The sequence below is a fragment of the Rhododendron vialii genome, chromosome 1a (assembly GCF_030253575.1).
Source record: "Rhododendron vialii isolate Sample 1 chromosome 1a, ASM3025357v1".
NCBI lineage: Eukaryota > Viridiplantae > Streptophyta > Magnoliopsida > Ericales > Ericaceae > Rhododendron > Rhododendron vialii.
The window spans coordinates 13,465,066-13,575,313 of record NC_080557.1 but is presented as its reverse complement, the minus strand read 5'-3'; the positions used below and the strand labels follow the sequence as shown (position 1 = coordinate 13,575,313).

Below are 110,248 nucleotides of genomic sequence, written 5' to 3'. Positions count from 1 at the left end.
TCAATATTTTCAAAATCGATTTTAACACACCCAACCTCGGTTCCGTCACGTCGGTCTCCCGAATATCCTCACAATGGTTCCGCCGTGCCGGGTTTCCATTGGCACTCAAAATTTGCATTGGCTCCTCTCTGCGGATAACCAAGCCACATTACCAATGAAGCTATCATGTCCAGCCCCATTGGCAATCTTCACAATGGGCTACCACATCCGGCCACATTGCGGTTTTCACAAACATTAAATTACCTCCAATGAGACTACCACGTCCGGTCTCATGGCAACATACACCACACAATAGGCTACCAAGTCCGGTCACATTGCGATTTTTAAAATCCTTACACACAATGGGCTACCACATCCGGCCACATTGCGGTATCAAAACACGTCTCTTCATTAACCACACCCTAGGTGTTATGTTTCTAACTTTCTCGATTTCCGTGTTTCGTTTTCATGCATAGACTCCGCGGTAAGACTTTTCACAAAAGTAATCATAAATCATTTATTGTAATCTTGAAACTAAACTAGCAAAATCATCCAACTCCATATTACTAATCATGCTCGCATCATGTCTTAAAGCATAACGCCACATGTATGAACGCCCTTGGAGTGGAAACCACTTATGCTTTGTCACACATTAAAACAAGTAATTCACGTAATTATGTATACATGCTCATAACCATCTTAAAGATCAAAATACGAATACTTTCAATCAAGTTTATGTTTTGAAAATCCGTTCTTTCTTCCTTTTAGGAAAGTTCAAAACAACATATGTTTTTCTGAAACATAAATCAAGTTTTTCAACATAGTCACATACATTTCACACAATACAAGCATCAAACAATTTTACTTTTATACTTTGAGTTACGGAGTAGGATCATTCTACTTATACTTAGGATTAGAAAGTAAGGACATTCTACCGTTCTTCTTGGCGGTAGGTACAACTACGGAAAAAGTAAGTACGTCGGACGGAGTAACTTCCTATGGTGAGCTTCCGATAACTTCGAAAGAGAAAGGTTCCTCTCGAATCTAGTTCTTAACCAAACTACATAAATTTTTTGGATCGAAAGGGTGGTCGAATGGTGGTTTAGTGGCGGTTTTGGTGAGTTTCAAGAAGAACTTCAAAAAAAACTCAAGAACAAGAAAGAACAAAATAAGAACTCAAGAATTTCTAGAGATAGAAGTTGAAAGGTTGGAAGGTGTGAGTTAAATGGTAAGGATAGGGTGCTATTTATAGCAAAAGTCTTGGCTATTACCCAAAGAATAAAATTTTCCCTAGCAATTATTGTCCAATAGGTAAATGGGCAATTATGATAGGTATGACCTTATAAGGATGTAAGAAAATCATGTCAAAGTACTATCCAAATCTCTCCATCTCTCACTAGTACAAGGTACGTATATACATTTATGCATATATAAGTATATTTAAGTACTATGTGGTCTAGTCTAGAAAAAAAAAGAACAAAAAATATGGGTAATAGGCTTGCAAGTGTCAATTAAAAAAAATATGGTCAAGATTTGCCTAGAAAGCCCATTTGTCCTTTAGACATGTTTATAAAAGACTATGAGGTACATATCTCTATATTTTAAGCACACAAGTATAAAGGAAATCTAAGAAATTGATTTGTCTTATCAATCTAAATATTTAATGACAAGACCAATTTTTTATTATCTAAGGGATAAAATTTCCCTTTGTAATTATTGACCAATGATTAAGACTTTCTTAGAAAGCCTATATGTCCTTTAGACATATATGGGCATGCTTAAAATAATCTATGAGGTACATATACATATATATAAGTACCTAACAAAAATCTAGAGAAGTGACTTAGGTTTAGGGCTATAATTCTAGGCTTACATGTATTGACTAGGCTATATTTGCTTCTTTTGTAAGTAAAAATGTGAGATTTGGTTTGACTTATTTCTATTACCCAATGGGTAAAATTTTCCCTAGTAATTATTAACCAATGGGTAAAATGCTTATCTTTCTAGGTCCAAAAGGTTCAATATGGTTAAAGGGGTTTATAAGACTCAAAGATGGTCAAAAAAATCCATCTAAGGTTAGGAGAATGTAACTAGGTTAAATGGTAACTAGGTTTCTCTAACCAATTGGTTGGAAACTAATTATACTAGCCAAGTATGATTTCTAGCCAAGAAATATAATTTAAAGATTTTATTTAACTCGTTAGGAAAATATACAAGTGCTTTTGTTGAAAAATGTATGCATTATAATTTGTGAAAATTTATATGCATCTCTATTAATTATTTTGATGATTAATTCAATGATATTTTTATTCGGCAAATACAAAATTATCGAAAAGTCGATTCCCGAATTAAATATTTTCGTGACCTTGAAATATAGCATAAAGTCTCTTGGATTCATGATTTATATTTACAAAGACTTTATTGAGCTCAATACATGCTTTAACGGTTTATTTAGATGAAATTGTGAGCCACAGGTTGACGAACCGGCTGACAAGCCGGCTGTCTGAACAGAAAGCTGTGACAACCGGACGACCACCCGGATGACCACTCTATCAAACGGCTAGTTTCCAACGGCTAGTTTCAAACGGCTAGTTTCCAACGGCTAGTTTCAAACGGCTAGTTTCCAACGGCTAGCTTCAAACGGCTAGTTTCCAACGGCTAGTTTCCAACGGCTAGTTTCCAACGGCTAGTTTCCAACGGCTAGTTCCAACGGCTAGTTTCCAACGGATAGGAAGCATATGGATGGCTATATAAGGCATCAAGAACTCATTAATGAGGATATACACAAGCTACAACATTTCATATTATTGCAAGAGCAAATTCTCAAAAGATCAAAGCCAAAAATTCTCATTGTTCTTCCACTTTCATATTATTCTTGAGAGAAAATTTGTACAAGTCGTGAGCGATAATTTTCATACCTTCTTCACATACTTGTATTTCCTAAGTGAATGTTTGAGTCAAACACTTGAAAGCTTAGAAGACCAAATTCGGGTTGGAATTTGGGTGTTATTGTTTTTGAGAAGTTTTCGGAGAAAATTCTTGCGGTTGTGCTAGCTCCTCGGGAAAGCTAGAGGCATTCGGTTCTTGTAAGCACCCGCAAGACTTACAAGTTGTAATCTTTTAAAGATTAGTCTAACCTTCAAGTAATTGCTTGAGGAGAAGTGGAGTAGGGCCGGACCGTGGACAAATCCGGACCGAACCACTATAAACGGGTTCTATCTCTCTATCTCTCTATTTTGATTGCATACTTATTGTTTGCATATATTGTTAGAGATAAATTTTTATTGGTAATTATTACTAGCAATCCTATTCACCCCCCCTCTAGGTTGCATAATTTGGGTAACAATTGGTATCAGAGCCTCGGCTCTTGTTTGTAGATTTAACCATCTAAGAGTTAAGATCCATGGCAACCACTAGTAATGTTTCTTGTATCGAAGGTCAATCGTCCAATAGACCTCCCTTGTTCACCGGAGAAAATTACTCTCATTGGAAAAATAGAATGATGATCTTTATTCAATCCACGGATTATGATCTATGGAAAATTATCAAAAATGGTCCCATTATTCCTACTAAGAAAGTTGGAGAAGAGACTATGCCTAAACCAGATTATGAGTGGAGTCATTTGGAAAAGGCTTCAATAGAAAAGAACTATAGAGCTATGAACCTTCTTTTTTGTGCTATTACTCCCAATGAATATGATTGTGTTTCCGCATGTGAATCGGCTAAAGAAATATGGGATAAGTTAGAAATGTCACATGAAGGAGATAGTCAAGTTAAGGAGTCCAAAATTGATATTCTTGTGCATAGCTATGAGCTCTTCAAAATGAAACCGGATGAATCTATATCTCAAATGTTTGCTAGATTTGCTAGTATTACTAACGGTTTAAAAGCTCTTGGAAAGATTTACAGTCAATCCGAAATGACAAGGAAGGTGCTCCGTTCCATGCCAACCAATTGGGACACTACCACCTCCATCATCCTACAATCCAAAGATTTCTCAACATACACGATGGACAAGCTCATGGGATCTCTCATGACGGAGGAAATGCATCACAACCTCAAGGGTGAAAAAGAGAAGAAAGTTAAGGATCTTGCCTTCAAAAGTACAACAAGCAAATCAAAAAGCAAGGAGGATTCAAGCAACGAAAGTGAGGATGATGAAATGGCGCTCATCACAAAAACGTTCAAGAAACTCCTCAAAAATAGAGCATCTCGCAAAGGTAGAGGATTTTCAAGAAAAGATGGAGGCAAAGAAGAAAGTAGCAAAAAGGATCCAATCATTTGCTACGAGTGCAAGAAGCCCGGCCACATCAAAAGTGAATGTCCATATGCCAAAAAATATTCAAAGAAGGACAAAAGGAGAGCTATGATGGCCACATGGGACAATAGTGACGATAGTAGCTCCGATGAGGACGATGAGCAACAAGAGGTCGCTAACTTGTGTTTCATGGCCATCGAAGAAAACGAGGTAGATCTCGACTCATCCTATTCCTTTGATGAATTGTTTATTGCCTATAAAGAGTTGAAAGTAGAATTTGAAAAGGTTGTTTCTAAAAACAAATTTCTTAAAAAGGTTGCTAAAGATCTCTCACTAGAAATGGATGATTTAATTGAAGAGAAAGATATTTTGGAGGAAGAAAATGAAAGTTTAAGAACCTCTTTGGCAAAAGAAAAAGAGTATTTGAAGGATACTTCCAAAAACGAATCTTTAGAAAAACAAATTGATGATTTAACTAATTCTCTTTCAAAACTCACTAATGGAAAAGAAAGTTTAGACATTCTTCTTGGAAAACAAATGGTTTCTTTTCACAAGGCCGGAATTGGTTATAATCCCACTCAACACAAAAATCTTTTTGGAAAAGATGTTCCTCCTTCTAGCCATTCTAAATTGACATGTCATTATTGTGGTAAAATTGGTCATATTTCTCCTACATGTCCTATGAAAGGATACTCATCTTCTAATGCAAAAAAGGTTTGGGTTCCTAAGAACCGTATCAATGCTAACCTTCAAGGACCCAAGATGATTTGGGTACCAAAAGTCAAGAATTGATGTGCTATTGTAGGTATGCTTCAAAAGTTCTCTCAAGGAAGGAAGTTGGTACCTTGATAGTGGATGTTCAAGACACATGACCGGTGACAAGAGGGCTTTCAATTCTCTTTCGTCTAAAGATGGTGGACATGTCACATTTGGAGACAACAACAAAGGTAAAATCATAGGAATCGGCAATATAGGTAATTCTCCTATTATTGAAGATGTTTTACTTGTTAATGGTTTAAAACACAATCTTCTTAGCATAAGTCAATTATGTGATAGAGGAAATCGTGTTATCTTTGAAAAATCCAAATGTATCATTGAAAATGACAAAAGCAACAAGACACTCTTCGTTGGACAAAGACTTGAAAATGTATATGTTTTTAATCTCAATGATTTAAGTAATTGTGATATAAAATGTTTTTCCGCTTTGAGTGAAAATAGTTGGCTTTGGCATAGGCGCCTAGGACATGCAAGTATGGATGCTATTTCAAAACTCTCTAGAAAAAATTTGGTAAAAGGTCTTCCTAAAATCAAATTTGAAAAAGATAGACTTTGTGGTCCTTGCCAACAAGGAAAACAAACCAAGGTTTCTTTTAAGTCCAAAAATGTTGTTTCAACTACTAGACCTTTGCAATTACTTCATATGGATTTGTTTGGACCAACTCGCTCTCCAAGTCTTTGTGGAAACTATTATTGTCTTGTTGTTGTTGATGATTTCTCTAGATATACATGGGTGATGTTCCTAGCTCATAAGAATGAGGCTTATCCTAATTTCACTAAACTTTGTAGAAGAGTTCAAAATGAAAAAGGCTTTGTTATTTCTAACATTCGTACGGATCATGGAAAAGAACTTGACAATTCTTTATATGAAAAGTTTTGTGATGAACATGGTATTGGTCATAACTTTTCCGTACCTCGTACTCCTCAACAAAATGGAGTAGTAGAGAGAAAAAATCGTACTCTGGAAGAAATGGCCCGCACTATGCTTTGTGAAAACTCTTTGCCAAAATATTTTTGGGCGGAAGCCGTTAATACCTCATGCTATATTTTGAATCGAGTTTTAATTAGGCCTATCCTCAAGAAAACTCCTTATGAGCTTTGGAATGGTAGAACACCCAACATTAATTACTTTCATGCCTTCGGTTGTAAATGTTATGTATTAAACAATGGAAAAGATAACTTGGGTAAATTTGATTCAAAATCGGATGAAGGCATCTTTATTGGTTACTCTCTTACTAGCAAAGCATATAGAATTTATAATAAGCGCACTAATCTTGTTGAAGAATCTATTCACGTTTCCTTTGATGAATCTAATCCTTGTGCTACTAAGGATGTTGTTGATAATGATGACTTAGAAATTACACATGAGATTCATGACTTGAAAATTCAAGAAAAAGTTGATGGTGATACTCAAGTAGAAAGCTCTCAAATCAAAGAAGATGAAGTTATTAATCAACCTCAAGATGCCATGGGAGACAACCAAGATCTTTCCAAGGATTGGAGATTCGTGCAAAACCATCCAAAGGACTTGATTCTTGGAGAAGTTTCGAAAGGGGTAACCACTCGCTCGTCTCATAGAAATTTTTGTGAAAATCAAGCTTTTGTTTCTCAAATTGAGCCTAAAAACTTTCCGGAAGCTCAAGATGATGAAAATTGGATTTTGGCCATGCAAGATGAGTTAAATCAATTTGAAAGGAATAAAGTTTGGGCATTAGTACCTAAGCCTCTTGATCACACTATTATAGGTACTAAATGGGTTTTTCGTAACAAGCTAGATGAATCCGGAAATATTGTTAGGAATAAAGCTAGACTTGTTGCTCAAGGTTATAATCAAGAAGAAGGTATTGATTTTGAAGAAACTTTTGCACCGGTAGCTAGATTAGAGGCTATTCGCATATTACTTGCCTTTGCATCTTTCAAAAATTTCAAGCTTTATCAAATGGATGTGAAAAGTGCATTTTTGAATGGGTTCATAAATGAGGAAGTTTATGTCAAACAACCTCCCGGCTTTGAAGATCATGTATACCCCGATCATGTTTTTAAACTCTCAAAAGCTTTATATGGTTTGAAGCAAGCACCACGTGCATGGTATGATAGACTTAGTTCATTCTTGCTTGACAATGGCTTTACTCGTGGAAAAATTGATACTACTCTTTTCATTAAAGCCAAAGGTAAAGATATGCTCATTATTCAAATATATGTTGATGATATTGTCTTTGGTGCCACTAATGATAATATGTGCAAAGAGTTTGCTAAGTGTATGCAAGGTGAATTTGAAATGAGTATGATGGGGGAGCTTAACTTCTTCCTCGGACTTCAAATCAAGCAAACTAATGAGGGGATCCTAATCAACCAAGCCAAGTATGCGAAAGAACTTATTAAGAAGTTTGGCATGGAAGGATCAAAGCCAACGAGCACACCAATGAGCATATCAACTAAGCTAGACAAAGATGAGAATGGTAAGGCCGTCAATGAAAAGATGTATCGAGGTATGATCGGCTCATTACTTTATCTCACTGCAAGTAGACCGGATATAATGTTTAGTGTTTGCATGTGTGCTAGATTTCAATCATGTCCTAAAGAATCGCATTTAAAAGCTATTAAACGTATCTTTAAATATGTTGGCGGTTCTCATGACTTAGGATTGTTTTATCCACGTGGAGTTGCATTTGATTTAATTGGTTATTCGGATGCGGATTTTGGAGGTTTCAAAGTTGATCGTAAAAGTACAAGTGGGACTTGCCAATTTCTAGGGCACTCTCTAGTGTCTTGGCATAGCAAGAAACAAAATTCCGTAGCTCTATCTACCGCCGAGGCGGAATATGTAGCGCCCGGAAGTTGTTGTGCCCAAATATTGTGGATCAAACAACAAATGGAGGATTTCAATTTGCAATATGATCATATTCCTATTAAATGTGATAATACTAGTGCAATTAGCTTAACCAAGAATCCAATTCAACATTCTCGAACAAAACATATTGAGATTAGACATCATTTTATAAGAGATCATGTTCAAAAAGGGGATATTGAACTTAACTTTATTAGTACCGACAAGCAATTGGCGGACATTTTCACAAAACCCCTTGGTGAAGAACAATTTTGTTTCATTCGACGAGAACTCGGCATGTCTAATCATTTATGAAAAAGTTGTGTTCTTGATGTCAAAAGTTTTTTTTTGGATTCAATGTTGAGTTGATTGAATTCGTAAATATCATACTTGATGGAGAGTACAAATGATCTTGATAAAGAAATCACCCTCCAAACATTTTATCATATGTTTCATTTTCCTGTGTTTGGTATGAAGAAAATCAGTTTTATGGTCTTTAATGTTACTCCTCTTAAACGATTTCTGGACTTAACCTGCATTTGTCAGTCGGATGTCCAACCGGACAACCGTGAGGTTGAGACTTATTCAAGCTTTTGCGTTGCTAACTCTGATTTATTAAGTCTGTTACACTTAGTTTGTATGAACTTCATGGCTTAGTGCTTAAATTGTCTCTTATATACTTCGCCGATATGAATTTCTTGTCTCTAAGCTTGCAAGGATAATCATTCTCGGTAATACCCCTCGCATTCTTTAAAAAGCTCTCTTTTAGGGGGAGCATGTATTAAGGGGACACAACAATAAACACCCGAACACAATTTTCTTCCCCTATTCTTGTTCTTTTCGGCGCCACCCCTATCCTATCTCTATTCGGCGCCACCCCTATCTCTATCTCTTTCGGCGCCGCATCTCTACCGCATCCCCTATCCTATCTCTATCTCTTCATCTATCTCTCTTTCGGCGCAGCATTTCAAACAATTCGGCGCAGCATTTCAAACAATTCGGCGCAGCATTCCAAACACTTCTCTCATACTCTATAAATTCCACAACACTCTCTCTATCTCCTCATCTATCTATCTCTCCTTCTTTCTCGGCCTAAAACTCTCCAAATCTCTATCCTTCAAAATCGAGCAATGGCAAACATACCGCAAGGGTTACCGTTTGAGTTTTACGAAAGAGATGCCGAACGAGCAGAGTTCAGGTTGTTTATCCAAACCATTTGGATGCAACTCTTTATCTTCATTCTGCTGTGTGCGTTACTTACCATGAGAATACCACCATGGTTCGGATGGAATGTAAATGTGGATACTCTGTGGTATTGGATTGGCATTATAGCTGCCGTTGTAGCAGCCATTATTCGAGAATACGAAAATCAAGGACGCCAAGCTCTCAATGAACGAAGATAGAGTGCTACAGGGCAAGAGCGGCATGGTGCTGGAACCATGGCCCTATTGTTTTTCTCTTTTTAGTTTTTTTTATGATGTCACAGGGGGAGAAAAAAAGCCAAGTTTTAATTGATCTATCTTGCCATTTTTAATATTTTTAACCGTTGTCCGTTGTGGGCTAATTTAAAAAATTGCTTGCTATGATCTGTTGATTATTGCCATTTTTAATATTTTTAACCGTTGTCCATTGTGGGCTAATTTAAAAAATTGCTTGCTATGATCTGTTGATTATTGCTATTACTCGTTGATCATAGATAACTGCTTTGGTGCATGTATTAAGGGGGAGATTGGCATAACTCCTACTTGAATAAAAACTATCATTTTGTGTCATCATCAAAAAGGGGGAGATTGTTGAAAAATGTATGCATTATAATTTGTGAAAATTTATATGCATCTCTATTAATTATTTTGATGATTAATTCAATGATATTTTTATTCGGCAAATACAAAATTATCGAAAAGTCGATTCCCGAATTAAATATTTTCGTGACCTTGAAATATAGCATAAAGTCTCTTGGATTCATGATTTATATTTACAAAGACTTTATTGAGCTCAATACATGCTTTAACGGTTTATTTAGATGAAATTGTGAGCCACAGGTTGACGAACCGGCTGACAAGCCGGCTGTCTGAACAGAAAGCTGTGACAACCGGACGACCACCCGGATGACCACTCTATCAAACGGCTAGTTTCCAACGGCTAGTTTCAAACGGCTAGTTTCCAACGGCTAGTTTCAAACGGCTAGTTTCCAACGGCTAGCTTCAAACGGCTAGTTTCCAACGGCTAGTTTCCAACGGCTAGTTCCAACGGCTAGTTTCCAACGGATAGGAAGCATATGGATGGCTATATAAGGCATCAAGAACTCATTAATGAGGATATACACAAGCTACAACATTCCATATTATTGCAAGAGCAAATTCTCAAAAGATCAAAGCCAAAAATTCTCATTGTTCTTCCACTTTCATATTATTCTTGAGAGAAAATTTGTACAAGTCGTGAGCGATAATTTTCATACCTTCTTCACATACTTGTATTTCCTAAGTGAATGTTTGAGTCAAACACTTGAAAGCTTAGAAGACCAAATTCGGGTTGGAATTTGGGTGTTATTGTTTTTGAGAAGTTTTCGGAGAAAATTCTTGCGGTTGTGCTAGCTCCTCGGGAAAGCTAGAGGCATTCGGTTCTTGTAAGCACCCGCAAGACTTACAAGTTGTAATCTTTTAAAGATTAGTCTAACCTTCAAGTAATTGCTTGAGGAGAAGTGGAGTAGGGCCGGACCGTGGACAAATCCGGACCGAACCACTATAAACGGGTTCTATCTCTCTATCTCTCTATTTTGATTGCATACTTATTGTTTGCATATATTGTTAGAGATAAATTTTTATTGGTAATTATTACTAGCAATCCTATTCACCCCCCCTCTAGGTTGCATAATTTGGGTAACAGCTTTTATAAGCATACTTGTCTTTAAAAAATGACTAAATTGTTCGGTGCGAAAAAATAAAATTTTATAAGTACCAAATCTAATTATGACAGATTATTAAAGTTAAAAGAAAATTTTAAAAGCAAAAATTCAAGTAATTAAAATAAAATTTAAATATTTAACGAAATATTTATTTACCAAAAATCAGGATCGTTACATATGCCATCTGCACTCACTTTATTGCTAGCTTTGCAAGTTCAACTCCATCGTCAGCATCAAATTAAACCAGCTTCTGCTGCAAAGCTTGCGTTAACAAGATCAAGGATTCTTGATTTCTCAAACCCAGATCTTGAATTTTCTGCGCGATTCGGCGGTTTGCCCAATCTTCTAACACATTTACATAAATAAAAGCTCTAGGAGTACAACGCCGAAAGCAAAGACATCGGTTCTATCAGTCCAGACACCTACCATAATCATTCTCAAAGATATTCACTGAGGATAAAAAAATAAATGAACAAAGATGCATGCTAAACATGACGTGCAAAATAATTTCTCAACTTGGACATAAACGACGACAATACGAAAAGAAAAGGAGATGCAGTTGTTTAAAACATGGAACAACAAGAAGCTCGGTTTGCAAAGTAACATCTTCTGTACGTAGTAGCTCACAAGCCATGAAGTGCAATCGGATTATAGTGTTCCATATGTCGGACTGTTTTTCCCCTTTTTTTTCACGGAAGGACAAAGGAACAATAATACCATAATCCATAATTAAGAAGCTGTAAAAATGTGAACAACCATCTATATAACAAAATAAAGCTGTTTTTGAATCCAATAGATAACCAACGCTCAAGATTTATCCCCTCCCTACATAAATCCTCACCCTAGCTTCATTCTACATTCCTTTTAAATCTTACTCCTACATGTTTCCTTGATATGGGAGAAAAAAAGGATGTTTCGTTGATATGGGAGAAAAAGGAATTAGAGGAATAAGAAAAAAAAACGGAATTAAAGGAATGAAAATCTGAACCTATGCAAAACCATTTTTAGTAAAAAACAGAATTAGAGAAATAAGTGTATGGAAAGAAATGTAAATTACACAAGAGATTTTAAAACCCTTAAATTTATTCTTAGATTGTTATCTGCCTCCCGATTTTCATTATTTATGGAATGATTACTATCAAAATGAAGTCGATTTGTGAATATCACACCCTATTGATTTTGGTATGATAAGTGTCAATATACGGACTACCATAATTATTAACTCTAAAAATTCCGCCTTAGGTTGATTTAAGCCGTGATTAGGATCTTTAAAAAGAAACCTCTAGGACTTTTTCTCTCTTTCACCATTTATGCTTCCGTATCTATATGCATATGCTACCACCGATTTCTTTATGGATTTATTACATCGAAAGAAGAGACACCAAGAAGCAAAAGAATGGGGACCATAATGCTGGTATAAAGCCATGCTGGTAATGAAATTTTCTCAGTATAAAAAAAATGCAATTCAGTGATGCACTGTGAATCTTAACCACTAAGATGTGAAGGTATGTTGTGAAGTCTAAACACTAAATACTGGTGAGCAACAAAAATATTGTATTGTTCTTTAATTTTAGCTATCCAAATATTTTGTTTTTTATGTGGAATATATATTTGTTATAACTTATAACTGATATATACTTGTAATGACTAAAAACTGATATTGTATTGTTCTTTTTTCTTCTTTTTGGTTGCCAATGGACCATTCTGATCTCTCTCTCTCTTTCTCTGAGAGAGAGAGAGGGAGATGGGAGTATCTAAGAAGAATACAACTACATTAATCTCGAGCTTCTCTTTCTTCGGACGATTTCATTATATTTATTAAATTGAATAATTAGAGAAATATTTGTATGCTTTGGAAGTTTTATTCGAAATTTAAAATTAGATTGTTCAACCACAAATTTATTTCCCTGAAGACAGTAAAATAAATATTTTTTAAATATCAAAAAATCATGTTTAGTGTAAGAAAAAACTTGGGTTTTCTCAACACGGTTTATAAATGAGTGCCTAATTGATGCTTTAAAATTTTCTTTCATTTATCCAAAAATAAGGTCTTCTAGCATTCAACTACAGATTTGATAAAACTTTCAGCTTATATTTTTATACTCCATACTATTTTCTTTGCCTCAATATTTTCTTATAACATTTTAGTGGTACTTTCTATTTGTCTTTGTCTTTGTCTTTGTTTCATTCTTTCCTCCAAGAGTCAATGGCTATGGTAGATTAGTTTTTGGCTTAAGCCTAGAAGCAAATTGAACGAGACGTATTTTCCATAGTGTTTTGTTGTGTTTCTGAACATATTTTTTAAACAAGAATCAAATTGATCTTATTTTATCCTGTTGCACCAATTCAGAGATGGAAGGTGGTGGTGGAGTTCATACTGTTGGCTATTTTCTTCCAAATCGTTTGGATCTTTTGAATGACTCTCTTGCTATCTTCTTCTTTTTTAGACTATCGGCTATCATTCTATTTTTTTTGTTGGTAGCTAACTGACTAGCTTTTAAGTGCTACATCAACTATGATGGCTTTGAATATTGGTGGGTAGACCCTCAATATGTACTGAATTCAGTAATCTTTAGTGATGTATATTGAAAACTCTTTTGATTACTTATATTGAATTATTTATGATTTGAATAGCAGCTTTGAAATGATTTTGATTCCTTAAGTAATACTTCCTCCGTTCCATTTTCATTGTCTATTTTTGAATTGCGTGTCATTTTTTAATTGTTTATATTTTTCAATCTATAATATTTTTCATAATTTTGAAAAATTTATATTATAGAACTAATCGAGTTCTATTAAATAAGATCCATATTGCATATTTTTCAAGATCTACATTAAAAGAGATAGATAAAAGACATAAAAGAGACAAACAGAATAATGGACAATGAAAATGTGACAGAAGGAGTAATATCTTTGATTAAGAGCGCAATTTTATTGTTGATAGTGCAAGAAATTTTTATATTAGGTTAATACTTTTTAATAAGTGTCTTCGGGCATAGGCTCATTTGTTGAAAACATGTTGTGTCATGCTTTCAAGTATGGGCACAATCACTAGTGACTAAAAAATATGTTCTCTCTCTCTGCTATAATTAAATCTCAGCTCAAATTTTATTTTTCCTTGGTAGGTTTTCCGATTTCAAATTCTTTTGAGTTTTAGATTTTATTTTTCAGGATTTATGTCCATTTGGTCAATTCTCTATATTCCTTTCCCACTGTGGTTATGTGTGATCCTGATTTCCATGTTGTGGTTCATGCATATCTAACTTTTGGTGAGTTATACAAATTCTTATTTGTTGGGTTGCGTTTGATGTGATACTCTTTTATGGAGAGGACTTAGAGCCCGTTCCAGAAACCTTCTTATTTTATAAGTACTTATTTTGGTGCTTTATTTCACAAAACCCAAATAAGCAGCTTATTTTCACATTTTCAAATTTAAAAATAATGTAAATGAAAATTAATTTTTCAATTTTTTTTGCACCGTATTAAAGATCTCAATGAGATCTATCAAACAAGATCCATAGTGATAGAAAAATTATTTGCATAAGTACATGATTTTTGAGCTTGAAATTACCTTTTTAAAAAATAAGTACTTATTCACCCTTTTGTGGAACACACTTTATTATTAAACAAAAAATAAATTCTTATTTTGATTCTGGAATGGGCTCTAGATTGGTCAAGCGTGGACAATGCGTAAGATTAACTTGTGCAGTTAGATTTCATGAAAAGTTTATTTTTATTTGCATAGCTTAAAAATGAACTTTGATGGAGTTAGATTTCATGAAAAGTTTATTTTTACTTGCATAGCTTAAAAATAAACTTTGATGGAGTTAAATTTCATTCGTAGAGTAGGAATTGGTAATTCAAGCCAATCAAGGCAAAATTATGCAGGCCAGTGCTCGAATCACGGGCATTCGCTAGTAAACCCATAATGCATACTAAACCAAAGATTGGCCCAAAGGGGTATATTGGCAATGTTCCAATTCGGATAAGATTTCTAAAACAGGGGATATCTATATCCGGGCCAATTAACATTTGCATCCTATATCCCCTTCCATATCCTTCTCCCAAACAGGCACTTCATCTCCCCCAAAGAATCATATCCCCTATAAAAACGGAAAAATCGAACAGCTGAGAACAGAAAGAAACGCGTTCCTGGTTAGGGCTGGGAACGGCATTCAATTCCACTGCGGTCTCTCTCTCTCTCTCTCTCTCTCTCTCTCTCTCTCTCTCTCTCTCTCTCTCTCTTATTTCATGTAATATGAAGCATTCGATTTGGCTATTGTACGTATGGTGTTGATTTCTCGAATTGTTCGTTTGATTGCCCCATCTTACATCTCCATCTGCATATATCGACTTTTATGTGTGGGAATATGGGTGAAATCTTTTGGGTTTTCGTTAATACTTTCTCTTCGAGGAAGGACTAGCCATTTCCGATCATGTATTTTCTTTCGTGCGATATATATAATTTTGTACGGGAGGACAAAATAACATTGGCGGTTTAGACTCGCGTGTCTAGATTGGAACATTTCTTCTAAAGTGTTTCCTTCAGTCTGTGCTTTTTTTTTTTTTTTAAATGCTTCAGTCTGTGCTTCATTTTACCTGTTTTGGGATGACTAGCTTTGGTTTGGTTTTTTTGTTGTTGTTTGTTGTGAAATCTCTGTGGAATGCCCCTTTGCTCTTTTACTTTTTTTTGAACAGCAAAAAAAATTTCATTAATCTTGAAATTGTTGCTTGTGTTTCAATGAATTAAGTTACCACAAAAATAACTAGGCGGTTTAAGGTTCTTCAGTAATACGTCCGGAGATTCTGTACCTAAAGGCGTGTGAGTACTATGTCTTAAACAGGCATTATTTGAATTGTGCAACATGTATTTTTTGTTTTCTAATTACAAGTCTTAGAACAACTGGACAGGTTCTTGTGGAAATTGATGGGCAAGCTACGGAAGTTTTTGATGGTTTAGAAACTTCTTGACCTTCCATCTTACCCATGTCTCCGATTGCGGTTGCAATACTTATAATGGTATTACGGTTAAATTCTTGTTGTTCTGACAATTGAGCTGCCGATCTTGCACCATAGTTTGTTGTTTCGTTGGGCAGCCTCTATCACATTGAGTTGTTTTACCTGATCTGACATCAGACGATTTGAGAAATTAAGATCATGCAACTTTTAACTACAAATAAAAGGTACAGATCTGGAGAAACTGACGCCACAATGTTTATAGCCGTGACTTTGAAGTTGTTGAACTAGGATCATTCATGATTGTTTGGTATGAAGGAAGGATACGGGAAATGAAGAGGGAAGAGAGAGAAAGGTCCCATTTGTTGCAAGGTTGATGAGTATACATGGACATGGTAATTGGTAAAGGAGGATCTGGGGGTGTTGGTTGGGGTGGGAGCCTATGGTTTTACATTCTGCACACTTTTTGGCAAAAGTGGTACGATAGAAGTTCCCTCTTCTATTTTGGCATTGAAATCCCTCCTTTAACCTTTAGATATTGGTGGGACATCTGCGACTGTGATGATTGTCTTGGTTATTAGTTCTGCAAGGGTGTAATTCCAAAGTTTTGTAAATCATCCCTTCTTCTTCCCACTCAGCCAAACAACCAGTACTTCCTTTTTATTTCTGATTCTCCTTATGATACTAAGTTATATTTACTGCCTTCTTGATACCAATATACCATGGAATTATGATTGAAATGTGTTATTAGGATTCAATGATCTTCATCTACTCTTTTACTCTGTGCTGAACTTGTCTAGGGATGGATTTGGACATGGAACTGGGGGATTATCAAAAACAATTCGCCTATGAGGATTTGCAACTGCTCACAGATAATTTTGATGTAAGAAATGTAATTGGAAGGACCCAATTTTGCAAAGTTTACCGGGGAAAGATTCCACAAGGTTGGAATGAGATGCAAGAACAAGATGTAACGGTGAAGATTTGGGCGGACACGGTGAAGATGAAAGAAGAAATAATCCTTAAGCCTGCAGTTACTCATAATGTGTTCAGATTTTTGGTAAGTGGCTGAAATGACCTTTTAACTCATATTGGTAACTTTTGTTTCTCTTATGGAAGGTTCTTAATTGGCAAATGACTCGCCCGCAGGATGAAATCACATTTCTAACCTATCCTAGTATATCTGGCCATCCGAACTTGGCAAAGTTGATGGGTTACTTACATGATGAAGATCATTTCGGTGTTGTTTATGATCTGAAGCCGTTGGATACTGTACGCAATTTCATAGCTGAAGGTATTGTTTGCTTTCCGAGTGTAGTTTTTCTTGAACACAATGCTAAACCAATTATAGGTGTAGTTTTCGATGGTTTTAGAGAAGAAACCGCTTGAATTGCCTCCTCTTCCATTGTGGGGAGCTGTGTTGTATTTTTGTGGTCAGTATTCTCGCTATGTCTTCCCCATAAGCTCTAAGTATTGTAGGCTACGCCTGTTGTTATTATTGACGTGCAATTATACTGCTATTTTTCCCACTAACGATACGTACCTTTTCAGGGACTTTTACATGGATGGACAGAATCAAGGTAATATTTCAACTTGCGCGTCTGCTCGAATCTTTGCACGGCCAGACACCTCAGTATTTGGTTCGGAACTTTTCTGCCGCTCATATAATGGTTGATCAGGTTGATGTGGTGTCTTTCTTCTATTACTGTCTTTTGGCATTTAAACTTTGTATTGGCTTTGGCACCTTACTTTCATGTAATTTTTATATTCGTAGGACTGGAACCCTGTCTTGTTTGAGTTCGGTATGCTAACTGGTGGGATGATTGGTATGAAGGATCGAGGTTTATCCTTATATCCTTTTGGAGCTTATGGCTACACCGATCCAGTTCTTAGGATGTTAGGTAAATATGCAAACTCAACTTCTCAGAAAGCTTTATTAGATTTTCATTATTACCCTATTCTCTTCTTTCAGTTCTCTCTCTTTATGAATGAGGGATAGTTTGTGAAAATCTTAATACTTTTCTTCTTTTTGACTTTGCAACGAGGACTAATGTTTTATTTATCAAAAAAAAAAAAACGAGGACTAATGTTTTGGGACAACCCAAAATAGAATCGTGGACCAACAATATAGGATGGAGTGTGTATTAGTTTGTTTTGCCAAAGTGTACAAGTTATAGTAACTACACGGTCTTCAGTCTTCACTGAGTGAAAAATGAGGAAAGATGAAACTAAAAGGAAGGGTAGGATGAAAGATGATTGTTAAATCAGCATATTTTTTCCACATTCCATGCTCTTCTTGACAGTTATGTTCAACACTACTTTTATCAATATTTGAAAGGCGTAAAATATAGACCTCCGATCATAGCCTAGAAAACATTGTTGACGCCATTTCTATTAATGGTGCTAAGCTTGACTTTACTGGGGTAACGGTGACTACTACCTAGGCTTCTAGGTTTAAGCTTCAGTTCAGGGCCATAGTTCTATTGCATTTCCCCCCCCCCCCCCCCTTGTAATCCTTCATTTTTGTGATTCTTGTCCGTCTCCATTCCATAGTCTTGTCTTTTTCTCATGTTATTTTATTGAGCATGGGTTAACATGAAGTTGGGTGCTGTGGCTGCTGCCTGGCCTCCTAGCTTAAATGGTCATCCTATATTCAAGGAGTTTGAGTTACATAATTTCTCTGGTGCGAGGTTTGACGTATCCTCACCTTGGAGAAACCAGTGTGGTCTGAGAACTATGTGGAGACCATAGCTTGGATTGTGAAAGTTTGAAAAATAGAAAATTGTTGCGTTCTGTAGGAGTGCATGTAATTGTTTGCAAAAGCAAATTTGCAAATGAAATGAAAGCCTTTGGCAGTTGCCTGATGAATCACAGATTGTGTGGCCCTACTAGGCTCTTAAGATAGCATTTATGGGATACTTTAATCTGATGGTACTTCATGGCTTGTGAGCTGATAGAGAAAATGTTCTTTGCAAACCGAGCTTCTTGTTCAATCTTTTAAGCAACTGCATCTCCTCTCTTGAGAAATTGTTTTGCATATCATGTTAGCATCTTTGTTCATTTTTTTTTCCTTAGTGAAAATCATTGAGAATATTCTTTGTAGGTGTCTGGACAGATAGAACCGATGTCTTTACTTTCGGCGTGGTACTCCTAGAGCTTTTGTGTAAATGTGCTGTTGATGGGATAGGTTGTCGGGAAAACAGCACTGTCCCTAATTTTCTTTATGGAGTAGCCCAAGACATTTACGACACAGTAAAGTCAAGATGTTTTTATGAGCAATCAAGAATTCTTAGTCTTGTTCACAGAAGCTTTAGAACAGAAGCAGGTTATGATACTGATGATGGACTTAAACTCGCAAAGCTAGCAATGAAGTGTGTGCAGATGGATGACGAACGCCCAAGCATGGGGGAAGTGGTTGAGCATTTGAAGACTCTGCACGTGGTTCGTAATTATGCTGAGTTGCTTCTGCTGGGTCCGTAAAAGATGCATGTTTGCTCGAGTTTTATGGAGTAGGTTCATTCTTGTAATCCAGTGTTACTTTCTTGTTCGAAATGATGCTGCAGAAAGCTCACTAATTAGGTTTTTTTTTTTTTTTTTTTTGTGGTTGGGGGGTCCAGTTAATTAGCATGTGTAGTATAGGTGCTGGATTATCTTTGATTCATTTTATCGTTTCTCGGAAGTTGGCAGAGATGCATATGCTGATGTAGGTTTGCACCTTAGGACTGGTGTTACTGATGATTTCCTCTGGCTTGGAGAATGGGGATGAATGTATTTTCCTGGCTTTACAAGATATAAAATTGGTCTCATCTTTTAATGAGAGAATTGCAATTCGTCCCAATTTTGTTGGATGTCCCCCAAGGGACATTGCAATTTGTGTAAGATTGGTATTTTGTTGAGCACATGTGGTGATCATATTTTGAGTTTCATGGAATGCGTCATGAATGCATTGGCAGAGTAAATCTCAGTTGTTCAGTGCACATGGGCAAGTGGTCAGCAAATGTTGCTGAATCGTAAAAGATTTTGTAACAATAAATCCAAGGTTTTTTTTCGGGTTGGCCGCTGTAAACTCTCAGATGATTAGACATTCAACCTTCTTTTTTTTTTGAGGACAGTAAATGTAGTTCATGACTTCGTGCTTATAAATTCATATACAAATTAAATGGTCGGAACACCGAAATTAGTAGTTCACAAAATTGATGCACAAAAATGTAAAAGAAATTAGTCCGAGAGTACTACTCCAGTACTATCCTTTTATTCAAAGAGTAACACAACTTTTCAAAATGGCCACGGCAGCTCCACACGTTACCGGTGTTTGTTTGGTATTTTTGACACCCCCTCGATGTGTCAAATTTATATTCACCTCAGCTCCACACACTACCAAAATACCCCTTGGGGCAGTACGCCTCTTTTCTCTCCCTGCCTGCTCTCATTCCTCTCTCTCACAGCAATGAAGCCCTGGCTCAAGGCCTAGCCTTTTCAATTTGGTGAGAGAGAGAGAGAGAGAGAGTATTAAAAGAACAAATATAATAGGGCGCTGCTATTCGCAGCCCTTTATTTTCTCCAATAGTCCACTACATTTCGGTAAATAGTTGTTGAAAATCATAAATACAACATTTCGGTAAATTGCTGTTGAAAACAAGATTATATTTCGGTAACTACATGTCGAAAATATATTCAACTTTTGGTAAACAACTGCCGAACATACATTTTTGGTAAATAGCTGTTGAAACAAATATTATATTTCGGTAATTGGATGCAGAGAATATATCTCAATTTCGGTAACTAACTATCGAGTATAATTAAAAAAATTTAACGGGCTATAGAAGAAAATAGAGAGCTGCAAATAGCAGCGCTTATATAATATGAGTGAGAGAGAATATTTAAGTATTGATTAGTATTTTAAGTATTGATTAGTAAATCGTACACCACTCTAACCTTCGAGTGCGCGAAACTAGCTTAGATTAAGTCATCATTAGCTAAATTAACAGACATCCTGAACATATCCCTACTACTTTTTGTAGAATAAATACTAGAATACAATAGAATAAAAATAGTACTAATTAATTATCTTAGCGGTTTTGCTAACCTCCACCCACTAGACGGAGGATAATACACACATAATTTCAAATAAGTTCGGATATCAATGCATATCTCACTGATAATAATATGTTTTCACAAATATCAATTCACTTTTTTTGGATATCAATACACCTTTTTACCTATTATCCTACTCGTTTGAACACATTTTAGAATAATCCTTATCTTAGTACTCCACTACTGAGCTACTAAAAGTGAGTGATTTGAGTAATTAAAAAGAAATAAAAAAGGATAAAGTGGGTCCGTGGGATATCCCAAAAAGTGCTGTCAACAAAATATCTCGCCCTCACACTCTCAGATAGCAGCTCACACTCAGAACGGCGGCGGCCATTAACGGAGCTCTCACACTCAGACGGCAGCTTTCAGCCGGAGTACAGAGGTATAAACCCTAATGTGCTACCCTTTAGCTCTCACACTCTGTCGTCATAGCTGATGGAATCGAACATTATACTCCACTAGAATCGATAGACTGTTGACGCAAACATGTTTTGATTTCCCTTTTCGTGTCCAACGAGATGGCTTGAGAAACATTTCTCTCTTTCTGAGACTTTTTTCCTGTTTCCGTCAAACGTAACTCATGTGCACAACACGACAATGTAATAGGGGTTATTTACTTTAATAGAAAGAGGTTTACATGTAGGTTCTCCCCTTTGGATGGAGTGATTGGAAGAGAAAAGAGAGGGTTTTTGGTTTTTAGCCAAATCGCTCATTTGGATTGACTATTTTAGTGAGAAATGAAGAGAAAAATATAAAATTAAATGTTTTTATTGACTCCTTCCCTTTCTTAACTCATCCATTCTCACCTTCCAAGGGGGCTAATGTTAATAGAGTGAGTATTACATGATGTATTTATTAGATTATCCTTGAATTAGTTAGTTTTCCTTCATCATAGCATGTGACTTTAGCTTCTTTTGGACGTATCATTATGACAAGGCTAAACTTGGGGGATTTACTAAATTACTACGGCATAGAGTATTGAAAGTTGGTTGATAGGTGTTTGATGGAATGCTCACAATAAAGTAAAAAAAAGACAAAACTTTGTGTGATAATTTGTCTTGATGGGTTATGGTAAAACTTAATAAAACTATATGGGCCTTACCTAATATCTACGAGGGACGTTCCAAAATTTGGGCCAAACGCAAGTGTAATTAAGTGTTTGTTAACCAGTAACCAGCCACCTTTGGTTATCATTTTGGCCCTTCAAGTACTAAATAGCTTGTTTGGGCGGCCTTTTAAGGAGTTCATTGTTTTCCACTTCTACCTTTTAACTTGTTCAACTACTTTAAGCAGTGTCCTTACTCCTTAGTGTCGAATGTGTCAAATGTATCACGTCTATATTGGCCAAGGCACTATGCTCATTATAGTTCAAGTCTAATATTACCTAGAATGTAGAGATTTCCTATACATATAATAGAAATGAAAACATGTTGCATCAAATAAATCAGTTGGTTTCAAATCTCTTCTAGTTAGCCATATAAGTCGTATCAAATCCAAATGAGCTATGATTTCAAAGACTACCAGCTTAAGTTGGAGCCATAGGACTTGAAACAAGTGCATAAAATTGCAACTACAACCGGCGTGAAATGGTGTTGCTACCATGCTGAATTTAAGTACAAGAGTTGCAAGATTGGAAGACGTAGTAACTAAACAGAAAGCCACCTTTACTTGGCTTCAAGCCCATTACACGCAGGAGAAATAGCTGAAAGCTAGTGATTAGCTACCCATCTACAATTTAGAAAACATGGAATTCTAGATTACTTCGCTTTGGGACCTAAAAGGTTTCATAATCTGGAAGCTAGGAAGCTACTTGTTTATAATTTATAAGTAGGAGTTCCCATCAGTCGAGCAATTGAATTTCGTTAAAAGGACTTATGATTTGCCTTGTATTTGGAATTCTGTTGCATTTTTCGAACAAAGGAAAAAAGAAGCCAGTTTATTGTTATGCTCCATAGTTTACTAAATGCATGTTGGAAAGGTAAAGTCTAGTTCTTATTTTAAATGCATGTTTAGTTGCCGCTTGCTAATCCTTAACATTTGTACTTTTTCAGGTGATCAATGGCTATAGAGTTTGCGTTTGAAGAGTTGGAATCTTACACAAACAGATTCGAAACAATTCTTGGTGAAGGTGCGTTTTCTAAGGTGTATCGTGGCAACATACCTGGAAACAACCCACGCAATCTCCCTGCGCAATCGGTGGCAATTAAAGTCTCCAACAACCCCGATGATCCACAGTTTGAGGTACTACACAACCGAAGTTAAATGAAGTTAACTTTCTACGTAAGATGATAACCCTTCCCTTCTTCGTCCTAGCAGAAACAACTTGGAAACTCTAATCTGCCCAAATAATTGCAGAACCCAACTTGCAATACCCATTCCTCCCACCCCATCCACTTTCTTGCCCACCACAGCACCATTGCCGCCACCCGCCCTCTTCTCTTATTCTCTTTACAACGTTCCGAGTGTCTGGAATCTGGTTTGTTTAAAGGTGGCTGGATTGAATTTCAGTTAACCGTACAATTCAGCTAATCATACAACATCTTGCTAGTTATGAGGTTGCACGACCAATTAGTGTTTGTCATCTGTATGGAGTTTATATACATGCTGGATATTTTTTGGAGTTTCCTCAAAGATCCATGAAGTTCTCTTATTTGAATCAACAAATCTCATATTTGTCTTCCTTAAGGCAACATTAATACTAAACATGAACTCTGTTTTTTTCAGAATGAACTGCAGTTCTTGCAACAAATTCAGGGACATCGAAACATAATCGGCTTGGTTGGATGGTGCCAAACAGAGTCCAAATTCTACATAGTTCTAGATCTTGCTTCTGGAGGGGCACTTTCAGACAATATAGTTGGTAAGATTAGATGCTTTAACATTTAGTACATATAACACATTCAAAGAAATTGTAATCCTTCTCATGTCACTCGACCAAACCCCACTTGATTAAGAAAAACCTCGTCACCCTTGTGACTACTCTAGATAAAGTGTCATGCTTGCTGCTTATACGACGAGTGTTGCCTTTGTCAAGGGATCTGCCTCCTAATTTTTGTTTGTTTTATTCTAGTGTATAAAAAACATGCATGCAATTTATCAATTGTTATCATCAATTGCTAGCTTAAGTGATTGTAACCTCTTTTTCTCATCCCTAGAGCCATAGGACCAAAAAAGCCCAGTTTTACCCCAATTTTGTGACAGTAACAAGCAACAACCATTCCAATTTATCAAAGATTGTAGCATAAAGACAAGCATATTATTTAGATAGACATAGTCCTATGACTTTATTTTTCTTTTGAATTGGTCCTATGACTTCATTAGGTTTTGGTTTTTTATACCTGTTTAGCAGAATGGTAAGTTTTCCCTCAATTTATGTGAGATTCAGGTTTTCTTTTTTAGATTAATCATTTGTCTCAACGAGAGGTGTTCTCAAACTCTAGGAATGGTATACAACCTTTGATGAGTTAGACCTGAGGATGCGGACCTGGACCCTGCTTTGTGTGTTCTATTCTTAACTCTGGCTAGTTGTCTGTGACGAATTGTTCTATTTTTGGTTACATTTGATATTGTGAGACTGGGTTATGCTTATTAGTAGTTACTAGTGTTGGTGGTGAGTTAACCTTCGAGTTAAATAGAATGAACTTAGGTGATCACAAATCTGCTTGCTTCTTGGAACGTGCGTGTTTACTTGTATATAGTATTTCACTATTTAGCTAATTATGAATGAGCGATTTTGCTCACTCCTTTACAGGTTCAAGGGGAAAGGAAGAGTTATGATGGACTCGGTGATAGAATCGCTTTTGTGATTGTAGGACTTGTCTGCAATTAGTAGATATTGAATGCTACAATTTTCATTTTCATTAATGTAAATTATTTGTTTGGGCATGTTCGTGTGCTCATTAGACTAACCTTGTTATCACGTTGCTCTGTCTACCGTATTGCTATGTCTTTTTGAATGTATAGAACCCCTGTTAGTAGCATTAAGATCTCTTTTGCTTTTGTTTTTCTTTGGAAATATGAGAACTACAATCAATAAAGGAGAGTAAAAAGACTGAAATCTTGGAATCCCAGTCAACAAAACCACCTCAAAAGGTAACACAAATGAGCAAGAACAGAGAACATTTAGAACTCCTTGCTTAAGGGCCGAAACTACAATTCCGTCAAGGAATTGCCAAAACATGCTGGAATTTAACACAATAATTACAGGCTTCATTGTTTGGCTTCGATCTTTGCTTATCAGAAAGAAAAGTGGTGTTAAGAATGAATTCACAAGAAAGGAGCAAAATCTACCATTGGAAACTACGGGAGAGAGATTAGGATTTTGGTTCAAAACCCATGCAAGCCGCCATTGTAGTAGTCAGGAGTTAGGATTTTGGTTTGAAGAGGGCATGACAGAGGTTTACGGTGTGTGTTATACTTATTATTAGATTTTAAAAGCTGGGTGGAGCTGTGGGGTCCCCGCCAGCCCATTACAGTTAAGTGATGGACTTGGTCGAAACACTGATCTGGTTAAATATCTTGCAAGGGTAAATGGAAATCAGTCCTCCCTGTACGTATCAAATGTGGAATTGGAAATTTTACGTCAATTATAACGATTTAACGTATTTGCTCTTGTACTTTGAATTTGAGGAGTTTGAAGCTACACTCGTAACAGATTCTCGCTTAGAAATTCTGTACCCTTCTGACTCAATTAATTTGAATTTGTATAGTTACTGTTCAATTTTGATTTCCCGGAGAGAAAAACACAAAGCATCCACTTTTTTTGGTCTTACAGGCACACAAACTTCTAAACTTTCATTTCGGGCAAAACCAAGAGAATTTCAGCATAGTAGAGGGTGTCAGGTCCTTTTAACATTTTTTTTGTTTCCCTACCAAAGCAAACTTTTTGACAACAAAATGAATTCAATAAACTCAACTAGTGAGATATAACTCAATGTTCATTGGCCGACATTGTATCTGACTTGCTTTACTATTGATCCTTCATGATATTCATATTACCGGAATTTTGAAAACTGCAATGTGACAAGCTTGTAACCATTTTCAACAAAAGCCATTGGAAACAGAAACCTGTCAGGTATTTGATATATATTTAGGTATCCTGCCATGACTATTCCTACTGATACAATACCCTTTTTTTCCTTACTGATAAATTAGGCAAAGCTTATAAGCCTGTTAAACCAAATGCAAGATATAAGCTTATAAGCTTGTATCTGACTTGTTTTACATTGATCCTTCGTAATATTCATATTGCCGGAATTTTGAAAACTGCAATGTGACTTTTATTTAGGTATGCTGACATGACTATTCTTATTGATACCTTCTTTTTATGCTCCGCTATTCTTACTGAAAAATTAAGCAAAGCTTATTCAAATGCACTTGTATATGATATCCGCCTTACTTTCATGATAGGTTTCCCAATTGTTTGATCACTAGCAAATTAGCTGCAGCCAACGGCACTCCAACCGTTAGGCTTTCAGGAACTTAATCTGACAGTAACTTCCGAATGACCCTGGTGACAAATCATATCCTGAGCTTCGTGAAAGCTTGCTTTACTTAGGTAACTCCTATTCAAGTATGTGAATTTAAGAGAAAAATCAGAGTAATTAGCAACCTTAATTGTATCAACCACCTGTTCCAACACTAGCAAATAGGGCATACAAACGTATGGTTGGGGAAATATTTGTAAACCATGCTTATGCCGACCAGCTTCAGTCACCCAAACTCGGCCGACCATTATTTATTTGAAAGACTAAAAATAAACTGAATGCATGCTTTTGACTTTCTATAATCAACACCAGCTTCACAACAATTTTCTCGCAAAAATTTCTCCATTTTTAGGCTTCTCGGTCAATTGGATTAGGCTTTAATGAGGTAGAGGATCTCATAGGTTGGGCCGTTTGGGTTTGACATGCTTTGCAACAGTCATGGATGGAGCATAATGGAACGACCCACGCAGTATTGGGGAATAATTGGGAGGGGGTTCAATTGTGCTGGTGGCACTCTCCCTCTATGAGAAGTGGCAAATGCAGTTAAGTTCTTGTCAGCTATGTGAAGCGGCAAATGGATAGGGGTAGAAGCAAGGGATGAGACGAAGGGGATAAGCCAGACAAAAAAGGAGGCGGTGATCTGGGTTGGGAGTGGTAGTGATGGGAGAGGCAGTGAAGGATGGATGGTAGAGAAAGTTGTGGGTTAACGTTTCCCTTCTATGAGAGAGAGAGAGAGAGAGAGGGGGGTTGGTCACGCTTGAACTTAGAAAATAGGCAACCGTTGGATACAATAAATCTGGCCCAGTTTTCCATAATGTCAATTAGGGGCCCACACTGTCATCCCTTTGAATACGGAGGTGAATAACTTATCAAGTTTCCATTATTTTCAACTAGATAGCATGCGTGCTTACTTGGTTGGTTGTTAACATTCCTAGCTGATTTCATTGCCACGTGCTTTGGTAGGAGACATTGGCCTAATAAATAACATGCTTGCATTGTCTGGCAGGTTCATTGAACTATATGCTTTATACGGTTTGTATGCCCGCACAAGCCTTGTAATGGTTAGGCACCGAGCAAGGTCACACTACTTTCACATGTATGAAGAATGGACACGGATATAGGATACAGTAATGACACGATATGCATACCCAGATACGCCAAAAACTTCAAAAAGTAGGATACAGATGACAAAAAGACGTCTTTTAATATTAGAACCACCATTAGCCAGCCTATGGGATACAAACACATGTGACATTATAGAATTCGTCAATTCGACAAATTATGGAAAAATAGGATATTACTTCAATCTTACTGTTTTGTTCATCTACAGATTACTAAAACACTAAGTTATCTGTCCAGAAACTTTTCTTTAATCTGTCTACACCAGGATGCACTCATCTATGGAGCAAATATCACAATCTCAATTTCATAAAATTTGGATGTGTAACTAATATCGGAAAGTAACTGATACTCCTTCATTTGAAATGAAAAAATTGTGTATCGGGTACATACGAAAATTCAATAAGTATCAGATACTATGCGCTAGAATCTCAGGACTATTGGTATTCGATATAGACATGACTCCATTCCATTAGGATCATCACTTTGTATGGTTATGTACTAGTCTTGAACAACATGCTTAACATGTTTACAAGTCGATGAACCTAAGGACACCAAGTTTGAGGAACTTGCATGCTTCTGAGACCGTGACAAGATGATTCCTACATGTTTGTTATGTGGAGACTAATTGACCACTCTACTCTTATAGCATTTTGCCATCAGAATAAGTTTTAACGTCCTTATCTATTGTTCAATTATAAGCATAATTAAATGGGACGTGTTAATTGTAAAGATGCCGCATAATTAGCATGATTAAATAAGTGATTTTTGCTTTGTGTAAGTTAACATAATTAGTCTATTGTAGTTAGGATGAGTTCATGTTTATCTGAGCAAATGCTTATGACAGTTTGAGTTTAATAAACTTAACATGCCACTGTTTAGTAACTAGTATAATTACATGGATGAAAGCTATTGCGTAAGTTGCCATTATTAATGTTCTTTTTTGAATGTTTTCTTATGGTGATTAGAATGTTTAGGCAGTTAGCATAGTGTTAAAACAAAGAGCATGATACGATGATTACTGCGGGTGGTGGTTTCTAGGAACTCTTTTCGGATCCGAACTGCTCTCCTCACTCCACCTTTGGAAGACCTGCACACAAGGCATAAGACTGTGGATAGCCGTACGCCCCTACGACGATCAAGCAAGTACGTGAAATAGAAGGGGAAAGTACTGTAGCTAGGAGAACGGGCATACCTCTCCTAAGGTTTATCCTCTAGTACTTTTAGGCAGGCGTACTTGCTCCCCATGACGTCACCCATACCCGCTTCAGTTATGCCGTCACGCTAAAATCACTCACATAGTCGGTGTCCACGTGCCCAGAAGGTCTGAGATCCTTTTGGAGCCCTTCAGTTACTACTGCATAGCTCAACTCCACGGTTGGGCTTATGCCTGACCCATAACCGTTTACCCGTGCTCGGTCTTAGAGGGTGTGGGTCAAGGTTACCCCTGCCAGGCCCAAATGGAGCGTGTGGGCATCAGGCTCAGCCCAGCCAACTCTTGCTCCTCGTGTGATTGGCAGCCATCTTGTTTATCTGGGTTCAGCCCATGACCAAAGTTGGGTTCGGCTTACCACAATTAATATTAGGGAGATTTGGCTTGATGTCTATAGGGGACAAAATTTACTGCATTTGGTCCGTAGATGAGTTTCTTAATAAGCAACGTCCACCCCACTCGGCGAAATAGCTGAATACCAAACTTACCTCTTCGGAATGTTTACTCAAACCCAATAGCTTCCGTCTTAGCCTCTACATGTCAGTTTGGAGTTAACCAACATGTGTACACACACGTCTACATTTTAGATCCGTCTAGATTAAATTTGAAAGGCATGTGCATACTTGTTTGAAGACTCTCACTCGTACTTCTCGACTGCCAAAGAAATAACTCCTTGCTCTTAGCCGCCAACGAAATTTTCAACTCCAGTTGTTTTCATGGGAGGCATGCCGTTAATAGCTTTGTTGTCGTCAAAGACTCGTGAAGAACACCCGTGTAGATGATCGATGAAGCTAAAATGATCTCCAAACCCGCCAAGCAATATCCAGCTTCAAATCCTTGGAGACGAAATGAAAGCGCTGCAAAAGTCTGACAAAAAATTAAGTGTTAGTGTCGCCATTAACCACCATGTCTACATAAGTGAGTATGAATGAATGGCTATCTAGATAGTGAAAAAAATCCAAGTTTAAGTGTCGCCATTAACCACCATGCCTACATATGTGAGTATGAATGGCTATCTAGGTCTTTATTCCCAAGGGACCAGTAGTAGTCACCTGGAACCAGGGGCCCCAATAAGACTTTGGTTTGGAATTCTACTCTCACCAGCATTCTATCAATTCCTGTGATGAGCCAGTCCGTACAAGCATGGATGGTGGAATGGGTCTCCCAGATTAGTAGGTCGTTTGAGCCAGATACCAAATTATCAAGAAATTGAATAGCTAATGCAATGGATGATTTACTCATCGGGGTGTTTTGCTTCAGGGACTAAGTCACGAGGTTGGACTACTTTTTTAGAGATGATGATATTCCCACGTTCACTAATATTGTTTTTACTCTGGACTAATAACCCCTCATGCTCAATAGTTAGTACTATCGAGTCCCCAAGAGAGGGGGAAGATCTAATCCTGAGATAATAGGGTGTGTAGAATTACTATAGAGAAATTTTAATTACCCTTGAAATAAATTGAATATGCAACTCTTCTCATCACATTGTCACTCATGCCATTAATTTGAGTATATACTAGCCCTTACTAATTAGCTTATGCAAATGACGAAATTCCAAAGATAGGTTTCTCCTTTTATCATAATTGCGTGGTAATTTCATCATTTTGTCAAATTATCCTTCCCTATAGTCTTTCAAATTAAACGTGGGACACACGTGATAAACACAAGTAAATTTACTTAAGCAGATGAATTCCCAAATATAAGACTTAACACACTTTGAAATAGTCCTGGGAAAGGTAATTTAATACCAGGAATACAAGTCCCTCGATTAATTGTACCATGAATTTGTGTTCTCCTAATCCAGTTCAACAGAACAAACGAGCCAATTGTGGTTTCTATTTTTATTTCTCACCATCAAGATTTGTTACGCGACAAGGGGCATTTAGTTTGATGCTTCTATTAGTGTAAGCTAAGAAGCACCGATACGGACATACGACGCGGATACGCAGACACATGATTTTTCCAAAATCAAGTAAATGGACACGATGGGGGATTCGTTTAAATATATTAGACAAAAATATTGTATTTTTCACGTAAAAGATTTTTAAAAAAAAAATCAATGAAAGAATGAGAATATAAATTGTGTTTGGGAATTATATTCACACTTTCTTTTTTGTCTTTCAGCAAAAAAAACACATACTTTCAACACTAAAAAACATAAAAGGAAAAGTGGATAACAAAAAAGGGAGGGTGAATATCAATTCCCATTGTATTTTTTTCATAACCTAGAAATAACTTTTGTATTTCTCAATTTTATCTAGAATATTTTACAGTTTTCGTACTTAAGTTATTTAATGTTAGGCTCTAATTGGGTTCATGTTTCAAATATTACATTTTCTAACCAAGTTTTAGGATTTAAAAATCACATTAAAGCCCAAAAGGTGTCCCCGAACGTGTTGGATACGTGTCGGAGCATGCTGAAGCACGTCAGCCTGTCAGGTACATGTCAGAGCATGTCCAAAACATGTCTGAGAAAAAAAAAATAGAATATTTGGACACATTTTCACGTGTCAGACACGAGTCGGGAATGCGTCCGAGTGTGTCCGTGTTCGACACGTCTAGGAATACAGATACAAAAGACCCAAGAGACGTGTCTGTGCTTCTTAGAGTGTAACTTTATAGTCACATGCATCTCCCTTCTTCATGATTTACAACTGGTTTTTAATTTTCATTTACATTTACACGCACGTTAATGAGACTAGGCAAGAAGTAAAATTGCCTATTACACGTGGTTTGGGTGACCACTAAAAGTAGATAAGTTTCACTATTATATTAAAGCAAATAGTGAAGTTTCTCTATTGTGTGTATAATTGGCACCATCTCCAAGAGATAAGTTTCATACATCTACGAGAATGGACAATCAAACTTACTTGTTATGCATGTCTTTACTTGCAAGATAAGATGTATAGATCAACTGAATCGAACAATGAGATTATTTGTTCTCTGTTCGATGGCATAAAAATATTTGTAGCAAAAAAACAAACTTCTTTTGCCATAAAACGTCGTCCGATGCAGTTGTAGTGATGATGTGGTGTGAAAGTTTGTTCTTGTAATACTATTTTGGGATTTACATAAAAAAATCTCTCTTAAAATTAGAGGACCTAAGCCAACAATATTTCTAAAAGAACCTAAAATTAGCTTAGACATTATTACTAATGCACCTAGTCTTCGTACATACAACCGATGTGCTTATGAGATAAGCTCACCATGATTACATAACAATATCGTGAGCCTTGAAATCCATGTATGTTTCTAGCTTGACTTTGGTAAACTTTTGAACACCAATTTTGCGAGTGTTACATTCAAAAGTGACGGTTCTAGTTCTAAAATAGACTGAGAATGGTTTCTAAAAAAAGTTACTTTTGAGGAGAGATATTGATTAATATACATGGTTGCTTTTTGTAATTTGAAGGGTGGTTGATACCCATGGAGTAGGAGTGGTATGTCTTCAGCGCACATGATGTAACCTAAGATTGGTATAAAACCTCCAATGAATTAGACCGACTTGGCCGCTCGGTTTTTTGTGTTGTACTCTTAAGCTGGTTAAGATTACCTAATTGTATTTTGCTATGTTTTAAGGATTTGATATGTTTTTGAGACTGGGTTGTTGAGTGGTAAGTAAAACTACCCTAAGGACAAAACCCAAAGATCTATCTCTCTCAAAAGGTTTCTGAATAAACATGCAAAACCTTGTCAGAGTTGCCCCGTGGATTGCACAAATAGAAAAACTTGAAATAACAAGCACGCCCCAGGAGCAAAGTAAATGAGAATCTGGTTACAATATCATAACCACCCTTTATCGAACCATCACAACAAAGCATACCTTGATCACAACCCAAGAAGCACGTTTACGAGAGAGAATCGAGCTACTAGTACAATAAGGGTACATTGATATTGGAAAACATAAAAAAGGAAGGGTGCGGGCACGACTGAGGACTGCGGTACAACTATGACAAATATATCTTTTCAATTTAGAGTAATATAGTAGTCGTAAGTCGTAACAATTACTATAGCTATATGACTTGAGGGACTTAAAATCCAACATCAATAAAAGTTCAACACCAACTTAAGGTCCAAATTAGATTTTATTGCCACTATCACAAACATCTTATGGGCCACAGTCTTTATTTTACAATCATCCTAAGCATAGAAAAAATAAGCCTTATCAATTTAGCATGATCTCTATGCTACTAATGCTAGGTATGGCAAGGCACGCCAAAAGTCAGAGAGAAGAACTTTGGTAGGTGTTGTGTATTCGGTGCATACTTAGAAGTACCATGTGAAGTACCGGTACCTGGCACGCCATATGTACAAGCACAAAAAGAAATATAAGTACCAATGCTTCATAGATCACAACTAATTTGACCCAAATTTGTGCACTCGGTGCGTACTTAGAAGTACCATGTGAAGTACCAGTAAGTAACTGGTACGCTATATTAACAAGCAAGAAAGTGATTTATACGTACCAATGCTTCATAGATCACAACTAATTTGACCCAAATGGGCCAAATCTGTACCTATCTCCTTTGTTCCTAATCATCGTCCTCATTCCCTTCATACGAATAATTTGTGTAACAGTTAGTGATCGCTAAAATTTTGGCCACTCATTGGCCAATGATTGTGATTTGGCTTCTTTGTAGTGTTGGATATATTTGTCCAATTTGTCTTCCTTCTTTAACCCAGACAACCCAAAGAGATGGGTGGTGGCAGTGGCATTGCGATCAAATGAATGGTGTTGGTGACATTATGTTAGGGTTGCCTATGTCAAATTTGCAGTGCTTGTGTAACACTGTAACTGTATGTTGACTAGATTGGCTCGACTTAAATTCAATTTTCACTTCTTAGTTTCAAAGGTTTCCTAGCACTAGTTTCTCAAAACACAAAAATTACAGTATATCGCACAAAATTGATATAGATGGGGCTAGAGAGTACAATTTGACAGATAGATATGCATGTATCAACAAATTCAGTTTAGGAATTTAGTCACTTTTTATTGTTTCCTGTTGTGAATTCTGTTGCCATCTAGCACATCATTGCATATTTCAGTTGGTGGATTTTACAAAATCATGTGGTGCTATCATTACATTAATCACCAAAATAAGTTTACATGGTCAATTTGGTGATCAGTTGTGAGGAATTTACTTCAACAATGAAGCTGGGGAAGAAAAGCTCAAGGTCTTTTAGGGTGACTGTTCTTGTGGTTGTGGGAAAATGGATTAGGTGGTTTTATAAGTTCCTTTGTGATGTGTTTTGTAGGAATAGGATAATTGATGATGGTTTTGATACAACAAAGAGAGAGAGAGAGAGAACAAGAAGGATTTAGTTATTATAATTTATAATATAGGTTTGTCTGTTGATTTTATTCGTTAATAAGCATAATATAGGCATTTACCGTCGAATTTTTTCATGATCATTTACCACGGGAGGTTTGCGTATATGTGTCGGAAAAAGTAAGGAATGTCATTGAAGTTCCAGAAACCTCGAGAGACACAACCACCATTGCCAAAAACATTAGGGGAGGTCCATGAAATTTACCCAAATCTAAATGGTTTCAACATCATCACGGTTGTTTTTGGTACAGCAAGAAATGGGTTTGAAGACCTAATAATTAGCATTATGGAAACAGCTCCGATCTGCCTTAAACTTTCAGCAGGATCACACTTTGAAATAATTTCTTTTATATTTTTCAAATGGGGATGCTAAACTTTTACCGCAAGCAAATCAATGGGATGTCCTTTTTTCCGAAATAAAACATGGTGTATTTCTTTAACACCAAGAAGATCAGTTTGTTTATTACTACAATATTGCAATTATAATTTCAATTATCAAACAAGGTCAGTGGATTTTAGAACTCGACTCATAATTGATCATGTTGAAAATTTTCATAACCTGTGGACTTAAACTCCATTCAGAAAAGAATTTTGGGATTGGACCTTTGTTAAAGATATTCTAAAAACAACAAACTCTACAGTTCTTTTGGACCACATTTACAGTTCACAGCAGGTTCCAAGATTGTATTTTGCGCAAATCAAACATTTTTTGGGCCTAGAGGATTGTAAATTCCTTTCTCATCTTTCTGGTTTCCCGATTAAAAGAGAATTGATTGTACTAGCAAGTGCCCTCCGTAGATTGTAACTATAATGATATTCCATAATTGGAAAGTAACTTGATTTTCATTGTTGAACTTGTTCGAGTGTTTGACTTGTTTAAGAATTAATCGTTCCCCCAAATCATATTGCGAAAGTAAGTAAAAACGAGGCGTGGAAATAATTACCAAATTCATCCAAGTCTGATAGCGCATCACTTTTTTTACAGGGCTTAACTGGGAGCAAACATTGAAGATATTGAGAGGCATTGCTCAGGGGCTACAGTATCTACATGATGAGGGCCTCGTGATTGGAGACCTTAAGTCTCCAAACGTTTTATTGGATGAGGTAATGAAAACTAGTAAAAACATTTTAATGTTGATGAATTATCTCTATGACTTACACAATGCTTGCAATGCCAGACCTCCGAGCCAAAGCTATGCGACTTTGGAACTCTCGGACAAATAGGAAGTCAACTTCGAGCCGGTACCGTCGGATTTTTTGACCCAACATCAGAAGGTGAGTGTATTCTGCATTATACAAGTTATATGTTAACCTTATAACATCTAAACTTGAAAATACTAATGAAATGACATAAAATGTCCATATGGATTAATAGAAAAGAAACTAAAATATACTATTGATTGTCCTCGCCCTTTCTCCTTCCACTTGCTAACTTTTAGCAACATACGTTTCTCTAGACCCACTCCATGAGTCCTAATAAACTGAAGAGAATGTCTCAAACATCACTAACCTACACAAAACCAGCACAACTCTACTATTGGGAAAAAAACATGAAGTTACCTGAACCTACGTGCCTTCGTATATTCCAGACAATTCTTCCTGATAATTTTTTACCACAGCTTTACTTTCTCAAATTGGGAACTTTAGAGAAAAACCAGGATGACAGTTAGCTGATTATGACAACTTAAGAATAGAAGGAATCACACTGTACCAACAGAAGAAACTAAACAAAGAAGGGGGCAAAAGAAATAAGTCATTAGCACTTGAACTTTTCTTTGCAAGTTGAGAAATAAGCTATGTAGCACCGACCCTCCAAAAGGGCGTCGTGTCCACATATTGGACACGGTCACACGGGGACACGGTGGGGACACGCCCAAATACGTATTGGACACGCCACGTGGCGTGTCCAATAATTTTTATTATTTTTTGAGCAAGGACATGGCTAGAGGTCAAAATGTAATATTTTTTAAATTTTTGGGGGTTAATATAAAATTATTAAAAACATTTGGGTTAAACTGTAATTTTTCCTTTGAAATAAATTTATACAATTTGTGAAATTATTCATATATAATGGTTCATAATTTATTTATATATATATATATATATATATATATATGTACATATGTTTATTTTTTATTTATTTATACACGTGGCTTATCTCCCGCCGTGTCCGTATCCCCATTTTTTTGGAATTGCCGTGTCCTGTCGTGTCCGTATCCGTATGCGTGCCCGTGCTACATAGGAAATAAGAGATGGACCAGTGGGTCACACTCAGGTTAGTTTTCTGGGGTACCCTTCTCAACGTGGGTGTTTGTTTGGTTCAGAGGGATGTATGGAGTTGGCCTTAACTGCCAAAAACTGTAAAAGGATAGACTGTTCAGAATTCCAAGACAGATTAGATTCGATAAGCTCAAATGTGCGGGGTTTAATTTCAGGGGCTAAAAAGGTAGTGGAGTAAGTGCCACTACAAAAGGCAAAGTTGAGTGGGATTTTGAGGTAAAGGGTGAACTTCTCTTTGTGTTGTTTTGGGTGTCATATAAGAAGCACAGACACGACACAAATATGCAGATATGTGATTTTTTCCAAAAACTACGGCATACACAATGATGATATGTTGGATATAAAAATAAATCAAACTTGTGTATATTTATAGATCCATATACCTATTCTTGTCACATTATATTTTTCCCGAATGAGAAATCAAAACATACCATTAACACATTTTTCTCGGCATGAACTTAACAGCCAAATTGTTAACCGCACTCCAAAATGGAAGTGCAAAAATCAAGTCTATATAGGAGTTCATTTACACACTCCCCTTATGAAGCGCGTTTAACAATTTGGGGAGCACAAATATCAATTCCCTTATGTTTTCTTCATATTTTTTCCCCCCGAATATATGTCATAAGATACTCCTATATTAGATTGAGAAGACAAATTTGTGCCCCAGAAAAATGAACAAGACAAATGTATAAAAGCGAAATGGGTTGGGAAAGAAGAGGAAGAACAGAGAGAAATAGAAATAGAGAACCGGAGGACTTGGTTGTGACTGCAGGATCAAAATCTCCCTCTCCCTTCTAGTTGCACTCTCAGTCTCTCCATATCGACATCTCTTCTCCTTAGTAGTTTTCTGGGTCTAGGACGGCCTAATCCAATTCAATATACGATGGAATTCAACGCGGCGTTTTCTTAACTACTGCATTTTTCACAATTCACTTATTGGCTATTGGTTGTAGTTGCATTTTGACTCATACAGTGTCCCTTGTGTGTCCGGTGAGCATCCATTGTGTGTCCGAGCATATCCAAAATGTGCTCGACTTGGAAAAGGACATTTAAATACTCAGACACATTGTGTGTCCATGTACCGGACAAGAAGGCCATGGATACAAGAGGCCTAGAGACGTGTATGTGCTTCTTAGGGTGTCATGTTGGCGGTGTGGGAAGGGAGGATCATGGAGAGGATGTATAATGGGGTGGGGTTATCTTGCCCTCATGTCTTTTTGAGAATATAGAAGATGGATTTTTATGGGTGTTCTCATCGATGTCATCGGTCAAGTGGTGCATGGGCTAAGGGTGGCTGTGTGGTAGGAGTAAGCGGTTATTGCTTTCTATAGGGATGCTCCGTGCCCCTTGGTGTGTTGATGGACTTTAATGAGGTGAGATTCCTAGAGGAGAGGTCGGGGTGTGATTCTTTTTGTACCCTTATGAGGAGGTTCTCCTCCTTCACAGAAAGCTAGAGCATGTAGATATCCCGCTTAATGAGGGCTGTTTTACCACATAGGTTGGGGTAGCTATACAATTGCAGGCCACCCGAGAGGCTGAGACTTGCATTGGCCAAAAGGATAAACTTCTGACGGAAGATTCGACAAGGAGGAACACAGCAGCTTTTGGGATAGTGGAACAACATAAAGCCAAGGTGATTTAGTCAAATTCATCACATGGAGGAGAACAATCAGTTCAAGGAGCAGGCTGAGGAGCAGCTTGGGAGGATTCTGAACATGGAAGAGATTACGTGGCGAAACAATAAATGTTTCCCAGGCACGGAGGAGTCTGTTCAAGATTTAGGATCCTCTTTTTGACATGGTATAGTTGGGTGTCCTAACTCTGAAGGGTCTCTCTGAGTCTTGATTGTATTTGTTGAATTCGTTGATTTCCTTTCTTGGTGACTGAAGGTGGGACTTTTGCTGGATGGGTTATGGTCATCTTTTGGTTGCTTTCGTACTTCGCATCCCGCTTTTTTCTTCTAGAAATTGTCCTAGATTCTAAAACATCACACGCATATCTACAAACATAACAATTAGTAGAGGTCTATTTATCACTCTATATGCTCATCACTCACCAAATTTTCATGATTTATGTCCAAACAATTCCTATTTATACCACAGCTTTAATATCTAAATGTCAGGCTATGCATTCTATGCATAACCGCAACTTCAAGATTTGATTCGATTCAAAAATCAGGAAAAGGTAACCTCAATTCACGGTTTCCAGCAATGCCTAATGCTAACAGACACCCTCTAAAATTGTTCCTTTACAACTGATTATGGGATTCAGAGCATTAAACAGTAAAGAAATGAGAATTGCAGAGACAATTCAAAGGGCACATACCTACAGCTTAACCTAACTTTGTGACTGATAAAGCTGAAGTGCTTTCACGTCTCCTTCTGCACATACTGTCTGTTGAATACTTGTCGTCTCCAAACGGCCTGAATGTATAATTTGAATCTAGATGAATGCATGGAGCCACTCTCTCACAAGACAAAATTTAAATTACTGCATCATTTGCACGCAGTAAAAGTTAGTCCTGGATTAATCATTTTGTTCGGTATATGGAGAATTCAACAAGAATTTAAATTTCAACTCACATTAACAGGTACAAACCAGACATGCATGGACATATATGCCTTTGGGGTGATACTGCTTCAACTTGCGATGAAACGGGCCGACACTTATTCAAAATATAATGGAGTGACATCACATATCTCAAAACACGCCAAGGATGCTATGGAGGACAAGAAAGATGTTGTTAGTATGCACTTGAAGGCAAGCGGATGCAATCGAAAGGATGCTAAATTGCTAACAGAGCTTGGCGTGAGGATGACAAAGCCAGAGCGCCTAGGCTATTCACGTCCGAAAGTAAGAGAGATAGCTGGCCATTTGGATGCAATGAAAGTTAGAAAATGGACAAGAAGTCTCACTGTAGGTTTTAACAAGGTTATGAAAAAGTTTAAGTGACTTTTTTTCCCATTTGGAAGACTAGACTAAAAGGTTATGGCTTGAGCTTGTATTTATCTTTATTGTATGAATGATTAGGAAATATGATATCGTTACTTGAAGCAAAACATGGTTTGAGACGGGCTGAACCACCAGAAATTAGTAAAATTGTTTGGATTTGTCTGGTTTTAAGAGCTTCACGGATCAATTTGGTTCTCAAAATAACCAATCTGTATGAATAGAATATGATCTTGGTTTCAGTAAAACAGGACCAATTCGACCCGCTCTCACCTTGTTACATGTTTAGTAGCCTGGTTATCCCTCAAACAACAAGCTTTTCTATCAAGAGTTAAACCTCTTTCCATTGATCTCCCAATATATGTTGTTATTCTGATTTGCTAGCTACCTAGGCTGCATCATGATAGCTTTAGCATATTTTGAGGAGGTTAGATGATAGTTAAACATCTTTCCATTGATCTCCCAATATATGTTGTTATTCTGATTTGCTCACTACCTAGGCTGCATCATGATAGTTTTAGCTACCTGGGTTGCATCATGATAGTTTAAGCATTTTTGGAGGAGGTTTGATGATGTTGTTCATGGGGCTGTGGAGAGGTGAGGTCAGTGGTCATGAAGTCTTAGAGAATTTTGTTGCTTTAGCAAACAATGGAGGGGCTTTCTATTCAAACCCTTCTGCTCTAGATGAGTCAATTTAGTTAAAGCGGAGGAGGTTGCATATTCAAGCCTCTCTCGCGTACCTTCACTGGATTAATGATAATCCAGTCTTAGGTTTTCCTTAAAAGTTGTCCTCCCCAAATTGCCCTCCTCCCTCTGGAGAGGAGCACGGAGCTTATCTCCGAAAGTTAGGCGAGGTGGGGTTTGTTCGGCCAGTCATAAATTTGTTGGAGTTAGTCAACTTCTTGAGGCTCATGTCTGATGTATGGAGGTGACAAAGGAAAAACAGAAAATTTGTTGTCAGACGTACTTAAGAGGTAGCGCAAGGAAGCATAAAAGGTTTGTACAATTCAACCCTTCAAATCTTATCAATTATGTATTTTCACCATTTCATAGTGGAATTCTTTTTGATAAGTATTTCATAGTGAAATTCTATATGGGTATATATACTAATTGGGAAAAATGACTTCCACAAAACCAAGATTTTTCTATTTTTCCTTTTCTTTAGTTATATAGTGCATGTGATACCAAAACTTAACGTATTCTTCAATAGTAAGCAAAACTAACAAAAGTGAATAACACATTATGAGTTTACAAAATAAGTAAAAGTTTGCAAGTAATGGGCATTTACAAACAATTTGATAAGTGTCCACAGTAACAAATCACACGTGTCCTTCAAAAAGTAGAATCTTTTTGGCCATTATTTGCCTTCCTCTTTGTATCGTGTTCAATCAAAGAATTTGGTACTATACCAAAATTGACTCTAGACTTTTCCTTTTTTAATGGGTTCAGATTTTTATACTTCAAGAAAGGATGAAAAGAAAAGTGAGCTTTATAATTTCAAGATTGGAGGAAATTATGAATTAAAGTGCGTAAAGTTCAAAATACTAACTGTGAGTTGTTTACATCTATAAACAAAGACACCATGTAAGATTATAGCCCCACTTCTCATTCAGATAAAACTATATGTAACTTTATTAACTATAATTGTTTTAATAACTAATGTGGCACATTCAAATGATATTGCAGCACACAAAATATCTTATTGTACATATTTCATTTTTTTATCCTTGTGATAAATGAAACTTGTTTTCGCTGATAAAAAAAGACCAATGTGGCACATTCAAATGATATTGCAGCACACAAAATAAATCGTTATGGTGAATATGTATAGGTATAAATAAACTATAAGCAAAAACAACAATAAAAATACGTGTCATAGGGTCACTTGACCCCATAGATTTGTTATTCCATCTTCATTTGAATGTTGAAATACTATTTATTGTCTTGATTGTAGCAGTTCTACATTAATCTCTTGTTCTAAATTATGTATTTTCTTCTGCCCCTTTCCTTTTTCATTATCCCGTAGACGAGATTGTCAGAAAAATACACCAATTTATTAGTAATTCGCATACTTGCTTGCTGCACGAGGACAATGAGGATGATGCACAAGTAGGAATTGCAACATGAGATAGTTGCTCCTCTTCATTGAGAGGCTTAGTTACCTCTCCTACAGTTCATTTTAATTAAGAGAAGGGAAGACGAAGAGGGAGGGGTGGGAGCGGAAAAACTATGCCCACTAGATGAGAATGATAGGAAATTGGAACACAAGGGGTCTAGACAACCCCTAGAAGCAAAAAGAAATCAACTCTTATATTTTAGTCTCAAACTTAGTTTCTAATATTAGGATTTAGGTGTAAGAATGTGACAACCACGAAAACATAGTTTGCTTCTAGTATTATGGAATACATTTTGACAAGGGATCCTCAAGTTCTATTGGTGGATGTGGTTTTCGCTTATGCTCAGTTGATTACTGTCAGCTTGTATGTGCTAAAATTATTATATTTCGTATGGGCGTAAAATCTTCATCTTCTATTGAACAGCGGTAAAATATCAAAGGGCGATCGGTGTCTATGTGCAGATCAACACAAAAGAGAGGGCGCTGATTCCTACTATAATTCAAAATCACGGCCCCAAGAGCATCTCCAACCCATACTCTAGAACTCCATTTGAGACTATGGGAGAGCTCCAACCCATCCTCGGTATCTCTTCTCTGGTTGAGAGGATGGGTTTTGGTCCTCTATATTCAGAGGATGGAGAGGATGATCCTCTATTTGAGAGGATGAAGATTTTAATCTTCAAATGCTGTATATCCTTCAATCAATAAAATTATTATTTCTTAAATTAATACCATCGTAGAATTCTCAACAAAACAAAACCCATATTGAATATACTCCATAATGAGAAAACAATCAAGTTTGTAAAGTCATAATTTGGAGGGAATATGAAATTTGAAAGAAATGGAGATGAAAACAGAGGGGTATGGTTGGAGTAGAGATGAAAAGTAACATCCTTTAAACTTACTTTTTTAATATAAAATATTATTTTGATACTCTATTTGGGAGTATTGGATTGAAGATGCTCTAAACAATCTTTTTTTTTTTAACACATTCAATTCATTTCATATCAAAGCCCGAAGGCAATACAAAATTCATCAAAAGATACAAGAATGAACCAAAACTACAAGGACTTCGACACAGGCACCCCCAAGACCGACGAAAACGACAAATGAGAACCAATCTAGGTCTAGATAGTAGAGAATCCCGACCAGACCCCTAGCTCAAACCCGAGAAAGCACATTTGAAATCTGGACAGCTTCACGGCTGCAATACCAGCACCCGCGGGGGAACCGGCTACTGTGTACCACCTCCGAGAAACCCAACATACTACTACGCACCAAACCGACCCAACACCCATCGGATCTGGGTAAACCAGACCGATACAGATCCGGACAGGACTGGAAGATCCAGCCGCTGGCAGAAGAAAAGGAAAAGAAATAAAACAGAAAACAAAAAACCCTAACCCAACAAACCCTATCCCCAACACCCCATTATTTCTCGCCAACAGCCACTTGTCGCCGGATTTGAGAAGACAAGGTGGAGACATGACGATTCCAGCCCACAGGTCGCCGGCCCGAGGTCGGAGAACCCAAAACTTGGTCACCACGAACTCAGCAGCTCTTGCTCTCAAACTGGTGAAAGATACACTGGCGGAGAGGAGAGAAAGAGGAGGGAGGGGGAGGGGGGAGGAGGGTGAGAGAGGCGGCGCCCCTCCCCCCCAGATCTGGACCGGTATAGTGTTTTCTAGAGAGAGAGAGAGAAAGAAAGAAACTTACGAAGAGCTATCTATATAAAGTCTAATTATATACATCTCACAGATCTGTGAATCCCAGATAAGAACACCTTGACAAATCAATATTAAAAGATCCATATGGGAGAAAATTTGAGCCATTTGAATGAACAAACCAACAATAGTAATGAAAATTATAACCAAGGCACTGACTATAGAGCTAATCCAATTCAGATACGATTAGTACCAGTCATAGGTATAGTAAAATTGCAACAGCAATAGGTCTAAGAGATTGAAACCTTGAGCGAATTTGAAATCGGTGTCTGCTTCGATTCCACTGGCGAAGTTCGACGAAAAAGTCCGGTGGCGCCGACGATGGCCACGAGGAGGTATTTCCGGCGGAGAGAGAGAGAGAGGAGACTGAACTAGATCTATCTCTCTGTATCGGCAGTCAGAGGAACCGCAACCTACCGTTTCCTCTTTATCGATCTGAACAAGATAAAAAGGGAAAGTGAAGTACATTCTATTCCGTTTGACCAAAAAAAAACAGGAAGTACATAGGTTCGCTTTAACAGGAAACAATTATTCGGTACTCCTGTGGCACAGCCGTGGTGCCCAGGCCTTCCTCTATCGCACAATCTTGCGGGATCCAATATCTCAAATGATCGTGGGGTGTCGGATGGGTCTGTGGCAGGCTGGCAGCGCACTGAAAAATGTCTCCTTTATATATATAGATAGATATACATATACATTATATTCTATATATTTTTTATATGTATATATGTAAATAACAACCAAGCCCTGCTTTTTAATCTTATTATATATACAGAAATAAATAGTAGATCAAACAGTTTTGAGAGCTGGGAAAAATAACGGCTCAGGATGTATTTTGATAATTAATATCAATTAAGGATATTTTTAGCATTAATAAATGTTGTCAACATATCATGGGCGAATATTAATTATCAAAATACATTTTTGGCCGTCATTTTCCCTTATAGTAGTCCCTTTGATTCCAACGGCAGAGATCCTAGGGCTTGGCCATTTTTTTTTTCTTGGGATTTATCTTGATTTTTTTTAAAATATTTGAATAAAAGTTGTATTTTTTTGTTTTTCGATTCTTGTCGTTGAGATGAATTAATAGGGGTAAAAGTTTATTGCAAAATGAACAAATGCGAAAAGAAATTGAATAAAGACAAAAAACATAAATCCTTAGTCTCAATTAGGTCCTACCGTCTAAATCCGTCAAATTAATCCCGTTAAATGATAGATTGTACTAGCGGCAGTATTAAATCAAACACTTTGTTCATTTTTTATTTTATTTTTGTCAATCGATAGAAGAGATCATTTTACATTAGATATAAAAGTACATAGTACAAACCCGAAATACAACATCAATTGTAATAGTCCACGAGACAATCAAACCTAACAACTCATCTAATATCTAATACAATAAATAAGCCCATTATAGGGTAAAAACAAAGAAAAAAAAGAAAAGCTCGTCTAATATCTAATACAAAAAATAAGCCCATTATAGAGTAGAAATAAAGAAAGAAAAGGAAAATTCTTATGAGGAAACATCACTCATACGCAGATAGGAAGACTCGAACTCCTGACCCCCTAATGAGATGCAAGAGTTCTGACCAACTGAGCTAGTCTCGATTAGTTAAACATGTTGCTCATTTAAGCACAAAGAAAAGGTAGCCTTTCACAATTAAAGCCCAATTTTCTTAGCTGTTGCACATGAATTTTTTGAGAAATTTCTAGCCGGCCCTAATTTTTTGTTTGGGTTTCATGGGGACCCCATTTGTAAGCATTATCCCATATAGGTCCTATTTAAAGGTGTTTTTACTAGTTTGCCCTTTTGAATAATTTTTATTTTGCTTGCTTAAAGAATTCTTGGTGCGAATTCTGGAGAAAGTTTTTGTGTGAATTCTAGGTGAAGTTTTGGTCTGAATTCTGGGTGAAGTCTTAGTGTGAATTCTGGATGAAATCTTGGTATAAATTCTAGGCGTGAATTCTAAGTGATGTCATGGTGTGAATTATGGGTGTTAATTCTGGGTGAAGTCTTGGTATGAATTCACACTCATTTTCAGAATTTACACTCTTTTGCAATATTCACATCTCACTTGCACAATTCACACCTCCCAAATTACACAATTCACACCAACATAATCAAGTTACACAATTCACACACTAAATTCACTGTATGGAGAAAAAAAAAACGTAAACAAATCACACCCAAAGGTTGGGAAAAAAAAGGCACTAGCCATACTATCATCATATTTCTTCCTCTTTTCCCTTTCGGCTTTTCAAGGGGAAAAAAAAAATAAAGAATACATATACCATACACCATATACATATACAATCAGATATACAAAATCATTACCAGATCCACACTGAACAAATCCACGCCGAACTCTGCCTCGCCCTCTAGGCAGAGGGCGGTGGCGGTGGTGGTGTGGAGTCCGACGCCAGAAGTTGTTAGGCAGATCTAGAAGTTATTGTGCAGCTTTACGAGCGAGGTGAAGTCAATGATGTGGGGGTATTTTGGGCGGCGACGCCCTCTGTGACTAAGAGATGTAAGGGAATGGCTTTTCCGCTCGATGCTCAGGCAAGATGCGACAAGGACTTCGTAAGTGGTTTCTCGGAGCTTCAAGTCAAAGAAGGAGAGGACAAGCTAGGCGGTGAAGGGGTTAGGGAGGTGATCGTCATTGAAGGGTGGAGCAGGAATTGAGGGTGAAGATGAGCGAAGATCTGACTTCTCGCTTGGATGCTGGGGATGTGGGGTATTTAGGATAGATCACTTAAAGCGGGGCTTATGTAGGTAGGGTTTGACGCGGGGTGGGTCTAGACAGTTGAATGGAGACAAAAGAGGACTGACTTGGAAGAAGCCCTGAATTTTTCCCGACTAAATTTTTCTTACCACACTACCAACATTATCAACATCAAACTGCACTTTGTTATGGGCCTATTTTAATTCTAATCCCACGGATTCAGCATCGTCCAGTACAATTCATTTTCCTGAAAATACCATAACTAGAATTGATTAAAAAAAAACTCCATAGCTAACCAAGTTTAGCACTATTAATCACTTTGACCTTTGGAAATGTCCTTTAAATTTTCCTTATGATCTGTCTGATAAAGAGAAAAAATTTATTTAAGCTACTCGGGCTTCACACAAACAGCTTAATCCTACGCCGCTTCAAATTGCCAATGTAATCGATTATGGAAGTTCATGATAGTCTGTTTACTAATTTTTCCCTCAATTGAAATCGACAGAAATTTTGGGAAACAATGCCAACAATAGAAATAAGGGCGAATGCGGCTATGTCTCCACAAGACGGATCCATGGTTCCACACCGTATTTCAGGACTTCACCGAAAGAGAAATGGCAGTCGAGTCAAATGTGAGATTAAGAACGAAATTGAAGACAAATGGAAGAGACTTCCATTAATCTTCAACGATTGATCCATCGCCGTGAGCGACACATCAAAGATCCTAAATTAAGCTTAGAATATGAAATCCTACTCCTACTCCTACTTATAACCCGAATGGGTTAGTAGTGCCAAAAATTAAGACAAATAAAGATAGACTTTGATTTGTTGGAGAGAGATTACAATGAAGTCTTAAAAGACTATTTATAGAAAACAACAAACATAGGAAATAACTTCCTAACTTCTCCACTTGTCTTCATTTAATCATATGCATCCACTTGTCAAATAACTTCCCACTTCCCTTCAAATGCGTAGGAGTATGACAAGTGTCCTTTTAACTTCCAAATGTATAGGAGTAAGCCAAGTGTTCTGCATGCAAATAACAATAATAAAAGAAATACTAATACTAGTTATATTATTAATACGAAATAATAAAATAGGAAACATTCTCATAATTGCCACCTTTTGGTCATTCATCGACAGACGGTGAAATATGGTGTAAACACAACCCCATAATTAAATCCATCTCACAGCTCTCGCCTAATTTATGATCTTGTTGAGAGAACTCACTCTTTTCATTTCTCATACATTTTGAGTGGCAACACAGAAAATTTGCCAACACAAACAAAGTTTTTATGTCCCCGCTCCTGCAAAGTTGTATTCTTAACACATTAAGGGATAAAGTTATTATCGAGATCATCAAAAAAGATTTTAATTAAATTGAGCGGCTCCAAACATTTGTGTGAAAACCCAAAGATGGATCCTACAAAATACCATGTACATTTGGCATACACCAAATGGTGTATCCGTAGTTGGACTTCGCTTGATTTTCAAGCTTGTACTGCTAGTTAATCTCTATCTCTATCTCTATCTCTATCTCTACTACTTATAAAAACGTGAAGAGCCTAGAAGTATTTCCCACACTTTTATTCCCAAAAATACCCTTTTAAAAACCAAGAATTACATACCTAGCACGCGGGGCGTTCCCCCTGAAACTATAAACGATGCATCTTTTCATTGAACGACACGTAAACCGATAAGTTCCGGCCTGATGCTATCTCTTGCAAACGTTTTTATAACGACGCGCATCGTCAAACACCACAACCCAAACATAATAAAATTGATTGTTTCACGCCACCGGCCAACTCGATAAACAACAAATAACTAACAGAACGCTATCACCCACTTCCTTAAGAAACTACATAATCTCTCGATACGCCTTCCACATACCCTTCTCTCTGCCAGATTCTCCACTCTCCACCTCTCCTCCACAAACAGGAGTGTTTTCCCCCTCTCCCTCTCAAAGTTTGTCTTGTTTCTCATATATAGGCCATGCACAATTATCCTAGCACCTCACATGTACACATACATTAACCACCTCAGCACCCCACATGCACCCACACACACTTCTCAGCCACCTTAGCCTTTCCATGCAATGGTCATATGTATCTATCCAATTCATTGCCCCACTGCTAGAAATTAACACCACAATAACTAATGGACCGTTCTCTATTTTTGTCCTTTTCTTTTTATCAAAAGGAATTGATCTTTGATCCCTCTTTCATATGTAATAGTAATAATACCCATGTAATACACACACATGCGCGTGTACACGACACGTCCACTTTGTGCACCAATAATCATGTTATTTAAATTACGGGTATTACAATCCCTCTTTAATTTAATGTTCTTATGCAAAAATATTTACCCTTTTTAATTTAATGGAGCTCCATTAGACTGGGGCTTTATAATTAAATGTGATCGAGTCTCACAGTTTTGCTAAGAAAAGAGAAAAACAAAGGTCCCCCTTGCACCCCGCATCTCCTCTCTCGCTTATTTTAAAAAACTTCTCCTTGTCCAAAACCCTATCAAATAGGCTGCCGGCACGCAAGAAAGGCGTAGAAGAAAATAACTCCCAAAAATAAGAATGACTGACTCAAAATGTTCCTCAATCAAGCCTACGACGGGTTCGTGGTGGAAGAAATACTGGCAGCGACAGTGGTGAGGAAGAGGAATCGGACGGCGGAGCCCTTGCTCTGGCAGTGTTGTGTAATAAGATTCTGTTTCCAAATCGAATTTGGATTACCATTGCGCTTACGCCACCGGTAGCGAGGTTCTTGGAGAGGGGACAGATTATTAAGAAAAATGTATGATTCGGTATCTTTATTTATTTACTCTCTGTTGTTAATTGTCTCTGTGTGTGGCTTCCATTTTTTCACTGATTTGGTGTACTGTGATAAAAAGAATAGTTTCTCTTCATCTTCAAAATTTCTAGTACGCCCTAGATCTCTAATAGAAACTCTACGTGAAGATATGCTTGCCCAATGAGTTTAGCATAGGGCTAACTGGTAAAGAAAGATTATTCAATGCCCTGGGCGACGCCACGTGGTGCTTCACATCATTCACCACCACTTCTTGTTTTGATATCCAAGACAAAGTATATGAACCCCAAACCAAAATGTACTTGGGGAAGGGCCCGTGACACTGAATAATCTCTCAGATAGATAACTTACGGTTTAGACATGATCTAATGATCTTTGTTGTAGGATGCTTTTTGGATTATTGATGCAAGGGACTATATATGCTTTTCTGCAAACTATTCTTATTTTAGGTCATTCTTAGGACCTACATAATTTTATTCCTAGACATTTAAAATTTTATTCCTGGGTTATACTAATCAAATGGATGTATTAGAAGCCTTGTCAAACATTATAAACTCCTAAGAGCATCCTCATTGTAATAAGCAAATGGGTGTGGATAAGCAAATTTAACGACAATGCTCAAAAAATACCCCACATTGTAATAAGCAAAGTTACAAGTCTTTTAGCAAATAATCAAATTCCACCCATTCTATAACCAAACTTAACAACTTTTACCAATTACCAAAACTCAATAACTCAAAAACACCCCACATTAGAATCGTCTCGATTTGGTGTGGTCGAGTGCGTGATTGGAACTCGTTTGCGATTGGACAAATTTGCATCGTGTGTTGTGGGGTTTTTTTTTTGTTAGAGATACAAAAATAACCAATGTGGAGATAGAGGTTGTGAAGTTTGATTATGGACTAAATGGATAATCAAATACTGACGTAGCATATTTTGGTTATTGATTTTGATTATTACCATTGCGAATGCTCTAACGAATGTTTGACATACTCTATCTTCTTATAATCTGGGTTTCTCAATTCTAAGATGGGGTTTGATGTGTTCCTTAAATCCTGATAAGATGGGAGTAGGTTTCAGTATTCATGAGGTATGCTTGCTGGGAATTGAAGCCTAGTCGCAAGAAAAGTAATTTCTTTTCTTTGAGCTGAAACTGCATTTTAGAAGCAAGAAATAGGGTCTTGATTGCTGGAACATGATTTCTTAATTGCTGAATCTGTTTTTGAGTGCTAAACTGTAACTGGTTGCTGAAATTGTGATCTATAAGCGCTAAAACTGCACTTAGGTGCAGTATGTTGATGGATAAATGCTGGAAATTGCTACTATGTGCTGAAACAATAACTTAAAAGTTGCTAAAACTGAAGTTAAGTGCAAGAAACATGAATTAGAGGTGCCGAATTTATTAATAGGTTGATGAAAAACTGTTGTTTTGATGCCAAAACGCCTCTGTAATTGCTGGGAATCATCTCTACGTGCAGGGATTCGGTGGTTAGGTGCTGGAAACTGATCTTGTTTGCTTAGAATATGTCTGTGAGAGTTGGGATATGAGTTCTCATCTTTGAAACTGAAAATCAATAGTTATACTTGATTGAAATTGGTGTTTCAATCATTATATTTAGTTAAGGAAAGATTATAAGCAAGCGATTGCTAGTATTCATTCTTATGAGTATCTCCATATTAGTACTGACATGTGTGGATACGTATGTTGAATGCTAGGTTCGGAGGCGACTACAAGCACCGCAGCTCCACGTAGGGAGTGACTGTGTTGGTTTTCTTTTTGTTGGAGACTGATGTGAGTGTTCGATTCATAGATGTTCTTCAATTGGATTGAGATATTGAACTGTCACTTCGTGTCGAAGAGCAATAACGGCTAATAGCTGGACTTAGTGTCGTGCTCCTGACTTCGTGTCGATTAATTGGCTTTATGCCGAAATTATGACTTCGTGTCGAGATACTGACTTCGTGTTGATTAATTATCTATGCTTAATTAATGGTGATGAGGGATTTATTTTTTGCTTCCATTGAGCAATATTCATGTCTCATATACATTCTTGGAACTCGTTTTGGGTCTCAGTTTTGCAGGTATAGGTCGGTGTCCACTACAGGTGGCGTTTTGCGTTTGTGACTCGCTCGAGGAGTGCGTGGTTGAGGCTTGGTGTTTTTCCTAACTGGATATCTTTACCAATGGAAAAGCTGTTTCCAAAAAATAGAATGGAAAAAGTTGTCGAAACCAATATTACGAAACGTAACCCTATGTTTCATCGGGCCAGGTATAAATCGGAGAAGGAAGTTCCACAAATAGTAGCTCTGCATGTCCGATTTGGTGATTTTACAGCTTTGTTAGCGAGTAGATTTTATTTAATTTTAGGAGTTTGTACTTGCCTCATATGTTTGATCTATGTTTGCTAAGTTTTTTTTTATCCATTTGCATGCCACAGGTTTTGTGGACTACTAATGTCACACCTCGTTCCGGAATAGCACCCCATCAGCCTATCTTGATATGACACGCGACAACAATCCAATGACAGCTACTAGCAAATCCAGAGAGAATAACACTTGAGAACACATATTAAACATGAATTTTACCTAGATTAAGGCTTGAATTCAAGACCCAATTCTCCCTCTTTCTTCCCTTCCTCTCGACATCTCTCTCTCTCTCCCTCTCTCTCTCCCCTCATCTCTCTCTCTCTCTCTCTCTCTCTCTCTCTCTAACGTAGAACAAGAGTCCTCTTGCTTTGGGGTTTTTTTTCTTTTCCTTTTTTAAACTTTAAAGTTTACAGGTGTTGCAAAGAGAACACACACACATGCAATTAAAATAATCACACTTCACCCCCTTAAGTTATAAAAAGAACACTTAAGCACATGAACTTTATAGGATGTTACAACTAATTAATCAGTTATTGGATAGTAATAATAGATCATGTTATTGTATCGTTTGCAGATGGTGGAATTCGTTTGAGAGACAAACAAAAGAGTGTTAAGATTGTGACCTAATACAGGTGAGTTTTTCCTTCTTTTAGTTACTCTGTACATTTTTTCTTAAATTTTCTTTTTTTTTGAATAAAGAGCTAATTGCTTAGTTTAGGAGATATCTTAGGATTAGAACGTACCTCTTTGAAGAAGGATATAGGTGCATGCATTGATGTATTATCTATTTCTAATGTGAGTAGGAAAAAAATAGCTCCACAAAATATGATTCACACTCAACACAATGTTACAACCATGATCAGACACAAAACACGTCTGATTCCTTATGGTTCACACTTCGCTTATATTTTAATGAAAATCTTCTAGCCCGATTATATGATTTAGTCTGTCTTGAGAAGATGCTACTCAACTCTTGTTCCCGTGTTTTTCTCATAATTAGTTTGTTTTGTGAACATAGATTTCAAACGAAATTAAATGCCTGACCCTAATACATGTCCTCAAAATTGGTTCGCACTTGAATATGATAATAGATTTGAATTGAGTATTTATAAGTGTAGTAATATGCTTATTTATTTGAATGGAGTAAAGACGAGTGAGAGTAATATGGACTCCAACAGTTATGGGTTTACTGTCGTAATATGTTACTTTTGATCTAAGAAGCACGGACACGTCCAAGAAACACGGACACGTCTAAAAGCCTTTCGTATACGTGTAGGACACGAACACGTTCCCGACACGTGAAATTATGTGTCTGAATATTTGATTATTTTTCTGAGCCGGACAGGTTTTGGACACGCTCCGACACGTACTCGACATATATCAAACACGTATTGGACAAGTTTTGGGTTGTTATTAAGTTTTAAAACTTGAAATGGAGTAACAATGTACTATTTGAGATATGAACTAAATTTAAAACCAATACCAAATAACTTAACAATGAAATCACAATCTCTATTCTCATTTTTTTCATTGGACTTTTCATCTTTAGTTTGGAAAAAAAATCTTATATGATTTTCTCTTTTTCTGACTTCTTATAGAATACTTTCAATTTGTCGTTTGTTGTAATGTAAAAAGCATGTAAAACACATGGTTGAGTACTAGATAGTAGTTCATTTCTTAATGAAGTGCTTGGTTTTTGAAGGAACAGAAGAATTGCAAGAAGCGGAAGTAACGATTGCAAAATTGCATTGCCATTGCATACTGTTGCTTGGGCTGAAAAAGTAGAAGAGTTCTAACTTTGAATCTAGGTGTATGGAGTCCATGGATGTAAAAAGTGGGCCTCCCAATACCCTTTCCAATTATGTACTTGTAACTACCATTTGGATTCGGCAGAGAAATACATCTATGTTTTGGCAATAAAACGTATTCTTCTTAAGTTAGGGGTTCTTTTTTTTTAACGCAAGTCATTTAGCAATGACAAAGCAGTCTTGCTATTCTTACGTGGAAAGATAGTTCAAATTGCTAGACATGATGAAAAGCCAGTGGCACTGTGCAAAGTTGCAATGGCTTTCCAATATCACATGTGCCTCTCACGTGCTCCTAAATTAGTTATAATAAAAATGCGATTAGATTATAGTTGTGACTCGAATGTGATTATTGGGATTATCTCTTATGAACATGATTAGATTCTAGTTGTTTCATTTACTTCATGAATATAGCGGACATGAAATTCAAGAACTTAATTCAACTTAGAAGCACGGGTTGGTATGCGGAGTTCAAGAAATCACAAGCAGAGATGGTTGTGGGAAATAAAGGAACAAGGAAAAATGTGACTCGTGTTGGGATTGAGAGTGGCCTGTTGGGCCCTGGTTAATGATCAGACAAAAACTAGGTAGGGCACGACAGTGATGGACTTCGAGAACGTATTTGAGAATAAGGGAACAATGTGCTTGAATGGTTGCAGATCGAAGAAGACTCTGGTAGATAACCTAGCTGCTCTCATAAGGACCTTTAACGGCAAGGAGAAGTCTAATCGCATCAAGTATCATACTTTAGAAACTCCAAGGGGTTGACCTAGTGGTCAAAGCTTGAAACTTAAGGATATGCTCTCTCCTAAGGTCTCGGGTTCAAAACCTCTTATGTGCTCTCAACTCTTTTAGGACCGGTCCATATAGGGCTTTGCAGTTTGCACCATTTGCACAAGTGTAACGCTTCCAGATTCCCATTTTGGCCTTCGAACTAATGTTTCTGCTTACTTAAGAAAACATTGACATTTCTCAAATTTATTCGCAATTTCAAAGGCATCAATGAGGAATGCAGTAAAATTTTATGCATTGACATTTTAAACACTTTTGTGCATAATTTTTTTTTTTTTGCAACTTTTTTACACCAAATTAAAACCTCGTCAAGTACTTTAATTTGGTGCAATGAAACTCAAAAAATGGTGCATATAAATTATTTATTTATTTATTTAAAAATTGCACTTATTTTCATAAGAGAACTAATGAGAGACGGAGGTAGTAAGTTTTTTGCACCAAACGGAAGTCCTGTGGCATTATAATGACCCTCCTCTTCTTCTTCTTCTTCTTCTTCACTCCCCTGTTGTTCTCTCTGATACAATGCAGCCCAAGTCGGTACAAGTGAGTTGGTTAATCTGTGTCGGACGGAGTTCCTTCACCTGATTAGCAGCACATCCCTGAGAATAGCAGTCATCTCAGTCATTGACACCTAAAGAAACCAACACAGTTATGGTTTAGTTTTCTAGGATATATAATGAAAACCAACACACAAAATCAGCAAATAAGCAATTGAAAACAAAACGTTCGATCGATTTTGAATTCATGATTTGCACCGACTGCTTATTTACAAGGACAATTGAAAACAAAACGTTCGATCGATTTTTAATTCATGATTTGCACCGACTGCTTATTTACAAGGGAAAAAAAAAAGAAAAAGAAATTTAAAAATGCGAATCAAAAAGGCCCGTACCACCCAATAACTCCATCAGGCATCAATCATGCATAATACACCATTTCATTACAACATAACATTACATCCTGCAAACTACCCATGGTATGAATTGTTTGCCTAGACTGCAAAACTGATCACCAAATCATGCATGCTTCCGGCAATCATCAATCTTTCACCAATTCCACACCAGTTTCTGAAAAGCCTACTCCTAAAGAGAAGCAAATGAGACAGTTTGAGAAAATAAAAAATGAGATTACAACATTGTCCACAACATGAAAATGGAGCTTGCTGCTGCCAATCCCCATGTTCTTCCAATACGCCCGAATCTCCTCTCAGCGCCGCCGTAGTACGGCTGGATCATAATCCCGAATTTGCAATTCCCATTCTGTGGACTTGGGTCTGTTTTCGTTACCATGGAGAGGTTGGGGAACTTGCACGCCTCGCCTTGCTGAACGCGTATGAAATGTTCCCGCGAGTGTCAAGATTTCCGCACGTGGTCCCGTACCCTAGCTCCGTACAATCAGCAAGCGAACAGACGTAGCTTACGCTGGGGGCCACTTGTGGATCGTCAAGTTTTGCCGACGGCTTCATGACACACCACTTCTTCTCTAGATACTGCACATTTTTTGCAGGTACCAAAGCGTTTGAATTTGTTGTACCTAGGTTTAGCGGATATTTTGGTGATCCGTCATACGCGAATATCCCCCAGTGACGTTTGAAATTTCCCGGTTGGATGCTCTTTGCGTCCTCGTCAATTAAGCTAAACATGTACGCATCAATGGGTCCAGGTCCCATTGGTGTTCCTTTCCCGCCCGATAAATGGGACATGAATCCTTGGTTGAACCTTTGGGCGTAGGTAGGGTTGGCATTTACATCACCATCGGTAGGCCACCTGATTTCTCCGACAATTGTGGGCAAGTTTCCAAACCCGTTCTTCTGCAGGGCCCACACAAGGGTATCATGATTCGCGTCAAACATGTTGTAGTAGTTCATCCCGCCATCAGTTATAGGTGACGCATTACCGTCGAAGAAGGCATACTCCCCTGGGAAGTTGGCATCCATGTAGAGGCTTATGAATGGATAGATGTTGACGGTGAAAGGAGCGCCGTTGTCGCTCAAGAACTTGACAATGGCAATCATGAGATCGTGAATGTCAGCTCGGAAGTCGCCACCGGAAGGAACGCCGGTTGAGCTCAAATAAACATCAGCATTAAGTGGGCATGTCACCTCGACCCGACTGCTAAGACCGGCCTTTATTAGGGCAGATTGGATGTTTTGGAGAGCGGGAAATGTTGTTGTGAGAAAGCTCCCGTTGTATGTTGTCAAGAAGGGTTCATTCCCGACCGCAACATACCTGCAAAATGATGGAAAAGTTTGTGTCACTATCAATGATAAGCTTGTTCATCTTTTTGATCTACAAATCAGAGAAAAACTAGAGCACTTTTCATTACTAGAGTTTCTAATGTGAACCTATGCATAAAACATCCATCGACTATTTGTGCTCTAAAAGCTCTGCATCATATCGAAGCTCAATAATGATGAAAAGGCTGTTTTACCGGAATAATTCTGCACTTAGGACATAAGCTATGCATATGCACGTAATTCAAACCTTCGCTTGCAACTTCTGTGTTCCCCGGAAGCATTTTATGCAAATCAAAATCAGGCTTCAAGTTCATTTGAAAATATTAGAGATACTTCGAAAAAATGTTGCAGCATCACTTATGAGAAAGCCCAGGGAAAACAATAGCCATTGAATGTATGGGGAGGACCAGAGGAGGCTACGACAGCCTGGGATAGTGATATGGAAATGAAAAAAAAGTGCAATGAAACACACTTAACAGGTGACACTTCCACCAAAAAGTAATTGCGATGCGGATGATTTTTCCTTCTGAAACATGAGTAAAACCAACCATCATGTGCCACAGGTTTACGCAGAAAAGGGAAGTTTCTAAGCATTTTGTAGAACAAATTCTAATACGAGATTAGAATGATACCAACATTTTCTCGACAATACGAAGAGCATGACTCTAAGAGCTTATAAACTACAGAGTCAATGATACTGCTAGACATACACGCAATATGGCCGAGTTCATAATTGATGGTTTTATTTAGCCAACAAAGCAAGGCATCATTTTCCTGCATAACTGCATTTTCCCGAAATGATAAAAGTAGTTATATGCTTAAGAATGATTACATATTACTTCTCTTATAGGTCTCGTGTGAAGAATACTATTCAGTACATATTGCTCCATCTCATTTTAGTATGTTCTCAATGGGGAAATTTTATAATGAGTATTGAAAGATACTCCATTTCTACGTTCTTTCTCACATTTTACTACAAAAAAGAAAACCATATTCTTTTGTGGTAACTTGGTGTCCGGCTCAAAGGACCGACTGATCCAGAGACCAATCCCACCGTCAACTAGTCTGGAATCCTATTAAAATAGATAAAGTTCTGCCACTCGAATCAAGAAACATATCAAGCTTTTGAGTAAGGTATCACATCTTTTTTTGCTGATGAATAGATTACCTCTCCAGAGAGCCATTCTTGTAGCACGTAGTATGAGATATTAAAGCTACATTTCTTCAATGAGACAGGCGCTTTTCTACTTCTCATACTTTTCCTGATTGAGCTCATCACATTTATTGAAACACTTTTAATCTATGACTAAGATTAACAAAATTCTGGTTCTTGTATATTTCGCAAACCTCGCGAATTGCAGGTCTTCTGTCTATTCTCAAAACCTCATATCAGCAGCAGAAAAGGTTGACACGAGAACCCAGGGGGATGGAAAAGCTGGGTTCTTATCTGGTTCCCCTTCTTTTCCAATTTTGCAGCTTCAATCTGGTGAACCAGATAAGAACCCAGATGAAAGAAAATTACTTTTCCAGGGGAAGTGGCTCAAGAAACTTAACATTTCTAACTCATGTTCAAACAGAATCCCAATCCACAGCACATAAAATGTAGTTATTGTCGGCTTAGTTTGCATTAGCAATTTTGGAATCCTTGCCCACTCGTTAAATTGACCTGACTATTCAGGTTTCTTCTACAATTTCTCTGAGGTCATTTTATAGAAGCTCCCCAAGTTTCTTAATATAGTACCTTCATATCCGTAAAAAGAACATCACAGGATCCCAGAGGATTCATTTGAACCCACACAGATAAGTGGGGCTTCGCCCATGCCCTCGTCGGCAGTCCTTTTTTGTCTCTGTTGTATCCTATATGTGACCATACAATCCTATTTGAGAAATCAGGAAAAGGTTTGAATCCCATCCTAGAAGAGTAAACTCGTGCACTTTAACCACCAGATCTAATCAATTAACATCTTAAACTCTTTCCAGATTAGCATTCAACAACCTATCCATAAAGTGTCTATTTGAACCGCTATAATGGAATTTCCTTCCGTGCCTGTATCATAAGTTGCCCGTTTCCATGAAATGACTATAACAGAGAACTTAAAGCAATGAGATACAAAGATTTTTCTCCCACTGTCTGCTGATGCACAAAATAGTCCAACTTCCTAAATTTTATTTCAAGTTTCAATATATACATCTAGATACATAGACACTGAATTAACCACTACTTGTATCTCCCTCATAGGATGTTGTTAGGATTCACAAGTTTTTCCATTATGAATGGATCAAATTGAATTGCAGGCTGAAACACGACAGGAGTAATACCCATCAGAGTAACATCAACAACCACATTACAGAACCAATAAGAAAGATGAGAGTGGAAAAGCCACAAAAAAGCTTTTCCCCGGAGATAAACCCAGTAATAAATATGCATATAGAAACACGAGTTAATAATACCGAACCACTGCTTGGGCGCAGAAACCCATGAAGACCATCTAAAGGCTAATTGCAATTTGCAAACCATGTTACAAGCATACTACCTCACGAACATAAAGCTTCAAGTGCTCATGTATTTGTCTCTAAGAAACAAAAAAAGAAGAACTCGGCCAGCAGAGCTCAGCAAATAGGAAGTGCCATCATCAATCCCATTCAGCAGTCAAACTAAATACTTAAACCAGTCGGTCCACACCATAGTATAGCAATAACATCCAGTTTAGGAACATCGCTCCAACAACCCATCTGGGATTCCACTCATAAGTTGACCATAATCAAATGTCAAGGCAATGTTTGGTAGTAAGATGTTTGGATTAGATTGGAGTAAGGTACTACCTTTGTTTGTTTGTCCCCCCAACTTCAATGTAAACTCGATGAGATGGGCAGAGACCTGGCACGTCACCAGACGGCCTGACCCAACTGATTCACAAATCCCTCATTGCTACACATAAAGCCCTTTTTTCCTTCAAATTTCTAAAGTTTTCTCTCATGACCCAGTTAAATAAGTTAAGAGAGTTTTCTTTCATGACCCACTACACAAAAATCGTGGTTCCGCACCTGTTCAATAGGATTGGCATATACCACGAAACAAGGTCTCCTATTCATGGAGACTTTGTATCTATTGCATTACACAAATGGTAAGTTTGAAACACCTACGATTATTTTAAGGATATCCATGTACAAATCGAAAAGTTCATTCTTGATTCTACAAGAATTTTTATGAACCCCTTTCATTTGATTCTCTTCAACCGCAATTTTATTCTCCCCCAATGAGGTATTATGATAGTTGGTCTGGACTAAATCTCACCCTCCAATCCTACTAAAAAACGTTGGAAAAAGTCCTGTACGTCCATCCCATATAATCTACCTAAGTATGTTAAGAATAATACTAACCAAGACCCAATAAAGAATGGAAATTTTTAAATATGAGCAGGTTGGGGGAAATCAAATGGTTTACCTGATGTTGACGTTGTTGGTGGAGATATGAGTAACATCTACTCCCTGGCAACATTTGGATAATATGCACCATTACAATAGTGGTATGAGTTACCAACATAATGGCAGGTTACAAATTTATTAAGGTAGTGGTCTGACCTATGGAAAGAGTGACATCGCAAATAGGGAGCTTTTTTCTTGGCCAATGCCCTGGACACATTCATTCTACCTGCTCTCCCTCCATCACTTGTGAGAGAAGTTGCAAAGATGGACGTGTGCCTAGAATTTTCTTTTTTCTTTGTACTGTTAAGCAAATGGACTCCCAGTGTGCAGCAGACACAAGAGGAGACAAAACAAAATCTATGGAAGCATTCCAATTGCGAAATATGTGAATCTCAAGCCAAACTCATTTGGGACCAGTACAATCATGTATAAACATATTTTTAGACTAGGATGAGTCTTATTATATGATTATTTGGTTGAGTTTACATGCGGTCTGTTTGTTAGTGGAAGCATAACAGGTTTCCTATATTTTCGTCAAAACGTGCTTCAGGTAGCTAATTATGCCCATTCCTTAGAAAGGTGGTTAAATGAAGCAGTTTACATCCGTAAGTAGTTCAATTCACATAGCAACATCAACCTTATGAACAGGAGATACTGAGGGGAAAAAATATATAAAGAAAAGAGTACCAAAGATTGTTTAATCTTACACTTTATGTCGAAACTCCAACCAAAGCTCCTCATCAGAAATAGGAGGAGATTTGCCAATTTCTACCTCAAGCCGGTATCTTGCTTTTTCTAGTTTTATTTCCTTAACCAATTCCAGCTTTTGATGTCGTCAGGTCAAGTATCTCTGCTGCAAGTGGTACAGTCTTTACATACCTGCTCAAGCCATTAACATCATCTGATCCATAATTGTAAATTAATTATTTCGAGCAAACTCAACTCAATTAGCAGACAAATACACCTCGAGTACAACTTATCAAAGAGACGATGAGTGAAAATGCAAAGGAATTGCATGTCGATTTACAAATATGTAGTAAACAATCACTCTTATTACACTATCTAAACTAATTCAGCAGGATAACTAAGTGGCGTCGCCTAGACATTCCTTGGCCTGAATCCTATGCCTACGCTCATGTTCGCCGCATCGGGGGGATGTGGTCCGATAACGGTGTCAGTGAGACGCACCCGAGTGGGCCTGGACTGCCATCTGGAGCTTGAGAACATCTTCCTGAAGTGTCTTCAAGACCTCGTCCTACTCATCCAAGTGGTTCTCGACTGCCTGATGTAGGCACAAACATGGACATGATGTCAGAAGAAGAGATGGTGGCATGAGAGCCACTGCCCTGGCCCACACCGTCCTGGAACCGTTACAACGAGAAGTGGCAGCGTCCTTGCCACCATTTTTACCGCCGGCAAGAGCTAGCGAAGGATCCATGTGTACTAAATCGAGAAAATTCGAGAGAGTAGATGATCAACAAAGAAATCAACCGATCCCCAATTGTGGGGTTGGGGATCCGTTCATCTCTTTATTGGGTTCTCGGGTCAATCCAAATACGCTCTCCTTCATTTTTGGGGGGACACGTGAGGAATACAGCGGGCACATGAGAAGGACATATATGGGGACATAACAATGGTTAAATATGCTATTTTTAAAAAAAATGGGGGGTAAATGTGAATTAGTACAAATAATTTGTGTTAAAAGTTTAATATGATCAATATATAATACTTATTCGTATACTCCCTCCCTCCCATAATATTTATCCGGTCCATAAAATGAGGACTATAAAATAATGTATTTCTTTCAAGAAAAAATTTAAATTTTTTTCATAAGTTAAAAGAATTCGTTAAGATCTAGTAAATTGTTGAATTTTTTTTCAACTTTTCTTACAAAAATTGTATTATTTTTACGTCTCCGTTTTGCGGACGGGACAAATATTATGGGACGGAGGGAGTATATTGAAGCTTCATACTTGTACATTTAACTATATTTCCACCGATATAAAACAAATACTATTTATTTATTTATTTATTTTGTTATGTCTCCTACCGTGTCTGTATCCCCATCTTTTAAAAACTCACAAGTCCGTCTCCATGTGCATAGCTGTTTACTGTAACTATGTTGTTCATTCAAAACAACGAAACTTTTGTCAAGGAAAGCACCATTTTAACAAAATCAAAGAGCACCGACACGCCTAGAGGCCGGCGTGATACGGGGACAAGTGGGGGACATAGCAAAAAACGTATGGGACATGCCAAGAGTTAAATATGCGATTTTTTAAAATTTTGCGGGGTAAATGTGTAGTTGCTTCATATAATTAAGCATAAATATTATGTTTTACGATGTATATATGTTGCTTGCTTGTAAATATCGAAGCTCTAAGCTTATACACCTAATTATATTTTCACTGGTATACAATAAATATTATTTATTTATTTATTTTTGATGTGTCCGTGTCTGCATTTTTTTAGAAATTCCGTGTCCTGTGTCCGTATCCGTTTCCATATCTAAGTCCATATCTGTGTCCATACTACATAGAATCAAACACACCAGTGTGACAATTAGACAAAAACAATGATACGGTTTTGGTCGTCTTCATCGTTTTTTTTTGTGCGGCATGCAGCCGTGCGCGTTTGTGTTTTTCTTTTCAGTTGGTACGAGAATCCATAGTGTCACAATGATTACCTTTCCAAAAAAGGCATGAGAACAAAGTCATGAACCAAAAAATCCAATGTCAACGGTATGATTACCAATACTGTCAAAAATTTTGCCTGCAACAAGCCAGATGAATATGGTTAGAGTAGTTATCCTTCATCTAATAAATGCGCCAATATGAAACATAAGATGCAAGGTACTGAAAACATAACTACATACTAGTTGTCAAGGAGTTCCAAATAACAAGAGCCAACCTGTTATGTGTACACTAGGGCGAGGAATTCATAGTTTAAGTCCAAACTATCCACTTCAATGTGATGTCACCTTGTCTCTTTCTCAAACGCAAGTGACGGGACCTCAGTGTTCAATTAAAGTCAAGTGAACGGATATGATTTCAATAATTTGGGAGTCTGAAGCTAAAAATTTGTGATCTGATTGGTTGACTATGTTTTTGGGATCCGATTGTTTGACTGTGGCTTTGGGATATGATTGATTCTTTTGGATAGCAGCTCCAGGTCTTCCATATATTAGGTAATGAAGGAAAAATACAGATTTCCTCTTGAATTAAGAGTCGTTTAGCTTAGCTATTTCTTTCCATGCTATCATAGCCTAAAGTGTTAGATTTATTCCAATTTTGTGGACTAGCATATTCATTTATGTTGAAAGGTTTCGGATTAGTTCGACTATCAAATTTATCGGAGTATTTGTTTAAACCCATTTTGTTAGTGATCACCATTTTGTGATGGGTCATTTTGATGTACCTAATTTTTAGTATGTATTTTGTTAAGTGTGAGCATGGTGCTATATGATTAATTTGGACTCATAATGGGCTGAGCCATTTTATAAGTACTAGAGAAGATCCTACTCCCATCCTCTACTCCCATCCTCATACATATATTTGTGTGCCTAGCACATTGACACACGGCTGTTGAGAAAAGAGGGAAGGGAGTAGCTACTCCTCTCTGGGAAATACCAGGTGCCTTTAAGAGGCTTGATCTTCTTCGGCCATCTAGAGATCAGAATCACTCATCTATGGCGTCTTCGTCTCTCACAGGTATGAGCTTAGGTTTTAAGTTTATTTCACATGCCATGGATTGGAGCAAGAAAATAGAGCTTGTAACTGTAAAAATTCTAACATAAAGAACACACGTTCTCTTCATTGTGACAGCAATACATAGTTTCTGACAAGGATCGGAAGCGAGTTCTAAGTTCTTTAACTCCCGAGTCCACGGGACTGGAATCCACCAGGACGAGGAATAATTCTGAAGAGGAATATTATTGAAGATGGAAAAAGAAGTGCCTTGGCCTTATGCCTTACAAGAATAAGTAAACTACTAAGATCTTAACCAAAAAGTAAAGCAATCAAAAGTCTAAATCTGCCTAAGATTATGACAAAACATATTACTAAAATAAAAAAGAAAAATTCTAAGGACCTTCCATCTATTACCAATCAATCACACATTTGTTGCAATTGTAATCACAACATTATGTCCTGCATCAGATTCCCTGAATACAGGACTATGACATCGTCCTGCCCATCAATAACGACTTTCCAATTAGATCAGTCTCCTTTATCCCTTTGACCGACAGAAATTGACAACTTAATTTCTATAAGAGCATCCACAGTGGTATAATCAAATCAAAAGATTGTTAAAGTTTGTAACATTTGCTCAAAAAGGAGCTCATATTGAAATGACCAAATTTAGTAACCTCTTAGCAACTCATCAAATTTTGACCCCTGGATAATTAAAACTAACAACTTTTTGCCAATAACCAAATTTAATTGTTCTCATATTTCCTCAATCAAGTACATCAACATTACACAAAAATCTTCTCTCTCTTCCATTTTCAATATGTTTTTAAGAAAAATATTTTTTATTTTTTTTGCAAAAACTCTTTTTTATTTTTTTGCAAAAACTCTTTTTTTATTAAAACTGTTTTTCCCAAATTTTTTTTTGGCAAAAACAGTTTATTTCAAAACAAATTTTTTATTTTTTTCAAAAACTATTTGACTTGGTGGGTGTGTAATGGTTTTGAGCAGGCTACATTTGGTCATCAATGGCTATTTTTTCCACTTTATTTGATAGCTTTATTTTTTCCACTTTCGGTTTTGATGATGTGGTTTTGATCAACTTTTGTTCCGTGGAGTTTTGATCCTGAAAGTGGCACCATGGCACATCTACGACTTTAGTGGTAAGCACAAATTAAATTATTGCATATTGTATTGCTAATTCCTTCAACTTTTCTTCTTCTTTTTTTTTTTTTTGTTTTATGAAAATGACTTTTGGTTCATTTTGGGTTTCAATTCATGAGAAAATGGTACCGATGATTAACGATTGTTTTAATTATCTATTATTGTTTCTTAACATTTGCATTGGTCTCGATGGATTTAGTTGGAAGCCTAATTGTTTGTTTGATTTTTTGGGAAGAAACTTGCATGTATCGAACTCTTAAAATATAAAATGCAACAGACCAATAAAATCATTAATTTGGACATGCAAGAAAACAAATAAGACTAATCACGTAATTAATTTAGAGCTGACATTTTTACTACTATTCTCACTAAATTTGTGATCTGCTGTAAAACTAAATAAAAAATAATGACAAACAAAGAAGCTTTCATGCCAATGATATTTAAAAGGTGCATCAGTTGGGAGTTATCCTCAGAGTTATAAGGATCAAGTTTCATCAAAACGTGGAAGAAGTGGTGGATTCATTTTTAAAGAAAATTTCATAACGAGAATTCTAGCTCATTACTGGAAGGATAATAAATTATATACACCTGCGGTGCAAACATTTGTTTCCTCCAAACCAATTACATTGCGTCATATCGTCAAAACAGCGGTCCCAATTAATAGAACATGACGTTGTGGCACAATGTAATTGATTTGAAGAAAATAAATGTTTACACTCTCGGTGTAAATAATTTAATCTCTACTAGAAGATAACTCACATGTTCTCATGCTTAGTTAAATTTATTGTGTCTGTCCATTTGCAGGATGAATCATGAGATGTTTTGATCCTATAAATGGCACAACAATGACAGCCGGCCCTTCTTATAGAACAGCGAGAAATGGAACGTCAAAAAAAAAAAACACATCGTGTTAGTTCGACATCATTGCGTTGAGGGTAAATTTGATGAAATAAATTTCATTAGCGCTATCATGTATGTAGACAGTAGATACGTCCGGTAGATTTTCTACAAAGAGGATCATAGGCACCTAAGAGTTCATTGTACAATTTATACCATTGTTTTGTGCATGACATTGATTTTAATTATGATTTTTGTTGGAAAAAATAGAATTTTAACCAAAAAGAATTTGGTGGGATCCACACCGCGCGAGGTGGGCCCAAGTGGATTTTAGATACTCCTTGCTAAGGAGTTTAAATCGGTGAAAGAATGAACAAATTTCATTGAAAGATGAATGAGAAATTTTCTCTCAAAGTGTGTTTCGGACCAACAACAGTGCACGGTTGGATGGTCAAAGCTGGGTTGATTACCCAGAGTTATTACCCACGATTGTGTATTCAATTTCGGGAATAATAACTGTATCAGTTTATTCCAGAATTGAATTGCGGAATCAATTCCCCTATTGATTGTATAGGAGGTGGGCCCAAGTGGATTTTAGATACTCCTTGCTAAGGAGTTTAAATCGGTGAAAGAATGAACAAATTTCATTGAGAGATGAATGAGAAATTGTCTCTCAAAGTGTGTTTCGGACCAACAACAGTGTAGGGTTGGATGGTCAAAGCTGGGTTGATTATCCAAAGTTATTACCCACGATTGTGTATTCAATTTCGGGAATAATAACTGTATCAGTTTTATTCCAGAATTGAATTGCGGAATCAATTCCCCTATTGATTGTATAGGAGGTGGGCCCAAGTGGATTTTAGATACTCCTTGCTAAGGAGTTTAAATCGGTGAAAAAATGAACAAATTTCATTGAGAGATGAATGAGAAATTGTCTCTCAAAGTGTGTTTCGGACCAACAACAGTGTACGGTTGGATGGTCAAAGCTGGGTTGATTACCCAGAGTTATTACCCACGATTGTGTATTCAATTTCGGGAATAATAACTGTATCAGTTTTATTCCAGAATTGAATTGCGGAATCAATTCCCCTATTGATTGTATAGGCTCCTCCACGAATATTGTATTCATTGTCGTATTGATGGCAGAAGCTCCTCCTTCATCTATAAAAGGGGACCTCTACCTTCGGTTTCAACAAACCGAAAACAATCCAAAGCATCTCTACTACTTCTTCTGTAATACAATTGTTCTTTCGAGAAAGAGAGTATAGACATAAGTTGGTTCAACGGGCAGTCTGTGGCGGTGCTCCGGTGGCTAAGTGGTAACCGAGTCACCCCTGGGAGACGAACACCGACACAACCTCCAGCACCGGTGAGGCGGCGAATTTGTCTTAAGGGCACCGTTGAACAAAACGGGTCTCGGTTTGAAATTGTTAATTCTCTTTTACAGTTTATGTCTACATTTCTGTAACGACCCGGATTTTTAACCCTATTTTTAAAAATAATAATAATAGCATTAATAATAATATTATTAGAATTACTTTCTTAGTACTTTTTTTTTCTTTCTAAAATACATATATGCATGCATTTATACCACATGCATGCATATAGCATGCATGCACCTCACTCCCTCACCTCACTCTCTCCCGTACCTCACTCTTCTGTCTCACCCTCTCCTGCACAATCCCCCTCTCTCCCATAGCTCACTCTTTCTCCATTTCTTTTCCACCAAGAAAATCACATTCATTTCCCCTTGCAAAAACCAAAAAAATCCTTCATCACCAAGGAAAAATCCAATCTTAATTCGTTCTTATCCACCTCTTGCTCCCTCTCTAACCCTAAATTCAGCCCCAATTCGTCCATACCAAGTTCTAAAGAACCCAACTTCCATTAATGTGATCTTATCTTTTCTATCCAAAATTTGCCTATAAAAACCTCTCCCCATTGACCATGAACATACCACCATTCCACCCACGCTCCTCCGAGTCAGAAATGAGAGAAAACCATGGGCAAATTGGAGCTCCAATCAATGGAGTTCTAGAGAGAGAAAGTGAGAGAGAGAAAAGTGGGTTTTGTATCTACGCCCAACCGGAACCCAATTCAACCATACAAATCACCTCCTACACTCCAAAGCATCACCAAACAATATTCAATTCGGTCCCAAGGTTCCTCCATAGCCAAAACCGAAGTCATCTTCCCCAAAATTCAAGTTTCGGTTTGTGAATCAATTCTATCTTATTGAGGTATTATAATCCTATCCAACTCTTCTCCAAGTTTATTTAAGTGTTTTTAAGCCTAACTCATAGTCCCATGGGGTCCCATGCATTTAAACCGTGGAGAAAACAAAAAAATTTCAAAACTACGTATAGACCTTGCGGCCGTAACCTTCGGGCCGCAAAGTCCAGTAATTTGTTGCGGTGGATGCTTCCACCGCAAGGTTGACCGAGGTCAAACCTTGTTGCCGCAAACTCACGCCTTTTTTAAAAAAATCGTTCCGAAAATGATTTTTCAACCCCCGAACCATGTTTTGACACTCAAACTATTTTTCCTAAAACTCCTCGAGCCTCAAAGATCATACCTTGTTAATATCATATTTTTTTTAATTTAATTATTTATTAGTTATCTTTCAAGTTTTCCAATCGAAAAATATTTACGACCTTATAAACCATGTTATTAATGCCCGAGTAATTTTTTTTAGACTCTTACATCCCTAAGATGAAACGTTGTTAACCTCAACATATTTTATTTATTAGATTATTTATTATCTATTTATTTTACTTTCGGCAACTTTCGTTATTATCTTTATTTAAAATAATCCCGCGATCTTCCAGACCCAACTTTTGACACTCGAACATGTTGTGTAGGACCTTTAGGACTCTTATTAAGGTCATGATAATTTTTCTAATGCTTTTGCCCATTTAACGTATATAATTAGTTATTAATCAATCTAATTTCTTAAAAAAATAATTAATGCAAGCCTAAATTTTATTTATTTATTTATTTCCCTTAAAACTTTTATTAAAATAAAAGTTTCTTGCTTCATTAACATCTCGGCCATACAAGACTAAGGGCAACGGCCCATTCATAAAAAGTTGTGTGATTGCATTGCTTATTAATTATTTTAATTATTATTGATTAATTGTGTCTTGCGCCTATACTTTATTTGAATGCTAGATTGGATCCTAGAGACATGGGGTGGTATGTGAGTAGAGTTCACATAGGCGATGCTAAGTTAACGAATAAATAGTAAAGTGTTGGAGTTGTGAAATTGTGGATTTAATTTGGACCATTGAAATGGTGAGGGTTACTAGTTGGGCCTTGATTGAAATGGGTTACCTGAGGGGCCCGGTGATGTTATTATGGTGACCTTAACGTATGGTACGCCATGGGAAGTTCCAAAGGGTAATCGTGCCCCCTGCTATGGTCTTAAATGAATTCATGGGAGGAAGAGATCTCATGGATGAGATCTTAGATTTCACGCAGGGTTAATGAATAGTAATAAACTGTGAAAACTCTCTGTTTTACTTCCTCGCATCATTATTATATTTTGCTTGCTAGCTGTAAAGCGAGATGGGTAGTTGGGTTGGATTATTCTACTGGGTGATTTATCACTCACGGATATGTCTGTATCCTGGTAAATCGGTTGCATCGGCGATCAATTTGCCAGAGGGCGCAGGATTCAATAGAGGGGATTCAATGATGGTGCAGTTCAACACAGAAAGAATATCAAGAACGGAGATCGAGTATGCTTGGGATTCGTATCAAACCTAGAATTAGCTCTGAAGTTAATGTATTTTGAATCAGTAAATTTGTCTTGAGATTGTAATAGCTAAACCTTTATTTTGGAAAATTATATTTATTTAGCAAAGTTTTCTTGAGAAATTATTTTATATTGCTTCTGAAAAATCAGGGCGTTACAATTTCATATTCTGTAATCTTGCAATTCATGTTCATGTTGTAATTTCCAGAAATTAGTAAAATCGTTTATTATTTTTCCACACTATTTTCCCACAATTTTCTTTCTGAGGATAGCACAAGAAATTGGTTCGGGAACTAATTTTGGTCTGGTCGATTTTTTTGGTCCTGCGTTAAGATTGAGATGACAACTGAGATTTGTTGTTTTTTTTTTTTTGGGGATTTAAGATGGGCATATTATATATGTTTAAGTTGGTGTACTAAACATCTATAATATAACATCCCTTAAACAAATGACTTGGCGTACTAACTAAGGTTCTGTTGACATATCATTCTTTTTTAGGATTGTGATCGACAAGTCTAGAAGCTCAAAAGGATCAATATGCTTGAAGATTTTTAGTCTTGACATGTTTCATGTTCTCTTTTTAGATGTCTCATTGAGGCACGCATTTTCATTAATGTATATCATTTTTTATTTTCATCAGTATTTTGGATGGTGTTTTTTGATTTGATCAAGATTTATGCATTTGAGTTTGTTCTATGCGTCTTAGTTGGTTAAATTTGTTGTTCAGTTTTAATTTGCGTGTGCTGAATGCTCGAGCCGTGCCTTCAGGCACGAGCATTCGCTAGTGTGTGTGTGTGTGTGTGTGTATATATATACTAGTGGATACCCGTGCCTGAAGGCACGGCGCAACGCATTCTAAACAAAGTCTAAAGGCACGGCGCAACGCATTCTAAACAAAGTCTAAAGGCATGGCGCGACACTTTTTTTTGAAACAACTGAAGTAAATTGATCATTACACACACACAACCCCCCCCCCCCCCCGTCTCTCTCTCTCTCTTATGGAAACATGTTTCTTTTTTGATTTTTTTTATTTATCAAATACCACTGGATATTAATTTTCTTTTCCCTTCTCTACAACGGTTATCTTTTTCTTTCCCTTATCTGCTAGACTACTACCGTTCCCTTTTGTCTTTCCTTAGCCATTGCTTCAACCTTCCGGACAAAAAAGAGTAAAATCTATATCAAAACTTTTAATGTATAAACCAAGAGACCATGACATGAAGAACTGGAATTTTTTTGTCAGGATTCAGACATTAAGAACCCATATACCTCCAAGCTATATAAATTGGCTATATACAGGCCATGACATGAAGAACCCATATACTACCAAGCTTGATAATTGTTTTATTGAAATTCTAGAATTAACACATCGATCAATACACCAATCAAAGGCTAAAATTTCTATACACTAACTCATACTTCAATAAACCAATCAAAAGCTGAAACTTCAATACATTAAACTTTTTCATGGATTAAACAACAATTGAAAACACCAAGCCTGGTAATGGTATTTCTTTCGTTGTTTTTTTTCTTTGTTTTGAAGATTAAACAACAATTTAGGAAAACCCTAGTCTAGTGTGAAATTGAGGATGGGGGAATTCTTACCAGAGAGAGAAAACCAAATTAATTTTTTCGAGGATATGGAGAAGATGTGTACAGAGATTGAGGCAATCAATCGGCGACAAATTGAGGGGGGCTCCAATCCGAAACGTTGGATGAGTTGGTGGGTGTTGAATGTTTTGTAGTGGGCCAAAGAGTGGGTTATGGGAGGGAGAGATCGATATAAAGACCGCAACAATGGAGGGAGAGAGGTGAGAAGAGAGAGGAAGACGGAAGACAGAAACGACTGTAACTTATTGAAAACAGGTTGAAACAGGTAGACAGACGTGAGACTTGTTAGCAAGTTGGAATCAATGATTCAATCCAATGACTGTAATCTATTGGAATTTCGATCCAACGGCTAAAGACGTGCTTTTGTTTGTATGGGTAAACAAAAATCGCTCTATTTTATAATATAGAAGATTGGCGGGAAAAAAAAAAGGAAGAAAAGGAAATATAGGAAGAGAAACATTATTGTAGGTTTATAGTGTGAATGAAAAATTAAAAGGCAATCACAGTTTGGAAACCAAATTATCGTGCATATTATCAAAGGAGAAAGATTCTCTTGTATACTATCAAAGGAAAAATAATTGGATGACTAAGATCTTAATTAGAGGCGATCGGATGGCTGTAGAGGTGTTCATGTTCGTATGGGTAGATAAAAACCGTTCTGTTTTATAATATAGATAGTGCAAGAAATTTTTATATTAGGTTAATACTTTTTAATAAGTGTCTTTAGGCAGAGGTTCATTTGTTGAAAACATGTTGTGTCATGCTTTCAGGTATGGACACAATTGTTGGGGACTAAAAAATATGTTGTCACATACACACACACATACTCTCTCCTCTCTCTCTCTGCTATAATTAAATCTCAGCTCAAATTTTATTTTTCCTTGGTAGGTTTTTCGATTTCAAATTCTTTTGAGTTTTAGATTTTATTTTTTCAGGATTTATGTCCATTTGGTCGATTCTCTATTCTTTTCCCACTGTGGTTATGTGTGATCCTGATTTCCAGGTTGTGGTTCATGCATATCTAACTTTTGGTGAGTTATACAAATTCTTATTTGTTGGGTTGCGTTTGATGTGATACCCTTTTATGGAGCAGACTTAGATTGGTTAGGTGCGGACAATGCGTAAGATTAAGTTGTGCAGTTAGATTTCATGAAAAGTTTATTTTTATTTGCATAGCTTAAAAATGAACTTTGATGGAGTTAAATTTCATTCGTAGAGTAGGAATTGGTAATTCATATCAATTAAGGCAAAATTAGGCAGGTCAGTGCTTGAGTCACGGACATTCGCTAGTAAACCCATAATGCATACTAAACCAAAGATTGGCCCAAAGGGGTATATTGGTAATGTTCTAATTCGGATAAGATTTCTAAGATATGTATATCCGGGCCAATTAACATTTGCATCCTATATCCCCTTCATATCCTTCTCCCAAACAGGCGCTTCATCTCCCCAAAGAATCATATCCCCTATAAAACCGGAAAAATCGAACAGCTGAGAACAGAAAGAAACGCGTACCTGGTTAGGGCTGGGAACGACATTCAATTCCGCTGCGGTCTCTCCCTCTCTCTCTCTCCCTCTCTCTCATTTCATGAAATATGTAGCATTCGATTCGGCTATTTTACGTATAGTGTTGATTTCTCGAATTGTTCGTTTGATTGCCCGATCTTACATCTCCATCTGCATATATCGTCTTTTATGTGTGGGATTATGGGTGAAATCTTTTAGGTTTTCGTTAATACTTTCTCTTCGGGGAAGGACTAGCCATTTCCGATCATGTATTTTCTTGCGTGCGATATATATAATTTTGTACGGGAGGACAAAATAACATTGGCGGTTTAGACTCGCGTGTCTAGATTGGAACATTTCTTCTAAAGTGTTTCCTTCAGTCTGTGCTTCATTTTACCTGTTTTGGGATGACTAGCTTTGGTTTGTTTGTTTTTGGTTGGTTGTTGTGAAATTTCTGTGGAATGCCCCTTTGCTCTTTTTTTTTTTTTTTTTTGAACAGCAAAAAAAAATTCATTAATCTTGAAATTGTTAAAAGACTAATAGGAATTCCCCTTTGCTTGTGTTTCAATGAATTAAGTTACCACAAAAATAACTAGGCGGTTTAAGGTTCTTCAGTAATACGTCTGGAGATTCTGTACCTGAAGGCGTGTGCGTACTATGTCTTAAACAAGCAATTATTTGAATTGTGCAAGATGTATTTTTTGTTTTCTAATTACAAGTCTTAGAACAACTGGACAGGTTCTTGCTGAAATTGATGGGCAAGCTACGGAAGTTTTTGATGGTTTAGAAACTTCTTGACCTTCCATCTTACCCATGTCTCCAATTGCGGTTGCAATACTTATAATGGTATTACGGTTAAATTCTTGTTGTTCTGACTATTGAGCTGCTGATCTTGCACCATGGTTTGTTGTTTCATTGGGCAGCCTCTATCACATTGAGTTGTTTTACCTGATCTGACATCAGACGACTTGAGAAATTAAGATCATGCAACTTTTAACTATAAATAAAAGGTCTGGAGAAACTGACGCCACAATGTTTTTAGCCGCAACTTTGAAGTTACTGAAATAGGATCATTCATGATTGTTTGGTATGAAGGAAGGATACGGGAAATGAAGAGGGAAGAGAGAGAAAGGTCCCATTTGTCGCAAGGTTGATGAGTGTACATGGACATGGTAATTGGTAAAGGAGGATCTGGGGGTGTTGGTTGGGTTGGGGGCCTATGGTTTTACATTCCGCACACTTTTTGGCAAAATTGGTACGATAGAAGTTCCCTCTTCTATTTTGGCATTGAAATCCCTCCTTTAACCTTTAGATTTTGCCATTTTGGTTATTAGTTCTGCAAGGGTGTAATTCAAAAGTTTTTTAAATCATCCCTTCTTCCTCCCACTCAGCCAAACAACCAGTACTTCCTTTTCATTTCTGATTCTCTTTATGATACTAAGTTATATTTACTGCCTTCTTGATACCAATATACCATGGAATTATGATTGAAATGTGTTATTAGGATTCAATGATCTTCATCTACTCTTTTACTCTATGTGCTGAACTTGTCTAGGGATGGATTTGGACATGGAACTGGGGGATTATCCAAAACAATTCGCCTATGAGGATTTGCAACTGCTCACGGATAATTTTGATGTAAGAAATGTAATTGGAAGGACCCAATTTTGCAAAGTTTACAGGGGAAAGATTCCACAAGGTTGGAATGAGATGCAAGAACAAGATGTAACGGTGAAGATTTGGGCAGACACGGTGAAGATGATAGGAGAAGTAATCCATAAGCCTGCAGTTGCTCATAATGTGTTCAGATTTTGGGTAAGTGGCTGAAATGACCTTTTAACTCATATTGGTAACTTTTGTTTCTCTTATGGAAGGTTCTTAATTGGCAAATGATTCGCCCCGCAGGATGAAATCACGTTTCTAACCTATCCTAGTATATCTAGCCATCCGAACTTGGCAAAGTTGATGGGTTACTTACATGATGAAGATCATTTCGGTGTTGTTTATGGTCTCAAGTCGTTGGATACTGTACGCAATTTCATAGCTGAAGGTATTGTTTGCTTTCCGAGTGTAGTTTTTCTTGAACACAATGCTAAACCAATTATGGGTGTAGTTTTCGATGGTTTTAGAGAAGAAACCGCTTGAATTGCCTCCTCTTCCATTGTGGGGAGCTGTGTTGTATTTTTGTGGTCAGTATTCTTGCTATGTCTTCCCCATAAGCTCTAAGTATTGTAGGCTATGGCTGTTGTTATTATTGACGTGTAATTATACTACTATTTTTTCCACTAACAATATGTACATTTTCAGGGACTTTTACATGGATGGATAGGATCAAGTTAATATTTCAACTTGCACGTCTGCTCGAATCTTTGCATGGCCAGACACCTCAGTATTTGGTTCGGAACTTTTCTGCCACTCATATAATGGTTGATCAGGTTGATGTGGTGTCTTTCTTCTATTACTGCCTTTTGGCATTTAAACTTCGTATTGGCTTTGGCACCTTACTTTCATGTAATTTTTATATTCGTAGGACTTGAACCCTGTCTTGTTTGAGTTCGGTATGCTAACTGGTGGGATGATTGGTATGAAGGATCGAGGTTTACCCTTATATCCTTTTGGAGCTTATGGCTACACCGATCCAGTTCTTAAGATGTCAGGTAAATATGCAAACTCAACTTCTCAGAAAGCTTTATTAGATTTTCATCATTACCCTATTCTCTTCTTTCAGTTCTCTCTCTTTATGAATGAGGGTTAGTTTGTGAAAATCTTAGTACTTTTCTTCTTTTTGACTTTGCAACGAGGACTAATGTTTTGGGACAACCCAAAATAGAATCTTGACCAACAATATAGGACGGAGTGTGTATTAGTTTTGTTTGCCAAAGTGTAGAAGTTATTGTAACTACACGTTCTTCAATCTTCACTGAGTGAAAAATGAGGAAAGATGAAACAGAAAGGAAGGGTAGGATGAAAGATGATTGTTAAATCAGCATATTTTTTCACATTCCATGCTCTTCTTGATAGTTATGTTCAACACAACTTTTATCAATATTTGAAAGGCGTAAAATATAGACCTCCGACCATAGCTTAGAAAACGTTGTTGACGCCATTTCTACTTGTGGTGCTAAGCTTGACTTTCCTGGGGTAACATTAACTACTACCTAGGCTTCTAGGTTTAAGCTTCAGTTCAGGGCCATAGTTCTACTGCATTTTCCCCCCTTTAATCCTTCATTTTTGTGATTCTTGTCCGTCTCCATTCCATAGTCTTGTCTTTTTCTCAATTTATTTTATTGAGCATGGGTTAACATGAATTTGGGTGCTGCGGCTGCGGCTGCTGCCTGGCCTCCTAGCTTTAATGGTCATCCTAGATTCAAGGAGTTTGAGTTACATAATTTCTCTGGTGCGAGGTTTGACGTATCCTCACCTTGGAGAAACCAGTGTGGTCTGAGAACTATGTGGAGACCATAGATTGGATTGTGAAGGTTTGAAAAATAGAAAATTGTTGCGTTCTGTAGGAGTGCATGTAATTGTTTGCAAAAGCAAATTTGCAAATGAAATGAAAACCTTAGGCAGTTGCCGGATTATGTGGCCCTACTGGGCTCTTAAGATAGCATTTATTGGATACTTTAATCTGATGGTACTTCATGGCTTGTGAGCCGATAGAGAAAATGTTCTTTGCAAACGGAGCTTCTTCTTGTTCCATCTTTTAAGCAACTGCATCTCCTCTCTTGAGAAATTGTTTTGCACATCATGTTAGCATCTTTGTTCATTTATTATTTTCTTAGTGAAAATCATTGAGAATATTCTTTGTAGGTGTCTGGACTGATAGAACCGATGTCTTTACTTTCGGCGTGGTACTCCTAGAGCTTTTGTGTAAATGTGCTGTTGATGGGATAGGTTGTCGGGAAAACAGCACTGTCCCTAATTTTCTTTACAGAGTAGCCCAAGACATTTACGACACAGTAAAGTCGAGATCTTTTTATGAGCAATCAAGAATTCTTAGTCTTGTTCACAGAAGCTTTAGAACTGAAGCAGGTTATGATACTGATGATGGACTTAAACTCGCAAAGCTAGCAATGAAGTGTGTGCAGATGGATGATGAACGCCCAAGCATGGGGGAAGTGGTTGAGCATTTGAAGACTCTGCACGTGGTTCGTAATTATGCTGAGTTGCTTCTGCTGGGTCCATAAAAGATGCATGTTTGCTCGAGTTTTATGGAGTAGGTTCATTCTTGTAATCCAGTGTTACTTTCTTGTTCGAAATGCTGCTGCTGCAGAAAGCTCACTAATTAGGTTTTTTTTTTTTTGTTGGGGGGGGGGGGGGGGAGGGCAGCACTCCAGTTAATTAGCATGTGTAGTATAGGTGCTGGATTATCTTTGATTCGTTTTTCAGAAGTTGGCAGAGATGCATATGCTGATGTAGGTTTGCACCGTAGGCTGGTGATACTGATGATTTCCTCTAGCTTGGAGAATGAGGATGAATGTATTTTCCCGGCTCTACTAGATACTATAAAATTGGTCTCATCTTTAAACGAGAGAATTGCAATTCGTCCCAATTTTATCGGATGTCCCCCAAGGGGCATTGCAATTTGTGTAAGATTGGTATTTTGTTGAGCACATGTGGTGATCATATTTTGAGTATCATGGAATGTGTCATGAATGCATTTGAGGAGTAAATCTCAGTTGTTCAGTGCACATGCATTTGCAGAGTAAATCTCCGTTGTTCAGTGCACATGGGCAAGTGGTCAGCAAATGTAGCTGAATCGTAAACGATTTTGTAACAATAAATCCAAGGTTTTTTTCGGGTTGGCCGCTGTAAACTCTCAGATGATTAGACATTCAACCTTTCTTTTTTGAGGACAGAGACAGAAAATGTAGTTCATGACTTCATGCTTATAAAATCATATACAAATTAAATGGTCGGAACACAGTTCACAAAATTGATGCACAAAAATGTAAAAGAAATTAGTCCGAAAGTACTAGTATATCCTCCTTTTATTCAAAGACTAACACAACTTTTCAAAATGGCCACGGCAGCATTTTTGTTGGTGGTCACGATCCTTTACGAAACTTGACCACTTTACACTCAAGTAAAACATTCCACTCTTCTACTACTATCGTTCTCTTGCCTTCTCTCTCTCCTCCTCTTTTTTTTGTTTTTTTTTCTTTCTATTTTGTGTTTTTAGCTGTGGGTAAGTCTGGTCTAGCATACAGGTAAAGCTAATTAAGAATTGGTTGTAAACCTACTCGATTTTTCCATAACCAATGTAAAATAATTACCGGGTTAAAATGATCGCCATCTCTTTCTTTTTTTCATGGGGCATTATAACTCTAAAGTGACTATTGTTTGCTACATATTTTGATACCGGTTGCACTATTGATTGGTTGGACCTTTACGGCCTATTTGGCAGTAGTATAAAGGAGGTGATATAGATTTCACCCAAATATGGAAATCCGGCTGCCCTGTATCCGGTGTTTGTTTGGTATTTTTGACACCCCCTCATGTGTCAAATTTATATTCACCTCAACTCCACACATTACCAAAATACCCCTTGGGGCAGTGAATTTAAGAGTATCTCCAATGCACCCTCCATTCCTCTATTTCTCCATTTGAGAGGATCATTTTTGGAGGAAATATCATTCCAACCCATCCTCTATTTTCTCCTCCATTTGAGAGGATCAAGTTTGGTACTCCAATTATGGAAGATGGAGAAAAAAATAGAGGATGCCCTCCATTTCACTATTCACCCTCACCAAATCCCATTTTGTTCATCAAATTAGTTTTGATACACTAATCCTTTATAAAATTGGTACCAATCAAAAGATATGTACAATATCTTCAAAATAAGACCCATATTGAGTATTTTTTTAATGAAGTTAGGAAAATGAAAATTTGAATTTTGAAGGGAAAGTGGAGAAGTTTTGAGATTTTGGATGAGTTTTTAAAGAAATAGAAGTAGAAATAGATTATTGGGTTGGTGTTAGATTTCCTCTAAAATCATTTATACAATAAAATATATTATTTTGATACTCTCAAATGAAAAAATGAAAACAAAAATGGAGTATTGGATGGGAGACGCTTACGCCTCTTTTCTCTCCCTGCCTGCTCATTCCTCTCTCTCACAGCAATGAAGCCCTGGCTCAAGGCCTTGCCTTTTCAATTCGGTATGAGAGAGAGAGAGTATTAAAAGAACAAATACAAAATGAGAGAGAGTATTTAAGTATTGATTAGTAAATCGTACACTACTCTAACCTTCGAGTGCGCGAAACTAGCTTAGATTAAGTCATCATTAACTAAATTAACAGACATCCTAAAAATATGCTTTTAGTAGTAGAATAAATAGAATAAAAATAATACTACTGATTATCTTAGTACTCCACTACTGAGCTACCAAAAGTGAGTGATTTGAGTAATTAAAAAGAAATAAAAAAGGATAAAGTGGGTCCGTGGGATATCCCAAAAAGTGCTGTCAACAAAATATCTCGCCCTCACACTCTCAGATAGCAGCTCACACTCAGAACGGCGGCGGCCATTGACGGAGCTCTCACACTCAGACGGCAGCTTTCAGCCGGAGTACAGAGGTATAAACCCTAATGTGCTACCCTTTAGCTCTCACACTCTGTCGTCATAGCTGATGGAATCGAACATTATACTCCACTAGAATCGATAGACTGTTGACGCAAGGGTTATACATGTTTTGATTTCCCTTTTCGTGTCCAACGAGATGGCTTGAGAAACATTTCTCTCTTTCTGAGACTTTTTTCCTCTTTCCGTCAAACGTAACTCATGTGCACAACACGACAATGTAATAGGGGTTATTTACTTTAATAGAAAGAGGTTTACATGTAGGTTCTCCCCTTTGGATGGAGTGATTGCAAGAGAAAAGAGAGGGTTTTTGGTTTTTAGCCACATCACTCATTTGGATTGACTATTTTAGTGAGAAATGAAGAGAAAAATATATAATTAAATGTTTTGATTGACTCCTTCCCTTTCTTAACTCATCCATTCTCACCTTCCAAGGAGGCTAATGTTAATAGAGTGAGTATTACATGATGTATTTATTAGATTATCCTTGAATTAGTTAGTTTTCCTTCATCATAGCATGTGACTTTAGCTTCTTTTGGACGTATCATTACGACAAGGCTAAACTTGGGGGATTTACTAAATTACTACGGCATAGAGTATTGAAAGTTGGTTGATAGGTGTTTGATGGAATGCTCACAAGAAAGTAAAAAAAAGACAAAACTTTGTGTGATAATTTGTCTTGATGGGTTATGGTAAAACTTAATAAAACTATATGGGCCTTACCTAATATCTACGAGGGACGTTCCAAAATTTGGGCCAAACGCAAGTGTAATTAAGTGCTTGTTAACCAGTAACCAGCCACCTTTGGTTATCATTTTGGCCCTTCAAGTACTAAATAGCTTGTTTGGGTGGCCTTTTAAGGAGTTCGCTGTTTTCCACTTCTACCTTTTAACTTGTTCAACTACTTTAAGCAGTGTCCTTACTCCTTAGTGTCGAATGTGTCAAATGTATCACGTCTATATTGGCCAAGGCACTATGCTCATTATAGTTCAAGTCTAATATTACCTGGAATGTAGAGATTTCCTATACACATAATAGAAATGAAAACATGTTGCATCAAATAAATCGCTTGGTTTCAACATCTCTTCTAGTTAGCCATATAAGTCGTATCAAATCCAAATGAGCTATGATTTCAAAGACTGCCAGCTTAAGTTGGAGCCATAGGACTTGAAACAAGTGCATAAAATTGCAACTACAACCGGCGTGAAATGGTGTTGCTACCATGCTGAATTTAAGTACAAGAGTTGCATGATTGGAAGACGTAGTAACTAAACAGAAAGCCACCTTTACTTGGCTTCAAGCCCATTACACGCAGGAGAAATAGCTGAAAGCTAGTGATTAGCTACCCATCTACAATTTAGAAAACATGGAATTCTAGATTACTTCGCTTTGGGACCTAAAAGGTTTCATAATCTGAAAGCTAGGAAGCTACTTGTTTATAATTTATAAGTCGGAGTTCCCATCAGTCGAGCAATTGAATTTCGTTAAAAGGACTTATGATTTGCCTTGTATCTGGAATTCTGTTGCATTTTTCGAAGAAAGGAAAAAAGAAGCCAGTTTCTTGTTATGCTCCATAGTTTACTAAATGCATGTTGGAAAGGTAAAGTCTTGTTCTTATTTTAAATGCATGTTTAGTTGCTGCTTGCTAATCCTTAACATTTGTACTTTTTCAGGTGATCAATGGCTATACAGTTTGCATTTGAAGAGTTGGAATCTTACACAAACAGATTTGAAACACTTCTTGGTGAAGGTGCATTTTCTAAGGTATATCGTGGCAACATACCTGGAAACAACCCACGCAATCTCCCTGCGCAGTCGGTGGCAATTAAAGTCTCCAACAACCCCGAGGATCCACAGTTTGAGGTACTACACAACCGAAGTTAAATGAAGTTAACTTTCTACATAAGATGATAACCCTACCCTTCTTCGTCCTAGCAGAAACAACTTGGAAACTCTAATCTGCCCAAATAATTGCAGAACCCAACTTGCATTACCCATGCCTCCCACCCCATCCACTTTCTTGCCCATCATAGCACCATTGCCGCCACCCACCCTCTTCTCTTATTCTCTTCAAAAATGATACTCACATAACAATTCAAACACAACACCAAACACAACCTCTCACATACATGTGGGCTCCACACACACTACTATGTGTGGGCCCCACATGTATGTGAGAGGTTGTGTAAGTTGTTGTGTTTGGATCGTTGTGTGAGTAGCATTGTTGTATTTTCTTTACAACGTTCCGAGTGTCTGGAAACTAGTTTGTTTGAAGGTGGCTGGATTGAATTTCAATTAACCGTACAATTCAGTTAATCATACATCATCTTGCTAGTTATGAGGTTGCACGACCAATTAGTGTTTGTCATCTGTATGGAGTTTATATACATGCTGGATATTTTTTGGAGTTTCCTCAAAGATCCATGAAGTTCTCCTATTTGAATCAACAAATCTCATATTTGTCTTCCTTAAGGCAACATTAATACTAAACATGAACTCTGTTTTTTTCAGAATGAACTGCAGTTCTTGCAACAAATTCAGGGACATCGAAACATAATCGGCTTGGTTGGATGGTGCCAAACAGAGTCCAAATTCTACATAGTTCTAGATCTTGCTTCTGGAGGGACACTTTCAAACAATATAGTTGGTAAGATTAGATGCTTTAACATTTAGTACATATAACACATTCAAAGAAATTGTAATCCTTCTCATGTCACTCGACCAAACCCCACTTGATTAAGAAAAACCTTGTCACCCTTGTGACTACTCTAGATAAAGTGTCATGCTTGCCACTTATACAATGAGTGTTGCCTTTGTCAAGGGATCTTCCTCCTAATTTTTGTTTGTTTTATTCTAGTGTATAAAAAACATGCATGCAATTTATCAATTGTTATCATCAATTGCTAGCTTAAGTGATTGTAACCTCTTTTTCTCATCCCTACAGCCATAGGACCAAAAAAGCCCAGTTTTACTCCAGTTTTGTAACAGTAACAAGCAACAACCATTCCAATTTATCAAAGATTGTAGTATAAAGACAAGCATATTATTTATATAGACATAGTCCTATGACTTCTTTTTTCTTTTGAATTGGTCCTATGACTTCATTAGGTTTTGGTTTTTTATACCTGTTTAGCTGAATGGTAAGTTTTCCCTCAATTTATGTGAGATTCAGGTTTTCTTTTTTAGATTAATCATCTGTCTCAACGAGAGGTGTTCTCAGACTCTAGGAATGGTATACAACCTTTGATGAGTTAGACCTGAGGATGCGGACTTGGACCCTGTTTTTGTGTGTTCTATTCTTTATTCTAGCTAGTTGCGCGTGACTAATTGTTCTTTTTTTTGTTACATTTGAGATTTGCGAGACTGGTTTATGCTCATTAGTAGTTACTAGTATTGGTGGTGAGTTAACCTTCGAGCTAAATAGAATGAACTTAGGTGATCACAAATCTGTTTGCTTCTTGGAATGTGCATGTTTACTTGTATATAGTATTTCACTATTTAGTTAATTATGAATGAGCGATTTTGCTCACTCCTTTACAGGTTCAAGGGGAAAGGAGGAGTTATGATGGACTTGGTGGTAGAATCGCTTTTGTGATTGTAGGACTAGTCTGCAATTAGTAGATATTGAATGCTACCATTTTCATTAATGTAAATTATTTGTTTGGGCATGTTCGTGTGCTCATTAAACTAACCTTAACACGTTGCTCTGTCTACCGTATTGCTGTCTTTTTGAATGGATAGAACACCTGTTAGTAGCATTAAGATCTCTTTTGCTTTTGTTTTTCTTTGGAAATACGAGAACTACAATCAATAAAGGAGAGTAAAAAGACTGAAATCTTGGAATCCCAGTCAACAAAACCACCTCATAAGGTAATACAAATGAGCAAGAACAGAGAACATAAGTTAGAACTCCTCGCTTAAGGGCCTAAACTACAATTCCGTCAAGGAATTGCCAAAACATGCTGGAATTTATCACAATAATTACAGGCTTCATTGTTTGGCTTCGATCTTTGCTTATTAGAAAGAAAAGTGGTGTTAAAAATGAATTCACAAGAATGGTGCAAAATCTACCATTGGAAACTACGACAGAGAGATAAGGATTTTGGTTCAAAACCCATGCAAGCCGCCATTGTAGCAGTCAGGAGTTAAGATTTTGGTTTCGAGAAGGGCGTGACAGAGATTTACGGTGTGTTCTAGTATTATACACTACATCTTTTGGCAGTTTAGGTCCAACGCATCAAGTAGAATGTGAATAAATATACTTTTTCTTTTATAAATAAAATACATGTATGCATTCCTTGTATATGAAAGTAATTCACAAATTTCTTGAGATACATAATTTAAATTTAACCTGATTAAACCATGCTACCTGCATACAGAATTATACCAAACACATTATACTTACTATTAGATTTTGAAAGCTGGGTGGAGCTGTGGGGTCCCCGTCGGCCCCATTACAGTTAAGTGATGGACTTGGTCGAAACACTGATCTGGTGAAATATCTTGCAAGGGTAAATGGAAATCAATCCTCACTGTACGTATCAAATGTGGACTTGGAAATTTTACGTAAATTATAACGATTTAATTTAAAATCGGCTTTACTGGGATTAAACCCGGTCAACTATGAACCAATTTGGTTTAATCAAGTGATCGTGAACCAATTTATTTGCTCTTGTACTTTGAATTTGTGGAGTTTGAAGCTACACTCATAACAGATTCTCGCTTAGAAATTCTGTACCCTTCTGACTCAATTAATACGAATTTGTATAGTTACTGTTCAATTTTGATTTCCAGGAGAGAGAAAAAACACAAAGCATCCACTTTTTTCGGTCTTACAGGCACAGAAACTTCTAAACTTTCATTTCGGGCAAAACCAAAAGAATTTCAGCATAGTAGGGGGTTGTCAGGTCCTTTTAACATTTTTTTTGTTTCCCTACCAAAGCAAACTTCTTCCGACTGAAAAATGAATTCAATAAATTCAACTAGTGAGGTACAACTCTTGTCAAAAAAAAAAACTAGTGAGATATAACTCAATGTTCATTGGCCGACATTGTATCTTACTTGCTTTACTATTGATCCTTCTTGATATTCATATTACCGGAATTTTGAAAACTGCCATGTGACAAGCTTGTAACCAGTTTCAAACAAAAGCCATTGGAAACAGAACCCTGTCAGGTATTTGACATATATTTAGGTTTCCTGCCATGACTATTCTTGCTGATACAATACACTTTTTTTCCTTTTTATGCTAAGCTATCCTCACTGATAAATTAGGCAAAGCTTATTAGCTTGTTAAACCAAATGCAAGATATAAGCTTGTATCTGACTTGCTTTACATATCCTTCATAATATTCATATTACCGGAATTTTGAAAACGGCAATGTGACAAACTTGTCACCAGTTTCAATACATACAACCATTGGAAACAGAACCCTGTGAGGTATTTGACTTTTATTTAGGTATGCTGCCATGACTATTCTTATTGATACCTTCTTTTTTTTATGCTCCGCTATTCTTACTGAAAAATTAGGCAACGCTTATAAGCTTCTTAAATCCAATGCACTTGTATATGATATCTGCCTTACTTCATGATAGGTTTCCCAATTGTTTGATCTCTAGCAAATTAGCTGCAGCCAACTGCACTCCCAAACGTTAGGCTTTCAGGAACTTAATTTGACAGTAACTTCCGAATGACCCTGGCGACAAATCATACCCTAAGCTTCGTGAAAGCTTGCTTTACTTAGGTAACTCCTATTCAAGTATGTGAATTTAAGAGAAAAATGAGAGTAATTAGCAACCTTAAGTGTATCAACCACCCATTCCAACACTAGCAAATAGAGCGTACAAACATATAGTTGGGGAAATATTTGTAAGCCATGCTTATGCCGACCAGCTTCAGTCACCCAAACTCGGCCAACCATTAATTTATTTAAAAGACTAAAAATAACTGAATGCATGCTTTTGACTTTCTATAATCAACACCAGCTTCACAACAATTCTCTTGCAAAAAGTCTCCTTTTTTGGGCATCTCGGTCAATTGGATTAGACTTTAATGAGGCAGAGGATCTCATAGGTTAGGCCGTTTGGGTTTGACATGCTTAGCAACAGTCACGGATGGAGCATAATGGAACGACCCACACAGTATTGGGGAAGAATTGGGAGAGGGTTCAATTGTGCTAGTGACGCACTCTCCCTCTATGAGAAGTGGCGAATGCAGTTAAGTTCCTGTCAGCGATGTGAAGCGGCAAATGGATAGGGGTAGAAGCAAGGGATGAGACGAAGGGGATGAGCCAGACAAAAAAGGAGGCGGTGATCTGGGTTGGGAGTGGTAGTGATGGGAGAGGCAGTGAAGGATGGATGGTAGAGAAAGTTGTGGGTTAAGGTTTCCCTTCTATGAGAGAGGGGGGGGGGGGGGGGGGGGGGGGGGGGGGGGGGGTTTGGTCACGCTTGAACTTAGAGAATAGGCAACCATTGGATTCAATAAATCTGGCCCAGTTTTCCAAAATGTCATTTAGGGGCCCACACCGTCGTCCCTTTGAATACGGAGGGGAGTAAGTTATCAAGTTTCCATTATTTTCAACTAGATAGCATGTGTGCTTAGTTGGTTGGTTGTTAACATCCCTAGCTGATTTCATTGCAACATGCTTTGGTTGTAGACATTGGCCTAATAAATAACATGCTTGCATTGTCTGGCGGGTTCATTGACCTATATGCTTTATACGGTTTGTATGCCCGCACAAGCCTTGTAATGGTTAGGCACCTTGAACGAACAAGGTCACACTACTTTCACATGTATGAAGAATGGACATGGATATAGGATACAGTAATGACACGATATGCATACCCAGATACGCCAAAAACTTCAAAAAGTAGGATACAGATGACAAAAAGATATCTTCTAAAGTTGTCTTTTAATATTAGAACCACCATTAGCCAGCCTATGGGATATAAACACACATGTGACATAATATAAACACAAAAATTATGGAAAAATAGGATATTACTTTAATCTTACTGTTTTGTTCATCTACAAATTACTAAAACACTAAGTTATCTGTCCAGAAACTTTTCTTTAATCTATCTACACCAGGATACACACATTCTATAGGGCAAATATCACAATCTCGATTTCATAAAATTTGGATGTGTAACTAATATTGGAAAGTAACTGATACTCCATTTGAAATGAAAAAATTGTGTATTTGGGTACATACGAAAATTCAAGAAGTATCAGATACTATGCGGTAGAATCTCAGGACTATCGGTATTCAATATAGACATGACTCCATTCTATAAGGATCATCACTTTTTATGGTTATGTACTTGTCTTGAACAACATGCTTAACATGTTTACAAGTCAATGAACCCAAGGACACCAAGTTTGAGGAACTTGCATGCTTCTGAGACCGTGACAAGATGATTCCTACATGTTTGTTATGTGTAGACTAATTGACCACTCTACTCTTATAGCCTTATGCCATAAGAATAATTTAACATCCTTATCTATTGTTCAATTATAAGCATCATCAAATGGGACGTGTTAATTGTAAAGATGCCACGTAATTAGCATGATTAAATAAGTGATTTTTGCTTTGTGTAAGTTAACATGTTTACTCTTTTGTAGTTAGTATGAGTTCATGTTTATCTGAGCAAATGCTATGACAGTTTGAGTTTAATAAACTTAACATGCCACTGTTTAGTAACTAGTATAATTACATGGATGAAAGCTATTGCATAAGTTGCCATTATTAATGTTCTTTTTTGATTCTTTTCTTATGGTGATTAGAATGTTTAGGCAGTTAGCATAGTGTTAAAACAAAGAGCATGATGCGATGATTACTGCGGGTGGTGGTTTCTAGGAACACTTTTTGGATCCGAACTGCTCTCCTCACTCCTCCTTTGGAAGACCTGCAAAAAAGGCGTAGGACTGTGGATAGCCGTACGCCCCTACGACGATCAACTAAGTACGTGAAATAGAAGGGGAAAGTACTGTAGCTAGGAGAACGGGCATACCTCTTCCAAGGGTTATCCTCTAGTACTTATATGCAAGCGTACTTGCTCCCCATGACGTCACCCATAACCGCTTCGGTTATGCCGTCACGCTAAAATCACTCACATAGTCGGTGTCCACGTGCCCAGAAGGTCTGAGATCCTTTTGGAACCCTTCAGTTACTACTGCATAGCTCAACTCCACTGTTGGGCTTACGCCTGACCCATTACCATTTACCAGTGCTCGGTCTTAGAGGGTGTGGGTCAAGGTTACCCCTGCCAGGCCCAAACAGAGCATGTGGGCATCAGGCTCAGCCCAATATGCTCAGCCCAGCCAACTCCTGCTTGTCGTGTGATTGGCAGCCATCTTGTTTATCTGGGTTCGGCCCATGACCAAGGTCGGGTTCGGCTTACCACAATTAATATTAGGGAGATTTGACTTGATGTCTATAGGGGACAAAATTTACTGCATTTGGTCCATAGATGAGTTTCTTAATGAGCAACATCCACCCCACTTGGCGAAATAGCTGAATACCAAACTTACCTCTTCGGAATGTTTACTCAAACCCAATAGCTTCCATCTTGGCCTCTACATGTCAGTTTGGAGTCAACCAACGTGTACACACGCGTCTATGTTTTAGATCCGTCTAGATTAAATTTGAAAGGCATGTGCGTACTTGTTTGAAGACCTTTTTCACTCATACTTTTCGATGAAGCTAAAATGATCTCCAAACCCGCCAAGCAATATCCAGCTTCAAATCCTTGGAGACGAAATGAAAGTGCTGCAAAAGTCTGACAAAAAAATAAGTGTTGGTGTCGCCATTAACCACCATGTCTACATATGTGAGTATGAATGAATGGCTATGTAGATAGTGCGGCAAAAAATCCAAGTTTTAAGTGTCGCCATTAACCACCATGCCTACATATGTGAGTATGAATGGCTATCTAGGTCTTTATTCCCTAGGGATTGGACCAGTAGTAGTCACCTGGAAACCAGGGGCCCCAATAAGACTTTGGTTTGGAATTCTACTCCCACCAGCATTCTACCAATTCCTGCGATGAGCCAGTCCGTACAAGCATGGATGGTGGAATGGGTCTCCCAGATTAGTAGATCGTTTGAGCCAGTTACTGAATTATCAAGAAATTGAATAGTTAATGCAATGGATGATTTACTCATTGGGGTCTTTTGCTTCAGGGACTAAGTCACGAGGTTGGACTACTTTTTTCGAGATGATGATATTCCCACGTTCACTAATATTGTTTTTACTCTGGACTAATAACCCCTCATGCTCAATGGTTAGTACTATCGAGTCCCCGAGAGAGGGGGAAGATCTAATCCCGAGATAATAGGGTGTGTAGAATTACTATAGAGAAATTTTAATTACCCTTGAAATAAATTGAATATGCAACGCTTCTCATCACATTGTCAATCATGCCATTAATTTGTGTATATACTAGCCCTTACTAATTAGCTTATGCAAATGCCGAAATTCCAAAGATAGGTTTCTCCTTTTATTATAATTGAGTGGTAATTTCATCATTTTGTCAAATTATCCTTCCCTATAGTCTTTCAAATTAAACGTGGGACAAACGTGATAAACACAAGTAAATCTACTTAAGCAGATGAATTCCCAAATGTAAGACTTTAACACACTTTGAAATAGTCTCGGGAAAGGTAGTTTAATACCAGGAATACAAGTCCCTCGATTAATTGTACCATGAATTTTTGTTCTCCTAATCCAGTTCAACGAAACAAATGAGCCAATTGTGGTTTCTATTTTTATTTCTCACCATCAAAATTTGTTACGCGACAAGGGGCATTTAGTTTCATGCTTCTATTAGTGTAAGCTAAGAAGCACGGATACGGACATACGACGCGGATACACAGACACATGATTTTTCCAAAATCAAGTAATCGGACACAATGGGGGATTCGTTTAAATATATTAGACAAAAGGTATTGTTTTTTTCACGTTAAAGATTTTTTTTAAAAATTCAATGAAAGAATGAGAATAGTAAATTGTGTTTGGGAATTATATTCACACTTTCTTTTTTGTCTTTCAGCAAAAAAAACACATACTTTCAACACTAAAAAAACATAAAAGGAAGAGTTTATAACAAAAAAGGGAGTCTGAATATCAATTCCCATTGTATTTTTTTCATAACATAGAAATAACTTTTGTATTTCTCAATTTTATCTAGAATATTTTACAGTTTTCGTACTTAAGTTATTTAATGTTAGGCTCTAATTGGGTTCATGTTTCAAATATTACATTTTCTAACCAAGTTTTAGGATTTAAAAATCACATTAAAACCCAAAAGGTGTCCCCGAACGTGTTGGATACGTGTCGGAGCATGTCGAGTACATGTCAAAGCATGTCAGCCTGTCAGGTACGTGTCAGAGCGTGTCCAAAACATGTCTGACTTAGGAAAAAAATAATTGAATATTTGGACACATTTTCACTTGTCAGACACGAGTCGGGAATGTGTCCGAGTGTGTCCGTGTTCGACACGTCTAAGAATACGGATACAAAAGGCCCAAGAGACATGTATGTACTTCTTAGAGTGTAACTTTACAATCACATGCATCTCTCTTCTTCATGATTTACAACTGATTTTTAATTTTCATTTACATGCACGTTAATGAGACTAGGCAAGAAGTAAAATTGCTTATTACCCGAGGTTTGGGTGACCACTTAAAGTAGATAAGTTTCACTATTATATTAAAGCAAATAGTGAAATTTCTCTATTGTGTGTATAATTGGCACCATTTCCAGAGACAAGTTTCATACATCTACGAGAATGGACGGTCAAACTCACTTGTTATGCATGTCTTTACTTGCAAGATAAGATGTATGGATCAACTGAATCGAACAATGAGATTATTTGTTCTCTGTTCGATGGCATAAAAAAATTTGTGGCAAAAAAACAAACTTCTTTTGCCATAAAACATCGTCCAAGGCAGTTGTAGTGATGATGTGGTGTGAAAGTTTGTACTTGTAATACTATTTTGGGATTTACATAAAAAAAATCTCTCTTAAAATTAGAGGACCTAAGCCAACAATATTTCTAAAATAACCTAAAATTAGCTTACACATTATTACTAATGCACCTAGTCTTCGTACATACAACCGATGTGCTTATGAGATAAGCTTACCATGATTACATAACAATATGCTTAGCCTTGAAATCCATGTGTGTTTCTAGCTTGACTTTGGTAAACTTTTGAACACCAATTTTGCGCGTGTTACATTCAAAAGTGACGGTTCTAGTTCTAAAATAGACTGAGAATGGTTTCTAAAAAAAGTTACTTTCGAGGAGAGATATTGATTAACGTACAAGGTTGCTTTTTGTAATTTGAAGGGTGGTTGATACCCATGGAGTAGGAGTGGTATGTCTTCAGCGCACATGATGTACCCTAAGATTGGTATAAAACCTCGAATGAATAAGACTGACTTGGCCGCTCGGTTTTTTGTGTTGTACTCTTAAGCTAGTTAAGATTACCTAATTGTATTTTGCTATGTTTTAAGGATTTGATATGTTTTTGAGACTGGGTTGTGCTTATTATCAATAGTGTTGAGTGGCAAGTAAAACTACCCTAAGGACAAAACCCAAAGAGTTTGTCCCAAAGATCTCTCTCTCTCTCTCTCTCTCTCTCTCTCTCTCTCTCTCTCTCTCTCTCTCACACACACACACACACACACAAAATGCACAGGTGAATTTCACTGCTCTCTCAAGAGGTTTCTGAATAAACATGCAAAACCTCCTTGTCAGAGTTGCCCCGTGGATTGCACAAATAGAAAAACTTGAAATAACAAGCACGCCCCAGGAGCAAAGCAAATGAGAATCTGGTTACAATATCATAACCACCCTTTATCGAACCATCACAACAAAGCATACCTTGATCGCAACCCAAGAAGCACGTTTACGAGAGAGAATCGAGCTACTAGTACAATAAGGGTACATTGATATTGGAAAACATAAAAAAGGAAGGGTGCGGGCACGACTGAGGACTGAGGTACGACTACGACAAATATATCTTTTCAATTTAGAGTAATATAGTAGTCATAAGTCGTAACAATTACTATAGCTAAATGACTTGAGTGACTTAAAATCCAACATCAATAAAAGTTCAACACCAACTTAAGGTCCAAATTAGATTTTAATGCCACTATCACAAACATCTTATGGGCCACAGTCTTCATTTTACAATCATCCTAAGCACAGAAAAAATAAGCCTTATCAATTTAGCATCATCTCTGCTAGGTACGGCAATGCACACCAAAAGTCATAGAGAAGAACTTTGGTAGGTGTTGTGTATTCAGTGCATACATAGAAGTACCATGTGAAGTACCGGTATCTGGTACGCTATATGTATAAGTACAAAGAGAAAAATATAAGTACCAATGCTTCATAGATCACAACTAATTTGACCCAAATTTGTGCACTCGGTGCGTACTTAGAAGTACCATGTGAAGTACCAGTACCTGGTACGCTATATTTACAAGCAAGAAAGTGATTTATACGTACCAATGCTTCATAGATCACAACTAATTTGACCCAAATGGGCCAAATCTGTACCTATCTCCTTTGTTCCTAATCATCCTCCTCATTTCCTTCATACAAATAATTTTTGTAACACTTAGTGATCGCTAAAATTTTGGCCATTCATTGGCCAATGATTGTGATTTGGCTTCTTTGTAGCGTTGGATATATTTGCCCAATTTGTCTTCCTTCTTTAACCCAGACAACCCAAAGAGATGGGTGGTGACAGTGGCATTGCGATCAAATGAATGGTGTTGGTGACATTACGTTAGGGTTGCCTATGTCAAATTTGCAGTGCTTGTGTAACACTGTAACTGTATGTTGACTAGATTGGCTCGACTTAAATTCAATTTTTTCACTTCTTAGTTTCAAAGGTTTCCTGGCACTAGTTTCTCAAAACACAAAAATTACATGCTCAAGTATATCGCACAAAATTGATATACATGGGGCTAGAGAGTACAATTTGACAGATAGATATGAGTGTATCAACAAATTCAGTTTAGGAATTTCGTCACTTTTTATTGTTTCCTGTTGTGAATTCTGTTGCCATCCAGCACATCATTGCATATTTCAGTTGGTGGATTTTACAAAATCATGTGGTGCTATCATGACATTAATCACCAAAATAAGTTTACATGGTCAATTTGGTGATCAGTTGTGAGGAATTTTCTTTAACAATGAAGCTGGGGAAGAAAAGCTCGGTATCTTTTAGGGTGACTGTTCTGGTGGTTGCGGGAAAATGGTAATGGTGGTTTTATAAGTTCCTTTGTGATGTGTTTTGTAGGAATAGGATAATTGACGATGGTTTTGATACAACAAAGAGAGAGAGAGAGAGAGAGAGAGAGAGAGAGCAAGAAGGATTTAGTTATTATAATTTATAATAAAGGTTTGTCTGTTGATTTTATGCATTAATAAGCATAATATAGGCATTTACCGTCAAGTTTTTTCACGATCATTTACCACAGGAGAGGTTTGTGTATATTTGTCGGAAAAAGTAAGGAATGTCATTGAAGTTCCAGAAACCTCGAGAGACGCAACCAACATTGCCAAAAACATTAGGGGAGGTCAATGAAATTTACCCAAATCTAAATGGTTTCAACATCATCTCAGTTGTTTTTGGTACGGCAAGAAATGGGTTTGAAGACCTAATAATTAGCATTATGGAAACAGCTCCGATCTGCCTTAAAATTTCAGCAGGATCACACTTTGAAATAATTTCTTTTATATATTTCAAATGGGGATGCTAAACTTTTACCGCAAGCAAATCAATGTGTTGTCCTTTTTTTCGAAATAAAACATGTATTTCTATAACACCAAGAAGATCAGTTTGTTTATTACTACAATATTGCAATTATATTTTCAACTATCAAACAAGGTCAGTGGATATTAGAACTCGACTCATAATTGATCATGTTGAAAATTTTCATAACCTTTGGACTTAAAACTCCATTTAGAAAAGAATTTTGTGATTGGACCTTTGTTTAGGATATTCTAAAAACAACAAACTCTGCAGTTCTTTTGGACCACATTTACAATTCACAGCAGGTTCCAAGATGGTATTTTGCGCAAATCAAACATTTTTTGGGCCTAGAGGGTTGTAAATTCCTTTCTCATCTTTCTGGTTTCCCGATTAAAAGAGAATTGATTTGTACTAGCAAGTGCCCTCCGTAAATTGTAAACTATAATGATATTCTATTGTTGAAAAGTAACTTGATTTTCATTGTTGAACTTGTTCTGGTGTTTGACTTGTGTAAGAATTAATCGTTCCCCCAAGTCTGATAGCGCATCACTTTTTTTACAGGGCTTAACTGGGAGCAAACACTGAAGATATTGAGAGGCATTGCCCAGGCTCTACAGTATCTACACAATGAGGGCCTCGTGATTGGAGACCTTAAGTCTCCAAACGTTTTATTGGATGAGGTAATGAAAACTAGTAAAAACGTTTTAATGTTATGAATTATCTCTATGACTTACAATGTCACGATGCGTGCAATGTCAGACCTCCGAGCCAAAGCTATGCGACTTTGGAACTCTTGGACAAATAGGAAGTGAACATCAGGCTGGTACCTACGGATATTTGGACCCAACATCAGAAGGTGAGAGTGTATTCTACATTATGGCAACATCAGGCTGGTACCTGAACCTACGTGCCTTTCTTCCTGATAATTTTTTACCGCAGCTCTACTATCTCAAATTGGGAACTTTAGGAAAAAACTAGGATGACAGTTAGCTGATTATGGCAACTTAAGAATAGAAGAAATCACACTGTACCTACAGAAGAAACTAAACAAATAAGGGGCCAAAAGAAATCAGTCATTAGCACTTGAACTTTTCTCTGCAAGTTGAGAAATAGGAGATGGACCAGTGGGTCACACTCCGGTTAGTTTTCTAGGGTACCCTTCTAAAGCAACGTGGGTGTTTGGTTCAGAGGGATGTATGGAGTTGGCCTTAACTGCCAAAAACTGTAAAAGGATAGACTGTTCAGAATTCCAAGACAGATTAGATTCGATAAGCTCAAATGTGCGGGGTTTAATGCCAGGGGCTAACAAGGTAGTGGAGTAAGTGCCACTACAAAAGGCAAAGCGGAGTGGGTTTTTGAGGTAAAGGGTGAACTTATCTTTGTGTTGTTTTGGGTGTCATCTAAGAAGCACGGCCACGACACGAATATGCAAATATGTGATTTTTTCCAAAAACTACGGCATACGTAATGATGATATGTTGGATATAAAAATAAATCAAACTTATGTATATTTATAGATCCATATACCTATTCTTGTCACATTATATTTTTCCCAAATGAGAAATCAAAACATACCATTAATACATTCTCCTAGGCATGAACTTAACAGCCAAATTGTTAACCACACTCTAAAAGGGGAGTGCAAAAATCAAGTCCATATAGGAGTTCATTTACGCACTCCCCTTATGAAGTGAAGTGCAGTTAACAATTTGGGGAGTGCGAATATCAATTCCCTTATGTTCTCTTCATATTTTTCCCCCGGAATATATAAGTCATAAGATACTCCTATATTAGATTGAGAAGACAAACTTGTGCCCCAGAAAAATGAACAAGACAAATGTATAAAAGCGAAATGGGTTGGGAAAGAATAGGAAGAACAGAGAGAAATAGAAATAGGGAACCGGAGGACTTGATTGTGACCGCAGGATCAAAATCTCCCTCTCCCTTCCAGTCACACTCTCAATCTCTCCATATCGACATCTCTTCTCCTTAGTAGTTTTCTGGGTCTAGGACGGCCTAATCCAATTCAATATACGATGGAATTCAACGTGGCGTTTCTTAACTACTGCATTTTTCACAATTAACTAATTGGCTATTGGTTGTAGTTGCATTTTGACTCATACAGTGTCCCTTGTGTGTCCGTTGAGCATCCATTGTGTGTCCGAGCGTATCCAAAATGTGCTCGACTTGGAAAAGGACATTTAAATACTCAGACACATTGTGTGTCCATGTACCGGACAAGAAGGCCATGGATACAAGAGGCCTAGAGACGTGTATGTGCTTCTTAGGGTGTCATGCTGGCGGAATGGGAAGGGAGGATCATGGAGAGGATGTATAATGGGGTGGGGTTATCTTGCCCTCATGTCTTTTTGAGAATATAGAAGATGGATTTTTATGAGTCTTCTCATCGATGTCATCGGGTCAAGTGGTGCATGGGCTAAGGGTGGCCGTGTGGTAGGAGTAAGCGGTTATTGCTTTCTATAGGGATGCTCCGTGCCCCTTGGTGTGTTGATGGACTTTAATGAGGTGAGATTCCTAGAGGAGAGGTCGGGGTGTGATTCTTTTTGTACCCTTATGAGGAGGTTCTCCTCCTTCACAGAAAGCTAGAGCATGTAGATATCCCGCTTAATGAGGGCTGTTTTACCACGTAGGGTGGGGTAGCTATACAATTGCAGGTCACCCGAGAGGCTGAGACTTGCGTTGGCCAAAAGGGTAAACTTCTGACGGAAGATTCAACAACGAGGAACACAGCAGATTTTGGGATAGTGGAACAACATAAAGCCAAGGTGATTTAGTCAAATTCATCACATGAAGGAGAACAATCAGTTCGAGGAGCAGCTTGGGAGGATTCTGAACATGAAAGAGATTACGTGGCGAAACAATAAATGTTTCCCAGGCACGGAGGAGTCTGTTCAAGATTTAGGATCCGCTTTTTGACATGGTATGGTAGGGTGTCCTAACTCCGAAGGGTCTCTCTGAGTCTTGATTGTATTTGTTGAATTTGTTGATTCCCTTTCTTGGTGACTGAAGGTTGGACTTTTGCTGGATGGGTTATGGTCATCTTTTGGTTGCTTTCGTACTTCGCATCCCGCTTTTTTCTTCTAGATATTGTCCTAGATTCTAAAACATCATACGCAAATCTACAAACATAACAATTAGTAGAGGTCTATCTATCACTCTATATGCTCATCACTCACCAAATTTTCATGATTTATGTCCAAACAATTCCTATTTATACCACAGCTTTAATATCTAAATGTCAGGATATGCATTCTATGCATAACCGCAACTTCAAGATTTGATTCTATTCAAAAATCAAGAAAAGGTAATCTCAATTCAAGGTTTCCAGCTATGCCTAATGCCAACAGACACCCTCTAAAATTGTTCCTTTACAACTGATTACGGGATTCAGAGCATTAAACAGTAAAGAATTGAGAATTGCAGAGACAATTCAAAGAGCACATACCAACAGCTTAACCTGACTTCGTGACTGATAAAGCTGAAGTGCTTTCACCTTTCCTTCTGCACATACTGTCTGTTGAATACTTCTTGTCTCCAAACGGCCTGAATGTATAATTTGAATCTAGATGAATGCATGGAGCCACTCTCTCACAAGACAAAATTTAAATTACTGCATCATTTGCACACGGTAAAAGTTAGTCCTGGATTAATCATTTTGTTTGGTATATAGAGAATCCAACAAGAATTTAAATTTCAACTCACATTAACAGGTACAAACCAGACATGCCTTGACATATATTCCTTTGGGGTGATACTGCTTCAACTTGCGATGAAACGGGCCGACACTTATTCAACATATAACGAAGTGCCATCACATATCTCAGAACACGCCAAGGATGCTATGGAGGACAAGAAAGATGTTGTTAGTATGCACTTGAAGGCAAGCGGGTGCAATCGAAAGGATGCTAAATTGCTAACAGAGCTTGGCGTGAGGATGACAAAGCCAGAGCGCCTAGGCTATTCACGTCCGACACTAATAGAGACAGCTGGCCATTTGGATGCAATGAAAGTTAGAAAATGGACAAGAAGTCTCACTGTAGGTTTTAACAAGGTTATGAAAAAGTTTAAGTGACTTTTTTTCCCATTTGGAAGACTAGACTACAAGGTTATGGCTTGAGCTTGGTTTTTATCTTTATTGTATGAATGATTAGGAAATATGATATCGTTATTTGAAGCAAAACATGGTTTGAGACGGGCTGAACCACTGAAAATTAGTAAAATTGTTTGGATTTGTCTGGTTTTCAGAGATTCACGGATCTATTTGGTTCTCGAAATAACCAATCTGTATGAATAGAATATGATCTTGGTTTCAGCAAAACAGGACCAATTCGACCCACTCTCACCTTGTTACATGTTTAGTAGCCTGGTTATCCTTCAAACAACAAGCTTTTCTATCAAGAGTTAAACCTCTTTCCATTGATCTCCCAATATATGTTGTTATTCTGAATTGCTAGCTACCTAGGCTGCATCATGATAGCTTTAGCATTTTTTGAGGAGGTTAGATGATAGTTAAACCTCTTTCCATTGATCTCTTAATATATGCTGTTATTCTGATTTGCTAGCTACCTAGGCTGCATCATGATAGTTTTAGCTACCTGGGTTGCATCATGATAGTTTAAGCATTTTTGGAGGAGGTTAGATGATGTTGTTCATGGGGATGTGGAGAGGTGAGGTCAGTGGTCACGAAGTCTTAGAGAATTTTGTTGCTTTAGCAAACGATGGAGAGGCTTTCTATTCAAACCCTTCTGCTCTAGATGAGTCAATTTAGTTAAAGACGAGGAGGTTGCGTATTCAAGCCTCTCCTCTCGCGTACCTTCACTGGATTTAATGATAATCCAGTTTTAGGTTTTCCTTAAAAGTTGTCCTCCCCAAATTGCCCTCCTCCCTCTGGAGAGGAGCACGGAGCTTATCTCCGGAAGTTAGGTGAGGTGGGGGTCGTTCGGCCAGTCATAAATTTGTTGGAGTTCGTCAACTTCTTGAGGCTCATGTCTGATGTATGGAGGTGACAAAGGAAAAACAGAAAATTTGTTGTCGGACATACTTAAGGGGCGTGTTTGATTGCAGATTTCGTTTTGGGAGGATTCGTAACGAAGTGGGATTATGATTGGGATTGAGAATGAGGTGGGATTATTAATGAGGTGATGAATCATTTATTCATATTTGTTTTGAACAGGATTCGATTGTAGGATTGTAAATAACATGTTTGTTTTGGCTAGGATTAGGATTGGGATTGATGTGGATTTTTAAATTGGTCTTGCTCAATCCCATGGGGATGGGATTCGTAGTAACACCCCCCCATGGTATTGCTAATACCCCCATTTTGGGGGATTAACAATCCCATGGGACTAGTTGTCCCTCCCACAAAAACCCAACCAAACAAGGTACTAGGAGCCCCATGGGATTATTAATCCAATCCCCCCCTCCCAAACCTCCTATCAAACACGCCCAAGAGGTAGCGCAAGGAGGCATAAAAGGTTTGTACAATTCAACCCTTCAAATCTTATCAATTATGTTTTTGCACCATTTCATAGCGAAATTCTTTTTGATAAGTATTTCATAGTGAAATTCTATACGGGTATATATACTAATTGGGAAAAATGACTTTCATAAAATCAAGATTTTTCTATTTTTCCTTTTCTTTAGTTATATAGTGCATGTGATACCAAAACTTAAAGTATTCTTCAATAGTAAGCAAAACTAACAAAAGTGAATAACACATTATGGCTATGTTTGGTAACGCTACCACTTTTCTGTTTCCTATTTCTTATTTGTTGAAATCAGTTTTTACTTTTTCTCAAAAAAAAAGTGAAAGCAGAAAACATGTTTGTGTCAACTTTGTTTTCAAAAAAAAAAAAAGGCAAAACATGATTTGCATGAATAAAAGAAGCCTTTCAATTTTATTTTTTTTGGGTAAGTTAAATTTTATTGGGCACATTCCAATCACCACGATTACAAGAGAATCAAAACAAAATACAGCAAAAAGGAAGGCATACCCTCCCTACATACAAACTCCCATCCAAACAACAGCTAGGTAACAAGGAAAACCTCACCCAATCCCCACTTCAGGGAAACAAAACAAGACTAAGGAAAAAAATACAGGAAGCTAAATTCCAATTAGAGCATAGAATTTGGTTAACCTGGCTCTCACATGAGAAATAACCAAACGTAGAACCTCCTCCATATACCCTCTGCAAGTAACCAGATTTCAATGGAAGAAAAAACAGAATTCAATGGAAAAGAATCAAAAGATCATATTTTGACCTTGTGAGTCTGTGATTGAAGTCAATCGAGAGAGAGGGGAGAAAGATGAAGCATTGGCGTAGAGTTGGAGACTGGGTCGATCGAGATAGCACTGTCGTAGAATTGGAGAGAGTCAGAGTCTATCAGTCATCAGAGAGAGGGTCGAGATCAGAGAGGGTCGAGACCAGAGAGAGTCGAGAGAGAGGAACTTGAGAGTTGATTGAGAACTTGAGGTCGATCAGAGGTTGTTGCAGTTCGGGATCAGAGGTTACTGCACTTTGAGAGAGAGAGTGTGGTATCTTCAATGACCTGAGTTTGGGTTTGGAGACCCAAAAAAAAAGGTTCCCCCCATGACTTGAACATGCTCTGGGCACTGTAGAGGAAGTTTTGGCAGCCCGTTTTTGCTTTTAGAAAAAGTGAAAGCTCAGTTTTACTACTTCTCCAATTTTCAAAAATTTTGAATGTCATTCTCTCTTTTTGCAAATAAAAATAGACAATCAAACATACTTCCATGTCCAATTTTTGAAAATTCTGAAAACTGAAACAGAAAACTGAAAGTGAAATGGTTACCAAACAAGGCCTATGTGTTTACAAAATAAGTAAAAGTTTGCAAGTAATGGGCATTTACAAACAATTTGAGAAGTGTCCACAGTAACAAAGCACACGTGTCCTTCAAAACGTAGAATCTTTTTGGCCATTATTTGCCTTCCTCTTTGTATCGTCTTCAATCAAAGAATTTGGTACTACACCAAAATCGACTCTAGACTTTTCCTTTTTTAATGGGTTCAGATTTTTATACTTCAAGAAAGGATGAAAAGAAAAGTGAGCTTTATAATTTCAAGATTGGAGGAAATTATGAATTAAAGTGCGTAAAGTTCAAAATACTAAATGTGAGTTGTTAACATCTATAAACAAAGACGTTATAGCCCCACTTCTCATTCAGATAGAACTATATGTAACTTTATTTAACTATAATTGTTTTAATAACTAATGTGGCACATTCAAATGATATTGCAGCACACAAAATATATTATTGTACATATTTCATTTTTTTATCCTTGTGATAAATGAAACTTGTTTTCGCTAATAAAAAAAAGACCAATGTGGCACATTCAAATGATATTGCAGCACACAAAATAAATCGTTGTGGTGAATATGTATAGGTATAAATAAACTATAAGCAAAAACAACAGTAAAAATAAGTGTCATAGGGTCACTTGAGTCACTTGACCCCATAGATTTGTTATTGCATCTTCATTTGAATGTTGAAATACTATTTATTGTCTTGATTGTTGCAATTCTACATTAATCTCTTGTTCTAATTATGTATTTTCTTCTCCCCCTTTCCTTTTCCATTATCCCGTATACGAGATTGTCAGAAAAATACACCAATTTATTAGTAATTCGCATACTTGCTTGCTGCATGAGGACAATGAGGATGATGCGCAAGTAGGAATTGCAGCATGAGAGAGTCGCTCCTCTTCATTGAGAGGCTTAGTTACCTCTCCTACAGTTCATTTTAATTAAGAGAAGGGAAGAGGAAGAGGGAGGGGTGGGAGTGGAAAAACTATGCCCACTAGATGAGAACAATAGGAAATTGGAACACAAGGGGTCTAGACAACCCCTAGAAGCAAAAAGAAATCAACTCTTATATTTTAGTCTCAAAAACTTAGTTTCTAATATTAGGATTTAGGTATAAGAATGTGACAACCACGATAACATAGTTTGCTTCTAGTATTATGGAATACATTTTGACAAGGGATCCTCAAGTTCTATTGGTGGATGTGGTTTTCGCTTATGCTCAGTTGATTACTGTTAGCTTGTATATGCTAAAATTATTATATTTCGTATGGGCATAAAATCTCCATCTTCTATTGAACAGCCATAAAATATCAAAGGGCGATCGGTGTCTATGTGCAGATCAACACAGAAGAGAGGGCGCTGATTCCTACTATAATTCAAAATCACGGCCCCAAGAGCATCTCCAACCCATACTCTAAAACTCCATTTGAGAATATGGGAGAGTTCCAACCCATCCTCTGTATCTCTTCTCTGGTTGAGAGGATGGGTTTTGGTCCTCTATATTTAGAGAATTGAGAGGATGATCCTCTAATTGAGAGGATGAAGATTTTAATCTGCAAATGCCGTATATCCTTCAATCGATAACATTATAATTTATAAAATTAATACTATCGTAGAATTCTCAACAAAACAAAACCCATATTGAATATACTCCATAATGAGAAAACAATCAAGTCTGTAAAGTCATAATTAGGAGGGAAAATGAAATTTGAAAGAAATGGAGATGAAAACAGAGGGGTATGGTTGAAGTAGAGATGAAAAGTAACATCTTTTAAACTTACTTTTTTAATATAAAATATTATTTTGATACTCTATTTGGGAGTATTGGATTGAAGATGCTCTAAACAATCTTTTTTTTTTTAACACATTCAATTCATTTCATATCAAAGCCCGAAGGCAATACAAAATTCATCAAAAGATACAAGAATGAACCAAAACTACTAGGACTTCGACACAGGCACCCCCAAGACCGACGAAAACGCCAAATGAGAACCAATCTAGGTCTAGATAGTAGAGAATCCCGACCAGACCCCTAGCTCAAACCCGAGAAAGCACATTTGAAATCTGGACAGCTTCACGGCTGTAATAACAGCACCCGCGGGGGAACCGGCTACTGTGTACCACCTCCGAGAAACCCAACATACTACTACGCACCAAACCGACCCAACACCCATCGGATCTGGGTAAACCAGACCGATACAGATCCGGACAGGACTGGAAGATCCAGCCGCTGGCAGAAGAAAAGGAAAAGAAATAAAACAGAAAACAAAAAAACCCTATCCCCAACACCCCATTATTTCTCGCCAACAGCCACTTGTCGCCGGATTTGAGAAGACAAGGTGGAGACATGACGATTCCAGCCCACAGGTCGCCGGCCCGAGGTCGGAGAACCCAAAAGTTGGTCATCACGAACTCAGCAGCTCTTGCTCTCAAACTGGTGAAAGATACACTGGAGGAGAGGAGAGAAAGAGGAGGGAGGGGGAGGGGGGAGGAGGGTGAGAGAGGCGGCGCCCCTCCCCCCAGATCTGGACCGGTATAGTGTTTTCTAGAGAGAGAGAGAAAGAAAGAAATTTACGAAGAGCTATCTATATAAAGTCTAATTATATACATCTCACAGATCTGTGAATCCCAGATAAGAACACCTTGACACATAAATATTAAAAGATCCATATGGGAGAAAATTTGAGCCATTTGAATGAACAACCGAACAATAGTAATGAAAATTATAACCAAGGCACTGACTATAGAGCTAATCCAATTCAGATACGATTAGTACCAGTCATAGCTATAGTAAAATTGCAACAGCAATAGAGTCTAAGAGATTGAAACCTTGAGCGAATTTGAAATCGGTGTCTGCTTCGATTCCACTGGCGAAGTTCGACGAAAAAGTCCGGTGCGCCGACGATGGCCACGAGAAGGTATTTCCGGCGGAGAGAGAGAGAGAGAGAGAGAGGAGACTGAACTAGATCTATCTCTCTGTATCGGCAGTCAGAGGAACCGCAACCTACCGTTTCCTCTTTATCGATCTGAACAAGATAAAAAGGAAAAGTGAAGTACATCCTATTCCGTTTGACCAAAAAAAAAACAGGAAGTACATAGGTTCGCCGGATAAAAAAAAAAAAAAAAAGTACATAGGTTCGCTTTAACAGGAAACAATTATTCGGTACTCCTGTGGCACAGCCGTGGTGCCCAGGCCTTCCTCTATCGCACAATCTTGCGGGATCCAATATCTCAAATGATCGTGGGGTGTCGGAGGGGTCTGTGGCAGGCTGGCACCGCACTGAAAAATGTCTCCTTTATATATATAGATATACATATACACATTTAGGATCCAATAAGGGATCATGTACGGCCTTACCGTGCAGGACTCTCCTTTTCCAATCGAATTGTGACGATCCGAGCTGCTCAAAGTGTGTAAAACGTGATTTTAAAGGTACTTGCGAGAAATCAGCAAAAAAAATGATCGGAAAGGGCTTGATCCTAGCAGTTTTTAACTGAATCGTTCAATAGAAAACTGTTCGGATCAAGCCCTTCTGAATCATTTTTTTTGCTGATTTCTCACGAGTACCCTTAAAATCAAGTTCTAATCACTTTGAGCGGCTCGGATCGTTGCAATTCGATCTGAAAAAGGGAGTTCCGCACGGTAAGGCCATGCGGAATCCATCATTGGATCCGGACTGTATATATACATATGTTTGAATCCAAAAGATAACCAACGCTCCAGATTTATCTCTTCCTTCTGCATAAATCTCTACCCTCCATTCTACAAAATAGCATGTCCGTAAATTGATAACTTTTTTTGACCATTTTCTAATCACACATTTTCCTTCTATTTTCTATTTTGGAAGAGAATTGGGGAGTAAACGTAGGGGGTGTTCCAGATAACCTTCCTTTTTTAAAACTTCTTTTTTTTCAATTTTCAAACTCAAATATAATGAAAATGAAAAATATTTTTTTGATTTTTCTTGCACCGTATAAAAGATCTCAATGAAATTTATCAAACAAGATCCATATTGGTAGAAAAATTATTTGCGTATACAGATAATTTTTGGGCTTGAAATTATCTTCATTTTTCTAAAACCTTCATTTTGTTTAGTTGGAACACCACCGTAATTGCTTAATTAGTGGCAAAGGCTAATTGGCCAAGACAATTGCTTAATTACAGTAGATTTTTGTTAAATCTTTCAACGAATTCTTTTAGTTATTAAATTTTTGATTTGGTGGGTAAATATTTCATCCCTTGAATCCGTATATTTTGGACCATTAGATTGGTACATATTTTTTAAACGGAATTAGTTTTTGAATTTGTATATACGGGTAGTATAGCCAGCGACATATTTGAAAAGAATTAATGAAATGAAACCTAAAATACTCCTTCCGATTAAAAAGAAAACATTTGGCCCTTCTAATTAAAATTCAATTTGTATGTATCTCCAAACATTTGAAATCCCATGATTTATGGGATCGATTATAAACTGAAAAGGAGAATACGTACATATATGGAATTGATTTAGTCTATTTTAAATCCATAGATCGATAATTGAAAAGGAATCCATAGGTAATTGATTTAGCCTTTTTAAAAGGAGAATTACGTACATATCACTTGAAATATAGACAAAACTGTATATAAGGAGTCATTTCCGCCTCCTATTTAGGCATTAGGTAAAATATATGAGAAGTCCACAACCTAAAAGGAATATACCTTCTATTTAGGAATGTGTGAGTGAATGGTTCCTTGTGATTTCCTTATCACATAAGATTTAAATTTTAGAAGATTTAAACTTATCACTACGTTTTAGAAGTTCCCGTTTCTTAGAAGACCAATCTACTGTGTGCAATTGATACCTTCTATTTAGAAGTCCACATTTTTTGGGTTTGTTTGTCACATGCATAGATTTTCCATGTCCTCCAACTTCTGAACGACCATTACCTATCGTGAGGTAAGTTCGATTTTTTTTAGTACTCACTAAAATTCGATTTCTTTCTTGAACGATTTTTAATCATATTGGGTTTCTTTTGCCAAAAACAACTTCCTAAACGACCATTACTGATAGTGATATAAGTTTGATTTTTTCAGTTCTCATGCAAGTTTGATTTTTTTCATGGACGAGTTTTACTCATATTGGATTTCTTTTGCCGTAAATTAGGAGTTTCTTGACTAATTTTTTTTAGTTTTATTGCAAGGGATTCAAACATCAAAGGATTTTTGTAACGCCCCCAATTTTGGGTACGTTAAATGAGGCATTTATTATATAATAAAGAGAGTCTGGCTCATTATTACATCATAAATACATCATAAGGAAAATGTACATTTATTCAACAAGGAAGGAAACTAGGGTTCCTAATACTACTTTGCTTGCTCTTCCATCCTAGCAAGCTCCTCTGCTCCAAAAGCTTCCACGGTGTACATCTTATCATGTTCATCTAAGAAATCTGACACATTATACCAGCGTCGCCACCCATATAATATGTCAGGGTCACCAAAAAGGCAACACCGTGAGCTACAACGCTCAATAGAGTAAACCCTACCCACTAACTCTTAACTTACAAACAGTAAGTCATATACGACGAATAGTACAATCACATATCCACATTCACTATTCAAGTATCGTTGGTGTCCATGTTTTTTTTTTCTGTGTTTCTCCTACGCAACTCATCGTAGACCGTGTCTCCATTTTCACTTTTCTTCACCAAATCAACATTTTCAAAAATCCGTTTTTAACACACCCAACCTCGGTTCCGCCGTTCCGGGTTCCCGAGTATCCTCACAATGGTTCCGCCGTCCCGGGTTCCCATTGGCACACATTTGCATTGGCTCCTCTCCGTGGATAACCAAGCCACACACCCAACCTCGGTTCCGCCGTCCCGGGTTCCCGAGTATCCTCACAATGGTTCCGCCGTCCCGGGTTCCCATTGGCACACATTCACACACACACATCTCACATAATGCCATCAAAATCGGTCATTATGTAGTTTCAAAAATATTTCCTCCTTCGAAACACATTTTTCTTGTTAACCACACCCTAGGTGTCATGTTTCTATTTTCTCGATTTTCGTGTCTCGTTCTCATGCATAGACTCCGCGGTAGGACCTTTCACATACGCAACCATAAATCATTCATTGTAATCTAACAAGATCATCCAATTCTATATTGCTAAGCATGCTCGAAAAGATCAAAATATGAATACTTCAATTCAAGCGTTAAAATCTTATCTTTCGAAAATCGTTATATCTTACTTTTTGAGAAATTCAATACAACATATGTTTATTCAAGACAAAGTCATTTATCCAACATGTTCCTACCTCCATTAGTGAGATAAACTTATTGACAATCATGCATTTTAAACGATAAGCTTATTTACTTGAAACCAGTGTTCTAAAAGGCGGGATTAATCGCCCATTAATCGGCGATTAATCGGAATTTTGCCCTCTCCGATGAGATTAATGCCTAGGCGGATCGATTTGGCGGTCGGCCGGTTAATCGGCGTTCGTCGGCGATTAACCGGCGATTAATCGGTCGGCGGTTAATCGGCGCTTAGTCGATTAATCGTTAGAAGGCGATTAATCGGTTAGAAGGCGATTAATCGGGGTAAAATCAGTATTTTTGGAAAATGAAAGGGGGTAACTGTTATATTTTTTACCAGGTTAAAGGGGCTTCGGCTACACTTTTAGCCTTTAGGTCTTCATTCCAGTCGATCGATCGACGATCTTGGACTTCGAGTGAAGTCGCCGCCGACTGTGAAGTCGCCGTCGGCTGTGAAGTCGCCGCCTTCTGCCATCGCCGCCGTCTGCCATCACCGCCGCACTGCTGTAATCTCTCTCTCTCTCTCTCTCTCTCTCTCGATCCCTCTCTCTCGATCGTATGATCTCTCTCTCACAGTTTCTCTCCCTCGTATGATCTCTCTCTCTCTCTCACAGTCTCTCTCTCTCGTAATTTCTGTTTCTATTTTGAAAGTCCATGGTATATATGGCCACGACTGGACTGTGGACAGTGGCCATGTGGAGTATTTTTTTTTTTTTTTTTAATCTTAAAACAGAAGTGTAGTATTGACTATTGACTATTGAGTATTGACTGCATTGTTAATCTTAAAACTTAAAAGTTAAAACAAAGTGTAGTAATTTTTTTTAATCTACTGATGTGTATTGACTGTATTGACTGTATTTTTTTTTTGTGTGTGTGTTACTGGTGTAGTCTATACTGATATAAAATGTCAATGAATCCCACTCATATTCCATCTTCGGAGGCCTCTAATTCTGCGCCGCTATTGAAAAGAAATTCAGTTGATGTTGGATGGGATTATGGAGTTATTGTGGATCCTAGCAATAAGGACCGCCTACAATGCCTTTTGTGTGGGAATCAGTATACTGGTGGGGTTAGTAGGATGAAAAGACACATAGCTCAAATTAGGGGAGATGTTGCCTCATGCATTAAGGCAAGCAAGGAAGATATATTAAAGTGTAAGAAGGCAATTGATGATAATGCAGCTAAGAAAAAAAACAAGAAGAAAGCAGCCTTGGAAATTAGGGAGGAAGTGAATATAGTAGGTGATGAATCCGAAGGTGATGAGATTGAAAATGTGGCGGTGGGATCAAAGAAGAGGCCCTATGTTCTTGGTCCCATGGATAGATATACAGATATCAATCCCGATTCTTCTGACACGAGTGGATTTAAGAAGATGAGACAACCAAACATAAATGATAGCTTTTGGAAGGAGAAGAGTCATAAAGTGAGTCAATACTTGGCTCGATGGGTGTACGAAGCCGGCATTCCATTTCATGCCATAGACAATGATAGCTTCAAACGTTTTGTTGAAGCAGTTGGTCTATTTGGCCCGGGATACCAACCTCCAAGCCAATACCAACTAAGGGAACCATTGTTGAAGGAGGAGGTGGAGAGAACCAAAACATTACTCAAAAAGCAAGAAGAAGAGTGGGCTTCGACAGGTTGCTCTATCATGACAGATGCTTGGACAGACCGAAAAAGGAGAAGCATTATGAACTTGTGCGTTAATTGTAAGCAAGGGACTTGTTTTCTTTCTTCAAAGGAAGATTCAGAGGCGTCACACACGGGGGTGTATATCTTTGACTATGTTGACAAGTTCATTGAAGATATTGGGGCACAAAATGTAGTTCAAGTAGTGACGGACAACGCATCCAACAATATGGCCGCGGCAGATTTGCTAAAGATCAAGAGGCCTAACATATTTTGGACCTCATGTGGCACCCACACAATTAACCTCATGCTTGAAGGAATTGGTAAGCAATCCAAGTTTAAAGCAACTATTGATAAGGCCAAAGCGTTCACTATATTTGTTTATGCTCATCATAATACATTGGCGATGATGAGAAAATATACGAAGAAGAGAGACATAGTGAGGCCGGGTGTTACTCGATTTGCTACATCATTCTTGACTTTACAAAGTTTGATGGAAAAGAAACAAGAATTGCGAGCGATGTTTAGTAGCAATGCATGGGGTGAGAGTAAATGGGCTAAGAGCCCAAAGGGAAAAACGGCATATGCTACCGTGATGAGTCAGGCATTTTGGAATGGCGTAACCTTATGCTTGAAAGTGTTTGGTCCGTTGGTGATAGTTCTTCGACTTGTTGATGGGGATCGTAAGCCCTCAATGGGCTTTGTATATGGAGAGCTCACAAAAGCAAAAGAAGATATCAAAGCGGCATACAAGCAAGTTGAGACTAACTACCGGCCAATACTAGATGTCATTGATGGGAAAGCTAAGGGTCGGCTAGATAGTGCATTGCATTTGACAGCTTACTTTTTGAATCCTTTTTACTTCTTCAACAATTCTACCATTCAAGATGATCCTATCATTATGGATGGGGTTCTTACTTGTGTTGAAGCTTTCTTTCCCGATGATGTCAATGTTCAAGATGAAGTCATCAATCGAGAGTTGTTGAAGTACAAGAACAAAGAAGGTGGATTTGGAAGACCATTAGCCGCAATGGGATGTGCGACGAACAATGACTCTTATGATCCGGGTAAATAAGTAGTTACTTTCCTTCTTAGTATTATTCTTTTTGCTAAGTTACTTAGTTACTTAGTACTATTTTTTTGTGTGCTTTCTCTCATGACTAGTTGGATGGTGGTCTAACTATGGCAATCATACACCCAATTTGAAAAGAATGGCCACTCGAATTCTCTCTTTGACTTCAAGTTCATCGGGGTGTGAGAGAAATTGGAGCACTTTTGAGGGAGTAAGTACATACACGCACTCTCTCTCTCTCTTTCTTTGTATATATATGCATAAGAAATTATATTAACTGAAGATTTTTTTTGTATAGATACATACAAAGAAAAGGAATAGACTAGATGCGACAAGGTTGAACAATCTAGTCTATGTCCAATTCAATGCCAAACTCATCAACAATAAAAGAAATGGGAAGGATGTATTACGTACTAAAGAATCAACAAATGCACAAGGATGGCTAGTTGAAGGTGGTGACGAGGAAGTTGACCCGGTTTCGGGACTTACATGGGAGGTAATTGGGGAAGCTACGGGAGCGGATGAAGTCCTTCAACCTAGAAGGACTACTAGAAATATTGGAGTACGAGAACTACATGAGGAAGATTTTGTGTCGGAGGATGATACCGAAGAGGAGGTAGATGAGGATTTTGAGTGTGAGTCCGATGGAGAAGAAGTTATGCATGGATATGGAGAAGAAGAGGATGAGTAATTGACTAATAATTTCGTACTTGATTTCATTTGGTTTGAACGTTGAAATTTGTAATTGACTAGTAATTTTCCGTACTTGTTTTCATTTGGTTTGAACGTTGAAGTTTGTAATTGACTAGTAATTTTCCATACTTGATTTTATTTGGTTTGAACTATGAATATTGAACTTCTATGTCTCTATATTTGAAATGTAGAGAAGTGTTAACATTGAGTATCCGATAGCCAAAGAGAACTAAGAAATTTTTTGGGAGAGAAGATATATCACATAAACTAGAAAAACTGTGATTATTAATGTCAGGGACTCTAGGGAGGTTGTAGAATATTTATAAATAAATAAATAAAAAAAAAAACCCGACTAATTGCTAAAAGGCGATTAATGGCCGATTAATGGGTCTCGAAGCTTGAAGGTGGTCGGCCGCCCGCCTAGCGCCGAGCGCTTTTTAGAACATTGCTTGAAACCAAACAATAGATAATCTTATTTACGATATTGATACTTTGAATCAAGAACATGCTACTCTCTAACGTAGATTTTATACTATACGTAGAGTTATTGGATTAGGGTTCTACGTATACTTAGGGAAGTGAGTAGAGAAAATCTACATGATCGTAATGTCATTTCAAGATTTTGTAAAACGAGCTTGCTATTTATTCCTAATACTTTAACTTGCCTTATCATAAGCAAAATAACTAAAGTTATACTAGGGAAAATGAGTAGAGATTTATCTACCTTGATCCGAAACTTAGTCGGGGCCGAATAAGCTAGTTGGAAGATTTTCTACGGGCGGTGAACTTGCAAATCTGGACCAAACTTTGGATGGCAGTAACTCGGTCAATATTTGGCCGAATACGATTGTTCTTGGGTCGAAGTTGAAGCTCTCGAAGTGCTCTACGACTTTCGTGAAGGAAGTTGATCCTAGAAACTACTTTAGGTAGGAGAAAAATGGTGATAAAGGAGAAGACAGTATGCTGTCTGGAAATAGAAATCCGAGATTTTTACTGAACTTCGGATGCCGATATCTTTGTCATTTCTTCATCGATTGGGGTGGTTCTTGGGTCTAACTTGAAGGTTTCGAAGTGCTCTACAACTTTTTTGAAGGGAGTTGGTTCTAAAAACTACTTTAAGCAGGAGAAAAATGAAGATTTGTGGAGGGCAGTAAGCTGACTGGAACTGGAAATGGTGTTTGGAGAGGAATGTAAGCAAGGGAGTGAAGGGGTGAGTTGAACTTGAAGTGAGCTTGCTATTTATAGGCACAAGTCTTGGCTCCCTCCCTCCTCCATATGGCCGGCCCCCCCCTCTCCTCTCTTTTCCCCATGGATTTGCTCCATTGTCATGTCCAATCAAGCTTGAAAGCATGCCAAGTCTTCCATGACTTGTCACTTCCATTTGTAGGCCAAATCTTAGGTCATCATGAAGGGTTTTGGACTTGTCAAGTCTATGGGGAGGTTGCTTGCAAGAAGGAATATAATCATGGCCTAGCTTTGTACTTTGGAAGACTAGAATGGGTTGGCATGTAGTCAAAAAAATAGGCTTAAGGCTATAAAGGTTGCTTGTGTAAGTGTCCATAATTTGCACACACACACACACCCTCTCTCTCTCCCCATC

The 110,248-nt window shown here is 37.4% G+C and overlaps 5 protein-coding genes and 4 long non-coding RNA genes across 17 annotated transcripts; 5 read left to right on the top strand and 4 right to left on the bottom strand.

Annotated features, from left to right (window-relative positions):
- The first annotated feature begins 14,793 nt into the window (after window positions 1–14,793).
- LOC131336512 (probable serine/threonine-protein kinase PBL11) lies at window positions 14,794–76,303 on the top strand. The gene is made up of 7 exons (XM_058372388.1): window positions 14,794–14,818; window positions 71,682–71,797; window positions 73,307–73,566; window positions 73,657–73,801; window positions 74,059–74,186; window positions 74,282–74,408; window positions 75,562–76,303. The coding sequence occupies exons 3-7, from the start codon at window positions 73,309–73,311 to the stop codon at window positions 75,936–75,938; spliced, it is 1,035 nt and encodes a 344-aa protein (XP_058228371.1). The 5' UTR covers window positions 14,794–14,818; window positions 71,682–71,797; window positions 73,307–73,308; the 3' UTR covers window positions 75,939–76,303.
- Window positions 21,025–24,779, top strand: LOC131336536 (L-type lectin-domain containing receptor kinase IX.2-like). Of its 2 annotated transcripts, XM_058372415.1 has the most exons (4): window positions 21,025–21,178; window positions 22,848–23,037; window positions 23,521–23,656; window positions 24,548–24,779. In XM_058372415.1, exons 2-4 carry the CDS (start codon window positions 22,855–22,857, stop codon window positions 24,571–24,573), a joined length of 345 nt encoding a protein of 114 aa, XP_058228398.1. In that variant the 5' UTR covers window positions 21,025–21,178; window positions 22,848–22,854; the 3' UTR covers window positions 24,574–24,779. The 2 variants fall into 2 exon arrangements, with proteins under 2 accessions (XP_058228398.1, XP_058228405.1); XM_058372422.1 differs by lacking the exon at window positions 21,025–21,178 and having other exon boundaries at window positions 22,846–23,037; window positions 24,196–24,779.
- Window positions 25,797–43,498, bottom strand: LOC131336553 (uncharacterized). Of its 3 annotated transcripts, none has more exons than XR_009202869.1 (5): window positions 43,265–43,498; window positions 38,813–39,096; window positions 38,556–38,720; window positions 28,597–29,481; window positions 25,797–28,530 (listed from the first exon to the last, which is right to left on the bottom strand). It is a non-coding gene; the product is annotated as an uncharacterized LOC131336553 (long non-coding RNA). The 3 variants fall into 3 exon arrangements; XR_009202868.1 differs by having other exon boundaries at window positions 25,797–28,510; XR_009202866.1 differs by lacking the exon at window positions 25,797–28,530 and having other exon boundaries at window positions 29,011–29,481; window positions 38,813–38,949; window positions 39,029–39,096.
- Window positions 48,290–53,078, top strand: LOC131336576 (uncharacterized). The gene is made up of 3 exons (XR_009202880.1): window positions 48,290–48,549; window positions 51,506–51,563; window positions 52,640–53,078. It is a non-coding gene; the product is annotated as an uncharacterized LOC131336576 (long non-coding RNA).
- Window positions 54,418–59,009, bottom strand: LOC131336504 (glucan endo-1,3-beta-glucosidase 6-like). Its single transcript, XM_058372378.1, has 2 exons — window positions 57,506–59,009; window positions 54,418–55,756 (listed from the first exon to the last, which is right to left on the bottom strand). The coding sequence occupies exon 2, from the start codon at window positions 55,540–55,542 to the stop codon at window positions 54,811–54,813; it is 732 nt and encodes a 243-aa protein (XP_058228361.1). The 5' UTR covers window positions 55,543–55,756; window positions 57,506–59,009; the 3' UTR covers window positions 54,418–54,810.
- Window positions 76,304–78,175: 1,872 nt separating the features above from the next.
- Window positions 78,176–82,092, top strand: LOC131336519 (L-type lectin-domain containing receptor kinase IX.2-like). 2 transcript variants are annotated; one of them, XM_058372399.1, is made up of 4 exons: window positions 78,176–78,329; window positions 80,007–80,196; window positions 80,845–80,980; window positions 81,874–82,092. In XM_058372399.1, the coding sequence occupies exons 2-4, from the start codon at window positions 80,014–80,016 to the stop codon at window positions 81,897–81,899; spliced, it is 345 nt and encodes a 114-aa protein (XP_058228382.1). In that variant the 5' UTR covers window positions 78,176–78,329; window positions 80,007–80,013; the 3' UTR covers window positions 81,900–82,092. The 2 variants fall into 2 exon arrangements, with proteins under 2 accessions (XP_058228382.1, XP_058228389.1); XM_058372406.1 differs by lacking the exons at window positions 78,176–78,329; window positions 81,874–82,092 and adding an exon at window positions 81,520–81,634 and having other exon boundaries at window positions 80,005–80,196.
- Window positions 82,093–85,227: 3,135 nt separating this feature from the next.
- LOC131336563 (uncharacterized) lies at window positions 85,228–102,029 on the bottom strand. Of its 5 annotated transcripts, none has more exons than XR_009202876.1 (5): window positions 101,780–102,029; window positions 96,047–96,114; window positions 95,831–95,967; window positions 95,574–95,738; window positions 85,228–87,114 (listed from the first exon to the last, which is right to left on the bottom strand). It is a non-coding gene; the product is annotated as an uncharacterized LOC131336563 (long non-coding RNA). The 5 variants fall into 5 exon arrangements; XR_009202875.1 differs by having other exon boundaries at window positions 95,847–95,967; XR_009202873.1 differs by lacking the exon at window positions 96,047–96,114.
- Window positions 98,024–98,946, bottom strand: LOC131336579 (uncharacterized). Its single transcript, XR_009202882.1, has 2 exons — window positions 98,390–98,946; window positions 98,024–98,316 (listed from the first exon to the last, which is right to left on the bottom strand). It is a non-coding gene; the product is annotated as an uncharacterized LOC131336579 (long non-coding RNA).
- Window positions 102,030–105,963: 3,934 nt separating the features above from the next.
- LOC131336487 (uncharacterized) lies at window positions 105,964–109,090 on the top strand. The gene is made up of 3 exons (XM_058372356.1): window positions 105,964–107,950; window positions 108,048–108,166; window positions 108,254–109,090. Exons 1-3 carry the CDS (start codon window positions 106,159–106,161, stop codon window positions 108,644–108,646), a joined length of 2,304 nt encoding a protein of 767 aa, XP_058228339.1. The 5' UTR covers window positions 105,964–106,158; the 3' UTR covers window positions 108,647–109,090.
- The last annotated feature ends 1,158 nt before the right edge of the window (window positions 109,091–110,248 follow it).

Coding starts and splice junctions, on each gene's coding strand:
- LOC131336536 (XM_058372415.1), top strand. CDS start 22,855: ATGGCTATAGAGTTTGCGTTTGAAGAGTTGGAATCTTACACAAACAGA. Junction 23,038..23,520: donor CCGATGATCCACAGTTTGAG/GTACTACACAAC, acceptor TGTTTTTTTCAG/AATGAACTGCAGTTCTTGCA. Junction 23,657..24,547: donor ACTTTCAGACAATATAGTTG/GTAAGATTAGAT, acceptor ACTCCTTTACAG/GTTCAAGGGGAAAGGAAGAG.
- LOC131336504 (XM_058372378.1), bottom strand. CDS start 55,542: ATGATTGCCATTGTCAAGTTCTTGAGCGACAACGGCGCTCCTTTCACC.
- LOC131336512 (XM_058372388.1), top strand. CDS start 73,309: ATGGATTTGGACATGGAACTGGGGGATTATCCAAAACAATTCGCCTAT. Junction 73,802..74,058: donor ACGCAATTTCATAGCTGAAG/GTATTGTTTGCT, acceptor GTACATTTTCAG/GGACTTTTACATGGATGGAT. Junction 74,409..75,561: donor TCCAGTTCTTAAGATGTCAG/GTAAATATGCAA, acceptor TATTCTTTGTAG/GTGTCTGGACTGATAGAACC.
- LOC131336519 (XM_058372399.1), top strand. CDS start 80,014: ATGGCTATACAGTTTGCATTTGAAGAGTTGGAATCTTACACAAACAGA. Junction 80,197..80,844: donor CCGAGGATCCACAGTTTGAG/GTACTACACAAC, acceptor TGTTTTTTTCAG/AATGAACTGCAGTTCTTGCA. Junction 80,981..81,873: donor ACTTTCAAACAATATAGTTG/GTAAGATTAGAT, acceptor ACTCCTTTACAG/GTTCAAGGGGAAAGGAGGAG.
- LOC131336487 (XM_058372356.1), top strand. CDS start 106,159: ATGTCAATGAATCCCACTCATATTCCATCTTCGGAGGCCTCTAATTCT. Junction 107,951..108,047: donor CAATGACTCTTATGATCCGG/GTAAATAAGTAG, acceptor TCTCATGACTAG/TTGGATGGTGGTCTAACTAT. Junction 108,167..108,253: donor ATTGGAGCACTTTTGAGGGA/GTAAGTACATAC, acceptor TTTTTTGTATAG/ATACATACAAAGAAAAGGAA.